At 47.3% G+C, this 143,350-nt stretch overlaps 6 protein-coding genes across 6 annotated transcripts; 1 reads left to right on the top strand and 5 right to left on the bottom strand.

Annotated features, from left to right (window-relative positions):
• Positions 1–2,198: 2,198 nt before the first annotated feature.
• On the bottom strand, positions 2,199–2,859 carry LOC136538169 (protein REVEILLE 6-like). Its single transcript, XM_066530148.1, has one exon. The coding sequence runs from the start codon at positions 2,757–2,759 to the stop codon at positions 2,211–2,213; it is 549 nt and encodes a 182-aa protein (XP_066386245.1). The 5' UTR covers positions 2,760–2,859; the 3' UTR covers positions 2,199–2,210.
• Positions 2,860–7,464: 4,605 nt separating this feature from the next.
• LOC136519568 (phytochrome a-like) lies at positions 7,465–14,720 on the bottom strand. The gene is made up of 6 exons (XM_066512955.1): positions 14,584–14,720; positions 10,223–12,337; positions 9,261–10,077; positions 8,775–9,071; positions 8,425–8,668; positions 7,465–7,943 (listed from the first exon to the last, which is right to left on the bottom strand). The coding sequence occupies exons 2-5, from the start codon at positions 12,285–12,287 to the stop codon at positions 8,452–8,454; spliced, it is 3,396 nt and encodes a 1,131-aa protein (XP_066369052.1). The 5' UTR covers positions 12,288–12,337; positions 14,584–14,720; the 3' UTR covers positions 7,465–7,943; positions 8,425–8,451.
• Positions 14,721–36,128: 21,408 nt separating this feature from the next.
• LOC136519563 (probable protein kinase At2g41970) lies at positions 36,129–38,504 on the bottom strand. Its single transcript, XM_066512949.1, has 7 exons — positions 38,417–38,504; positions 38,050–38,303; positions 37,821–37,947; positions 36,829–37,102; positions 36,583–36,715; positions 36,364–36,450; positions 36,129–36,257 (listed from the first exon to the last, which is right to left on the bottom strand). The coding sequence occupies exons 1-7, from the start codon at positions 38,502–38,504 to the stop codon at positions 36,129–36,131; spliced, it is 1,092 nt and encodes a 363-aa protein (XP_066369046.1).
• A 1,484-nt stretch (positions 38,505–39,988) lies between these two features.
• Positions 39,989–44,152, bottom strand: LOC136519553 (protein NRT1/ PTR FAMILY 8.3-like). Its single transcript, XM_066512944.1, has 5 exons — positions 43,951–44,152; positions 43,164–43,269; positions 42,863–43,080; positions 42,077–42,633; positions 39,989–41,063 (listed from the first exon to the last, which is right to left on the bottom strand). The coding sequence occupies exons 1-5, from the start codon at positions 44,008–44,010 to the stop codon at positions 40,241–40,243; spliced, it is 1,764 nt and encodes a 587-aa protein (XP_066369041.1). The 5' UTR covers positions 44,011–44,152; the 3' UTR covers positions 39,989–40,240.
• Positions 44,153–48,956: 4,804 nt separating this feature from the next.
• Positions 48,957–85,922, bottom strand: LOC136538168 (protein NRT1/ PTR FAMILY 8.3-like). The gene is made up of 5 exons (XM_066530147.1): positions 85,794–85,922; positions 52,841–52,946; positions 52,203–52,420; positions 51,417–51,973; positions 48,957–49,959 (listed from the first exon to the last, which is right to left on the bottom strand). The coding sequence occupies exons 1-5, from the start codon at positions 85,854–85,856 to the stop codon at positions 49,137–49,139; spliced, it is 1,767 nt and encodes a 588-aa protein (XP_066386244.1). The 5' UTR covers positions 85,857–85,922; the 3' UTR covers positions 48,957–49,136.
• Positions 85,923–98,570: 12,648 nt separating this feature from the next.
• Positions 98,571–103,258, top strand: LOC136519543 (glutamate decarboxylase 1-like). The gene is made up of 7 exons (XM_066512934.1): positions 98,571–98,759; positions 98,894–99,098; positions 101,465–101,665; positions 101,775–101,989; positions 102,114–102,367; positions 102,472–102,524; positions 102,656–103,258. Exons 1-7 carry the CDS (start codon positions 98,674–98,676, stop codon positions 103,121–103,123), a joined length of 1,482 nt encoding a protein of 493 aa, XP_066369031.1. The 5' UTR covers positions 98,571–98,673; the 3' UTR covers positions 103,124–103,258.
• The last annotated feature ends 40,092 nt before the right edge of the window (positions 103,259–143,350 follow it).

Genomic DNA, 143,350 nt, shown 5'->3' with positions numbered 1-143,350 from the left:
CTAGTCAAGTACTACAACTTTGCTTAAGGGTGCACTGCCATGCAAACACTCTATGCTATAGTTCAACTTAGGTCAAACATACAACTTGAAAATGAAAGTCTACACTATAACCATGACTTAGAGGCCAAATGGGTCCGAGTCATGAATACCAAAGTTGTTCCATGTGACATTCTAAACATGTTTAAGGTACTCCTAAGGTCCCATAAACATTTTATATATTGGTCACATGTAAATCCTAGCATATGTAAGCATTAGCATATATATATGAATCAACATTTCATGTGACAAAGTATAAGAATGAGATGAAATTTCATATGCTCATGTTCATGAATGCTTGAATGATGCTTATGCTCATGAAATGCAAGTGCGAATTGTGATGCTTAACATAGAGATGTTACATAGGGTTGTCTAGGTCGCTGCTCGCGGTGGAACCGTATTGAGCATTGGTGCATTGCTAAGACATGGAGGTGGTTGGGTGGCCGATGACCTAGCCTCATCTGCTAAAGTCCGATCACGACTAGCCATGTAGATTCGGCGACTTTCGAAAGGATTAATCTCATCTTGTGAGTCCTCGAAGTCTAGATCGAGTTTAGCGGTTTTGTCATTCATCTCCTCTTCAGTTGGGTGTCCCCAGGAGGAGAAAACCTCACGTCCAACGCGAGTGAGATTGGGATCATCGATTCCCATCCACTTGAGATTGAAATCTCTATCATGCTTGAATAACAGACTTCTAAAGTGGATAGTTGGTGGCATGTTGCGCGATGACAAATAGATCTGAGGCCCTGAGTCGTAATCACCCATGATCTTAGATTTGGATGAGGTAGGTAGTGCCTTGATGTTGGAACACATCGGATCGGAATACCAAACTCCACTGATGATCAGCATGATCAGTCTTTGTGCGAAATCCCCCTACCTGGCGCGCCTCTGTCAGTGTCTTTTTACCGACAGATATTTGGTTCTTGAAGAAACTCGCTTGGTGCAAAGAGCAATCACAGTCGAGATACAAGATTTATACTGGTTAGGGCCCCTGGGAAGTGAGTAAAAGTCGTACATCCAGTCGCTACTTGTTTGTATTATGATCTCATCAAATAGTGAGATGGCGATTACAAGATGGCTATGCCTATGAGAGTTTTGATGATTACAACGGGGGGTATGGCTAGCTATTTATATCTGAGCCTACTTGCCCTACAAGCTACGTAGTCGTGGCATAGTCGGAGTCTTAGCGTGATCTTGAGATATCCTTCCCTGAATGATCGAGTTGTGAGCCTTCAGGTCTTCTTCGGTACGGATTCGGTAGCCAGCATATTCGGTAGTCGGGATTTCTGGGAGTATGGCATCGTCAAGATCCATTTTGCGCTAACCCCTCACACTTTTTGAGGCGTGGGGTGAAGAATTCCGAAATGAGCCCCTCGACGCTTTTAGATCGGTTTGGCGCCAACCCTCACACCTTTTACGGCGCAGGGCGAAGAGTTGTGAAATGAGCCCCTCGGTGCTTTTTAGATCGGTTTGGCGCCAACCTATCGCGCCTTTTACGGTGTGGGGCGAGGAGCCACGAAATGAGCCCCTTTGCGCTTTTAGATTGGTTTGGCGCCAACCCCTCACACCTTTTACGACGTAGGGCGAATGGTCGCGAAATGAGCCCCTCGATGCTTTTAGACTAGTTTGTGCTTTGCTTGCACATATTTTTGGCAACTCGAAGTCACCGAGCTCTTTTCACATCATTGTGTACACAGAGATCGAAAAGGATGCATGTGGCGATCCACAATTGCAAACTAGTTTTGATCTCATCAAATACGATATAGGGGAGCCTTATGATGCTAAGGAGCCCCTTTCGGCTCATGTGAAATGCTCATGCGGTGAATGGATGTCATTAATGAATGTCGTGATGCATATGATGGGTGCATTCACACATATGAAAAAAAGGAAAGTGTTTTTATTTGGCTTCACCTACGTGCTTTTAGTTTTTTCGTTTAGCAAGATGAATTATATTTTCGCTTCCCGACTTTAAAAGTGCATATAAGCCCAAATAAGTCGGCATAATCCTATATAATAGTTTCCCTAATTTCAAACGGAGAGACGAGGGATGTCAAAGTGGCATTATTTTTGCCTTTCCAAAAATACAACCCAATGCAACCGCACGGGTTGGTGACCTAATTGTACATAGTTGAGTACAAAATATTATCGATCGCAACAATTTCTAATCTGAAATCCTAAAATGACAGATTAGCTTCAAGGTTCCCTAGCACACGTAGGATGGTATCCACAATGACAGGATCCGCGCCGAGCAGTCTCTGCAACTGCGCTTCCACCGGCCGCGGCGCGTCCGAGCCAAAGACGTCACCGACGAACCTGTACACCAGAGCAAAGTCCGGATGGTCCGGAGACAGCGGAAGCTGACCAATCGTCTCGTCCTCCGACATGATCGCGTCATCATCATCCGCAAACGAGGGCAGCCAGCTGATGGGCGGCTGAGCCTGGCGGACGGCGCCGGCGCGGCGAGGGTGCACTGGCGGCACCGCGAGGCCCATCTTCTGAGCCCTGAGGAAGTGCTTCTGGGCGTGGCTGCGGATCTGCGTGGTTGTCTTGGTGGCGACGAATGCCTCGATCCTCTTCCAGTCGCGGCCGTACAGCACCAGCGCGTGGAGGAACCGGTCGTGCTCGTCGGCCGTCCACTTCTGCCGAGGATTGGTGATGGTGTACGGCTTCCGGAGCTTCTTCCCCGCCATGCCGGTAGACTTCGCCGCCACGACTGCCGCCATCGTCGTTTGTTCACTGTGTTTCGACCTGTCTCCGTCCCGTCACTCTAGCTTCTTGAGCAGAAGCAGCGAGAGCACGTATGAAATGAGAGCGGAGGATTGAGAGTTCTCGGCCTGGGATGGTGTGTGCTGGTGTTCAGAGTGCGTGAACATATATATAGGGAATAGGGATCGATGAGTGAGCATCGGATGCAGAAAACGTGTGACCGATTCACAGCGCATGTGCTCAACAAGCTTGGGGGATTACACACATGCAGCGAGTGTGAATTGCGGGCGTGTTAGGCAGACCGCAGACGCGGCTAGGCCTACCGACGGATAGGAAGCTCAAGCGTTGTCATGCTCATGCTGCAAGGGGGGAGGGGCCGGGGTTTGGCCGATGTGCGACATTAGGTGAAAGACGCACTATTTCGGGGCTGCTTTGAACAATCTGCGCATCAACGAACGACCCCTTATTCTCCCATGTTTTTAGATTATATATAAATCGTGCTTGATCATTTCTCCATGTGGAACTCGTTCGAAGTTATTATAGCTATAATGACACATTGTTCATATGGATCAGTCTGCGTTCCGGGATCTGTGTAAAGTATAAACCAACAAAATAGTGATTTCAAAAAAAGCGAACGATGAATCAACCTTACTCAAATGTAAGGGGAACACACCAAATTGTGTATCTGGTTCACTCAGCGCATTGAGTGGCTTGATACTGTCGGTATTCGTATTTTTCATGATTTATTCTAGAAATTAATGGTTTTTTTTGTGGTAGACAACGTGTTCGTTTACATAAAGACGGTGAATTCATTAATCTTAAGATCTACTGACCGAGTTATTTGGAAGTGCTCACGGAGGTAAATTGTATATGTTTGTGTTTATAGGGGGATGAGTGCACATGCATATATAAGTGTCTGTGTCTCTACTTTGATTAAAAAATATAACTATCATGATATAAATTCTTGTATGGACCTAAATTACATTTAGGTAGTTACCTCGTATCTATGCCACAAATAGGTGAGTATCTTGAAACCATCAACTATGTTTCTTTAGGAATAAAGGAGAGGAGTTTGTCTCCTTTCTTTAAGGAACAGGGGTTAGTTTTAGACCTTGTTTGGAATAACTTGTAGACCTCGCTTTGAATTAAAGTTGGATTTCTTCCACAACGAGCTTTCATAAGAATCACGTGGAGAAAAGGCTCAGCATTTTGGTAAGACAGATTCTAGGGGAGAAAGAACTCACGTGCTCGACCTACGACGACGAGGAGGAGGGTGAGGAGGAAGCGGTGTAGGCCAGGCTCGACGAGAAGGAAGAGGGGCTTGGTGAGGAGGAAGCCGTACGGGCTCATATGTCGTCGCCACCGCAATGCCTTCTCACCATAGGTGCCCCTCTCCGGATCTCAGCGGCGGCAAGGACCTCGGAGGAGGTCTTTGGGACCGGCTGCCGGAGAGCATTCAAGGCGGGCACAACCAGCGACTATTGAGCGAGAGAGGAGAAGAGAAAGGTGTAGGGGCCATCGAGGAGGAGAGGGTGCAAATGTTGACCCACGGACCGGGGATGAAGGAGGCCCTCCGACCAGAGGACAGAGGACGGCGGGGTTCGATTCAGGAGGAAGCTAGGCATAGCTGTGCGGGAGGAGGAAGGTCGAGAAGCCGAGGGATTTTCCTCACTGCTCCCTCTCTTCCAATTCCGTGTTGACATGTAATAGGCGCGGGGGACTGGATCGCGGGGAGGAGAAACCGTTCAAGAATTGTGGTGTTTGGTGTCGCGTGCCCCCGCCCCAAACAGGACCTTAGACGATCTCTTAAAAATTATAAGTACTACTCTATCAACCCATGCTGCATGCTCTCATACGGTTTAGAAGTTACTAAACATAATCATTACAAGTTAATGTTTAATACCTGTAACTCAGAAAAAATAATCATGTCTATTTTCATCTGTTTCATCTTTATTCATTTTCTATTACAATAGACATATAGGTACTATGTAATCTATATCAAGTTGTGATAAACTTAACGATATTTATCTATATGTTTTTTCATCCATATTTATAGTTTTTTTTTCTTTTGTAGTGGCACCTCGATATATATTCAATATGCATTTAATTATAATCTTAGTTTAAATGATGTTGGTTCTTGTTGCAACTCATGTCTCATGACACCAGAAACCTATTTTTTTATTCTCAAAAAACTAATCTATCTATTAGCTTCAATTTGGATGGTCCAAGGCTAAAATTTAGCTGTTTAACAATTAGCCTTATACACCAAGCATGCTTATATCATTTATGGGCGTTTCTGCAAAAAGTGGATAGATTGTTAGTCTATCCATTCCAAATTATAAGCCATTTTGACCTTTTTACGTTGAATTTGCTATATATATCCAGATATAGATTTAGATACATAGTAAATTTGATATAAAAAAGAATTAAAATGACTTGTAATTTAGAACGGAGTACTACATGTTAATCAGAATCTCGTGTGTGTGGTTGTTTTGGGGTGGGGTGGGGGCGACCACAGTTAGTGAAGCATGAGATCTTCTTCAACCGCCGCCGCAACGTCCTTTTAACTCCTCACCGTGGCCGGCTGGCGGCTGCGGTGCCACGGTTTTTTTTTACAGTTCAACGGGGGGAGAAATCTCCACCTGATTTATTTGTATTTGGCCTTGAAACGGCTTGTCATAGTTGTTTTACATATTCTCTGACTTCCAAGTTTGGTTCAGAGGATTTTGGTAAACATGCAAACAGATTCAGATCGTATCCTAGGGAACAGATAGCTCAGGAGATGTGAGCCATTGCCATTTGAAATAGCATGCGCCATTGATCTACCACCGTTCTTTGCTTCCGTGGCATTCTAACTCTCCATTGTTCCCCCTCACTCTTGCATGATCCCAAAAGTTGATTGAGTGAGGGCCCTTCATCTCGGAAAACCACCGCATTCCGTCTCTTCCACAACTGCCAGCAGGCAAGCGCCATCAGTGTCTGAAAGCCCTGTTTAGGTATACCTTGGGGGGCAGGGAACTCTGTGTAAGTCCTCAATGCTCTGTCCAGGCGTCATCGTGATGCCAATTGCAGCCCAAAAATTCCGTGCAGTGGTGCAGCCAAATATGATGTGTTCTAGGGTCTCATCGGCTTCACTGCAGATTTCACACAATGCATTGCTGACAATTTGTTTCTTCAGGAGGTTGGTGCGGCACTGAATTCGTTTGTGGCATAGAAGCCACATAAAGAATTGCACTCGTGGGGGGGCTTTGCTATTCCAAATGTAGGCCGCTTGGTCATTATGAGCCTGGCCACGGGCCTTCAGAAGCCTGTAAATAGAGCCGGTGTCAAGCTTTCCGTTAGGATCAATGAATGGCGAGATTCTGCTATCTGGCTGATCAGTGAGAGTGGCATTTGATAGCAGTTCTTGTAGTGACTGAAGTTGTGCCGATGCAACATTTGATAGCCTACTCACAAATGCACCCGTCAGTCCATTGTCAACTATCTCCTGTACAGAGGCTTCTTTCTTCGTGCAGTGACTGTAAAGGGCATGGAAACGGTCGGCCAGAGCATCATCGCCTAGCCAGGCATCCATCCAGAAAGATGTGTGCTGGCCATTGCCGATGGCCACAGTTGTAACGGCTTGGTATAGCGGCAAAATTGTTCTCATTACCTCCCAGTGCTCGCCATGTAGATCACCCTTCAGCGATGCAATACATGCTCTGCTCCGTACCCATTGAGCCCATGCTGAAGACCTTGCGAAGTGAAGTTTGTGAACTAGCTTTAGCAGTAAGCAGATATTTTGAGTTGCTGTGTCTTTTATTCCCAGGCCACCTAATTCCTTTGTGCTACAAACCTTCTGCCAAGCGACAAGGCACATTGCTGATGAGACCATTCCATTGCCATCACCAGCCCACATGAAAGCCCTTCTTATCTTATCGAGTTGCTGGATTACTGACGGTGGCAACGGTAGGGAGCTCATGAAGTAGACCAGCTGGCTGTCCATCACTGCGTTCACCAAAACCGCACGACCCATTTTGTTCAGCAGGTGTGCTTATCATCTGCGGTGCCACGGTGGTCACCCCGAGGCCGCCTCCATTATGACACCGCCGCAACGACGTCACCGTGTCCAGCAGTAAGCCACCAACGGGAATGCGAAGAAGGTGAGAGATCCGAGAGGGGGAGACGCAACGCCGCGACGGCATGGAGGTGGCGGGACGGACGGAGGCCGTCTGCTACCGAGCTACTCAGAGACGCTCCGAGTCTTCGAGCTCGGCTCCGGCCTGCGCGTATGGTACGGCTGTCCTCCCCTTGGCTACCTTCTTGCTAAATCTGTGAAGTGCTTGCTCGCAGGTCGCACCTGTCGCCGATTACAAATACTTCTCGACAGTTTTATAGGATATACTGTAATTAAGATTGACATCTGAAATTCTTGGAAACATCAAATCTGAAGGAACATACGTACACTGCAGCCGCACTCTATTCTGGGCAATGTGAAATCTGGACGTTTCTATGAGTACTACCTGATCTGGGCTGCATTGCCGCATTGGCACCCCATTCTCCATTCAGAACGAGCACACGTTGTAGGGAGCCTTGTTTTCGTAGAAACGAATTCACTAATTATTTATATCCCTCAAAACCGAAAGGATGAATATATCATGGGTACTTTATACACCATATTCTAATCCTACACCCATATGCCCAACGGTAATATTATCCTCAAAACACTGGTAGCGCACTGCATTGTTTCAGAATTTCAGTCAACTCAAATCGTATTAGAACACCAAGGAGCTTTCCAGAGCGTAAATTATGAACAAGAAGGCTGAACAAGAGCCGTGGTTAGCCCACCAGGCATAATCAGCTTACACCAGTATACTACAACACCACATGCACAGCGCATGGGCGCATGGGCAGAAATAAGACACCAAAGCTGCCGCCAAATTTGACAATTTATCACGTTTTTTTTATTAAACACTTCATTATTCATATTAGCTTGAACTTGAACCTCACAAGGTAGGTTTTTTGTTTCTGAAAGTTAAAAACTTACACAGTTGGGTTACAGGCACAAACAGAGCAGAAGTATGGAGCCTTACTATGCCTGTACAACTTTCCCCCCTAATAAACAACGATACAAGTCAATCTTATTTCTTATGCATTCGGTGATCCAACAGCATTTCCCACTCTCCGCAAACCACCGTGGCTTTCCAAATGAACTCTGAGAGCTGGCGTCAAGGGCAGAAACAATATTCTTTAGCAAAGGGTTACTTGAAGTACACACGAAACAATACACATACACCAATTAATTGGAATTAGCCATAATTGTTATCCTCTGTTCTGTATTGTTTCCCAGAATATGCAGATCTATATATCTTTACCCCTCATATGGAAAGAACATGGGTATCTTGTTCATTCATCAAATAACCATAGTACAAAATTTGGGAAATTGCAGAGTTATTTTATCCTTAGCTCATGTTTTTGTGGCAGGTATCAGTCACAAAACCCCTATCAGTTACAAAAAAAAAACTTTACTGTTGTAACAGAGGTTACAGGGCAAAATCAAGAAAGTAAGGTCTACATAACCAGCAGTTCCCCTTCTTTATTTATATAATTCTGGCAAAACTCCTGACGGTTTTACGTTAAAAAAACAGCAGTTGAATGAAAACAAACACAGCAGACTACCTTAACCCAAACTAGCGAACATACCATTTGACACTGATTGCAGTGATGATTTCATTGTCCAACTGCTGAAGGAGCAGCAGCAAGTTCAGCAGTGAGGATGAAGGTTGACATGCCAGCTTCCCTGAGGTGACGAATGTCACCATTCATGAGCCTCAGAAGGTTTCTAGAAACAAGAAGGCTCAAGCCCTCCTCTGACTGCTCTTTATTGTCCTCCTCATACATTTGTGACAATATTTCTGCTGGGACCCCTGCTCCTTGGTGCTTGATCCTGAAAACCATAAAGCCATAAACACAAGAGTAACTTAAGCCTTCATACCTTATGATTTCCTATTCAGAAATGAGTGTATGCATGCAAGTTAGCATGCCCAGTGTACCTAAGTTCGAAGTCTATGAGATGAAGGTTTTCCCCAATGCTGTTCTTAGTCAGTTTGGAAGAGATATCAACAGAGCCACCAACAGGAGAGAACTTCACCGAAACAAATAAGAAGTCGGAGAGAATCTGCTGGAGTCGGATACCATCCCCGTAAACTTTTTGCTTCATGAATCTCTCTGGTAGGTTGCAAGCGACTCTGATACCTTTACCCTGGCAACCTATCAGTACTTGACTTACAGCAGACACCACCACATCTTGCAACACAAATTCAGCCATATCCAAATCCAAGCAACTTGACCTGTGAACATAATGATACAGAAATATTAAGTTGGTCGTAACGAATATGGCTATAAGCTTCAGTAATTAGTGAAATAAAATTAAGTGATACCATTAACCTACAGTTGAGAAAATTGTCAAATAATGAGGAAGATGAAAGTAAATACAAGAACCTAATAGAACAGTTTAAAAGACTTGGCAAGAAGATTACTTGTCAGTAATGTTATCTTGATCTAAGTCGGCAAGTATCTTGTTTAGTTGGCGATGACAACTATCTGCGACACGGACCTGCCTCATCTGCTCTTCATTCAGACCTGTGCTCTTGAGTGTTTCCCTAGAATAAAGCATACCTGAGAGAGGTTTGTTGATGGCATGTCGCATGTACGAGAAAGCCTTCAACCTTCTTTGTGCTGTCTGCTCAGAGGCTTGCTGCACATGTAGCGCATGCTGCAGGTCATCACTAGGAACATGAATGAAACAGAACACTCCAGTGACAACACCATCTGCATTTACTTTTCTGTTCACTGACAGAAGGCATTCAATATATTTCCCATTGCGGTCAAAGAAACCGAATGGAGCCTTTTCTGCCTCTTCACCGGCTAATGCACTGTTGATGATAATGCAAAGACGTACAAAAGCATCTTTGCTCTTCAAAAGGCAGGAAGCATTGCTACTGTCAAAAACCTCACCAAGGAGCATCTTATCGATCACTTCATCTCTGTGCCACCCAGTAAGCTTGGTCATGGCTGCATTCCACTCAGAGCACCATCCAAATTGGTCAGCACCAAATATAGGAGGAATGAGCGGGTTTGGGTTGTGAATGATTGCCTTGTAGTCCCCCTCAATCCGAGTAAATTTGTCCATGACCAACTTATGAACAGTCATATCCTGGGCTACAAAGCACACCCCAACAACATGGTCATGAAGGTCACGACTGGCACAAGCATTTACAACCAAGATAACAGGGCCATCATCCCTCTTGGAGCCATGTGTTTTCAACTCAAATCGAACTTCCTTCTCTTCTCTGCCTGCTCAATTGATGAAATATTTAGAAATCAATACATAATACAATAAATTATTCATTTCTTTTTCTGAGGGTTGACTACTAATAGTAAGAATGATAATCAAATATTGCAGATAACAAAGGTGCTTAAGACCTTTAGTTCCACTCACCCTGTAGAGCTAAATATAGCATCCTCTGAACAATTGATACAGAAGAATCCTCCACAAGTGTAAGTATGTGTCTTCCTATAGCTTCATCAACTCTCAACCCTGACAATTCTGCTACCTTTTGATTCCATCCATTGACCAATCCATTGCCATCTACTGCCAAGATCGGAACAGTTGCTGTTTCCATGAGGCGAACCATTTCACTTGTCACTGCTTGCAATTCAGCAAGCCCATCAAGTTTGAGATCACCAATCTGGTTATCTAAACCAGATGCCTGGGCCGGCTTCAAGGCACCATTCAGTGTACTTCTAAGAATAAGTTGCAATGAGTGAATAGCATCCATTTCGTAGTCGCTCCATGGCAAACTCTTCATCTTGACAACATCAAGGAAAGCCTTAAAGGACAACCTAGGGTGCATCCTTCTGTTGTCATCCTTATCAGATGGATCATGCTTTGCACCTCCCCATTTGATTTCAGCAGCTGTATGAGACCTGAACCAGAAAAGAATGTCCTTGGACGTGATCTTAGCCACTGCCATTCCACAAATCATGTCACCAAGGGAAGCAGCTCCTGGATATCCAGCATCCTGGAGGCTATCAGTACTCAAGCCAGTGGAATCCCCATGAACTTCTGAAAGCCAGAAGGCAATATCACGTATCTGAGACTCAGTTGGAGCCGTTTGAAGCCGCCAGACTTTGTCCCCATACAAAAGAGCAGCACCATCACACTTAACTAGGTCCATGATATTTGGACTCCCAGATACGATACTCAAGGGAGATGCTTCCTTGAATAGCATGTCAGAGAGCATTGTTTGCATTCGCAGAATGCTTTTCTCTCGTATCTGCTTCTCCAATTCAAATTCCTTGTTTACATGGACAGCAAACACTTGGGCCAAGAATTCACAGGCATACCGCAGTGGAAACGGGACATATCTGGGGCTCTCATGGTGGCAAACAATGAGACCCCACAGTTTCTTCTTCTTCTGCTGTTGTGCTGGTTGTTCAGGCTCAGGTTCATCATCCTCTTCATTTTCATTAACCACAACAGCCATGACAAGGGATGCAATCGAGTTCATGTTCTCCATATACTGAAGGTGACAGCTATGTGGTGCTCTAAGAGTTGAACCACACAAGCTAATATCAATGGAGAGTGCCTCATCTTCAATAATCTTCATGGATCTTGCACGGCAATCACAGATCATTCTGACTTTGTTCTTCATGAAGAGAAACCTGGCAGCTTGAGGGATATCAGTGGCTGGATAGTGCAGGCCTAGATAGGGCTCAATACCAGGTTTGGTGATCTCAGCAAAGACCTCCCCATGCTCATCTCCATGGAACTTGTAAGCCATAACCCTGTCATAACCTGTAAGGTCAAAGACTTCCTTAACCACGGTATTGCATAAGGCCTCCATGCTTCCACCTGGTAGTGACTGGATCTTGGAGATTGCCTTGGCAGCAAGCTTGTAAGACTGCAAAGCCCCAGCAGCAGTGGCAGGAAATTCTGTAGGCTTCACAGGCTCAAAATCTACCACCAGACAACCAGTTGCCCTATGAACAATGGCATAGAATGGCTTGCCTGAGGTCTTGCATTGAACTAGGATAGGATTCAGCAAAGAAACATCAGCAAATCCTAGTGCCTTCTGCAGTGCTGTAGCACCAGGGTCAGTGAAAAGGGAGCGCACATTTGTACCAATTCCTAGCTTTGGGGGATCATCAACGTTCGGCACAGCATGGCTGACCGTTGTGAGCATTTCAGGTGCATTCTCACTGAATGCAATGACCCTGAAGTTCTTCTCGTCAAGGGCCAATAAGCAACCAAATGGTTGGATGAGCTTTCCTCTTTGAATATGCTGCAAGTAGGCTATGACCTTTCCCGATCGCCCTTGCTGCTCAGGTGGAGTGCTCCGCTGTGCTTCAAGCAACTTGGAGTAATCAAAGGAATCACCAGACTCTTCATACTCTGCATTGAGTTCAGCATCAAGGGTTGTTTGTGCTAATATCCTTGCCCGGGAGCTCTGGCGAGTCCTGCTGGATGAATTGGAAGAGTGGGCAGGCCTCGAGGAAGACATTTCTGTCTTCTTTGAAAAACAAAAAACCACCAGATATCACTCTTGCTTAACTGGTAAAAGGGCAGTGGAAAGCATAAATCAGTAATATGAAGTAATAACACCCCAGTGTGATGCAAAAACAAAAGATTTTGTCAATGTACTACAATATATACAATGACTCCACACATAAGACAAGTCCTTGTTGCCAGAGTATATCGTGAAAGGATTTTTTTTTTCCTTGTCTTTCCAGACCTTGAGAAAATATAGAAAATACCACTTTAGTTTTTGATAGATTGCCTAAAGATGAATCACAAAAAGTGATGTTTCAGTTAATAATATATTTAATCTTTCCAAAGCAGTGTACCAATTTTTTATTTACCCCACAAAAATACCGCTTAGTTAGGAAAAAAATCCTAAGCTGATCCAAGTTATAATTTTGATTAAAAAAATGGTAAAATCCTAATCACACCGGGCATCATGGAATTTGCCCCATGGGCTATTGCACTTCCCATGCCTATTAACAGAATGGAAAATCATATGGCGACCAGGGGGGTTGGCGCCCTCGTTCTAAAATACCATGTTGCAATGTTTCAAAAATCATGAAAAAAATCATGTATGTAGTACACCTAAAGTTAAGTGTAGTCGCAACAATTCAATTTGAAATTCATCTTTTATGTCAAACTGAATTCTTGCGGCTATACTTAACTTTATGTGTACTACATACACGATTTTTGTAATGAGTTTTGAAACATTGTAACATGGTATTTTAGCTAACAAGGGCACTAGCCCCCTAGGCACCAAATCCGCACTCCAACAGAACCAGCGCTACAACATGTGGTTCTTAGATGAAGTCATAATTATCATAGAGTTAAATCATGCAATAATTCGTGTAACAGAATAATAAGATCAAGTTTATTTACCCCCATTAACAGTAAATGAGGTTTCGTGGAATGGGCTTTATCTGTTTCTTTTTATGATATTTGTTCAACAATTCATCTAGCATGTATGTTTTGTGATTAAAAAAATCACTGGATTTGTTTTTGAAAGTATTTTTTTTCCCAAAAATTACAATTATTTAGCTATTTTTCTCTCAAGAAAATTGAAATGCATGTGCTATTGAAACATGCAAAATTAGGCCCTTCTGTTGTAGTATACATGTACTATTTTCAGCTAATAACTCGGAGAGATTATATAGCAACAGATAGCTTTGCCTCTAAATTAATTACAATATGAAAGAAGCAGTTCCTTCAAAAAAAAAAAAAAGAAGCAACCTAAGAGACTAAGACTAATGATGAGTGATACCATTTGAAACTTTCAGTGGTATGCGTTTATGGAGCAAGATTTCATTTCATATTCTTCTTCAACAGATGGGGATTACAAGTTTTCACTCCTGTGACATGAGAAAAGCCCCTGCTGTTCTAAAACAGAGCGCAATCGAATAAACGACGCTCACTAACATTTCAGGAAAACATCTATGGATCCTAACATGGAGAACTTATCTGAAAGTAGAACAGCCCAGTGCTAACCAAAAAAAAAAAAACATCGCGAAGACATGAATACTAGCCGCCGAGCTGTTACTTTTCCCCGTCCGTTTCGTTCCCAATCTTTCGTGTCAAAACGGAACATGGCACATGGACCATGCCGATGCCGAGAATGCAAGAACCATGGGTAACTGGAAAAGCCACGGAATGGACTTGCAGCACCCCTTCTCCTTCCTCTCACGGTACCAGATCAGCTTAATAGCGACAGCCAACAGACATTATCCATTCGCTCGTCATCAGCAGCCCCAGAAAACAAAAAAGGGATGCTTTTTTATCTATATTTTGTGCATGAACAAATTCAGAAAAAAGGGTTCTCGGGATGTTCATCTTCCCATCTTCTAAAATTTAGCATGTTAAGTTTGCTAGCCGCAGCCATCGCAAATATGCGTATGATGTCAAAGACTCAAAAGCTACACAGAAGAACAAGTGAAAAACGCCAGCCTTTGCACCCTCTGTTCCTCACCCCCTAATCCAACGAGCTAGCTATGAATCCTTGTACTGAAGAACAGAAGGAGCAAGCATATCTCCTCCTGCTGATTGGTCCAAAAACAAAAACCTATCGCACTCTAGCTGCCTCCCGATCGAAGAGCCAGGCCCAGACGAGAGCAACAGAGACGCAACAGAGGATCCAGACATTCAGTGACCAATCCAAGAGCCTCTCCACAATCCGTGTCCAAGAAGAAGAACATGCTGAACAGATTACGGTTAAAGCAAGCTGGGCAACACCGCAAACAGGGGAGGAAGGAAAGAGGAGGAGGGTAGGGGAGGGGACCTACGGGTGGGTGGAGCGAAGCAGTGATCTCTGGAGCGGGAGGACGCGCACCTCCGGCGACTCTCCCGGCAAGCAAGTACGCATAAATAGCGGGGGCCGGTGGGCGTGGGCGTGGGGCGCTGCGACGAGTGCGAGTGAGCAGCAAGAGCAAGTCGACAACTGGGTGGGGGGGCGCGCCGACCCGGGGGTGCCCATGCCCGGCGCGGAAGGATGGGGGCGCAGCGGGAGGTGTCGAGCGCTGATTCGAGGCGCATGAGGAGCCTGCCAAACGTTTTTTCTGAAAAATACACTTTTTAAAGTAAAAAGTCGAGAAGTCAGAACATTTTAGAGAAGCTGTAGCTCTTGCAGAGCAGCTCTGACTGCTCCGAAAGACGCTCGTGACGAGCCATGCCAAATAGCCCCTGACCCGGCAGGCTAGGCTACACTGCGCTGCGGCTGCACCCACCCGTGGGCCGTGGGCTCGTCTCGTCGCCCAACAAGCTCGCCTGCGCCTGTACTGTTGCTGTAGTTTTTTCTAACGCCACGTGGTGCCACTGTTCTCTCCCACCTCAGCGTGGCAACGTGCCAACGTCCAACGTGCAGTGTGTACTTAACTGATTTGGGTAATCTAGGCAGCATGTAAACAACTTCTAGCGTTGTTGGGACCTGGGAGCGGGTACTATTATTAGTAGTGAAAACGCAGCATGGCACGGACGGACGGACGTGCAGCGCGGCCGTAAAACCAGGATGGATGCGATTAACTCGTCCAGTCCATGCGGTTACAGCTAGAGAGAGATTATACTACTAATAATCTATCCGTTCCGTCACCGTCAGCTCTTGTGCATAGCGTCCCGTCCAGCACTCCAGCAGCTCAGCGCTGCAGCTGACAGTGACCGGCCACAGGAAGCAGTCGGCCGGCACTCGGCACTCGGCACTCGGCACTCGGCCAGTGGGTAACGTCGGCCTACAGCTGCGTGCAAAGCTGCGGTGGCCGTTTCATCGTGGCCTTGGCGTGCTTGTTTTCACTGTTTCTTCTCTTGGAAAGGTTGGTTCTACTAATGGTTGCTTTATTTATTTTATTTATTTGGGGGCGTGGCCCGCCTGATTTCCCTTCTCGGGGATCGGATGGGGACGTCTGGGGCCTTCCACTCTGGGGACATGGGCATGTGACCGGCACGTGCACGCCCGTGCGCCCCATCCGGCTCGGCTGCGCAGCTTGCTGGGAAACCGAGGCGGGCGCTGCGCTGGGCACCCCCTCCGGCGAGTTCTAGAGCGACGAATGAACATGTGAGACGGTCACTACTCGATTTAGATTATTTGTCAGAGTGCCCGAGGCAGTGCGTTGCCGAGTGTTTTTTATTGGCCACTCAGTAAAGACTTTGTCGAGTACTCCGGAGACACTCGGTAAAGAAAAGCAATCGTCATGCCGCCGATCTCGTTGATGGTCACTTTGCCGCCGATCTCGTTGATGGTCACTTTGCCGAGTGTCAACTCAGGAGGCACTCGATAAAGATTTTTTATTTTTTTTAAAAAAAATTCTTTGCCGAGTGCCAACCCTTCAGGCACTTGGCAAAGAGTTTTTATTTTTTTACAAAATTTTTTTGCCGAGTGCCAATCTTCAGGCACTCGGCAAAGATTTTTATTTTTTTAATTTCTTTGCCGAGTGCCCCCTGTCCGGCACTCGGTAAAGTTTGAAATTTTTTTTTTAATTTCTTTGCCGAGTGCCCTCTGTCCGGCACTCGCCCTTTGTCCGGCATTCGGCAAAGTTTGAATTTTTTTTAAATTTCTTTGCCGAGTGTCCTCTTTACGGCACTCGGCAAAGTTTGATTTTTTTTAAAAAAAAAATCTTTGTCGAGTGCCCTCAGTCCGGCACTCGGCAAAGTTTGTTTTTTTTAAAAAAAAATCTTTACTGAGTGCCCTCTGTCCGGCACTCGGCAAAGTTTAATTTTTTTTTAAAATTTCTTTGCCGAGTGCCATGGTCATAGCACTCAGCAAAGCTGGAAAAATGGTTGTCTGGACACCAATTTTTCCAGCATTGCTGAGTGCGGTGACCATTGCACTCGGTAAAGGGGTCCTTTGTCGAGTGCAACACTCGGTAAAGTGACTCAAAACTATAATTTTTTTTTTATATTCCATCATGACAAATAAATTCATACAAACATATATCACATATATATCTCATCCATCACATATATATCCCATCCATCCACACATCCATCCACACATCCATCCGCACATATCACATCCATCACAATATATATCACATTGTTAATAATAAGTTCTCAAGTCCATCCAAATAAATACACAAGTCCATCAAAGTCCACAAATGCATTACAAGTATATCACAAAGTGAACAACAAATGAAAAAAAATACAACGTGCACTCATCTCAGCCAAGGCGACTGTGGTGAAGGCCCAGCTCCATCATTCGGAGGTGCATGAGGTGGATTATTCGAACCACCATCAGATGAAGACTATATAAAGGAGAAAAGATTGCATGTGAGACAAGATTATTTGGATAGCTAATCTAGTAAGGTAGAGACCATACAAGCAAAGCACAAGCGAAAGTAAAAAACTTTCATACTTACAGGAGTAGCTGTAGCTGCAAGACACGGAGGCGGAGGTGCAACCAATAGCCCAGGTGGCAGAGAGAAGCCCACACATTGCCCAAGTTCTTGTAGGAACTCTGTAATGTCTGTCAGCCTCTGCGCCTAGGCCTATCGCTCGGTCCGCTCAGCCTTCAGCTGGGCCACCATCCTCTGCTGCCCGACCTTCAGCTCCTAACGTTGCCTCATTTCTTGTTCCAGCCGAGCCTGTAATATTTTTCACTCCAATGTTTCAGTAATGCAAAGCTAATTAAGGTGTGTAAAGATCAATGTATGATGAGTAAAATAGGAATAACCTCGAATGCGTTGACTTGGTGCTGTGCAGCGATCGGCCGTGTGTGAATGGCCGGGCTCTCGCTCGTGCTCTATGCTCGGATCTAGGAGAGATAGGGAGTAGAGGCCGTGTCGATGACGTCGTCGCCAAGCTAGAACCGCCCATGCTTCTTGCCTTGCCCCGCCCTCATGATGGCCTCTCCATCGAAGCCCTGCGTGCTCGGATTGTGGTCTAACCCATGGAGCGACCTCGTCACCTCAGTGTACTCACTGATACGGGAGTGGACGCTCGGGTTCATGTATGCCTTGGGCGGGTCCTCCAGGTTGAAGGAGACGTCGGACATCGCCTTGCTCTTGTGGGCCATACACCATGCCTGGAAGTCCGAGCAAGCCTGGCCACTATGTGACACCGACTGAAAGAAAGACAGCACGATGATTAGAAATCAGGCAGAACTGAGCGTCACAATAGATAAATGAATTCGCGTACCCATGCTTGTTTATATTCGGCGAGGCTACGGCTGCCTTGATGGTGTGTTGGATCTTGCATCTGCAAATGACGGTCTCGGGCATCCCTGTGCATCTTGAGGTACTCATCCGTGAACCACCTGTCCACCATCATCGCCCAGCACTCGGGATACGCTTGGCACCACCAAGGAATCATCTACACGTCATCAAGTATTAGACATATAAGAAGATCAAATTAAACCAATTTAATCTCAAAACGAATCAATATTGATGTTCTTCATTTACCTCAAGGTACTGCTCCCGGGTCAGTTGCATCTCTCTTGTGTCTTTCTTGGTTTTTCTCTCTCCAAGCTTCGACACGTAGTTGGTTACGATGGCCTGGATGCGCACCTCATGATGCATGTTGGACTGCTCCACCCTGACCTCAAATCCCTCCTCGCATCTGTAATAAGTCTGCATACAAAAGCGATGTATCCATTTATTATTTCAAGAAAAGTCCAATGAATGCGACGTATTGAGCAATGTTGTGCGAGAGAGACTTACCCAAAGCTCTACCTTCACCCGTGCCGCCTTGTTGGGGTACTCCGCATCGGTGGCGACGGCGTAGTGGTCAAACGAGTAGGCTGGCTCCGTCTTCGATGCATACATGACAATACCGGAGAAGTGTTGCCTGCACAGAAGACCTAGGATGCCGTTGACTAGCCGTGCGTTACCACCCGACACAACCACCCAGTTCCTGCACAAGTGATTAAGAAAAATTATTAGTTTTTTTATCATATCATAAGAAGTAGTGGTGATAACATATAAAGTTACTTACTTTTGCCCTGCGGGGCGAATCACTGGGCATTGGTGAGAAAGCGGAACATGTGGAAGACTCACGGGACCTCGCAAGTAGACACTTGAAGAGGAGTCAAAGGAAGCGGAACCCATGCCTGTCGCCTCCAACTCGTCGTCCTCGTGTGGCCCCTTCTCCTCGTCCGTCTACCGAACCAGCTTATCGTCCGACTCGTCCATGGACGCCACCTCCTCCTCTGACTCCTCCTCAAGCGGTGTGGAAGGAGACGGCCCCCTCCTGTGTCTGGCAGTCCTCCTCCTCCTGTCCGATCTCTTCGCTGCCCCCTCCGCCTCCTCCTGCAGCCGATGTGGTCTTTTGTATATCGAGTTCACGGACCTATGACAGTCGCCTGCCATCTTTGTTCAATCACCTACAAGAAAAAAGAAAAACAAGACATAATTAGAAATAGGTGAAAAAATGAACAAAACATAATTACAAAAAATATAGTAATACATGTATTAGAAATATTTGCAAAAATGAATAAAACATAATTATAAAAAAACATAGTATTACATGTATTAGAAATAATCTTCATGATTGAGATTAGCTGGATCATAGGTCTCGTCATCACTATCAACATTGTCCAACTCATCAACACTATCTGAAGGAAAACTGTTGTCTTCATTGTCATTGCCTAAACGTAATCGCTCAAGCATTTGTATGTCCTTCAGATTTCGCACCTTGTCTCCAGCGTCCTCGTCATCATCCCTTTCATTGTCTACTTCCATTCCTATCTCTTCGGTTAAGTCTATGTCAAACCTTTCTTGTAGTCCCTCTTCTTGATAGAACTCTCCATCATATGTGTTTGAGTTGAAGTTGTAATCTTCATCGTTTGGGACAGGTAGTTTATCGTGTGATATCTGATATCACATGTAGAGATGTTCTGGTTTGTAAGCATCGTACGTGACAACGTGCATGAAATCTTCTAAAATTTTTATCATAGCCTCCACATATGATATCACGACATCTTAACAAGTTTCATGATTTTTGGACTTCGTTTGCTTTTTATAGAATTTAAAAACACTTCGTACGCAAGTTCGCGGTCATGTTTCGTGAACAAGATGTCCAAAATTTCGGGTCCGTTCCTGGATACGGCCTCACACTACACTCAGTAACATGACTATTATTTTTTGAATCATTAAATTCCATTATTCGTACCACGTGCAGTTCAAAATTATATTTTTCAAAAAAATTCAAGTAAATGAAATAAAGTAACTAAATATATCAAAAAGCCATAAAAAATCTCCAAATTCTAACTAGGAGTTCCTGGTGCTTTAAAATGGATGCACAAAAAATTTGGAGGCAAAAAAAAATAAAACTTTGCCGAGTACCGGGGCATGACACTCGGCAAAGAGGGTCTTTGCCGAGTGCCACGAATAAGGCACTCGGCAAAGAGGGTTTTGATTTTTTTTAAAAAATTTCCTCTTTGCCGAGTGTCTTCAGAGGACACTCGGCAAAGACATTTTAAAAAAAATTAAATCTTTGCCGAGTGTCGTGCCAGGGGCACTCGGCAAAGTATTTTTTTTTAAAAAAAATTAAAAAAAAATCTTTGCCGAGTGTCGTGACAGGGGCATTCGGCAAAGTATTTTTTAAAAAAAAATTAAAAAAAATCTTTGCCGAGTACCGTGCCAGGGGCACTCGCCAAAGTATTTAAAAAAAAAACAAATTTGCCGAGTGCCAGATCTGGGACATTCGGCAAAGAATTTTTTAAAAAAAATTAAATATTTGCCGAATGCCAGATCTGGGACACTCGACAAAGAAATTTAAAAAAAATAAAATCTTTGCCGAGTGCCTAACAGCAGGCACTCGGCAAAGAAGGACGTCGTCGGCCACCGTTACGCGGGCCACCGTTACGCCGTGTTTTTGCCGAGTCTGGCACTCGGCAAAGAAGTCTTTTACCGAGTGCATTTTTTTGTCGAGTGCCGGACACTCGGCAAAGAACTTTTTGCCGAGTGCAATTTTTTATCGAGTGCTCGATTTTTAACACTCAGCAAAGAATTTTGCACTCGGTAAAGTCTCTGTTTCGTAGTGGGTGATGGGGCGGGGCGAGACATTCTGTAGATCAGTAGATGCGCGGGGATACTATTTTTTAATTAATTTACATGTTTTCCGCGCGGGCGCAGATGCGCAGCCAAAACCAAACCAGCCACCGCCCACAGCATATATCTGGTCGACATCCCCACGGTAACTCCCTGAGATGGGCGCTGACCGCACCGCTGCGATTGAGACGACGACAGAGGTGGCGCCATGCCAATGCCATCCTGCTATGCTGAGGTACTTTAGCCTGGCCAAACGAAGCAATGGGCACGGCCAGGATAGTACGAAAAGAAATGGGGGGCACAATCATATAATTTCATTGTATGCCTATAATATCAGGGAGAAATTTCCAAGACGCCCATCAACCAAGCCCTTGTTTGACATTATTATGGAGACATCAATCATACCATCGACCCTCAATAACCGCAATACGTCTTCCACAAAGGAATAAAGCAGAATCACATAATTCATAATCCACTTGCAATATTGGAGAGGTGCAAAATTTCCAAGCTTGCAAGACATCCATCATCTAAGCCCTTGTTTGACATCATGGAGATGCCAATCGCAACATCAATCCTTAGTATAATCACATAATTCATTATATGCCTGCAACCTTGGAGAGGTGGGAATTTTCTAGAGAGAATTCCTTATTTGACACTGGAAAAATGAGTCGTTACTTTCTTGGCCTTGAAATTTTCTTCGTTCCCTATTTGATACTCACTTCAACTTTCATCCCTAATTTGACACTACCGTCAAATCCGTTAGCTAACGGTGTTAACTGGCCGTTAAAAAGACGTTTTTGCCCATAGAAAAAAAGCGGCGAAGCAAATTTGAGAGGAAAAAAACCTGCGTCTTTTTTTTTGCAGCTGGGCGCATGCATCAGAGGCGGGCGTAGGTTTTTTCCTCTCAAATTTGCTTCGCTGCTTTTTTTCTAGGGGCAAAAACGCCTTTTTAACAGCCAATTAACACCGTTAGCTAACGGATTTGATGGTATTTTCAAATTAGGGATGAAAGTTGAAGTGAGTGTCAAATAGGGAACGAAGAAAAGTTCAGGGCCAAGAAAGGAACGATTCATTTTCCGATGTCAAATAAGGAATTCTCTCAATTTTCTAAGCTTGCAAGACATGCATCGTACAAGCCTTTGTTTGATATTATGGGACAAAATCATACCATAAATCCTCAGTAACAACAGTACATCTCCTAAGAACTTTGGCTTGTGAACCAAAGGAATGGAGCAGAATCACATAATTCCTGATCGATCTGCAGTACTAGAGAGATGAAAATTTTTAGGCTTGCAAGAGGTGCATCATCCAAGCCCTTGTTTGACATTATGGAAACAACGATAGTACCATCAATCCTCAGTAGTAACATCACGTCTCCTAAGAACTTTGGCTCCTGGACCAAAGGAATGGAGTAGAACCACATAATTCATGATATGCCTGCAATATTGGAGAGGTGGAAATTTTTGAGGTGCATCATCTAAGACCTTGTTTGACATTATGGAAACACCAATCGTACCATGAATCCTCAGTAACAGTAGAGTCTATTTGATTCAGCTGTGGGCTATGAAAAAGCTATTGTGGACTATGAGTTGTGGAAAACCTGCGGGGGTGGAGCTAATACTTGTTATTAGGCCAGCTAACCCCGATAGATTTTGAAAAACAAAGAGAGAATTACTATGCATGATTGTTATTTTGCTCCTATGACCTCGCCCTCCTTCAGCCAAGACCCTGGTGGTCTTCTAGCCTGGCTTCACCCCTTAAAACCTGTTGTGAAAAGTTGTAGGCTGTTTGGTTAAAATAACTATAAAACCTACATCCATCTCTTTATCTTCCTTGAAGCAACCGTGAAACATCTTTATTTTCACCTATTTGGAAAAGTGAAAAGCTAAAAGCAAAATGCAAGGTGCCGTGGAAGTTGTACTACGCGAAAGCAATTGTTTCTAAAAAAGCAGTTTCTGGTTGTACCTGTTCGGTTGGCTTCCTGCTCTTTTGGTAGCAGAAGCACTTTCCCAAACCTAAACCAAACACAACCTAGATCTACTAAGAACTTTGGCTCATGGACCAAAGAAACGGAGTAGAATCACATAATTCATGGCCTACTTGTAATATTGGAGAGGCGAAAAATTTCCATGCTTGCAAGATGTACATCTTCATAGGCCTTGTTTGACATTGGCCCTGTTCGTTTCACTGAAATTTAGCTGATGCCGATTTATTGTGAGAGGAAAACACTATTCCTTTGCTGAAAAGTACCGTTGAAGTAGTGCTGAAGAACAGGACGATTATGGAAACACCAATCGTACTCACACCATCAGTCCTCGATAACAACAGTACATCTCCTAAGAACTTTGGCTCATGGACTAAAGCAATGAAGCATAATCAAATAATTCATTATCCGCCTCCATTGTTGGATAGGTGAAAATTTTCTATGCTTGCAAGACGTGCATTATCTAGGCCCTTGTAAGGGAAATGGACCATTGGCTCATTTACTTTGGATTTTGGTGTTTGATGACCAACACAACCAAATTGAACTAATGAATTTGCAAGTGACTGTTTTGTAGTTCAATAGGATGCAAGACGTGACTTGGACGAAGGCGACGTGATGATCCGATGATCAACACTATAAGCAAGACCTTAGAAGCACAAGAGAAGACCTAAGATATCAAGCAAAGTCCAAGCACAAAGATAGAAACCAAGTCGGACGCAAGATCATGAAGAAACGAGCTCACAGAGGTGACCGGACACTGGACAACTCACAGAGGTGATCGGATGCTAGACCGGACGCTGAGCAGCAAAGTGACCGGACACTGGGTGCCAGAGTCCGGTCAACATCAGTAAGGTTCCAGAGAGCCATTTTCGTGATCGGCCGCGTCCGGTCAGTAGCAGAAAAGCGGGATTTCGTCCCCAACGGCTACTTTCTTAGTGGGGCTTATAAATAGACCCCCCAACCAGCCATTTGAGTATTGTGGAGCTGAGGAAACATATCTAGGGTGTTGATACACCATTTTAGTGATCTCCACTTGTATAGTGCTTAGTGTTTTATTAGGTGATTAGCGTAGGTGCTTTGCGAAGTGCTTAGGTTGATTAGACCACCGTTTATGCGCTTGCTCTAGGTTTAGGCCTAGTGTTTAGTGAGGTTTGCATATCTCTTACCACTCAGTGCTTGTACGCACCATTGTTGTACATCGGAGGGACTTGTAGTCTTGCGAGATCACACCAACTGCGTTTGTGGTGTGGCCGCCACCGTGTACCGGAGGGAACAAGGCCTGCGACGTTTTGGCTGGAAGCTTGATAGTGAAGACAACGGGGAGCATCTAGGAGAGGCTTGCCAGAAGGCAGTCAGAGACCCACTTGTGCGTGGGGAAGGTCTGGGGCTATCCATGGAGTTACCCGACCGGAAGCTTGGCCCTTGCGAGGGATTCCTTGCAAGGGGCTCCAACAAAGACTAGGGGGAAGCTTGCTTGCTTCTCGATACCTCGGTAAAAATACCAGAGTTGCCGATGGAAGTTTGTATATTTCTACCTTGCTCTTTAGCTTTCGTATTTACATTGATTACATTACTCCTTTTACGGTAAAGATAGCAACACACTAGCAAAATCGTAGTTGCACATTTAGATAGTTTATCTTTTGCATAGGTTTTGCTAATGTTAGAAAAAGAGGCCATAGTTTAGAGTTAGAATATTAAGTTGCCTAATTCACCCCCCCCCCTCTTAGGCATCACGGTCCTCTACAAGTGGTATCAGAGCCGGTTGGCTCAATTTAGGCCTTTGGCTTAACCGCCGTTGAGCCGACGCTTTTTAGAGTGGTTAGGATGGATACCTCTAGGCCTCCGCTTTGATGGCACTAACTTCCCCTATTATCTGGCTAGAATGGCTTGCTACCTTAAGGCGGTTGATTTGGGTGTTTGGAGAGTCACTCGTGATGGGATGAAAATGATTAAGAATCCCGATAAACCCACGAAGAGTGAAGAAAAGGAAATTCATTTCAATGCTAGAGCTAAAAATTGCTTGTTTGAATCATTTAGTATAGATGTGTTTAACCAAGTGTTCACTTTAAATACGACACATGAAATTTGGTTAAAACTCCAAGAGCTCCATGACGGCACATCTAATGTACGTGAGCAAAAACATTGTCTAGCTAAACAAAATTATGATTCCTTTACAACGAATGATGATGAGCTTGTTCGTGATATGTATTCTCGTTTGAATCTAATTATCAGTGAGCTCCATTCAATAAGACTAACAAAGCTAGATGATGCGGACATCATGAGGAAGATCATCTCTGTGCTACCACAAAAGAAATATGTAAGCATCATCACCATCCTTCACAACATGGAGGACTTGAGCACCATGACCTCGGCCATAGTCATTGGCAAGATAGTGGCATTTAAAATGTCACGCAAGATGGGTCAAGAAGAAGCCTCTTCATCAAGCAAAGACAAAGCTCTCGTATGTAGTGAGAAAAAGAAGATGAAGGACAAGCAAGTTGAGACAAGCTCAAGATCAAGCTCCTTAAGTGAAGATGAAGAAGAAGATGAGGACGATGATGATGATGATGAAGATTCAAGTGAAGATGATCAATCTTCCTCCTCCACCTCCGACCTTGATGAAGAATCAATCAAACTAATCAATAAGGTGGAGAAGATGATCCAAAGGCTCAATGTCAAGGGTGTGCCCATTCAAATTCAAGATATCATCTTCACCAATCAAAGAAATGAGCAAATAAAGAGAGGATGCTATGGATGCGATGAGTTGGGGCACTTTGTGGAAGTTTGTCCAAACAAGCCCATACCCAAGACAAAGAAGAAGGCGTGCAAAAACCAAGCCCTCATATCAATAAGGTCATGGGATGATTTTTCAAGTGAAGAAGAACACCATCACAAGAGGTGAGGCCGTAAGCACTCATCATCAAGCTCTTCTCGTGTGTGCCTTATGGCACGAGATAACAAATGCTCATCCTCTAGTGAGAGTGATAGTGATGATGAAATGCCTTCTTATGATAAAGTTATGCAACAAAATCTTAATTATACTAAAGTTTGCACTAGTCAACAAAAGATGATCGAAAAATTAAAAGAAAAGCTAGATAGTTCACAAGAAGCATACAAAACTTTGCTTGAATAATATGAGAACTTTGCTAATCTCAATGTTGAACTATCTACTAAAATTGAGCAACTTGAGGCTAGTGCAACAACAAATGCATGCACAATCAATGATGAGCAATTTGTAAAGAAAAATGAAAAATTAAAAGAAAAGTTAGTTGGATCACAATTTGCTTACAAAAGTTTGCTTGCTAAAATAGAAACCATGTGCAAACATTGTGATGATCTAACTAATAAAGTTACTAATCTTGAAGCCATCGGTACAACCCCCACCAAGGCATCTAAAAAGAAAAGCTCTATCTTTAACATACCTAAAAAGGATGCTTCTACTTCTTGTAATGACTTATGTTTAGACTCATCTTTGTGCAACCAAGTTTGTGTTGAGAAAGTTGTTGTAGATACATGCACACAAGAGGTTGCAAAGAAGAATGAGTAACTCAAGCAAGAAGTAGCTCGCCTCACCAAGAACTTGACTCAAGTGAAAAGCAAGACAAAGCAAGCCCAACTTCATCAAGATAACACCGTCAAGGGAGTGAAGAAGCTTGATGAAGGACAAACCGTGATTTGCTACGTGTGCCACAAGGAAGGTCACAAGTCCTATGAGTGTAAGGTAAAGAATGGGGGAGGAGCAAAGAAGAAAGAGAAGAAGCAAACAAGTAAGCTCTCCAACACATACACCAACAAGGTGGACAAGAAGGCCTCCACACCATACTTGTTAAAGAAGAAGAAAAATAACAAGGTGGTGGCCTTCAAAGTGAACAAGCAAGCCAATAATATGGTCAAACGCTTTTGGGTGCCAAAGAAAATCATTTCCAACATGAAGAACACCAAGAAGGTTTTGATTCTGAAAGAGAAGTGAGAAGTCCAATGGACTTCGAGAAATTTGGAGACCTGACAAAGTATGGGTGTATTTCATGGGGTGCATCATGATGAACAAAATTATTGCCAAGTGGGTTAGTAAATACTATGGACCTAAATTCCCCTTCCCATGTTAGGTAACTAGATTCAATTTCTTTCAAGTAGTATCAATTTGCATTTCCTACAAGTGGTATTTCTTATAAATTGGTATCTTTAAGCATCTAGTTACTTTTCATGCCTATGTTTGCATTTGCATGTTTATATCTTTTGTCATGCATACACTAGGTATATCTTATGGTAGGCTTGCTCAGTTTCATTCTTAACCCTTAGAGCAAACCTATATGGTTTAAAATTATTTAGAAGCACGGCACATAGCTTGTCTTTTGATTGTTCATCTAATATATGTCAAAGTCCAAATTGTAGATAATTTCTCCCGAATATCATCTTCGAAAATGATTCTCACATTCATGAGATGTCATCTTTCAAGTGGTATTATTGATTCTAAAATCAATGTGCATGACATCTACAAGTACCCCACACTTGTTTGCATAAATTTTAGGGGAGGTTACTCTATAAGTTGGATGCTTTGAGACTAACACCTTTTCAAGCTTATCATGTGTGTAGTAGTCTCATTGCAAGGAAAATAAAGTCCCCAGAGTTAAGCATCATACTTCAAATATCCACCACCTATTGCAAGTGGTAGAAATCAAATTGGTTTCCACATGTGGTATTTCTAAACTGATATCATCATGTTGATTTAATTTTGATATTTATATGCTTTCTCCATCCATTATATAGATTAAATTCCCTTGAGCAATAATTTGCCAAATATGCATATGCCTTGCTTTCTACCATATGTATGCGTATATTTAGGGGGAGCTTAATCTATATAATGTGAGAGTCAAATTTTATGACCTATTCCACTCTACACACAAAGGATCATAAAGTTTAACCCTCCCTTGTGCTACTAATGTCTTCCTTTTTAGTGTTTGATTCCAAAGGGGGAGAATTTAGAGGACCAAAAACAAGCATTAATTTGTAGGGCCATAAGCTAGCTAATTTACAAATGGTAATGGTCTACAAGTGATAATGGTCCAAGAAAGGGAGGATAGTGGATTATGGATTAGTCTATGTAATGAGGAGAATTTGTAGGAAGCAAGGCTTAAATCTATAATGCCACATGGGAACATTTTGCAAGGGCAAGATAAGTTTTTATGTAGTATCTTTTAGTCTTACAAGTAGTATCTTTTAGCATCATATAACCTTGCCCCTTGCATTGCATCCTAGCAAGTAGATAGTTTTTAAATTCCAAATTTTTATTATTTGCTTGCTTTGGTCGTATTGTCATCAATCACCAAAAAGGGGAAGATTATAAGGAAAATGGACCCTTGGCTCATTTACCTTGGATTTTGGTGTTTGATGACCAACACAACCAAATTGGACTAATGAATTTGCAAGTGATTGTTTTATAGTTCAATAGGATGCAAGACGTGACTTGGACGAAGGCAACGTGATGATCCGATGATCAACACCATAAGCAAGACCTTAGAAGCACAAGAGAAGACCCAAGATATCAAGTAAAGTCCAAGCATAAAGATAGGAACCAAGTGAAGGGACCGTAATGCCTAAGAGGGGGGGTGAATTAGGCAATTTAAAAATTCTAACTCTAAACTATGGCCTCTTTTTCTAACCCTAGCAAAACCTATGCAATAGATAAACTATCTAGATATGCAACTATAGTTTTGCTAGTGTGTTGCTATCTCTACCGCAAATGTAGTAAAGTAATCAATGTAAATGCGGAAGCTAAAGAGCAAGGTAGAGATATGCAAACTCCCAGCGATGACTCCGGTATTTTTACCGAGGTATCGAGAAGCGCGCAAGCTTCCCCCTAGTCCTCGTTGGAGCCCCTCGCAAGGAATCCCTTGCAAGGGCCAAGCTCCCAGTCAGGTAACTCCGTGGATAGCCTTGGGCCTTTCCCACGCGCAAGTGGGTCTCCGACGTGCCTTCTGGCAAGCCTCTCCCGGATGCTCCCCGCCGTCTTTACTATCAAGCTTCCGACCAAAACGCCGTGGCCCTTGTTCCCTCCGATACACGGTGGCGGCCACACCACAAACGCGGTTGGTGTGATCTTGCAAGACTTCAAGCCCCTTCCGATGTACAACAATGGTGCTCGCAAGCACCAAGTGGTAAGAGGTATGCAAACCTCACTAAACACTAGGCCTAAACCTAGAGCAAGCGCATAAGCGGTGGTCTAATCAACCTAAGCACTTCGCAAAGCACCTACGCTAATCACCTGATGAATCACTAAGTACTATGCAAGTGGAGATCACTAAAATGGTGTATCAACACCCTTGGTATGTTTTCTCAGCTCCACTATGTTCAAATGGCCGGTTGGGGTTGTATTTATAAGCCCCACTGAGAAAGTAGCCGTTGGGGTCGAATTCCCGTGAAACTGCTACTGACCGGACGCTGAATCATCCTGACCGAACACGTCCGGTCGTCCCAACCGTTGAGCCGACAATATAGTGATCGGACGTTGGCCAGCGTCCGGTCGCCTGCCACCGGACGCGTCTTGTCACAGATTTGCCGCTCTGGAACCTTACTGTACTCGATCGGACGCTGCTATCCTGCGTTCGGTCGGTTGCCGCCAGCGTCTAGTCCAGTGTCCGGTCGCCTATCTACCGAGCCACTTGCCCAGCATCCGATCGTAGCGTTCGGTTGCTTGTCCAGCGTCCGGTCCAGCATCCGGTCACCACAGTGAGCTCATTTCTTTGCGATCTTGCATACGGCTTGGTTCCAATCTTCATGCTTGGACTTTGCTTGATCTCTTGGGTCTTCTCTTGTGCTCCTACCTTGAGGTGTTGATCATCGGATCATCACGTCGCCTTCATCCAAGTTATGTCTTGCACCCTATTGAACTACAAAACAAACACTTATAAATTTATTAGTCCAATTTAGTTGTGTTGGTCATCAAACACCAAAATCCAAAGTAAATGGGTCAAGGGTCCATTTTCCTTACACCAAGTCGGACATAAGATCACGAAGAAATGAGCTCACAGAGGTGACCGGATGCTGGACAACTCACAAAGATGACCGGACGCTGAGCAACAACGTGACCGGACGCTGGGTGTCAGAGTCCGATCAACATCAGTAAGGTTCCAGAGACTGGTCAGAGTCCGGTCAGTTGCAGAAAAGCGGGATTTCATCATCAACGGCTACTTTCTCAGTGGGGCTTATAAATAGGCCCCCAACCAGCCATTTGAGTATGGTGGAGCTGAGGAAATATATCTAGGGTGTTGATACACCATTTTAGTGATCTCTACTTGCATAGTGCTTAGTGTTTCATTAGGTGATTAGCGTAGGTGCTTTGCGAAGTGCTTAGGTTGATTAGACCACCGCTTATGCGCTTGCTCTAGGTTTTGGCCTAGTGTTTAGTGAGGTTTACATACCTCTTACCACTCGGTGCTTGCGCCCCCATTGTTGTACATCAGAGGGGCTTTTAGTCTTACGAGATCACACCAATCGCGTTTGTCGTGTGGCCGCCACCATGTACCAGAGGGAACAAGGCCCGTGGTGTTTCAGCCGGAAGCTTGATAGTGAAGACGGTGGGGAGCATCCGGGAGAGGCTTGCCGAAAGGCACATCGGAGACCCACTTGCGCGTGGGAAAGGCCCAAGGCTATCCATAGAGTTACCCGACCAGGAGCTTGGCCCTTGCGAGGGACTCATTGCGAGGGGCTCCAACGAGGACTAGGGGGAAGCTTGCTTGCTTCTCGATACCTCGGTAAAAATACCAGAGTCGTCGATGGGAGTTTGCATATTTCTACCTTGCTCTTTAGCTTCCGCATTTACATTGATTGCATTACTCCTTTTACGGTAGAGATAGCAACACACTAGTAAAACTATAGTTGCACATTTAGATAATTTATCTTTTGCATAGGTTTTGCTAAGGTTAGGAAAGATGTCATAGTTTAGAGTTAGAATTTTAAGTTGCCTAATTCAACCCCCCCTCCTCTTAGGCGTCACGGTCCTCTACAACCCTTATTTGACATCATGGAGACACCAATCGTACCATCAATCCTTAGTAACAACAATACATCTCCTAAAAACTTTGGCTCGTGGACCAAAGGATTGTAACAGAACCACACAATTCATGATTTGTCTACAATATTAGAGAGGTGGAAATTTTCTAGGCTTCCAAGATGTGCATTATGCCCTTGTTTGAAATCATGGACTTTGGCTTGTGGGCCAAAGGTATGGAGTAGAAGCACATAATAATTCATAATTTGTGGACAGGTGGAAATTTTTAGGCTTGCAAATGTGCATCTTCCTAGGCCTTGTTTGACATTGCGGAGACACCAATCATACTCGTACCATAAATCTTTAGTAATAATGATAATATATCTCCTAAAGACTTTGGCTTATGGACCAAAGGAATGGAGCAGAATCACATAATTGATGATCTATCATGCAAGAACTTTGGCTTATGGGCCAAAGGTATGGAGTAGAATCACATAATTCATAATATGCCTGTAATATTGGATAGGTGGAAATTATTAGGCTTGCAAATGTGCGTATTCCTAGGCCTTGTTGGACATTGTGGAAACACCAATCGTACTTGTAGCAGCAATCTTCAGTAATAACGATAATACATCTCCTAAAAACTTTGGCTAATGGACCAAAGGAATTGTGCAAAATCCCATACTCCCCCGTCCAAAAATAAAAGACGTTTTAGGGTTGGACACGGGAATTAAGAAGATGTAAAAAGGTGTTGTGCATAGAAAACAAGATGGAGAGAGATAGAGAGAAATAGAGATAGAGATGTACTAGAAAGCAAGGCACGACGTTGCCGCGTCATCCTTGTGGTGGCCAGTGGTGACGTGGGGCGTAAAAGGTTACCTTTTGTATCCCACGACCCGATTTGGATGTTATTGACCATATAATAAATGGGTGTACAAACTGGCATGTAAGAATAGACAGATGATGTTGGTAGAAGTACAGCGTCCTAAGTTTTATGTTCCGCGTCTAAAATCCTGAGGGGTGCAAAAGCTCTTATGTGCCCACAAATAACCTAAAGAAACAATGGAAGACAAAAAATAAGCATTGTTTTGGAACATGGGAATTTTCTCCCCTTGAGCCATTGTTTTAGAAATTTTACAGCGCATCTTCATTTCAAATTCTCTCCCCTTGAGCCATCTCTTGTACAATAGTTAACCATAGAAAGAATTACCACAATTGAACATTTGGAAACAATTCCTTTCTTTAAAACACCAGTGCGGCTTTGTTGCACCCACCACACCCTCCTCGGAGTTAACCCCCTAGAAACTAAGAGCGAAATTTGAATTTATAAACACAATAACAATTGAGAGTGAAAGATTAGTGGCTAGAAGTATATGACATGACTCACCTGACATGTATATAATGTCAAAATGCAGTGGCTTGAAGTATAAAGCAGGATGACTCAGCTGACATATATGTGTATATGTCAAAATGTAATATCCTTATATAAATATTGATCTAAACGAGCTTGTGGAAGGAAGAGAAGAAATGAATCTGTCATGTGATTTGTCATAAATACAGATAATAAGATATTACCGTTAAAAGGTAAAATGCAGAGCTATGTATCAGAAGATGGTATAGGGAATTTGGAGAAAAGGTGCCATGAGAAGGCACAATCTGGTATAGCAAAAATGCAGCTATGAGAATAGAAAGTATATGTTCGTTTAGAAATATCATGACAGTTAACAGGAACATACTGTTCAATGCATTTTTCGTGAACATGCTGAACATTTGATTTCCATGCTTGGTCAGCTTCTACCGGCTCCCCATGTAGATAATGTGACAAAGAGCCAGTACACTGTAAGTTAGAGTTTGGATTAGATTCTCCAAGTATACATTAAAGTTTTGCAAGACCAATCTCAATGACTTGGAAAGGATGACAAAATTCACATTTTTTGGTGCTGACCATGGACCCATGGTTGTTTATTCTGTATTTGTGTTCAAGATCATATTAGCATCTTGCATTTCAAAATATTCAGAAAGGAGTGCAGACAGGAAATGACTCTTACTTTGAGATTGATCATTTGATAGTTTGCCTCTTCAATTCTCTGTTATGGTCATCCATTACATTTGGCTCTCTTTTCAATGTCGTTTGAAGAGGTTGTGTGCTTATTATCTGACGGAACAATACACATTTAAGAGTGGGTCTACAGAAAGTATGTTTCTAAATAACTTCTGAAAAAGAAAAGAAAAAGGAGGCTATTAAGATATAATAGAATTTCACCGGTTTTCGTTTAAGGTCATTGCTGCCACAATCCTAATCTCAAAGGCTGTCAGGAGATTGTGACTTAGATTTCTTGACCCCACTTCTGTTTCCTGGTCCTGATATCTTTGTAACTCAACAAAAAGAAAATCTTGCCACATCAATCGGCACTTATTCTGACAGACCATTAGTTATTAACAATGCTAGAAGTCCAAATTCTGCAAGAATAGAGGTAAGTACCACGGTGCTAACTCTAGGGATGAGGCTCTTGTGACTGCTTACTATCGACTCAAGGTGAGAAGCTGACCTTAAATCAGCAAACAAGGTTGGGGTCAAATAAAGAACCAAGGCATCAATTAGAACTCTGCGAAACAATTAGGCAAGCCATGATGTACCTTGGGAAGAGTAATTTGATTTGTAAATGGCATAGATTTAACCGTTCAAAATATGTGTAAGGGCACATTTGCTGAAACCTGAAAGAAAGAAGCAAACTTGTCGGTCTATCACAACGCGTGCAAGGCAAGATACCAAGGCCTTGTTTAGTTTCTCCCCTAAAGTTTACTCCCTATCTCATCGAATGTCTAAACACATGCATGGAATATTAAATATAGACTAAAAAAATAACTAATTGCACAGTTTGCGACTAATTTGCGAGACGAATCTTTTAAGCCTAATTAGTTTATGATTTGACAATGTGGTGCTATAGTAACACATGTGCTAATGACGGATTAATTAGGCTTAATAAATTCGTCTCGCGGATTACTGACGGATTCTGTAATTTATTTTTTTATTAGTGTCCGAACACCTCCTATAATACCTCATGTGACATCCTATGTGACACCCCAGACCTTTAGTCTGTATTTAAACAAGCCCCGAGATGAGTAGAGAGCGACGAGTGTCCATCATCAAAGTCTAAAGACATTACCTGCAAGATGTGTGGTAGCACGGTAGGGCTGTGTCCAACCCTATCCCACGAATGCAGCTACGAGCGCTACAACATGTGCAGCAATACGACGAACACTCAGTTGGGGTGACCCGTGGTTGGAGATGCAGAGTCGACGGGAGGCAGAGCAGCAGCAATTCCAGCCGCAGAATCCACCGGCACTGCCTCATCGGTGGGCCGCGCCCGCCTTGTCGGGAGCTACGTCTGTGGCTCGGTGTGCTCGGCTCGCTGCGCTGCCTCGCCGGTGGGCGACGCCCGCGCTTTGTAGTCCGCAGTGGCGGTCGCGTCCTGCTGGCCAGGTTGCGGCGCGGCAAGTAGAGGAGAGTGGAGGACAGGGCCGATCCGTGAGCGGAGCACGACGGACCGACATGCGCGGAAGGGAGTGGCGGCGGCGGCGCGAATGCAGGCGAGGTGGGCCATGGGCGAGGCCGAATCGAGAATTCGAGACGAAGCGAGAGGATGCGACATAATTGTTACCGGGCGCGACAGACGGGGACCCGCCCAATCCACGATCGGACGTTCTATATCGCGTCTTGGCCAGATCCAACGGTTCAAGGTCTAACGGGCGACGTTGCCCGATTCGTTAGCCCGCTTTTGGTGCAGGAATCGCTCTATTAGGAAAAAGATACATTGAAAGAAGAGAAATGTGAGTCTCAAGTATTCTAGACAAAATTTGAATCCTATAACGCCTTTTATTTTGGGATAGACAATATTGGAGAGGTGGAAATTTTCTGGTCTTGCAAGACGTGCATTTTCTAAATCTTTGTTTCACATCATGGAGACACGAATGCTAGCATGATCTTAGTACGTGCATTTTCTAAATCTTTGTTTGACATCATGGAGACACGAATGCTAGCATGATCTTAGTACGTGCATTTTCTAAATCTTTGTTTGACATCATGGAGACACGAATGCTAGCATGATCTTAGTGCCGTTCTCCGTTGTCGTGCGGTCGTGTCTTATTACTTGTTAGGCCACCTCGCTTGTCCCTGCCTCGGGCGACTTCACCTGGACACACTCCTCTCTGTCGGCTGTCGTTTCAGTCGACGGCTAGGCCTCAACATGCCGCCGGTCGCGTTGTCCTAACTACTCTCTACTCGTACTTACTCCATGTACTTACAGGATGAGCTACTGTCACGGCGACACACACACACCGACATCGATCGAGACTCGAGGGTATAGCAGACTGCAGACGGCAGGTGACCATGCCGCAGATGAGGGGAACAAAGATTCAGTTGAAAGAAGAACCGGCTAGAATCGCCGATCGCGAGCAGTGACTGGGCCAAAATAATTCACACGTAGGAGGGCTTGCTGAAAGGGGTTTACTAGTTGGGCTCATATGGTCCTCGACTCTTGTTACTTAGGCCATTTTTCCGCACACAGATTTATATTTCTGACGTTATTGGAGTCGAGAATTTTTAGGCTTTTCACGCTGCACAAGTTCTGGCCCTCGAGTTTCAACTCCGAAATTGGAGTTGGAGGCCTTAACTTCTGAGACAGATTATCAAATCTAGTTACATGTCGCAGCGCATAGTCCTGCTTGTAACTTGTAAGGCGCGAATTTGCGAATAATAAATTAATTTAATTCCACATTTCACACGCAATGACACGGTTACACTCTCTTAAACAGGCCTAGCAGGCCGTTGCTGACAACATTTTGACAGGAATGCCGTAGACATGAATTACGACGTTCAAGAACTTGCTCGATCACAGCTACGGGGTGAGCGACGACACTATTATGCACTGGCGGAGCGTGAGGACAAATCAAGGGGGGCCCAATTTCAGGCTAAACTGAATGTCATGCATTTGCATAGTATTTGATCAAGAAACCGTAATCAGACCAGAGTCTGCAACTACTAGCTACTGCAATACAAAGTTGCATGAGCCCTAGCTAGCTAGCTATTACTATTGTGTGTTGTGTGCAGTATGCATCTCATTGTCCTCGAAGAAGCCTTCCAAAAGAAAAGGCAGAAGAATATAGCAGCTTGGTAGTACAGAAAGACAATAAAGCTATGACGGTGAGATGAGACAGTGCATGTAGCCATGCAGAATTGTTGGTGCATGTAGCCATGCAGTGCACTCCGCATGCATGCCATACATGTTTGTAGGTCCTTTGAAAATTAAGCCACGGCAAGGGGGGCCAAAGCCCAGGCCCCCAACGTAGCTCCGCCAGTGCTATTATGCCCACTCTCTGTGTCTACCTAGCTACTGGTGATTCTCCTCCTGGCCGAGCATTCACGAGGGGCTGCAGAGCCTTGACGACGATCGTCATGTTGGGCCTGAAATCGGCCTCGTACTGGACGCACAGCGCCGCCACCGCCGCGAGCTGCACAGAGGCGCACCTCAGAACAGGATCACAATTCACAAGGGAAATGCTAGCGCAGAGGAAATGGGGAAATGCCGTGCGTGTTCAAACTTCAACGGCGGCGTACCTTGGCCACGGCTTTCGGCGGGTAGTCGTCCTTCAGCTTGGGATCCACGCACTGCTTCACTTTGTCCTCGCTCAGTCTCGGAGTGGCCTGAACAAGCCAGAAATTTGTTGATTAATTAGGTGACTGAATTCACGCAGAGGTGCTGCATACGCAGTGAGATGCGAGATTGGCATCTCGGTCGGCCATGGTGGAAAAAAATGGAGAGGAAGGAACCTATACCCAGGTGACCAGGCTTTGCTGACCCTTGGGCATGGTGTGATCCACGGGCTTCCTCCCGGTCAAGAGCTCAAGGAGCACGACGCCGAAGCTGTACACGTCGCTCTTCTGCGTCAGCTGCCCCGTCATCGCGTACCTGATCGATCGACGATGCAAACGCACGTAGAGTCAGCGTCGTTCTAGCAAAGATACATAGAGTCGTGTCGAGAATCCGATGGAAACACTGGTGACGGTGGCGTGCGTGCTTACTCGGGCGCGTGGTAGCCGAACGTGCCGAGCACCTTGGTGGAGTGCAGGCGCGCGGCGGAGTCCGGGGACTGGTTGGTGAGGTTGAAGTCGCCGATCTTGGCGTCGTGGCCGTCGAAGACCAGCACGTTGCTGGAGCGCACGTCGCGGTGCACGATCGACGGCCGCGCCTTCTCGTGCAGGTGCTCCAGGCCCCTCGCCGCCCCGTACGCGATCCGCGCGCGCTGGCTCCACGTCAGAACGGGCCCGGGCTCCGCGCCCTGCACCCCCTTCTTCCCTGCGATGCATGCAATCGACGATGATCATGCGACGCCGTCATGAACTGATTCATTTTGGGCAGGCTTAAATGCTTAATTTTGCAGAAATGCTATACAACACATGCGTGTTTTAGCAAAAAAAAAAAAACACATGGATTTTAGTCCACCAGATAGTTGTCTCGGTTTATCCGCATCCGTCAGATGTGCAGGGGCCACCGGCCGAGGACCTGCCTGCCTGAGGCCATCGGCCGCGCGCGGCGCCAGACGGCCGGCCGGGCAGGCGAGGCGATTACAGCATGCCAAAGCAGGATCTGCAGGGGCTGCGCGAGAATTGATTGCCCCAACGCTGCTACTACTAATACAGAAATCTAATCCGCCCCGTCGTCCTTGCCATTGCCTGGCCGCCTGGGCTCTGGGCTGCAAGCTGCATCTGCATGCATGTACGCCTACGAGAGCTCGTAGCCCTGCGTCGATGCCACGGCGTGCCCTGCGGCCCATCAGCTAGCACACACCACCTAGGCAATGGAACCAACCCTCTGCTTTCCATAAAAAAAAATATTTTCTGTGATATATAGATCTGTAATCTTGTAATTATCTGAAGGTAGAAGAAGGCTAGAGGTAGAAGAAAGATGGAGGCTGTTGGATCTTAATCTTATGGTGCAAAAAAAATTCATGTGTTGGAATTGTATAAAACACATGGTTGTGCAGTAATTTTGTTGATTTTGCGTTGCACTGTACCATAGAGTATGTCGTAGAGGGAGCCCATGGTGGCGAACTGGTAGAGCACGATCCGGTTGTTGAGCTCCAGGCAGTAGCCCAGAATCTGGGTGAAGTGCTCGCACTTGAGCAGCGACACCACGGACAGCTGATTGCATTGCAGTTGCAGTAACCGAGAGGAGGCAACGCGTCAGTATGGGCTATTCAGCCAGGCGTAAATGGGGGAAGGAAGGCGTGCTTTTCGTGTCACCTGTTCGCAGAATTCGGCTTCTGACTGGCCGGAGGAGCTGCCGTTGTCGAACATCTTGACCGCCACGGTCTCCCCGGTGGCGAGCTTGGCGCGGTAGACGCGGCCGTAGGAGCCTTCCCCGACCAGCGCCCTGTCCCCGAAGTTGCCCGTGAGCCGGTTCAGCTCCGACAGCGCCACGGCCGGGACGTCGATGGGCAGCACCTTGGCCGCAGACGCAGCGCCGGTTCTCGGCATGTTCGGCCCTCTCGGCTGCTCTGCACGTACATTATCATTGCAATGTAATGCGCACGGTGAGCTAGCTAGCGATAGCGAGCCATGGCGCCAGCAACAGCAAGCCCCAAACGAGGAGAAAGGGAGAGGGAAGAACCTGGTGCTCGCGGCGGCATCGCGGCCGGGTTGGCGGCGGCCAGCGAGGCGGCGTGGGGCTCGTCCTCCGCGCCGCTGCAACACCACATCCTGAAACCCCGGTGTGCCGGCCTGAAACCTCAGATCCAAGAAGCAGCAGCAATGCAACCACGGCCGGTCGATCCGCGGTTCTGTACGTGCAAATATTGCAATTTGCTCGCAAAGCCGGCCGGCAAGCTTTGGACTAACCGATCTTATATGGCAGAGAAGGGAGGCGAAAGACTTGTGTCGAGAGCGCGCAGACGGACGACGCGATTCCCGGCCGGCGGCCGGCCGCGCGTTGCAATTATTCGCTGTTTGGCCTACGTGCGGCCTGCGCGGCTGAACCTGAAATGCGGTGTTGCTGGCATGTTGCCATGTAACCTTATTTTTCTTCACTTGTGTTTTTCCCTCCTGTCCTCGCTCTCTCATCGAGCCGCAGTGCTTGCCTGCGGACCCTGTGGACGCCAGGGAAAAGATGCGTGCGTTCCATGCGTGCGTTCTCTGCAGGACACTCGCGTCAGGACACTCGGAACGCAGGCATCTTTTCCCTCCAACGCGAGTGTCCTGGTGCCTGTTTAGTTCCTAAAATTTTGAAAGTTTTTCAAGATTTTCCGTCACATCGAATCTTTAGACGCATGCATGAAGCATTAAATATAAATAAAAAAATAAAACTAATTACACAATTTAGACGAAATTCACAAGACGAATTTTTTAAGCCTAATTAGACTATGATTGGACATTAATTGCTAAATAACAACGAAAGTGCTACAGCACCATTTCCCAAAATATTTCGCCAACTAATCAAGCCCCTGGACAAGAACGCACGCATCTTTTCCCTCCAGTGTCCTGCCAGACAAACGCAAGCGCGAAAGTTTGTTTACTTGATCTACTTTATCACTTGGACTGACAATGATATCCTGGAGACAGAGAATTAAGTATTTTACAAGCACTTCCGTTAGAAACGAACTGCTGCTTCAGTTATCGACCGGTCGGTACGGTGATAGAAGGCGCATGGTGCGCTCAGACATGCAGTAGTATATGGCCAACTGAAAACAGGTGGTCAGAGTCAGGCTGGTAGCCCACGTTCCCGCCGCAGCTTCGCTCCCGGTCCGACGTGCTCCCATGCTAACCCCACGTCGTTAACCGCAACGCATTGACCATGCTAATGCTAATTGCCTGGAGTAGCACTATCGCGCAAATAGAGTCGGACCTGTCTTCCGTCGAGAAACCAGCGCCACATTAGTCAACTTAACAATACAATGCATATTGCAGCGTTAAACAGCAATCAGTTCAGAAGGAAGGAGTCTGCATCTGCTCATGTGTTACTACTGCCATGCCAATGCGTGTCCGATACAGAGACAATCAGACAACAAACTGAGCCAACCAAAACCATGGTCAACTCACAACGTGCCATCAGAGAATGCCAGAATGGGGCGCCTTTGTATGTACAGATAACAGATGAATGTACAGAAGTTAAGTCATGTCCCAAGCCCTGTTTGTGTTCAACCAGCACATTGATGCATACATGAGTTAAAACATGACCGCATATATCTAGGAAAAAAGACAGCAATCAAATTAAATCCTTGATAGCAGAGTAGAGGCATGTGAAAAGTGGAGATGTCTATATATTCAGCAATATATACAGAAAGTGGAAGTACGAATGTAAAATCAAAACTTAGTACAGTACAATGAGAAATATAAGCATCGCAGCTAGAGTGAATGTGGGAAACATATATACGGATCTTTGAAGTTAATAAGTGTCCAAGGAAACATGGCGCGCCGTCCAGTTCCTGACCTTCACAACTCAAGCTGCCTTCTTGCCCTTGTATTTGCCAGCACATATGACATATACAATCAGGTTCAGAAAACTGAGGCCAGCAAGGAGCCAGAAGAAGTAATCAAGATGCCCTTCGTTCAAGTTGTCAGGAATCCATCCAGGGTTACCTCCCCTTGTAGTAAAGTACGCGACCATTGTCAAAATGAACGTGCTGAGATAGTTCCCGCCCGCAGTAGTGAGAAGATTAAGTGCGCTGCAGAGGCTCCTCATGGCGTCTGGTGACTGGTCGTAAAAGAACTCTAGCGCTCCAATGAATGTGAAAATCTCCGATAGACCAATCAGGAAATACTGAGGGATTTGCCAGAATATGCTCAGTGGGACTGGGACATTCTGATCCACCAGGTGTGCTTCCCTGGCAACTGCTAGCCGCTTGATTTCGAGGACTGCAGCGACTGACATAGCTATGATGGAAATTACCAGGCCAATGCCCATCCTCTGCAACTCTGTAAAGCCCCTCTCATTGCCAGTGAATCTCCTGGCTATTGGAACCACGATGTAATCGTACATCGGGACACATATGATGACACTTAGAGTGTCAAAAGTAGATAGTGAAGCTGGAGGAATCTTGAAAGAACCCAAGGATGGGTCAAGCACCATCCCTTGTTCCACGAACATTGTCGACATCTGAGCATATACAGCAGAAAACACTATTGTTGTTGCCCAGACAGGGAACATTCTTACTAGTATCTTCAGTTCTTCCACCTGGGTCACAGTGCATATCCGCCATGGGTTGTTGAAGTCAGCCGTTTTCACATCAACTTCGGTAACTGTAGCAGCCTTGTCTAAACATCTGAATAAAAAATCGGTTCAAATATGTTAGGCTCTTAGCTTCCACACAATATGGGAAAGAAGGCGATCAGCTATCCCAAAACAAGTCATAAATATTCATTCATCTATTAGGTAAAATAACAGAGTGAAAAAAGGAGTATGTGTGCTTACAAGTTACAATTTAGTATATAAACATAAATCCTGAAAAGCAAAAATCAGGAACTGATGCGGAACTAGTAAAAGAACTATTTTCAGAAGTAACCAATTAAAATTTTGTTCTTGACTATGGTGCTCTGCTAGGTTATACTATAAATATATTATTTCTCTATAATTCATAACCACTAATGGTAAGTAATTCCTCCAAAACTATACACTCCATGCACTAATTGTATATGCTGTGAGCATGCACCGAATGGCTACTCTCTGATGCACTAGACATATGTGTTGCAAGTATGTACCGAATGGCATACCGTACCAGGCTCATATGACTAGGTGGATCAAGAGACATCCAATTATAAGTAAGCAGAGAGGACATCAAAATTATTTTGCCATTCCCATCAGTATATGAGGTCTATTTCTGCATTAGGTTGATTTTTCTCCAAGAGTAACTTTCTGCTTTGTTTATGTTACATTCCAAGACAGATGTGTTGAAAAACAAATAATACCGAATTGGGAAGTTGATCAATCACAAAGGTATAATGTGCTGACTTAATGAAAGAATGTGAACGCTGAAGTATGTCTAATTGAGTGTCTGATCCAAGAACAGAGTATGAGGAAGCTATCTGTCAGGCCTAATGCCTTCTTTACTTCTCAACGAATTCCTGTTCATGGGCAGATAGCGGACGCTTTCCTATGCAAAGAACTCTGTTCCGTACAAGCGCCATAGCAACATCAACTACTATTCTTTACTAAGGAATAATTATTCGCAGTTTCTGAAGTATGACAATCAATCATATTATTATCTTTATCTCATACAGCTTCACAATCTATCTCAGTTTATAGTTGCTTTTACTATCATCTCATAAGATGGCATACCTGAGTTCATCTGTGTGCTCTATTTGCCGACTCCCCTCAATTGTTGATACCCCATTAGGTAGCTCATACAAGAGAGAGCTGTCCTCTGGGACAGGCACATTCCACTTGCGCAAAGAGACAACAATCACCTGGCATACTCGTGTAATAGGACTACCTCCTGGTTTTTGGAACCTATAAAGTGATGTGCCAGAGAAGAAGCTTATGATTGCCAGCCCCATGAATACAGTCGGAATGCCAAAGCCCAGTCCCCATCCTACATTGTCTTGCACCCAAACCAGAAAGCTGCTTGATATGAGAGCACCAATGTTTATTGAAAAATAGAACCAATTAAAGAAAGAACCCTTCTGAATCCGCTCAGCTGGATCTGTATCATCAAATTGATCCGCTCCAAAGGATGAGACGCACGGCTTAATTCCACCAGTACCCAGGGCAATCAGATAAAGGCCAAGAAAAAAGACAGTATACTGAAAAGGGCTTGCTGGTGGGCAAACGGATCCTTCACAGGATGGAGGCATGAGCATAGGAACTGATGCTGAAAGAGTCAGTATTGACATCCCCTATAAAATTAAAAGATGATGTCAAGTTAAATAATAACAAACTAACAGGGTTATTCCAGGATTAGTTGATTGTAGCACTATGTATATGGGCTAAACATGAATTAAGCAAAAGCCCGTATTCTACTACAAAGAATTTGAGGGCCTATTCATTAGTCAAAAAAGGAACGAATTACTCGCATGTCCCTTTACAACAGTGTTACCATGGGACTTCAGAGCAAAGATGACTTACGAGGAAGTATACTGTGGAGAATGTTGCAATTGTCCAATACCTCCCCCAGTATGCATCAGCCAGGATTGCTCCAATAAGCGGAGTCAAGTAGCAAGTTCCCTGCCATGTAGTCACATTGCTAGCAGCAGAGGCATTGCCAGCATGTAGCTTTTTTGTCAAGTAAGTAACAAGGTTCGTGGAGATGCCATAATAGGCCAGTCGTTCACAGCATTCATTACCTAGATTAACCTTAATAGTTAGTTGCAGGTTATGGGGGATTAAATTGGAAGAGCACACGTAGTGAATTTACTCTGGACAATACCTAATATGAATGGACATGCCTTCCATCTACCAGTTCTTTCCTTGACAACAGGATTTCCAGAAAAGTCAACTGATCCATCTCCAGTGTACACTACTTGGTTGGATTCCTGCAGCCAAGATCATATTATTACTCTGAAACAAATAGCACAAGTACAAAAAGCCGAGAGCACTTTGATAATGTATGGGAATCATAATACATTGATGCACAGGCTTTACTTTCAACGGTAATGTGCAAAAGGAAGCAACTATAGCGATATGCTGGTACTAGCAATATGCCTAACAGCTTAGGATATCAAAAGTGAAGTGCCCTGGAAGACATGGTGCTTTTCAAGCCATTAGTTGAAAGAACAAAGAACCAATGAGATAAATTGTTTAGGCTCAGCTATGTATAGCAAGCAATATATCCAAAATAAAGTGAACAAAAAGAGTAAAAGCTTTTAATTAACACTGCAATTGCCAATTGCAACACCAAATTGTACTCATGACTCCATGACCATTATATATAATAACGCACAAGAATTATGCCTAAGTCATCCAACCAAAGTAACAGCTACTGAAATCTCGACTTAGTGGAGGTCCCAAGCTATCCTTAAGAATCGCGCACTAAATTAATCAGGTTGTTGAGTTAAAGCCTTCTAAATCCCGTGCGCCAAGGCGTGATTTTTCCTAAAATAGGCTACCAATCTGACCGACACATCCAAGAAATCTAAACACAAGTAGACAGAGCCTCTCTAAGTAAGGAGGAAAGGCCAACCGGAGGGAGAGTGGAAGTGGTCGAGCCAACTAACCTCCGGAGCGAGGAGCCCTTCCTCCAGCGCGACCGCCTCCGCGCGCTCGGCGCCGGCCATGGACCGTTCCCAGCGACGATGCGGTAGGGGCAGCGAAGTCTAAGAACACGCCTGATCGGAGCAAGAACAGTTTTTTTTTCTATCCTGTTTTTTTTTTTTTTGGCGAGGAAGCAACAACGGCCGGTCCAACTCCAAGGTGGAATCGCGGGAGTGGTATTTATGGAAGTCGACTGGAGTAGCTTGTAGATCTGGGAGGGGCGGAACGAGTGAAGGATACGGCAGAAGCCAGGAAAAAAAAATAGGAGGACCTAAACAAAAGAAAAGATATTTTTTTATCTTCTTAACTTTAGCTTCTTCTATCTAATATATATATATAATTTTAAAAGAGAATTTAGAGGGCTCCATGTGCCTAGGATCGGTAGGAGGGCTAGCCCCGCTGCTTTGTTGTTCCTGTTCCTTTCCCGGTGGTCTGTTAATTTTGGGCTCTGCCTCTTCTGGAGCTAAGGTTGGTGCCGGAATTGGAGTCCGGGTGCGGCAGTGCGGGGTAGTTGGCGTTGCAGAATAGGGCAACTATGCGTGGGTGTGGGTGAAGGGGACTGTAGGAGACGGGCAGACTGCCAAGTAAATTTATAAACAAAGTTTACTGCAGATGATCGTAATTGTGCTTTTACTCATGCATAGTATTCTTTACCGGTTCCGTTGGAGGTCAGCGGAGCCTCCGGGTTTTTTTTCTCATTGTTTGTTAATACGCTAGATGTGACGCCTTTTGTATTTGAGAAAATTATAAATTTAGGACTTCACACAATACGCTTCGCAAATATAGGACTTCAAACATCTTCGTAAAAATAACCTTCGAAATGTTGGCTTCTTGATTTCCATGATATTTGGTGTATTAAGACTATTTTCTCATCTAAATACATGTATTTGTTCCAAAATAATCCTATTACCCTTCAGTCATTTAGACGATGATTTGGAAGCCTCCAGCGTTGGATGTGTCTGGGCTAGCCGCCTGCCGCCGCCAAGGGCAGGCTGACTGGCCGCCTTGGCTGGCTGGCTGGCTTGCCTGGATTAGCATTCCTCACAAATATGGAGTGGGTTCAAGATGCTTTGATATATATATTTCACAAGTTTCACTCCGTCGGGATGCACTCAAAACAATATCATTGGACACCATTGATGATCGAGTTCTGAACCTGAAATGCAGCCGCAGGTTTTAGATTAGACTCGGTCACCATAAAATGCACAAGTTCATATATAATAAAAATTAACCAAAATGACCATATGCAATAACAAATTCATGATTTTAGCATAAACAAGTTCATCTCACGAAACCATAAATTTGTTCTAATCGAGTTCCATCGCATATCAATTAAAGCATAAGTTTACATCTCTTCACAAATAAAGTCATTCATCTCATAAAACCATAATTTTGTTTCAAATGATACGAGTCATATGAAATAAACTATAAGTTTACATCTCATCACAGCTAAAAAAATCATCCAATAAGATCAATATGTGTCTCCACTATCTGTAGGCTATCCCAATCAACACTTTGCACATGATCTACTTCGGACCAAAACAAGTGAAATCAATTTTAATACCATGACCCTACTCATAAATAATTAACACCGAACATTGTACTCTATTGCCGGGGGAGGAGCAGTGGGCAACAACGTTCTCGTTAGGGCTAGGGCATTGGACATGGCGTCGGTACGAGCAATCGCAGCGGCCTCCGGTGGGGCTTAATCAATCATGCCGTCGGGTTTGGGTGCGGCCAGGCCTGAGGTCGTCGTGTCCAGGAGAGAGGCCGGCACGGCCCGCCCTTTTGGCGTCGGGGTCAGGGGTTACGGAGGGAACGGCGGCGGCGGGTTGGGGATGGAACAGCGTCGGGGGTTAGGGCATCGGGAACATGAACGATTGGGCAGATGGAACGTCGAGCAGATGAAACGATCAATGATACGTAATACCAGAAGGGTAAAAGGGCCACTTTGGGGGAACAAATACATGTATTTAGATGAGAAAAGAGTCTTAATATACTAAATGTCATAGAAATCAAGAAGCCAACGTTTCAAGAATTATTTTTACGAAAATGATGTTTGGAGTCTTATATTTACGAAGCAAGTGCTAAATCAGAAAATTTCTCTTTGTATTTGGCCAGTGCGTTCCTTGTTGTCGTGCCATCAACGGGCCCCTAATAAACCTAAAAAAATCCCAGCAGTGGCGAATCCACGTATCCACTTTAGACTGACTGACTGAGGGATAAGAATTCTTTTATTGCTTAGAAAGCGCACAAAGAGACGCAAAAGAGCATAAAATTGCGGAGCCGTTGCTCACCCATGCACGGCACGGCAGATTCGAGAGCTCAGACTTCAGACTTTCTCAGAGGGCCTACCCTTCACAGGCAGATTCCTGCCTTGAGAGCTCAGACTTCAGACTTCAGACTTTCTCAGAGGGCCTACCCTTCACAGGCAGATTCCTGCCTTGAGAGCTCAGACTTCAGACTTTCCCATAGGGCTTACCCTTCACATTAAAGCTGAAAACGGTACGGATATTTTCCGAGCGTATTTGAAACCAAATCCATTTAGAGGAGTTGAGATCTGTCCGTATCCAAGTCCGGATATCCAACATCCGATACCGTATCCGTATCCGAATACTCAAATCGCATATTTATGACGTCGATATCCAATCGTATCCTATCCGACATAGTTGACACTATCCATATTCAAATTCGAATCCGAACAGAAATATGAAAACAAATATAATATCGATGATATCCGTCCGTATCCGATCCGTTTTCATCCCTACTTCACATTCCTCAAGTGGGTCCCCCGCGACGGTGAGACATCTAGCTAGAAGCCATCATTGCTGTCAATCAAACAAATCAACAAACTACTGTACCAGCCGGCAGCCGCCGGCCACCTCAGCGCTCTCGACAACACAGCCCAATGGGCCATAGCCTATTTTGTTGCGCTTCGGCCGTTAGGGAGGTTGGAGTACAAATGGGCCTGCATCGGATCACCAAACCGGACCCAGAAAGCAACTTGGGACGAGAGAAATAACAGCCCCTCCAAAAGCATCCTTATACTCTTATTACTAGAATAGAGATTTAGTTTAAAAAAAGAATAGAGATTTGGTGGGGGAAAAACCAAGTAATTACTTCTTTAATTAGATCTCCAAATATAACAATTCTCAAGTTTCAATTTAAAGCTAACATATGATGGATAGCAGGGTTGCATTCTACCCTGACGCCTCTCCGACCCTCCCCGGCTCCCCTCGTCCTGCCCCTCCCTAGTCACACTACCCCGGTCCCATGTGGCAGAATTGCCCAATTTCTAATCTCAAGTGTATTTGTCAGCCGTTTGACACTAAGTATATAAGAGACCAAGTTAAACTCACTACACTGTCGAGCACACCCATATTTCCACTAGGATCATAAGTGAGAAGACAAAACTTTAAAACATCAAAATCATTTTTTTCATTACATGCGTGTCCGATATAGAGAGCCAACTGAACCAAACCAAAAACACAATGATGTGCCATTAGAGATTGTCAGATCGGGGTGCCTTGTATGTACAGAAGGTAACTCCTGTCCCAAGGCCTCCTTGAGTTCAACTAGCACATTAATGCATATACAAGAGTTAAAACATGACCACATAAATCTAGAAAGAAAAACAGCAATTGAAATCCTTGATCGATAATGATACAATTAACATGTCCAGACGCCGGGAGTCCCTCTGAACGCCACGTGGTCTCACGCTATCCACTTATTGTATCCACCGCACATAAAAATAATATTCGATATCTCTCCCTCAAGTGGCCACTCAGACTTATCCTCTCACTCTTCCGTTCCATCTCATCTCTCTCTCCTCTGTCTCCGTGAAATCACATAGCGCCATTGCCTCCTTCCTCCATCCAAGCCGACCATGCCTCCTCCCTCAGTTCCCGCGGCGTTTGCCTGGCCTCCTCCCCAACCCCAGCGCCGACGAGATGCCTTGCCGCTGTAGGGGGCGTCGCCGGGATGCCTCGCCGTTGCAAGGGGGTGCCGCGCGCTGCCTGGCGATGGCCGCCGGCGCATGCGCCGAGGGGCCTTAGGTCGTCCCCGGCCGAGCCAAGGCCACCGATGAGCACGGCCGATGCTGGTGGTTATTGCGCGCCGCCGGCTCCCACCGTGATGGCTGGAATTGATCGGCCCTGGCCTTCCCTCCCCTCTGTTGTAAATGTATGTTTCAAGTGTTTTAGTGCTATGTTGCAAATGTTTTATGTAGATGTTGCAAAAGTATATCAGGATGTTGCATATGTTGCAGTAACTATACACATGTGTTACAAGCGTCTGTTCCAAATGTTTCATCTATTTTTCATATGTATGTTGCAAGTGTATTTATTTGGATGTTGCATACGTTTCACACATATGTTGATAGTGTTTTATCTAGATGTTACATATGTTTTGCAATGACTTTTCAAGTATTTTCAGGTTTTTTTTTTCAAGTGTTTCAGACACATGTTTCAAGTGTTTCATCTGTTTTCAGACGTATATTGCAAATGTTTTATCTAAATGTTTTAAAAGTAGATCGGGTGTTGCACATGTGCAATGGCACCGGTGGCCGGCGGACAGCGGCCTGCCGCAGGGCTTCGGCTCCTACCTCGCGCAGCGCGCCTCGCCCTCTCCTCTCCTTTCGCTCCCCTCCCTTCCCTTCCCTTTCCTTCCCTCCATCTCGCCATGGTAGCTCGAGCTCACGTGGGGAAACAGAGGGGCGCAGACGGCCCCGCGTGTGGGCGGGCGGCGTGGGCGGGGCAAGTTGTCCGGCCGTCGGCGCGGAATCCGAGCAGGCAGGGCACACAACACGAAACAGGAGCGGGAAATAGAGAGCAGCCGCGGACGTCCGGAGCTCTAGACGCCGGCGTCCGTCCGAACGTCTGGGCGCTAGCACTGCCCATCCTTGATAGCAGAGTAGAAGCATGTGAGATTGTGTACATTCAGCAACTTCCAATAGGCAAAGTACATAAAAAAATAGAAGTACGAATGTATAATCAACTTAGTATCCCAGTACAATAAGAAATAGAAGCTATGCAACAATTACAGATCGTTGTTTCAGCTAGAGTTAATGCAGTGGGAAACATATATACAGATTTTTAACTGAGGCGTCCACAATAACATGGCACGCCATCCAGCTACTGACCTTAACAACTCAAGCTGCCTTCTTGCTCTTGTATTTGCTAGCACAGATGACATAAACAATCAGGTTCAGAAAACTGAGGCCAGCAATGAGCCAGAAGAAGTAATCAAGATGTCCTTCGTTCAAGTTGTCAGGAATCCATCCAGGGTTACCTCCCCTTGTAGTCAAGTATGCAACCATTGTCAAAATGAACGTGCTGAGATAGTTCCCGGAGGCAATAGTGAGAAGATTAAGTGCGCTGCAGACGCTCCTCATGGCGTCCGGTGACTGATTATAAAAGAACTCGATCGCTCCGATGAATGTGAACACCTCCGCTAGACCGATCAGGAAATACTGAGGGATTTGCCAGCATATGCTCACTGGGACTGGGATGTTCTGATCCACCAGGTGTGCTTCCCTGGCAACTGCTAGCCGCTTGATTTCAAGGACTGCAGCGACTGACATAGCTATGATGGAAATTACCAGGCCAATGCCCATCCTCTGCAACTCTGTAAAGCCCCTTCCGTTGCCAGTGAATCTCCTAGCTATTGGAACCATGATGTAATCGTACATCGGGACACATACAATGACGCTTAGGGTGTCAAAAGTAGATAATGACGCTGGAGGAAACTTGAATGAACCCAAGGATGGGTCAAGCACCATCCCTTGTTCCACAAACATTGTTGACGTCTGAGCATATGCAACAGAAAACACGATTGTTGTTGCCCATATAGGGAACATCCTTACCAGTATCTTCAGTTCTTCCACCTGGGTGACAGTGCATATCCGCCAGGGATTGTTGAAGTCAGCCATTTTCTCATCAGCTTTGGTAACCGTAGCAGCCTTGTCTAAACATCTGAATCAAAAATCAGTTCAACTATGTTACGCACTTAGCTTCCGCACAATATGGGAAAAGAAGGCGAACATCTATCACAAAACTAGTCACAAATGTTCTTGTATTAGGCAAAATAACAGAGAAAAAAATGGCTAGTATGTATGCTTAGAGCATCACCAAGAGTATCCTATTTTTTTCCTCCTAAAAACATGTAGTTTTGCAACTCCTAAAAAGATATTGGTAGAAAAAAAGAAGGTCATCTCCGAGAGTTTCCAATGATCCACTCCTAAAACATAAAAGACAATTTTACATCAAGAATCATATACTGTTTCTAAATTATTGTAACCACTTTTATATATTTTCTCTCGTACATTTGCATCAGGAACTCTTTCCTACTTCTTATAATTTTGCACACCCTTCCACCTTTAGATTGACTGACCGGCGACGGATATGCACCGTATCCGCGCGCCCGCTACTACGCGTAAAGTTACGCGTAACGGGGGAGGATTTTTCAAGTGCCTAAATTTTAGGAGTATGGATTAGGAGTTGTTGGAGATGTGTTTTTTCTCATCTCGTTAAAAACCAAAGATTAGGAAGGAAAATAGGATCCTCTTGAGATGCTCTTACAAGTTGCAATTTAGTATATATACCTAAATCCTGACCTGAAAAAATCAGAACTGATGCGGCAACTAGTAAAAAAAAAACTATTTTCAGAAGTAACTAATTAAAATTTTGTTCTTGACTATGGCGCTCTGCTAGGTTATACTATAAATATATTATTTCAATATATTTCGTATCCTCTAATGGTAAGTAATTCCTCCAAAACTATACACCCAATGCACTAACCGTATGTGCTGCAAGCATACACCGAATGACCACTCTGATAGTCTGACGCACTAAACATGTGTTGCAAGTATATACTGAATGGCATACCAGGCTCATAAGCCTAGGTGGATCAGAAGATGTCCAATTATCAGTAAGCAGAGACGACATCAAAATCATTTTGCCATTCTTGTCAGTATATGAGGTCTATTTCTGCATGAGGTTGATTTTTCTCCAAGAGTAATTTTCTGATTTGTTTATGTTATAATACACAGCAGATGTGTTTTCAAGAACATGATCAATCGCAAAGGTAAATATGCTGATTTAATGAAAGAATCCGAACATTGAAGTATGTCTAATTGAGTATCTGATTCAAGCACAAAGTAAGAGACGCTATATCTGTCAGGCTTAATGCTTTCTTTATTTCTGAACGAATTCTTGTTCATGGGCAGATACCGAGCGCTTCCTATGCAAAGAACTTTGTTCTGTATTACAAGCGTCACAATGACAACAACTACTATTCTTTACTAAGGCATAATTATTTTGCCATTTCAGAAGTGTGGCAATTAATCATATTCTCATCTTTACCACATACAGCTTCACAATCTATCTTAGTTTGCAGCTGCTTCTATTTTCATCTGATTAAGAGCGCATACCTGAGTTCATCTGTGTGCTCTAATTGCCGACTCCCCTCAATTGTTGATACCCCATCAGGTAGCTCATACAAGAGAGAGCTGTCCTCTGGGACAGGCACATTCCACTTGCGCAAAGAGGCAACAATCACCTGGCATACTCGTGTAATAGGACTACCTCCAGGTTTTTGGAACCTGTAAAGTGATGTGCCAGAGAAGAAGCTTATGATTGCCAGCCCCATGAATACAGTCGGAATGCCAAAGCCCAGTCCCCATCCTACATTGTCTTGCACCCAAATCAGAAAGCTGCTTGATATGAGAGCACCAATGTTTATTGAAAAATAGAACCAATTAAAGAAAGAACCCTTCTGAATCCGCTCAGCTGGATCTGTATCATCAAATTGATCCGCTCCAAAGGATGAGACGCACGGCTTAATTCCACCAGTACCCAGGGCAATCAGATAAAGGCCAAGAAAAAAGACAGTATACTGAAAAGGGCTTGCTGGTGGGCAAACGGATCCTTCACAGGATGGAGGCATGAGCATAGGAACTGATGCTGAAAGAGTCAGTATTGACATCCCCTATAAAATTAAAAGATGATGTCAAGTTAAATAATAACAAACTAACAGGGCTATTCCAGGATTAGTTGATTGTAGCACTATGTATATGGGCTAAACATGAATTAAGCAAAAGCCCGTATTCTACTACAAAGAATTTGAGGGCCTATTCATTAGTCAAAAAAGGAACGAATTACTCGCATGTCCCTTTACAACAGTGTTACCATGGCACTTCAGAGCAAAGATGACTTACGATGAAGTATACTGTGGAGAATGTTGCAATTGTCCAATACCTCCCCCAGTATGCATCAGCCAGGATTGCTCCAATAAGCGCAGTCAAGTAGCAAGTTCCCTGCCATGTAGTCACATTGCTAGCAGCAGAGGCATTGCCAGCATGTAGCTTTTTTGTCAAGTAAGTAACAAGGTTCGTGGAGATGCCATAATAGGCCAGTCGTTCACAGCATTCATTACCTAGATTAACGTTAATAGTTAGTTGCAGGTTATGGGGGATTAAGGGGGTGTTTGGATCCGGCTACTAAAATTTAGGAGGTGTGTCGGGAAGATGTTACATGGGGTGTTCGGATACTAATAAAAAAACAAATTACATCATCTGTCAGTACTCCACGAGACGAATTTTTAAGCCTAATTAATCCGTCATTAGCACGTGTTTACTGTAGCAAAACATTGTCAAATCATGGACTAATTAGGCTTAAAAGATTCGTTTCGCAAATTAGTCACAAACTATGCAATTAGTTTCGTAATTAGTCTATATTTAATACTCCATGCATGTGTCCAAACATTCGATGGGACAGCGACTAAAATTTAGAAGGGGCAACCAAACACCCCCTAAATTGGAAGAGGACACGTAGTGAATTTACTCTGGACACTTACCTAATATGAATGGACATGCCTTCCATCTACCAGTTCTTTCCTTGACAACAGGATTTCCAGAAAAGTCAACTGATCCATCTCCAGTGTATACTAGTTGGTTGGATTCCTGGAACCAATAAGATTATGTTATTGCTCTGTTGAACACATAGCACAGGTACTAACAGACAAGAGCACTTTGACTATGTATGCAAATCATCATACATTATTGCACAGGCTTGGACTAAATTAAGACAGTAGCCAATATGGCTTTCCACATTGATTCAGGAGTCAAATGCACCGAAGATCCATTAACTTATGTAGGAGTTTAGGTTAGGCCCATCAACTCTTAAAGTTGATTTATGGGTCAATAAACATTTTAAGCCGTTTACCATAGGTCAAAACTAGTCCATGTTTGCATCTAGTAGTGACATGGCATGCTGACTGTACAACTCTCAAATGAGGCATTTCATCAAGTCATGGATGTGAGAGAAGTAGCATGGTCACCAGCGCCGTAGCCGCTGCGCGCGCCCCTTCCCCCACGCCGTCACCCGGGTGCCGGCGTGCGTCCATGCCCCATGCATGTGTCAGCACCCAGACAGAGAAGTGAAGATGGCGCCCTAAAGCTTTACGTGTTCGCTAGGGCAAAGCGTAGTATTACTTTATGATGTATCATGTTCCCTTACATGTGGGCCATAGGCCGACTAAGTATTAAACCCTGCTGTAAGCCATTTGGGCACGACTATTGCTTATCTGAAAAACAGAATCGGATCGAGGACAGGTTCCTCCTCCGTTCCCCATCTCTGTGTATCGCTCTCTATCTCCTCACGTCGACGGCGACCTCGTCGGCTCCCAAGGGGCGTGACAGGTGGTATCGGAGACCAACTTTCCTTGGCGTGGGTGGCGGATCTCACTGATCTCGCTCCGACGCTAGTTATCGGCTCCTCGGTTGCTGGACAACATGGCGGTGGTGGATCTCGCGTTCCGGCGTGGCGATGACAACCCTCCATCCTTCATCACCTTCAGGTAGTGCTTCCCGTTCCCGTCTTGCCTTGATCTACAGCTCGTAATTCCGGGTAGGCAGATCGATCTTCGTCGAGCATCCTAGGTGTTCGATACGAGGTCTCAGAAGACCACCCTTTGGTTGAGCTGGGTCGGCAGCGGCTGCGGGGTCGCCTACTTCCACCACCACCACCATCCACCCACCAATCCACCAGCAACCCCACCACCACCCACAAATTCACCAGATCCACTACATCTTTGGCTCGACACTCGACTGGGGTACTACTTCAACACTTACTTGGTTCAGGAGGCGCGAACTGTGGTGAGCAACACCCAATTTTGCTCCCTTATCCTCATTAGCAAGCAATCGGTCGAGCCCAGGGTTACGGGACAAGTACCCATGTAAAATTCCATAAGTTCGCGTGCCGGTTGTTGTGCGGTGGCGAAGGCGGGGAAGTGTCCACACACTTGGGTTGCAGAGCACTTCTCTGTGTAAAATCCCTTGGTGGTGCCTCACTTCCAGGTGTAGTCGGCGACGTGGTGTAGCAAGCTCACGGGGAGGTGTTTACCAAACCGATTGCTCCACCAGCTTCAAGTTCCTGTTACCAATATAGTCACCACGGCTCCACCCAAATCATCGAAGCAAACCCAGTTTGTACTCGACGCCATGTCGAAGAACTCGGATGATGACAAGGGCCGTTGGGAACAGGTGATGGAACACTTCGATCTCATTTTCCAACAAATGAATGACATTGGATTGATCCAGCAGGATATCAAACGAGATCTCAATGCCACGAAGGATGATCAGAAGCTGATAGCTAAGCAGGTTCAGGCTAATGGGCAGGCCGTTGCTAGTCTGACTTTGCGTCACATGGAGAAAGAAGTTGTGTCTGACCACTCTGATGATGTTTCTGTTATTTTCGAGGAAGAAGAACATGACTTCCAGAATGTCTTTGCAACAAAGAAAAATGACTTCAAGCCAGGCTCTTCCAAGCAACCCAAACAGCATGAGGACTCTCTACCTCATCACAGTTTGCCAAGATACATTTTCCCAAATTTGATGGCTCCAATCCAAAGATATGGTTTGATAACTGCATCAACTATTTCACCATCTACTCTATTCCTGAGAGGTTGAAGGTAACAGCTGCAACAATGCATTTGGAAGGCAATGCCTCCAAATGGTGGCAGGCATATAAGCAGAATCATGCTACACCTGACTGGAAGGCTTTCTGTCAAGTCATACAAGAGAAGTTTGGGGCTGATGATTACAGGCATGCAATTAATGAGTTGCTCTCCCTCAAACAAACTGGGTCTGTGGAGGACTACACAACAACTTTTCAGTCCTTGTAGTTTGACATTTCTATGCACAATTGCCACTATGATGAACTCTTCTTTGCAACCACATATGTCCAAGGGTTGAAAGAAGAGATCAGAGCTACTGCGGAACCTCATGTCCCTGTTACAGTGGAAAGGGCATCAATGATTGCTAGAATTAAGCAGAGAACACTAGAGAGAAACAAGATCAAATACAACAGAACTGTCCCACCTCAGAAGCATGCTGTCAACAAAGGGGACACTCCCCAACAACAGCCTAACTACAATCTGCAGAGAATCAGACAGCTCAGGGATTATAGAAGGACCAACGACCTATGTTTTGCTTGTGGTGAGAAATATGAGCCCGGTCATCAGGAACACTGCCCTAAGCCCCAGAAGGCTCAAGTCCATGCATTGGTTATCAATGACCTGGACAACGATAAAGAGGAAATCACAGAAGACCACTTGAATCAATTGGCTGTGGAAGATGCTCTAACTGAGGACTTCGGTCACTTATCATTACATGCCTTTTCCAGTGCAGATTCAGAAATGCTATCAAGCTGAAAACTCAGGTTAAAGACAAGGTGATGCTCATTCTCGTGGACTCAGGGAGTTCTCATAGTTTTGTTAGTACCAATTTTGTCAAACTGGCAATTTCTGATGGTCACTGGTTACAAACTACAGCTCAGGTGCCACAACTTCAGTGGTATATTCAAGGCCACACCTTAACTAGTGACATGATTGTACTGGACATGGCACCATATGATGCCATTCTTGGCTATGACTGGCTCCGGAGCAATAGTCCTATGACTTGTAATTGGAACACGAAATCTCTGGCATTTATCCCGTTCGCATCCTTATTGCGGATGATGTCCCCCAAAGGATACTCGGTCATGACCACCACACGATATCCGTCGAAGTAATGTCTCAACTTTCGGGATGTTATCAGTATGGCGTAGAGCAGTTTCTGAATCTGTGGGTACCTGGTCTTGGATTCGTTGAGTACCTCACTAATGAAATAAATTGGCCGCTGTACCTTGTAGGCGTGGCCCGGCTCGTCGCGCTCGACGACCATTGTAGTGGAAACCACCCGATCGGTTGCCGCAATGTAAAGTAGGAGAGTTTCGTCTTCTCTCGGAGCAGTAAGTACCGGAGGTGACGTGAGGTACTGTTTTAGCTGCGTGAAGGCAGCGTCTGCTTCCTCCGACCACTCAAACTTCTCGGACGCTTTGAGCAGTTTGAAGAACGGTAGGCCTTTTTCTCCTAATCTTGATATGAAACGGCTTAGAGCAGCCATGCAGCCGGTAAGCTTCTGGACATCCTTCACCTTTTTTGGGGGCTTCATGTCTAAGACAGCTTTGACTTTTTCCGGGTTAGGGCGTATGCCGTCGTAACTGACGACGTTGCCGAGCAATATGCCAGAAGGGACACCAAAGATGCACTTCTTTGGGTTTAATTTCCATTGGAACGTATTAAGGGCAGCGAAGGTGCGTTCCAGATTGTCAACAAGGGTATGAGCTTCCTTGGTTTTGACAACTACATCGTCGACGTAAGCCTCGACGAGGCCGTCTTTTATCTCGTCGTTGAGGCAGGCCTGTATAGCGCGTTGGTAGGTAGCACCGGCGTTTTTGAGCCCGAACGACATAGTCGTGTAGCAGTAGGCGCCGAAAGGCGTGATGAAAGATGTCTTGATCTGGTCGTCCTTTTTGAGAGCGATCTGGTGATAACCAGAGTAGCAATCGAGAAAGGAAAGCAGCTCGCAACCGGCGGTTGAATCTACAACCTCGTCTATGCGAGGTAAGCCAAAGGGGTCCTTAGGGCAGTGTTTGTTGAGATCAGTGTAATCAACGCACATTCTCCATTCATTATTCTTTTTGCGTACAAGAACCGGGTTGGCTAACCATTCCGGATGATACACTTCTTTGATAAATCCGGCTGCCAAAAGCCGTGTAACTTCTACCCTAATCGCCTCCTTTTTGTCGCGAGCGAACCGTCGTAGCTTCTGCTTGATTGGTTTGGCTTTGCTGTTGACATTTAAGGAGTGCTCAATCAAGTCCCGAGGTACACCGGGCATGTCGGAAGGTTTCCATGCAAACACATCCACGTTGCCCCTCAAGAACCTGACGAGCGCGTCTTCCTATTTGGGATCCAGGTTGGCCCCGATGAGGGCCGTTTTGCTGGGATCGCCCTCGACCAGCTGGATCGTCTTGTGCTCCTTGGATCTGATGTTCTTGCGCGGAGCCTCGAGCTCTGGGATCTCCAGGTGGTCGGCCGGGGTCTTCTTAGCGTCGAGCATGGTCTCGGCCATGCGAATAGAGAGGTCGTGGGCCTCTGCTATTTTGAAGCTGTCGTCCTCGCAGGTATAAGCTACGTACACGTTGCTCCTGAGGGTTAAAACTCCTTTCTCAGTAGGCATCTTGAGCACCAGATACCTGTAATGAGGTATGGCCATGAACTTGGTGAGCGACGGTCGACCAAGAATAGCATGGTAGGTGCCGTCGAAGTCAGCGACCACGAAGTTGACGTAGTCGGTGCGGAAGTGGTCCGGAGTCCCAAACTGCACAGGTAGCGTGATCTGCCCGAGAGGTGTGGAGCTCTGTCCGGGGAGAACGCCCCAGAACTGTGCCTCATACGGCTTCAGGTCCGCCTGGGCTATTTTCAGAGCGGGCAGGCTGTTCTTGAACAGTATATCAATGGAGCTGCCGCCGTCGATCAGTACCCTGTCGAATTGAACCTTGTTGATACAAGGATCGAGGACCAGGGGAAAACGCCCTGGCTCGGGTATGGCGGCCCATTGGTCCTTCCTGCTGAAGTAGATTTCACGGTGAGACCACGGAGGAAGCCATGGATCGGTGAGAAGGTTGTCGGTGTTTGCCACGTTCAAGCAAGCGCGGGCGAGCAGCTTGCGTTCTCGTTTGGTCTCGATGGACACCTTGCCGCCGATGATGGTGTGTACGCGATCAGTCGGCTTGACGTATTTGTGACGAGGGTCTGCATCGTCGTCGTCGTTGTCCTCGTTGCGTCGTTCCCCCGCGTCGTTAGGCTTGTCGGACGTATCCGGAGCCTGTTGACGCGTGTAGATAGTCTTGAGGACGCGGCAATTCTCCATGGTGTGGTTCGACTTAGGATGGAGCTGGCAGGGCCCCTTCAATGCTTTGGCGTAGTCGTCCTCGTAGTTACGGCGTCCGCCGCCCTTTTTCACGGTATTGACCTCGCCGTCGTCCTCTCGAGCGCGCTTGTTTCTGTAATCGTCACGGCGGTTGCGCCACTGATTACGTTGATCACGGTGGTCGCGGGAGTCGTTGCGTTGGTTGCGGCGGTCAAAATTGTCGTTCCGACCACGATTACTGCGGTAATCGTCGCGGTGTGGGGGGTGGTCGGAGCGTGGAACCCTTGCTGCTTCTTCAACGATTATCTTTTTAGCGTCGTCAGCGTCCGCATATTTCTTAGCGGTGGCCAAAAGCGCTGTGACCGATTCGGGTCTCTTCCGGAGGAGCTTGTCTCTTAGGGCGTCGTGGAAGCGGAGGCCGGTGACGAAAGCCTCGATTGCTTCATTGTCGAATATTGATGGGACCTTGATGCGCATCTCCGAGAAACGCCGAACGTACTCGCGCAGTGGTTCATCCTTTCAATCCTGGATCCGCTGCAGATCGTACTTGTTGCCGGGCTGTTCACAAGTAGCGATGAAGTTGTCGATGAAGGCCTGCCTGAGCTCCTGCCAAGAGTCAAAATAGTTCGCTGGCAAGCTAACCAGCCATTGGTGACCTGCATGACCAACAGCGACTGGGAAGTAGTTAGACATGACGTGCTCGTCAGCCATGGCTGAGCGGCACGCAGTTTCGTAGAGCATGACCCATAATTCGGGGTTTTCCTTGCCGTCATACTTCTGAAGCTTCTCGAGCTTGAAATTCTTGGGCCATATGACTTGGCGCAGGTGTGGAGTGAACTGCTTCAGACCCGGCGGACCGTGGACGGTGTCATACTCCATACGGCGATAGCTTTCATGGGATGCACGATCGTCGGCTCTCTGGTTGATGCGAGCACGCAGATCACGTCCACCGAGGTGATGGCGGAGATCGTTATTGCCATCGCGGCGATCTCGATTGCCATCTGGGTTAGCCCTGCGACCGTGGTTATCACGGCGATTGTCGCGGTTATCTCGGCGGTTGTCGCCTCGAACGTCATGGCGGTTATCCTCCCGGCGGCGGTTGTCGTCCCGACCACCATCACGACCACCGTTTCCGCCTTGACGGTTGTCTGATGGGTCGTTATTGCGCGAGCCGCGTTGGTTGAGTGGCTGTGAGCGACTTGAGTATTGGCGGCTGTGGCTTGATTCGACAGAAACGGATGGAGCCCGGGCTTGGTTCATCTCTGCGGTCTGAGCCATAGCAGCCGTCAGGTAAGCTTGTATGTCATCACGGATTACTTGAGTCTCGGGAGTGTTGGGCAGCCGCTGCATTGTTGCCATGGCGACGGCTACGTTGGCGCTTGGGGTCCTGAAGACTTGCTTATCCCCCACCCTGTCGAAAGCATTGTTGAGGTCACGTGGTTGGACCCTCATGCGTCGTGCCTCCTGGTCTGCTTCAGCTTCGGTTTGCCGGCGATTAAACCGGTCAATGTTGCGTGCTTCACGCGCAGTCTTCTCTTGTTCTGTTTCGCCAACTGCTGGCGGCTCGTCGTTGCTGACAACATGGATCAAATCCCCCCGTCTTGGCGGGAAAGACGGAAATTGGGGGAAACCCGGGGCGTGGTCTGGTAGATCCAGATCGTATTTGACGCCTTCATCTTCGTGACGCTGAAGCTCGGTGTGGACAGATGCGTTGGACGCTATGCCGGATGAGGAGCTGGAGTCACCCTCTCGGATGGTGTGGACGGATCCTTCCTGATAATCTTCAATCCGGACCATGTTGACGATGTTGCATGACCTCGGCCGGGATCAGTGTACAGGACACAGATCCGAGCGGCGTCACAGGTTGTACGCGTAGCTGGAGGCAGCGTTTTGCAGGCCATAGGGCTGGACCTGGTGGTTCTCCGTCGGGGCTTCGTACTCGCAGAGTCGGAGATCCGTCGCGATGTCTGGCCGGCGATGAGCGAAACGCCCCTCAGGAGTTGATACGACCACAAGATCTGTTCCAAGTCGCACAGGACGACTGGTCCGAGCCGGTCGGATAGATCTGTTGTGGAGAGCTGTTACCTGCTCGTTAGGTTGGATTTGAATCGTACTTACCAGAGCTAGGGTTTCAGCGAGTTGGATGCCGACCCGATCAACGGAGTCGAGCAGGTCGGTGTTGTCGATCTGCTTTCCTCTGTAGTGGGGAAGCGGATGACGGGTTGTTGGCGTGGCTGTAGGCGTGGTCGGAGCCAGATGTCCCGTGGTCGGAGCCAGGTCCATCGTGGTCGGAGCCGTGTTCACCGTGGTCGGAGCCGTGTTCACCGTGGTCGGAGCCGTGTTCCCCGTGGTCGGAGCCGTAGCCGATGCAGGTGAAGTAGTCGTCGGCGCGGGCTGAATCCACGCCTCCTCCGCAGTCATGGCGATGGAGTCGTTGGAGCGGGTGGTCCAGGTGATCTGGCCGACGGTGAACATGAGGCCATTGGGCGTAGCCATGGAGCCGGAGATGATGACCATCTTGTTCGCTTGGAGAGCAGTACGCACACCCCCTACCTGGCGCGCCACTGTCGACGAAATATGGTCGGCAGTCTACCTAGGGGTATGCCCAAGGTAGTAGATTATCGGCAGACAGATGCGCAAGCCCCAAACAAGACGGTGACGCAAGACAGACACGAGGTTTTATCCAGGTTCGGCCGCCAATAAGGCGTAATACCTACGTCCTGCGTCTGATTTGTATTGCTGTATGTCAATGAGAGATGTTTTTTAGAGGGGTCCCCTGCCCGCCTTATATAGTCCGGAGAGCAGGGTTATAGATCTGGAAACTAATCCTAGTCAGTTACAATTGCCATATGTGGCCGGATAAGGATTCCTATTCTAACCGACCAGGATCCTGCTTGATCGCCAAATCCGTCTTGACTCCTTGTGCGGGACTCCGATCAGGTTAATTGGGCCGCACGTCATCTTTCGAGTGGACTGAACCCATCGATCCGGGCCAGCCCAAGCTTAGCCGTAAGGGTATAGGGGTTAATACCCCCACAGCTTATTACCACCTCCACTCAAAGCAACCCCAATCTCAGCAACCAAACTGTACAACTTTACCAAGGGAAATGATGCTTGGGCTTTTGCAATAGTCACTGCACAAGAAACTGCTCTACCTGATCTAGAAATTATTTCTTCCCAAGTCCCAGACTGTATTCAGAAAGTATTGGATCAGCATCAATAGGTCTTTCAAGATCCACAGACACTGCCACCAGAAAGAAGTTATGACCATGCTACTCCATTAGTCCCTGGAGCAGTACCTGCGAATGCTAGACCATATCATTATTCTCCACAGCTCAAAACCGAGATAGAAGAGCAAGTGAAGCAACTGCTGCAAAATGGTTTTATTACACACAGTCATAGTCCTTTTGCTTCTCCTGTACTCCTAGTTAAGAAAAAGGATGGCACCTGGCGTTTCTGTGTAGATTACAGAAAGTTGAATGATCTCACAATCAAGAATAGGTTTTCTCTTCCCATCATAGAAAAAATCCTAGACGAACTCTCTGGATCAAGATTTTTCACCAAATTAGACATGAAGTCAGGTTATCATCAGATCAGGAGGCTACCTGAAGATGAATATAAGACTGCTTTCAAAACCCATGATGGCCACTATCAATTCAAAGTGATGCCATTTGGGCTTACTAATGCCCCTGCCACATTTCAATGTGTGATAAATCAAATCTTGCAACCATTCTTGAGAAAGTTTGTTTTGGTCTTTCTAGATGATATCTTGATCTACATCAATTTCCTAAAAGAACACAGCACTCATCTGCAAATGGTTCTTCAGACACTGAAAGACAACAAACTTTACCTCAAGCAGTCCAAATGCTCTTTTGCTCAGCCTCAATTGGAATATTTGGGACACATTATCTCTTCACAAGGGGTGGCTACTAATCCAAGTAAGATTTCAGCAATGTTACATTGGCCCAAACCAACAACATTCACTGAGTTAAGAGCATTTCTAGGCTTAACTGGGTACTACAGGAAATTTGTTAAAAGCTATGGCATCCTTGCTAAACCCCTAACCAACTTGTTAAGATCCAAGCACTTTCAGTGGTCCTCACATGCTCAGCAGGCTTTTGATAACCTCAAACAAGCCATGACCACAACACCAGTATTGGCCTTACCAAATTTCAATGCACAGTTCACAGTAGAAACTGATGCTTGTGGAGATGGAATTGGTGCAGTTCTGATGCAATCTGGGCAGCCAATTGCTTTCTTAAGTAAAGCATTAGGGGAGAAACACAAGTCACTATCTATCTATGAGAAAGAATTTCTTGCCCTGATCATGGCAGTGGAGAAATGGAAATATTATCTCCAAAGACAAGAATTTGTAATCCTCACTGACCACAAATTCCTATCTTACCTCAGTGAGCAGAATTTACACTCAGAGATGCAAAGAAAAGCAATGACACGGTTGATGGGACTCCAATTTAAGACTGTACAGAAAAGGTAAAGAGAATTTAGTGGCTGATGCACTATCCAGATTGCAACATCTCAACAGTCTCCAAGCTGTATCCATGGTGAAATATGACTGGATCCCGGAAGTGCTCAACACATATACCACTGACTCTAAGCTCAAGATCTGTTGAAGCAGTTAGCTGTTCAAAGTCCAAATTCAGCCGGCTACTCTTTAGACAATGGTCTCATCAGATACAAGTCCAAGATTTGGATAGGTAACAACTCGGCCGTACAGACGAAAATCATATCTGCCTTCCATGACAGTGCCCTTGGGGGTCATTCAGGCACAAGAGCTACCTATCAGCGTCTCAAGAACCATTTTGCCTGGAAAGGAATCAAACAAGCTGTGGAGGACTTTATCAAGCAGTACAGTATCTGCCAACAAGCCAAACACTCCAACAGCTTACCTGCTGGCCTGCTACAACCACTCCCAATTCCAGCAGGAGTGTGGATGGACATCTCCAAGGATTTTGTGGAAGGGTTGCCAAAGTCCCAGGGCTACATTGTGATCATGGTAGTTGTGGACAGATTAAGCAAGTATGCACACTTTGTGCCAGTCAAGCATCCCTATACTGCTGCATCAATAGCACAGTTATTCATGGACCACATTGTGAAATTACATGGCCTACCCCATTCCATAGTCAGTGATCGAGACACCATATTTGTCAGGACCCCAGACACAGAGAAGTGAAGATGGCGCCCTGAAGTTTTACGTGTTCGCTAGGGCAAAGCGTAGTATTACTTTATGATGTATCCTGTTCCTTTACATGTGGGCCATAGGTCAGACAAAGTATTAAACCCTGCTGTAAGCCGTTTGGGCACGACTATTGCTTATCTGAAAAACAGAATCGGATCGAGGACAGGTTCCTCCTCCGTTCCCCGTCTCTGTGTATCGCTCTCGATCTCCTCACGTCGACGGCGACCTTGCCAGCGGCCAAGGGGTGTGACAGCATGCGGTCCCATCTCTGTGTATCGCTCTCGATCTCCTCACGTCGACGGCGACCTCACCGGCGGCCAAGGGGTGTGACAGCATTCCGGATTGCCGGCTGCCTCACGCACGCCTCGCCCGCCCGCCTTGCCCGCCCGCCCTCCCGCCCGCCTACACGCCGCGCCTCGCTCGCCTCGCCCGCCCGCCCGCACGCCGCGCCTCGCCCGCCCGCCCGCCCGCCGCCGCGTAGCGCCCCGCCGCCATAGCGCCCCCACGTGGCCCGCCGCTAGCGCGCCCGGACGGCCGCCCGCATGCGCCCCGCTGCCAGCGCCGGCCGCGCCCGCCCGCCCACGTCCGCGCCATGAACGCCGGCGCGTCAAGGCCACCCGCTCCTATCAAGGTACCCCTCTCGATTTCATTTTATTTTGATTATTATTGATTTAGGATAATTAGTGATTTAGGACAGTTAGGGTTATATGATTGTTATTGATTTATGATAGTTAGTGACTTATGATAGTTAGTGATTTAGTATAATTAGGTTAGTGAATTTGTTTCTGATTTAGGTAGGTAGTTTTTAGGTTTGAGGTTATGTGTTGTAGTATAGTTAGGATTTTGGGTTTAGGGATTGATTACGTATTTATTATTTAGTTTATAGTTAGTTATTTAGTTAGGGATTTTGGGTATAGATTCTAGTTTTCAAATGTCGGTACTTACTAGTGCGTGATACGTCGATTTTGATGACTTGATGAAGTTTCGTCAAATGCTTATATTCCTAGTTAAGTTGTTTAATATGTCTGTTAATGTTACTTTGAATATATACATGTGCTTTCATATTGTGTTCGTATTGCATAACAAGTAGTTTAAATTTCGCAATGTTACATAATGTTAATTTGAATTTTGTTAATTTGAATACTTTAACCCTTTGTTTATCAATTTGAAACAGGATGGCTCCTCCCACGCAGCATCCGTTGTACCCTATTTTTAAGGTGGAGTACGACGACCAGCACCGAGCACACATCTTGAGTGACAACGACGCCAAGGTGCCCTTGCCTCCTTTAAGGCCCCGCACGCACACCAGGGCGCACTAGTGGGACGAGCGTTACGCGCCGTACATACAGCGTGCCGGCTTCCTCGAGCTTGTACGTGTTGTCAACTATGGTCTTCCGCCCCTTGACCCAACACTACTTACTACAGCTGTAGACAGGTGCGAGTGCCTTATTTGTACGTAAACATTCTTGTAATAAATTTGAGGCAACTAACAGTCGTTCTATTCTTATAATAGGTGGAGGCCTAAGACCCACACGTTCCACCTACTTTGTGGCGAGATGACCTTGACCATGCAAGACGTGAATGCTATTTTTGGCCTTCGGTTGGGAGAACTTCCAGTGACAGGGATATTTGACAACGATCACTAGAGGGAGCTGGTGGCTCAGTTTACTGGCCTTCTTCCACCGGACGACAAGGCTTCCAAGAAAAATAAGTGAGAAATTCAAGGCTATTTAATACTTGCATTGCTTTCCTGCAGCCATCGGGTCTTATTTTCTTTGGTCAATTTTAGGAAAAGTTCTAGTGTTTCGTTGTCCTGGATCACGGAGCGCTTTGATTACTTGGACCCACAGGCCGAGGAGGCTTAGATTGACAGGTTCGCTCGAATGTGGCTCTGGCACTTTCTTGGTGCTTTCCTCTTTCCAGACGCCTCGGGCAACACCATCAGCTGGATTTTCCTTGACATACTACGCTAGTCGTGGGAGAACATAGCGGCGTACAGCTAGGGCAGCGTAGTCCTGGCATGGACGTATCGACAGCTATGTGTTGCCTGTCGTCGCACCTTAGGGTATGCGAACCTTGGGGGTTGCTCATACCTACTCTAGGTTTGGTGTTGGGAACGATGGCCCGTTGAGAGGCCCCTTAATACTGGTTTACCGGTAAGTACTTCGGTTCATTATATTATTTGATATGGTTACATATGATAAGTTTATTAATGGCTAATTCATTATCGTGTTCAATACAGCAATGGAACGGGCATGATACACTCCCTACGACTCTGTTTATCTGAACGGAATCAGAGTTAGTTAGAGTGAATGCGAGGCGTAAGTACAGGGAGTACACGGACGGTCTCGACGTCCTGACACAGCACCAAGTTACGCTCTCTTTACTATCATACATGTGTCTTGTTCGATGTACACTATATCATAGCCTAGCTTAATTACGAAATGTTCAGGTGCATTGATGTCCTTAGGATGCTCCGGAGCTCCAGTACTATCTCAGTCTTGTCACTAGGGACGAGTCAGAGGAGTATCGTTGCAACGTCCCTCTTATTTTCTTCCACACGGTCGAGATTCACTTGCCCATCAGGGTCTGCAGATAGTTTGAAAGAATGACAGGCTGCCCACCACCGCTTTACTCCACCAACCAAGGATTGCACGGGTGCGTTATCGATTAATAACAAAGCTATAATTCAGAGGTGTGTGTGGTACAACTAACATCGTTTTGTTGCAGGTATGACCGCAGGAAGAGGTACAAGACCAAGGATTGGCGCGTGACACACAACGCGCACATCCACTTGTGGAAGACCAGGGAACGACAGCCGATCCATGCGGGTCCTCCACACGACCAGCACACCTTCGACGAGTACCTACGCTGGCTTCACAGGTCTACAAGGACACATATCAAGCCCCCGTACACTAAGGAGGCAATTGACGATGTCGGTGTTTCGGACCGGGAGGGGTCCTCAACCAACCAGTGAATTTGTTCTGCGTGCTCCCGATTCCGGATGGTGATGCAAAGAGACACAAGGTTTATACTGGTTCAGGCAATCGATGCCCTACGTCCAGTCTGAGAGGTCGATCTTGTATTCCTTGCACCGAAGTGCTCGTAGTAGGGGGTTACAAGCTAAGGGAGAGAGAGAGCTGGTCCCAGGTCTCGGCAGGGTGTCGTGCGGGCCGCTTGAAGCGTTGCTCTTAGGCGGCAGGGATGTGCGCGCGTGTGTGTGTGTGTGTTACAAGGTGTTCTCCTCCCGTCCCTCAAAACGGCCCAAGTCCTCTCCTTTTATAGCCTGAAGGGAGGATAAGGACGGTACATGAGCTAACTATACGGTGTCGTATGAGCAGAGGCAACGTGTCTGGGCCCTGTAGTCTGTTCCTGTGGCGGCGTGGTCGTTGGAGTGGTCCGTCCTTAGAGCACTAGAGCGGTGTGGTCATCGGAGTGGTCCGTCCTTGGAGCACTGGAGCGGCGTGGTCGTCCCATCAGATTCTGTGTGTCGTGGGAACCCTGGGACTACCTTGGAGTGGGTGCGGCGGTGAACGTGCAAGCCACTGTGGATAGACTGTGCGTGAGGCCAAGGCTTGGTCGGTGCTGAGGCTGCACCGCGGTGGAGGGGTCTCGGTAGGCACGAACCCCAAGATCACTGAGACCTTGGTGTACAGTGCCGAGGCCTCGAGCGGGCAGCTGATCGTGGGCACAGCGTTAGGACACAGTGGCCTGTAATCCCCGCCGTACCCTATCCCAGTCGGTATGGCGCTGATCGTGGACACAGTGTTAGGACAAAGTGGCCGGTAATCCCCGCCGTGCCCTGTCTCGGCTGGTATGGCGCTGATGCGACCTCGGGTCGCGTCGGCCATTCTGTGGCGTTGAGCCATCGTCCAGCTGAGATTGCGGGAGTGGTTGAAGCATTAATGAGACATGACGCGTTGTCTGGAGGGTCGGTCGAGGCGGGGGGTGATGGGCCGCGAACGACCCGGCCTCGAGTGATACGGAGAATGAGGCCTCGCGTGAGATGGAGATTGAGCTCCCTGCCTAGGCCTCGCGTGAGACGCCTCGTGCGATACGGAGAATGCACCCCCTGCCGAGGCCTTCCATGGAGAGCCTCGGGTGAGGCGGAGACGACGTTCCCTGCTGAGGCCTTTCCTGGAGAGCCTCGCGCGAGGCGGAGTTAGTGTTAGGATGCCAAGACCTCCTACTCGAGGCTCGAGGTGAGGAGGAGGAGGAGCCAGTGGGCTCGGTCGTGACGAGTGAGGGGCCCATGGCTTACCTTCTAGCTTTATTTTTTAGATGGGACTTTAGCGACCCATTTGAGGTTTGCTTGGGGTACCCCGTTCTAAGGTACCCGACAGTAGCCCCCGAGCCTCGGGGGGAGTGCATGCACTCTCCCTAAGGGTTTGCCGAGGCTGGGTTTATACTTGCTCTGTAGGTATTAGGGTTTGTTTTTTGAGGTTCCGGTGGGTGCGCGCGAGCGCACCCGTCGGGTGTAGCCCCCGAGCCCCTGGAGGAGTAAAGTTACTCCTCCAGGGGCTTTCTCCATTTTCACATTTGAGCGAGTAGTTCTTACTGCATTTGCCGAACCCATAAGCGCAAGTTTGGGTTGCGGGGGTCTCGGCGAGGCTGTAGGAAAAAGCCCTCTAGCCTCCGCATGAAGCGAGAGGTTCGTCAGGGGCCCCCCTGACTTTGGGTATGACCCTCATGCTTCCTTTCACTCAGAAGGAGGGGTGGAATGTGCCAGGCTACCCTCGATGGGCGCGAGCGTGGACACTTCCGGTGAGCTGTTATCGGGTAGTCCGAGTGGAGGCCCGAGCCCCGTTCGCTAGGGGACGGCTAGCGGTCCAGAGACGCACTCCAAAAGTACCAGAGGATTTCTCTAGTGGGTGCCGAGGCCGTTTGCTGGGCCTCGGTGGCTCGGTGCCTCCCTACGGTGGGATCCCATTCAGATACTTTCCTGCCGGTCTCGGACACGACTTAGGATGCCCCGAGCGACCGTTCGCTCGGGCCTGGGCCATTTGTAGGCTTGCCCCGAAGTTGTCCCTGACTCTGTTGCCCTGGGGCGGCTGTTGAAACCTCTTGGAGGCCCAGCCTTCGAACCCCTAGACCGTAACGGGCTCGGTGCCCTTTTATCGTGTTTGTAGCAAAACCTCTAGCGTGGTTTTAGACCGTTTGTCTTTATCTTGGATGTCCTGGCCCTTTCATCTGACCTTCGCACGTCCTTTTCGTTCGGACGGAGGGTTTGTTTGCCGGGCCTATTCTGGTCTTGGCAAGGTTGCAGGAAGAGCCCCTAGCCTCTACGTGAGAGGGCCGTCGAGAGTTCCCCTGGCTTTTTATACGCCCCTCACGTGTGAGGGTTTGTTTGCCGAGGCCCCTTTGGGTGCGAGCCTAGGTTGTGGGGTCTCAGCATGTTTGTAGGAGGAGCCCCCTAGCCTCTACATAGGGCAAGAAGGCCATCGGGGATTCCCCTGACTTTTTATGTGACCCTCGCGCTTCCTTTTCACTCGAAAGGAGGGGTGGAATGTGCCTCGCTACCCTCGATGGGCACGAGTGGTGGCACTTCCGAAGAGCTGTTATCGGGTTGTCCGAGTGGAGGCCCGAAGCCCGTTCGCTAAGGGTCGGCTAGCGGTCCGAAGACGCACTCCAAGAGTACCAGAGGATTTCTCTAGTAGGTGCCGAGGCCGTTCGCTGGGCCTCGGTGGCTCGGTGCCTCCCTACGGTGGGATCCCATTCGGATACTTTCCTGCCGGTCTCGGACATGATTTTAGGTGTCCCAAGCGTTTCGTTTGCTTGGGCCTCGGCCCCGTATAGGCTTGCCCATGGTCGCCCCTGACTCTGTTATCCTGGGGCGGCTGTCGAAACCCCTTGGGGTCTAGCCTTCAAACCCCTGGATCGTAATAGGATCAGAGCCTGGTTCCTTCATACGAAAGGAATAGGCCACGGGGAATATCTTCCCTATTGGCTCGACAGCGGGTGGCGCGCCTTTTGAGGCAGTTTCATGGGGAGGTGAAACGACGCCTGCTGCCATAGTGGCCGAGTGTGACGTGGTGGATGGGACGTAACTGTCCTTGCATTTAATGCGGGAGACGTGGGCGCGTGGGCCGATGAAATCGGCTCGTGGTTAACTGCGCTGGACGGGGGGAAAACTTCCCTGATTTTGTCACCCGTTCGTTTCACCTCCTTCCTACATAAATACCCGAGGAGTCTTGCCCCTCCTCGTCTTACCTTGCCTGCATTAGCGCCGCCTTCGTCGAGCCGTCGCTAGAGCAGCGGGTGCCGGGAAGAAGAGGAGAGAAGAGCGAGCCTAGGGAGAAAGCGAGAAAAAAGCGAGAGCGTGGGAGGGAGAGAAGAAACTCACCGCCGCACCTGATTCCTCCATCGCACCCATGGCCGGTGACATCATCGTTGTCGAGGCGGACCCCTAGGATCCGTTGGACGTCACCGAGGAGATGCTCTAGTCGCTTGTCGACGGTGGCCTCCTCCGCCCGGTGACAGACCCCACTAGGCCGAAGTGGATTGCTTCGTACGGCGAGCCGGAGCCGAGGCCTCGCGATGGCTATGTCGTAAGCTTCATCTCCTTCCACGAGCGCGGCCTCGGCATCCTGGTGGACCGGTTCATGCGGGCGCTCCCGCACTACTATGGCGTGGAGCTCCATAATTTTAACCCCAACTCCATCGCTTAGGCAGCTATCTTTGTTGCCGTCTGCGAGGGGTATTTAGGGATCGCTCCCCATTGGGAGTTGTGGCTCCATCTATTCTGGGCAGGGCATACTACCAAGCCGACGGACATGTCGGGTAAGAGGAAGGCGGCGTGGGCCGGAGGCTGCACTCTCCTAGTGCGTCAGGACTGCCTGCACCTCTACATCCTGGCCCAACTCGCGTCCTCCAACCGTCGGTGGTACACGAGTTGGTTTTACCTCCGCAACGACGACGGAGGGCTTCCCCCCTACACCAGGCGGATTGTGGGGAGTTGCCCGGAGAAATGGAAGTGGGGCATCCCGAAGGTCGACCAGCCCAAGCTGGAGCCGCTCCTGGAGGGGCCGGTGAGGCTGCGGGGCCATGGCCTCACCGTGGCTGTGGTCATGGCCGCCTTCCACCGCCGGAGGGTGCTGCCGCTGATGGCTCGGTGGCGGTAGCTGTTCGAGATGAAGCCGGGTGAGCCCATTGAGGGCACCCGGATGTCCTCCTCTGCCCTTTCCGATGAGTAAATTCTTCATCGGGTGGGGGAGACGGTAGAGGCAAAGCTGAGGGGCAGCAACTTGACCCCTATCGCGATGCGGCCATAGCGGGGGTTCCTTTTGCTGGTAAGTCGTGTGCCGCTATAGCCTCTAAACCTCCTCAGTCTCCCCTTACCCCTTGTTCTCTCATGCGCGTTTGTCGTTCCTTCAGGGGATGAGGGACATGCGCTCCTCTCCACCACCCATTCCCGAGGACGTGGGGCAGCAGGCGATCAACCGTGCTCACGCCGATGCGTAGAAGAGGCGAAAGGATGCCAAGGTGGCGAAGCGCACGAAGCACATCCTCACGCGCGAGGAGCTGGATAAGCATCGCCATCAACAATGGAAGGACGGTCTCCCGCTGGAGGAATCCCCGTCGACGTCGTTGTCGACGGAGGCCTCGGATGGGAACGACAAGGGTGAGGGAGGGTGAGGTCCCCTAGACCACCTTCCTGACGTCGTGGAGGTGGCGCTTGGGGTGTCGGCAAGCAGCCCGGCACCCCCGAGAAGGGGAGGAGAAGCGGACCCGGGGCGGCGGTTGCCCGCTCCGGGGCCGAGGCCGACACGCCCGAGGCGCGGGTGTTAGGAAAATGTGTCGTCAGTCTGATAGGCTCGGCGGCTGTGGTGGAGCAGGTGGTGGTGGAGGCGATGCCACCACCCCTGCAGAGGACCGAAGGGGCGTCGGGGTCCACTGAAGACCGACCGGCGTCGATGGATACGGAGGCGACGCCTCTGCCGCCGCCTCCGCCACTGCAGATGAGGTTTGCCGTGGCAAAGCGGGGGCTACCCCGTTCAAGGCAAGTGTATTCTTGGCAGGGTCATGATGCCTTCCAATCACTTTTTTGGTTTTACACTGACCCTGTAGGTTAATTTTCCTTAGTCGGAAGCGGCCTGTGGACGACCTCCCCTTGGCGCCCCTTAAGGCGCTTAAGGCGAGCCCCGGCTCCTTCGCCCACTGGGTGGCGGAGGCACCAGCCGCTATCCAACGCGGCGCGGTGTCGGCGAGGGTCGACCCAAAGGGGCCGGCCGCCCAAGGAGGGGCTACCGAGGCAGCCCCTACACAGACGAGGGAGGGAGCGCTTCCGCCTCATGGGGGCGAGGCTCACGAGTTGGATGGGGCCGGCGTGCCCTTTGTTGCCGAGGCTCCCGGGGTCTCCGAGGCTGAGGCGACGGAGGCTACGGCGCCCATGACCACTGAGACCGTAGTGGCCGCGGCCGGTGTCTCTACGTCTACCGAGGCCACGATGGCAGAGGCCGGAGCCCGCGAGACTACCGAGGCCATAATTGCAGAGGCCGGAGCCCCTGAGGTCACCAAGGCCGTCGTGATGGCGACAAGGCCGTCTGTGCAGGAGGCGGAGATGCAGGCGGCGGAGGCCTCGGTGGTGCCCTTGGTTCAGGGCCCACTGTTGTTGCGAGAGAGTGCCCGGGAGGCGGAGGTCTATCCGATCTCCTCCGATGATACTTCCCGGGCGCAGGAGGTGGTCGACGCCGAGGAGACCGATGCCGTGGAGCAGCCGGCACCGCTCTTAGACGAGGGAAGCTCAGCCCTCGTGCGGGTGTGACTCGAGCCTCGCGGGTGGGATCACCCGCGAGTACTGTGGTAGAGCCGGGACGACCCTGAGGGGGAGCCTCTGTTCGCCCTTGAGGATGTGGCCGAGGGCGGGCGCTGGAACACCTTTGAGCAGTACCGCTAGCTGGCGGAGCGGTCGCTATGGACGGCGCTGTCCGTGGTGGCCGATGAAATGCCCGGAGTCGCCCAGGTTCATGTTTTTCTTTCTCGCGCGACGTTTCCTTTCCTGGTTTTGTTGCGACCAATGACCCTCGTTCTGCTTCCCCAGGAGCTCGAGACCCAGTCGCTTGGGAAGTCAGTCTTTCTCCAGCGGGAGAGGGGCATCTAGGACTAGCTTCAGTGGCAGAGGGGCCTTCTTGCCGACGCTAACGAGCTTCTGTCGGCGCGAAGCGCGGAGGTGGAGGACCTCCGCCTTCGCTGTGCCGACATGAAGGTCGAGGCGGCCAAAGCCCAGACACAGCTTGCCCCCTTGGCGGCGTGGGTCAAGGAGCTAGAGGAGGAGCTTACCCGCGCAGTCAGCGATCGGGATTCCTTTAGGTCCCAGGCCAAAGAAGCGATGGCCTCGGGCAAGGCCCTCGCCGGGCGGCTGGGGGCAGAGGAGAGTGCGCACCGGCTGACCAAAGGTGCTCTGAATGAGGCCCTTGCTGCGGTTGAGGCCTCACAAACCGAGGCTGTGGTTTTGAAGGGGACGGTCGAGGGTGAGTTCCAGTCCCCTTGTTTTGTTTCCTTTTCCTTATGTTTGCTCCTTGACTTACTTGTATGACGTAGAGCTAGGAAGTGAAGCTTCTAGGGCGGCCGAGGCCTCTAGGTTCGAGGCCCAACGGTTGAAGGAGAAGGCCAAGGCCTATCAAGCCGAGACCCGTCGCTGGGAGCAGAAGGCCAAGGGTGAGTTCCGTGGGCTTTCGTCCCTAACTTAGGTTGTCCTTTCTCTCGCTCGACCTCATTCCATTTTCCACGGTGCAGAGTCAGAGGCGAAGATCATTCGGGCCGCCGAGGCTTCCGGCGTGGTGTAGACGGTGCTCGAGACCGAGATCGGGGAGCACAAGGCGCTGAAGCATGCTGCCCTTTCCGCCTGCGAGGCCTTGAAGATCGAGGGGGTTCAGTTAGGCAGCTCCCTTGGGAGCCGCTTGATTGTGCTGAGCAACCAGATGCGTGAGCGGCTCTGAGGGGCACTGCATACATGTGTCAAGCGGGCGCTGGCCGTCATCTCCTCTCACTACCTTGGCGTCGACCTCCTGGCCATCAGTGATGGCTATGTTCTACCTGATGATGACGAGGAGGCCGATGCGGCGGTCACGAAGCTGATGGAGGCGGCGGAAGGCCCTGGCACGGTGCTGGCGACGTTCTTCGAAGAGGAGGTGGTTCCTCCCCTACCATCTACCGGTGCTGAAGGCCCTGAGCCTTGATCTAGGCCCCGGGGGCTATGTAAAAATAGAATAGGGGTTATTTTTTATATCGTAACGCTTGTGGCCGTCGAGGCCTTTACTTTTGAAGTACTTGTGTTCTTAGTTGTTTTTCTTATGTTTCTAAGCCTCTGTCCTCTGTCGCTCCTGATCGGATTTTGTTTGCAAAACACCCCCTTGGGGCCTAAGCCATCCCTTGAGCAAGAGGTAGTGAGGGAGTGCCATAGCCTGGAGGCGTAGGCCGTCTCGCGACTCTACCAGCCTCTTGCTTAGGAAACAGACCTTGGTCCGAGGGGTTTTTACAACTGATTCGTCAGAGCCTGCTAGGGACTTGGCGTAGGAATTTTTGTGAAAAACAACTAAAGAATGGTGCATGGGACCTAGGGGATGCCTAGGGGGGTCCTCTATCTAGCCCCTAAGGGAGGCTTGGTTCTGCCGAGGCAGAACCGAGTTTCCCTCACCGTGTTACTATATTGCCGAGGCCTACGATGGGCTCGGGGGGTTTCTCGAAAAGTTAGACCAACTAAAGAACGCTTTTTAATTGTATTTCGAGAAACGATATATATAATGCTTGGAAATTTAGGGATAAAAGCGACGTAGCTGTTCTATGTTCCAAGCGTTGGTGAAGACTTCACCCTTCTCGTTGGCCAGTTTGTAGGTCCCGGGCTTCAGCACTCGGGCAATGATGTATGGTCCTTCCTATGGCGGGGTTAGCTTGTGGCGACCCTTGTTGCTCTGTGCTAGCCTCAACACTAGGTCGCCTACCTTCAAGTCTCGGCCTCGGACGCATCGGGCCTGATAGCGCCGCAGGCTCTACTGGTATTTGGCTGAGTGTAGTAGCGCGACGTCTCAGGCTTCCTCCAGTTGATCAAGGGTGTCCTCTCGGGTGGTGCGGTTACTTTGTTCGTTATAGGCTTGCAGCCTTGGGGAACCATATTCCAAGTCGGTGGGGAGGACGGCCTTGGCCCCATAGACTAGGAAGAAAGGCGTGAATCCCGTGGCTTGGCTTGGAGTGTTCCTCAGGCTCCAGATGACCGACGGGAGCTCGGCGAGCCATTTCTTGCCAAACTTTTTCAACTGGTTGTGAATCCTTGGCTTGAGGCCTTGTAGGATCATGCCGTTGGCATGCTCTACTTGGCCGTTGGTCCTTGGGTGTCCTACGGCCGACCAGGCCACACGGATGTGGTGGTCGTCGCAAAACGTCAGGAACCTTTTGCTGGTGAACTGCGTCCTGTTGTCGGTGATGATGGTGTTGGGGACCCCAAACCTGTGGATGATGTCAATGAAGAACAGCACCGTTTGCTCGGATTTGATTTGATTAATCGGATGAGCCTCAATCCATTTGGAGAACTTGTCGATTAATACCAATAGATGGGTGAAGCCCCCAGGGGCCTTTTGTAGAGGCCCGACCATGTCGAGCCCCCACACAGCGAATGGCCACGTGATGGGGATGGTTTGCAGGGCTAGGGCCGGGAGATGTATCTGCCGGGCATAGTACTGGCATCCTTCGTAGGAGCGTACCAGCTTGGTAGCATCGGTGACTGCCGTCGGCCAGTAGAACCCCTGGCAGAAAGCGTTCCCTACGAGTGTCCGAGGCACCGCATGGTGCCCGTAGGCGCCTACGTGTAAGTCCCAAAGCAGGGCTTGGCCCACTTCGGAACTGATACACCGTTGGAGGACACCTGAGGGACTTCGCCTGTACAATTCGCCGTTGTAGAGGGCGAAGATCTTGGCTCGCTGCGCAAGCCATTGCGCTTTGGTTCTGTCGTTAGGAAGCTCCCCCCGATCAAGCCAATCGAGGAACGGGACTCGCCAATCCGCGTCCTGATCAGTTTGTGGAGGCTCGGCGTTGACTTCCATGACCTCGAGCTTGGTCGAGGGGGTCTCGGCAGCAGAGGGGGCGTCGAGCTTCGCCGCGGGTTCCATAGGTGGGCCCTCCTCTATTGCCAAGGTGTATCCAATGGAAGGCTTGTGGAGGTCTCTGGCGAAGACATTCGGGGGGACCGGGGCCCGTGCCGAGGCCATCTTTGCCAGCTCATCGGCAGCCTCATTGTACTTCCACGCGATGTGATTTAGCTCGAGACCGTCGAACTTGTCTTCTAGGCGTCGTACCAACTTGCAGTAAGCCTCTATTTTGGGGTCGAGGCAGTTGGACTCCTTCATCACTTGATCTATGATGAGTCGCGAGTCGCCTCGGACGTCAAGGCGCCGCGCCCCAAGTTCGATGGCGACTTGTAAGCCGTTGATGAGGGCCTCGTATTCGGCCATGTTGTTGGAGGCGGCAAAGTGGAGCCGCACCATGTAGCACATGTGTACTCCAAGGGGCGAAATGAAGAGCAGACCCACGCCTGCCCCGGTCTTCATCAGGGATCCATCGAAGTACAGGGTCCAGCACTTCGTCTAAATTTGAGTGGGTGACAGTTGGGTATCTGTCCATTCAGCCACGAAATTGGCCAAGACCTGAGACTTGATCGCTTTTCAAGGCACAAAGGTCAAGGTTTCCCCCATAAGCTCGACAGCCCATTTGGCTATCCTACCCGAGGCCTCCCGGTTATGAACTATTTCGCCCAGGGGGAAAGATGATACCACAGTCACTGGGTGCGACTCGAAGTAGTGACGTAGTTTGCGCCGGGCCAGGACCATGGCATAGACCAGCTTCTGGATGTGGGGGTAGCATGCTTTGGTCTTGGAGAGCACCTCGCTGATGAAATAAACAGGTTGTTAGGTGGGCAGAGTATGCCCCTCTTCCTGCCTCTCTACCACTATGGCAGCGCTGACCACTTGGGTTGTTGCGACGACGTAGAGCAAGAGGGTCTCGTCCATGGCCGGGGGTATCAGGATGGGAGGATTTGTGAGCAGTGCTTTGAGTCTGTCGAGGGCTTCTTTGGCCTCGGGAGTCCAAGAAAAATGCTTGGATTTTCTCAAGAGTCGGTACAGAGGCAAACCTTTTTCGCCGAGGCACGAGATGAAGCAGCTCAGGGCCGCAAGGCATCCCATGACCCTCTATACTCCCTTGAGGTCCCTGATTGGTCCCATGCCGGTTATGGCCGAGACCTTCTCTAGGTTGGATTCGATGCCGCGTTCCGAGACTATGAATTCCAAGAGCATGCCTCAGGGGACCCCGAACACACACTTCTTGGGATTGAGCTGATGCCCTTCTCTCTAAGGCATTTGAAGGTTATCCTCAAGTCATCAACGAGATCCTTAGCCCTTCTGGTTTTGACCACGATGTCGTCTACGTAGGCCTCGATGGTCTGCCCGATGTTGTCGCCAAAGACCTGGGTCATGCACCGCTGGTACGTGGCACCTATGTTTCTGAGGCCGAAGGGCATCGTCACATAGCAGTACATGCCGAACGGTGTGATGAAAGAAGTCACAAGCTGGTCGGACTCTTTCATCTTGATTTGATGGTAACCAGAGTACGCATCGAGGAAAGACAGGGTCTCGCACCCTGCAGTGGAATCAACGATATGATCGATTCGAGGTAATGGGAAGGGGACCTTTGGATAGGCTTTGTTCAAACCAGTGTAGTCTACACACATCCTCCATTTCCCATTTTTCTTCTTGACTAACATGGGGTTAGCCAACCACTCTAGGTGGGACACTTCCTTGATGAACCCGGCCACCAAGAGTTTCTGTATCTCCTCACCGATGGCCCTACGCTTTTCCTCGTCGAAGCGGCACAGGCGTTGCCTCGCGGGTCTAGATCCGGCCTGGATGTCCAGGGCGTGCTCGGCAACCTCCCTTGGTATGCTTGGCATATCCGAGGGACTCCATGCGAATATGTTGGCGTTCGCACGGAGAAAGTCGATGAGCACGGCTTCCTATTTGATGTCGAGGGTGGCGCTGATCCTCAGCGGTCGGTCGTCGGGGCAGGCGGGGTCGACCTGGATGAGTTTGATGGTTTCCGTGGGCTCGAACGCCCCCGCGCGACGCTTGGAGTTAGACACCTTGCCACTGAGTTGGTCGAGGTGGGCGATGAGGGTCTCGGCCTCCGTAAGGGCCTCGGCGTACTCGATGCATTCAATGTCGCAGTCGTATGCATGTTCGTATGTGGACTCAATCGTGATGACATCGCTAGGGCCTGGCATCTTGAGCTTGAGGTAGGTATAGTTGGGCACTGCCATGAACTTGGCATAGCACGGCTGCCCCAGAATGGTGTGGTAGGCTCCCCCGAACCCGACTACCTCGAAGGTGAGGACTTCCTTGCGGTAGTTGGAGGGGGTGCCAAAGCAGACAGGAAGGTTGATGCGCCCGAGGGGTCGCGTGCGCTTCCCTGGCATGATGCCGTGGAAGGGTGTGACGTCACCTCGGAGCCTTGACCGGTCGATCTCCAAGAGCTCCAGGGTGTTGGCGTAGAGGATGTTGAGGCCGCTGCCTCCGTCCATCAACACCTTGGAGAGTCGGGTGTTGCCGATGATTGGGTCAACAACCAGTGGGTACTGCCTAGGATTCGAAACATGGTCAGGGTGGTCATCTCGATCGAAGGTGATCGCCTCTCGAGACCAGTCAAGGTACTGGGGGGTGGCCACCTTGACCGAGAAGACTTCTCGGCGCTCCCTCTTGCGCTGCCGCACCGTAAGGCATGCCGAGGGCCCACCGAAGATCATGAAGGCGTTGCGTACCTCAGGGAACCCGTCGTCCTTATCCTCGTCCCGGTCGCCGGTGCCCTTCTGCTTGGCGTCATCGTCGAGGAGCCTGAGCCTAGCGTAGTAGCGCCGCAGCATGGTGCAATCCTCGAGAGCGTGCTTGACCGGACCCTGGTGGTAAGGGCAGGGCTTCTTGAGCATGTCGTCGAAGGGCCTAGGGCCTTTGAAGCCTTGGGGGTTCTTGCGTTCTGCGGTCGTGACCAGATCAGCCTCTAGGACCTCCTGCTTCCCTAGGCGCCCCTTTTTCTTTCTCTTGGGGAGGTGGGAGGCTAAGGCCTCGGGGGCCTCGTCCCTTCGCTTACCCCTGGTGTCGGGGAAGATGGCTCCAACAGCCTCTTCACCCGAGGCGAAGCTAGTGGCGATGTCGAGGAGCACGGCAGCAGAGCGCGGCATGTTCCGACCTAACTCTCGAACCAAGTCCCGACAAGTGGTGCCGAAGAGGAAAGCCTGGACAATCTCTGAGTCGCCGACACTGGGCAACTCGGTGCACTATTTGGAGAAGCACCGTATGAAGTCTCGGAGAGACTCGTCCGGCTTCTAGCGACAGCTCTTAAGATCCTAGGAGTTCCCAGGGCACATGTATGTGCCCTGGAAGTTCCCGACGAAGACTCTAACCAAGTCGCGCCAGTCGTGGATTTGCGAGGGAGGAAGGTGCTCGAGCCAGGCTCACGCTGAGTCTGATAAGAGCAAGGGGAGGTTGCGAATGATGAGCAAGTCATCGTCCGTGCCACCTAGCTGGTAGGCCAGGCGGTAATCGGCAAGCCAGAGTTTAGGGTTGGTCTCGCCGCTGTACTTTGTGAGATTGGCTGGTTGTCGAAACTGGGCAGGGAAAAGAGCAGCGCAGATGGCCCTGCTGAAGACCCGAGGGCCTGGCGGTTCAGGGGAAGGACTGCGGTCCTCCCCACTGTCGTAGCGACCGCCTCGGTGTGGGTGGTAGCCCCGAGCGGGCCCCTCATTGTCGTGGCATCATCGCCTGCTAACCACCTCATGGTCTCCCTGTACCTCACGTCGATTGTCGAGGCAGTCCAAAAGCATGGGGGCCCTATGGGCTATCGGCACTCGGTCGGGCTCGGGACGAGCTGGGGCTTCCCTGTCCTGCCGAGGCGGTGCCATGGGTAGGTTCGAGGCGCCCCCGTGTCGTCGGGAGGCGGAACTCTCAGCCTGCTGAACCGTGGCGGTCTCTAGGAGATCCCAGAGCTCACCGTGGACCCGCCGCCCCTCCGTGGTAGAAGGCTCGGGCATTGCGCGGACTAGCATTGCCGTAGCCGCGACGTTCTGGCTAGCGCGATTGAAGACTGGGGGTTGCTCACTCCCTTCATCGTCATGGATGCGGTGATGCACATCGCGGGCCCTCTGTCAGGCTCCCCCGCCTTCGCCGCGACCTCGCTGTTCCTGTTCGAGAGAGTCTCGAAGCTGCTGCAGAAGGAGTTGGTCTTGTTCGACCTTGGCCTAGAGCTCACGGAGCTATTCTAGGTCTAGGCGCCGAGGTCGCGCAAGAGCGACATTCTCATTTCGTGCGGCCGGTAGGACGGCGCGTGGAGGTGTGACGGCGCCCACGCCTAGGCAAAGCGGTGAACGGCTACCTGCCCCTTCGTCCTCTTCGCCCGCCCTCGGCATCCCGAGCCCGACGTGAAAACACTCGTGAGTGGGGTCGTAGGTGCCTTCATCGTCGGAGTCGGAGTAGCCGAAGCAGTAGTCGCTTGCGACCAAGAACTAGCGCAAAGCCCCAGGGTCGTTGAGTCTAGAGAAATCCACTCTGGGCCATGCCTCGTTCTCATCCGAGGAGTCGGCGTGGATGCTCAGGTCGAGAGCTAAGCGCGGGTGGCGTTCCGAGGGATGCTCGTGAGCGGCAGTGTAAGCGTAGGCGTAAGAGGCGGCGGCATTTCTCAACCCAAAGGGGTATGGGGATGGTGCTGTCGCCAGATTCTGCCCCACCGGGGTCGTTTCTTCAGGGAGTGGTGGAGCGGAGCTTGACGACTGGGCATCGCCACGTGTCACAGGCGACTTTCCTTTGTCCAAGCTCAGGCTAGATAGGTCCCCAGCCAGGGACCCTGTGCCAACAGCTGGTTGTAGGATATCGACGGGAGGTGGCGTGGTGCCTCGGATTCACGTAGCGTCGGGGTGGCCTTGTTCGTGTCGTGCTTGGCGAGCACGGCAAGAGCGGCCACCCGGGCGCCGCCTGCGCCTGGGCTACCGGGGTGTGACTTCATCGTCGGACGGTGGGGCTCGAGGAGTGAGGAGTACCATGTCGTACTCATGCCCTAGAGACATGAACTCTAGGCTCCCGAACCAAACCACGGTGCCGAGACGCAATGGTCGTACGGGGTCTGCCATCCGGAACCTGCTGGGATGACGAAACTAACACGCAGAGGCCCCTACCTGGCGCGCCAACTGTTGGTGTTTTGGACCGGGGGGGGTCCTCAACCTACTAGTGAATTTGTTCTACGTGCTCCCGATTCCGGATGGTGATACAAAGAGACACAAGGTTTATACTGGTTCAGGCAATCGAGGCCCTACGTCCAGTCTGAGAGGTCGATCTTGTATTCCTTGCACCGAAGTGCTCATAGTAGGGGGTTACAAGCTAAGGGAGAGAGGGAGCTGGTCCCAGGTCTCAGCAGGGTGTCGTGTGGGCTGCTTGAGGCGTTGCTCTCAGGCGGCAAGGATGTGCATGTGTGTGTGTGTTACAAGGTGTTCTCCTCCCGTCCCTCAAAACGGCCCAAGTCCTCTCCTTTTATAGCCTGAAGGGAGGACAAGGATGGTACATGAGCTAACTATACTGTGTCGTGTGAGCAGAGGCGGCGTGTCCGGGCCCTGTAGTCTGTTCCTGTGGCGGCATGGTCATCGGAGTGGTCCGTCCTTGGAGCACTAGAGCGGTGTGGTCGTCGGAGTGGTCCGTCCTTGGAGCACTGGAGCGGCATGGTCGTCCCATCAGATTCTGTGCGTCGTGGGAACCCTGAGACTGCCTCGGAGTGGGTGCGGCAGTGAACGTGCAAGCCACTGTGGACGGACTATGCGCGAGGCCGAGGCTTGGTCGGTGCCGAGGCTACACCGTGGTGGAGGAGTCTCGGCAGGCGCGAACCCCAAGATCACTGAGACCTTGGTGTACAGTGCCGAGGCCTCGAGCGGGCGGCTGATCGTGGGCACAGCGTTAGGACACAGTGGCCTATAATCCCCGCTGTACCCTGTCCTAGCCGGTATGGCGCTGATCGTGGACACAGTGTTAGGACACAGTGGCCGGTAATCCCTGCCGTGCCCTGTCCCGGCCGGTATGGCGCTGATGCGACCTCGGGTCGCGTCGGCCATTCTGTGGCGTTGAGCCGTCGTCCGGCTGAGATTGCGGGAGTGATTGAAGCATTAATGAGACATGACGCGTTGTCTGGAGGGTTGGTCGAGGTGGGGGGTGATGGGCCGCGGACGACCCAGCCTCGAGCGATATGGAGAATGAGGCCTCGTGCGAGACGGAGATCGGGCCCCCTGCCTAGGCCTCGCGCGAGACGCCTCGCGCGATACGAAGAATGCACCCCCTGCCGAGGCCTTCCGTGGAGAGCCTAGGGCGAGGCGGAGACGGCGTTCCCTGCCGAGGCCTTCCCTGGAGAGCCTCGCGCGAGGCGAAGTTAGTGTCAGGATGCCGAGACCTCCTGCTCGAGGCTCGAGGCGAGGAGGAGGAGGAGCCAGTGGGCTCGGTCGTGGCGGGTGAGGGGCCCACGGCTTACCTTCTAGCTTTATTTTTTAGATAGGACTTTAGCGACCCATTTGAGGTTTGCTTGGGGTACCCCGTTCTAAGGTACCCGACAGACGAGGACTCAGAGGAAGATATGATCAAAGATGTGTACGACGTTGCCACTAGAGAGGACACACAGCTACAGAGAGCCCCGCTACAAAGATACGTGGTAAGATACTTGAATGGTATAATTTATTATCCATTTGGTATTAAGTATGTATACTAAAACTGTTCAACCGTGTTTCCGTACCCATGCGACACAATTGTCGAGGCTGTCCAACGAAGCAGCGTTCCGGCTTCACGAGTCTAGAGGGCAGGGGTCAGGCGTTCTCGAGGCTTTTGTGGAGGTAAACATAAACTGGTCCGTTCCAAAAATATTTCTTTAATGTATATGTGTTTGGGAAATGCACTAACTTTAACATCTATTTATGCAGAAGGTAAAGAAGAGTTGTAGGAAGCTAGCTCAAAAGCTGAGCTGCATGGACACTCCTTATGAGGAACCGCCACTCCTGGCGTGGTCGGGTGGCACGTCTTCAGCCTCTTTGAGAACACCAGCCGGCTCTTCTCAGCCGATGATAGATGCCACTTCCGCGGTGCGTACACCACCATATCATAGCGCTAGGAAGGACCTTACAACCGAGGACGACGATGACGACGACGACGACCCTCCGTGCTTTCGCAGACAGCACGACCAGTGGGACGATTGGCCGCACGACGAGATCGGCATGTCTCAGCTAGGTGGTGCCCCGCTTAGTACCCAATGAGCCTCACAGGCACTAACAAAGGTAGTTTCTTTAAATACGTATGCTACATGAACTAACTATCATAAAGAATTCTAAGTAATCGTGCATATCATATACTTGTAGGGTACGAGCCGTACGCACCAACGACGCGACCACACCGACGTTGGCTGCACTCCCAATGTGTTGCAAACAAATCCGAAGAGACAGATGCGTCCGATAGATCCTTACACTCCCTGGGTCTTGGTTTGTTATGTCGAACTAATATTGGTGTCCGAAACTTACAGGCTTAGTTGGTTATGTTATGTCGAACTTATGTCAAACCAATGAAAATGTTGTGTGGCAGCTTATCAACTTGCGCACGGACTTTATTTATTTGCTTCATATTCGTTTCAATGCGTCGTGAAATCACTGCAGGCGAGATTAGTTCGGAACCCGACAGTCCCGTGGTATCTCGACGCCAGGGTCCGTGGTCGCGTCGCTACCAATCCTATAATATGGGGCCAAAAAAATAAGTTTTTTCCCTTAAAAAATATTTGTTTCAATCCGATCTAATTTTTCGTAGTCGATTAGTTAACATGGTGGTTAACAGTATTATGAAAAAAAATCATTGGTTTATCAAATTTTCGGCCGTGAAAATGATTAAACAAAAGACAGAAACAAATCCACTATTGGTTTTACATCAAGCAATACCTAAAGTAACTCCTACTATCGGCGCGGAAAGTTCCGATTAAACCGTACAGGTACCGCCGCGCCATGCTCTTTAGCGCGGCACGGCCACGCCATGCATGGTAGCGCGGCACTGCCGCGCCATGCATGGTGGCGCGGCAGGCCCTGCCACGTCGCCGGTCAGCAATACCAGTCGTCGCCACGTCAGCTCCGTGCCGCACCATCATGCTTGGCGCGGCATAGGCATTTGGCCGCGCCATGGCAATAGCCGCGGCCAAAAATGTTAGTTAAAAAAACAGAGAGGGTTAGATTTAAAATTATTTTTCAAAAAGTGTTAAAATTAAAAAAAAATTCTCCTTCAACGACGCAAGTGAACAGCTCGGCCCAGTGTTCCTTTAACTGCGCAAGTAGAACAGTTCTGGGGAAGAAGGGTCGGGACACGTGACAGGTGACACACCATTGAGCGCGTGCTGGAGAGGGCGACAGAGGCATCACTGCCGTCACGGTGTCCGTGGAGGCCCGCATGGTGTACGTCAGCTCCTCCGACGGCGTCGTCACGCACTGGCAGTGGCGCCGGGGCTCCTTCGACGGATGCCGATCTCTCGTGCCTCACCGTGCTGACGGTGACGGACCACAGGTGACCACCTGTCAAGTGCGTCGCCATGGACGAGCAGGACGATGCCGACGGCGCCCCTCGCCGGTGGGTCGTGTACATCGACAGCCTCGACAGGTCCGTCAAGGTGCGGCGCGTGTCCAACTCAGACGTCGGCATCGCGCCCGACCTGACGACGACCCCCGCACGCTACTGGAAGCGCTCCTCGCCATCGTCGTCGCTGCCGCCGCGCTCGTGGGCTCCCTACACGGTGACGCCGAAGCACATGGGCGTGGCACGAGTGACTGGGCACAGCGGGTTCCAGCCTCCTGCGACCGCGTGGTGGCCTCCCGCGTCGCCGTGACCGCGTCGTCCGCGGCGGCCGCATGAAGGCAAGGGCGTGTCGAAGCGGCATGCGATGATGCTGATGCTGAACCAGAGCAGCCGAGCAGGCGGATGGAGGTACGGGGTAGATGTGGGTGCTTGTCGGCGGTGGCGTGCAGCAAGTGTTGCACAGCTCGTGGGGGTGGCGGCCGGCGTGCGCCGGAGCAAGGTTGAGTGCGGGCGATGGCGCGGGGGCAAGGGCGCACGCTGTCGGTGCTGCTTTCTCTCGCGTCCATGGCATGTTCGATGAAACGGTTCAGCTGAGAGTTGCCCAGTCACATGCCATGTCACAGCTAGACGCACACATGGATTAGTATGGACATGTGGTGAACGACTTCTTCGTTAATGGTTCTCCAGTGCATTTAGTTGTAAGTTCAGGTAGTTTCAACACTCATGTGTAAAGGAAGCAATTACAGCTATATGCTGGCACTAGCAATATGCCCATCAGCGAAATGCCTGGAACACAAGGTGCTTTTGAACGCGGCCATGAGTTGAAAGAATCAACGAGATAAATTGTTTAGGCTCAGCTATGTGTACCAAGAAAGCTATCCGAAATAAAGTGAAGAAAAAGATTAAAAGCTTCTAATTAACACTGCAATTGCCAATTGCAACCCACAGAAGAGGAAAAAGAGTAGGGTCCTTAAAATTAAAAATATGTTACGCCTACAATCGTGAAAGAACCTATGGTCCAGTGGTAGTAGTCTAGTAGGACGCGAACCCTGGTGAACCCTCGTGTCGCACCTTTTTCTGCATTTTTCTATAAAAAATAGGATACACGCATGTGTACGCGTTCAGTGATACTGCACGTTTCTCGAGCATAGAGCCTCCCAATCGCCTTCCAATTTCTTCTTTTACGTGTGTACGAAGTATGGAGTATATGATTTGTGTGCGTCCAAGTTGTACCCGATAAAAAAAAACCCACTCATGACTGCACGGCCATACGTATAGTAAAGCACAAGAAATACGCCTATGCCCAAGTCATCCAGCCAAACAGTGGCGGATGTACGATGCGGGATAAGGGGGGCTAAAACAATGGAGATGTTGATTTGCATGAAGATTTAATGGTGAAATCAAGCTTTTGCTACAGTGATTAAGCTTGAAATCAAGAAATTAGGGGGGGCTGGAGCCCCCCCAGCCCCCCCTGTGGATCCGCCGCTGCAGCCAAAGTAACAACAAATACTGAAATCTCGACATAGTGCTGGTGCCAAGCTATCATTAGGAATCGTGTAACTACTAGATCAATCAGGTAGTTGACCTTAAATTCTTCCAAATCCGGTGCGCTAATAAGGCATGCTTCTTTCCTAAAATAAGCTACCAGAGTCTGACCAAAACATTCAACAAACCTAAACACAAGTACACAAAGCCTCTCTCAGTAAGGAGGAAAGGCCAGCCGGAGGGAGAGTGGAAGTGCTCAAGTCAACTAACCTCCAGAGCGAGGAGCCCTTGCTCCTCCAGGGCGGGAACCTCCGCGCGCTCGGCGCCGGCCATGGACCGATCGCGGTGAAGACGCGGCAGGGGCAAAGAAGCCAAACACTGCACGCCTGATCGGAGCAGTTTTTTCTTTTATATATCCCAATTTTGGCGGAGAGAATGACCATTTGACATACTATTCAGTGGGTTCGCAGACTTGTTACTTTCAACATTAGTTTCACAGATTTGTCATATAGTACTACTGTACTACTCTAGTTAGTCACTGTCACCTTGTTTTTCATGCCATATTCCATATTTTCTCTTTACTTCTATTTTCTTTTCTTTTTTCCATTTCTTTACTAAAGGAGACCTTTTTTCATCTTTTGTTTTCTGCATCCACCTGGAACTTTGGGCTTAAATTTCAATCTGCTGTTAACAAGATGCGTCAAACGTCCATAGCTGCGAAAGGGCCGGTAGCCAACACCTAAGTTCGGGTTTGACTTCTCGTATGAGCGAATATTTCAATATTTAATAGCATTGTGTTTTCAGTGGTATGGGACGTTTCTCTCGACAGCGAGGCACCTGACTTTGTCAATCTCGAGAATTCGTCGGCTTAGTCTTCGAAGATGCTCGTAGGGGTAAGGTTTGCGTGTGTGCGTTCATAGGGGTAAGTATGGGTGCATTCTGACTATCTGAGTTGTAATGTGTAATCGAAAAAAACATCCACAACTACTTAGGGTGTGTTTAGCTGATTTCTTACAACCTCGACTTCTTTTATGTCTCATGTCCTAGTAGCATTGTTCAGCCATTTCTCTCTCTCCTTCTAAAATGAACATGGAGTCGGAAAAAGGTAATGATTTATGGCTCCTCCGGCTCCGGCTCCTCTAATACTGTAGCGTGAAACCGTAGCCGGAGCCCAATCAAATGGGCCCTTAGCTGCCGCCCACTTGGCTCCCCACATGCCGGCCTACCGAACATCTCTGTGCTCTCGCTAGCTGAGTCCGTTCTCCCGAGCACCGGTGGCCGCTTCTTCATGTGAGGCGACCGTCCCAACTCTGCACGTGCTTGTGCTGCCCTCCAGCTGATGCTGATATGGATGTCGATCTTTCTTAATGTTGTAGTTGGCACTAGGCATGATCTCTTTTCGTTTGTATAGTTTGAGTATTTGATATGTACTCTCTCTATTCTGAATTATAAAAAGTTTTGACTTTTCTAGATACATTGTTAATGTGTATCTAGATGCATAGAAAAAGTTGTGTATCTAGCAAAGCTAAAATATCTTATAATTCAAATGGATGGAATATTAGTTATTACTACTTGCACATAAACATCACAGACAAAACACATAAAAACGTACATTAGATGCCATGTAACATCACCACACATCACGGCCAGCCACCAAGCCTCCCTGCTTCCATGCCATAAGTTGCATATACAAAGCATCCAAAAAGTTTGGAGAGTGCATTGCACCATGCTTCACGAAAGTTGAGTACTCGAAGATATAGCAACATGTCTTACAGCCAGTTGAAGATCCAGGGAATTGTCCAATCTCGAACATGCCAAGACCACTGCCCTAATAACTTATGTCAAGATACCTGGGAGGCTCAAGACCTAGAGAAGAAGGAAGAAAGGATAAGAACCAAAAAGAACAGGGCTGAGTAGAGTTGGCATCGAGGTGTAGGTTATGCCACAAAAGAGATACAAATGCAAAAGAGTGCCCAAAAAATCATGGAGCTGGCAACAAGAAAAATGCTCACATCAAAAGAGATAGGACTACAAAGAGAGAATACAGAGACTTCAACTCCTACCGGAACAAATCACAAGGGAAATACAAGAGCAAACAGGAGAAGAGTTGCTCCAATGGTAAGTTCTCCCCCTTAGAGCATCTCCTAGAGTATTTCTAAGCTCACTCTCTAAATCATCATTTGGAGTTTCCATATCTTTCTATTCTCCGACGTTTTTTCTATATCTTGTGTGCACTCTAGAGAGTCGCTCTCGTTTTCTATCTTTCGATAGCGAGAAATTCAGAACAGAAGATAACTATATTTGGATAACCAAACAAAGAAATTGTTGGAGGATATTTTTTTTCATTAAAACCTGTATTCCTAGCAATTAGGAAGAATATAGAAAGTCTCCTAAAGGTACTCTTATGCATTCATTATTATTTAAACTAACCTCACACTTGAATGCACAAACTAATAAGCTTGTACATCTTCACTTATCTTGTGGGCATAAGCAGTGGCGGAGCCTCGTGGAGGCCAAGCTGGGCTTCAGCCCCCTTGCTCCACGATGTTCCACTGTTATCCTGTGAATGTGTTCATTGTTTCATGCATGAGAGAGGAAAAAATAATACTTTTACTAAGAAACAGGCAGTCTGTAGTAGCTAGAAATTGGAGGCAACATGAATTGGCCCCTCCTTTGTTTGATGCCACGCTCCGCCGCTGGGCACAAGTGGGAGTCACGAACTCAGAATCAGTCAGTAGAAGTGGCTGCACACAATTTCGGCTTGTTTGGTTGGCTGGTTCATATCGTTGCTGGTTCGTGAAAAAGTACTGCTGGCTGGTTTATGTGAGAGAAAAATACTGTTCCGACTGAAAATTTACGATCGTTTACGACAAGCCACAGCCAAACGAACAGGCTAATCAATCTACCACAACAATCCATGGTTTAACTTTGCAGACTGCAACACGCGCAATTCACTGTGCAAATTGCAAATAATGTTTTCAAGGCACCAACTTCTCGCTTAACCATCGAGATATACACGGCAAATTCCAATTGAAAAATATAACTCAAGTTCTTATTGCACATAACAACATGTATCATGTGGTTTAACTTTACATCTAGGGGGCATCACAACAATGACGCGTGCAGACTCACCGGGCATCAGTGGCAACCATTGTGTAACTTCACAGACTCCAGAACCAACATCTTTGACTTGGCCAATGACACCCAGATGGATGTGACCCCCTTCTTGTTCGATATCGCTGACACGGCGAGCAGCGCGAATGCATCCACGTACAAGATCCACCTGTACCTGTGGAAGGGAAACATCATGAGTATGTCCCCGTCATCGAGATCACCGTCTAGACCATGATCGATGTGGAGGTCATAACACGCTGCATGGTGACGAACACTGAGCTAGCAGTTGTATTTTATTAGATGGACGAGTACACGAAAAACCTCTTCCACGGCTTCACCGATCGGGCATGTTCGCTGGTCTGAAACTTGGCTGCAACTGACTGAAAAACACTGTTCCGGCTGAATTGTTGTGAGAAAAAATCACTGTTCCGGCTAAAAAAAGAAACTGAACAAGTCAAATATGGGGTAAGCCGAACAGGACGGTCTCACTGTACGGCGCCTCACGACACTACCATAGTGACATGCGCCTTGTCATGATTGTGGTGGCACGACACACTTCTATGCAGGTTGTCACCCGCGCTCGAACTAGCCAAGGTCGGCGCCACGGGGAGGTGCACTGCTTCCACCATGCCATCGCCCGCCATAGGTCCGCTTGCGCACAGGGAGCATATGATCAAGCAGGAGTGCAACAGACTTTATGACTTTTCGAAAATCATGCGATGACTAGCTCGAAAGAACATTGAGAAAAATTAGAAACCGGTTTAATATTTTTCTGAGCTAAAATAACTTTTAAAGTTTGGTTCAGATTTTAGAATTTTTAATTGCTACTTTTTGAAGAAAAATATTTCAATTTCCTTTTAAAGACTATAATTTTTTGAGAAAATGGTGTTCTTGCCCCTTACACAGATGTGCAATTGTGATTTTGCCCTTAACTGTTCACAAGTCAACGCGATTTTGCCCCTGGTCAACGCGAATTTGCCCCTGTTTTTACCGTTGACCAGGAGCAAAATCGCTTTGACTTGTGAACAGTTAAGGACAAAATCACAAAGTTACAAAAACGAGGACAAAATCACAATTGCACATCTGTGTAAGGGGCAAGAACACAAGAGCCCCTAATTTTTTTGATAAAGTTTGATTGTCCTCTCGACTATTAATGTAGTTGGGTTTACCCTTTTCATGACTAATGTGGCATCACATTGGCCAAAACCGTTTAGAAAGGTAAATATGGCGATTTGAAGTTAGAAAAGTATAAAAACCAGTGGTAGTAGATCAGATAGACTTTTCCTAAATGTTTTTTTTTACTGCGGACAATGGAGGCTGTCTGGATGGACACGGCAGCCCGAGCCACACGGATACGTCACCGTCTGCGTCTGGTGATCGTTGCGTGCCAAGTGCCAGATGCTATCATGCTAGGACTAGGATAGAGCGATGGAGAACCGTGCTGTCTTTCTCGCGCTGAATTTCCTGTGCTGGACTTTTGGCGCCAGCAAATTAATTTGATTTATATGAAGCTTGCTCCGTCAGTTTTTTTTTTTTTTGATAATTTGATATTGTACCGTGTACAGGTCGGCTGCATGGTTGCAAATATGAAAGGTCAAGAACTCTAGATCATGTGGTTGCCATCAGCCTGCTAACTTTTTTCTCATTCAAAGGTGGCTGCACCTGTGGACCATCAACATTTTCCCATTTTATCCTCTCATGCCTCAAATAAGCAATAGCATGGCTACAAGGAACTTCAGTTAATTGCCACCTCTTGCAATCACATGTTTTTAAATTGATATCTACTATGTGGCTGTAATCCCTCACCTTTACTTGGAACACTCCTTGACCAGAAGGTATAGCAAAACACATATTTGCCCACTCTACATTCTTTGACAGCTTCGATCTTTCTTATCTTTGGATAGAAGGTTCCTTCCATTTGATTTGCTAATTCTTTCTGTTTGTTGTAATGTCTTGTCATTAGCTGAGTTTTGATCATCTCAAACATGCTAAGAATTGGAAGCTCTCTTGCATCTAAGATGTAATTGTTGAACACCTCACAATTGTCGTTCAATAATATGTCACATTTAGGAAATTCTGAGAAAAAAGCTCTAACCCAAGTATTGGGAGGCATCTTCTCAAGCCACTTGAAGGCAGCCTCAACTAAGTATTGGGAGGTCTTTTTGCACTGTCCTACCAAAGGTGCTGATGCTTATCTTATCATTTGCTCGAAATGAATCAATGTACTTAGTTGCAAGCCACTTGGAAGTGCATCTCTTCAGCACCCACTCTTTATCGCAATTGTGACCCCCCATAGTATGTCTTCACTACAAATGATTTGACCCTGCTATCAAGTGAAGCATAGAGGTTCCATGGACAGCCAGCATCACAATGGGCCCTTAATCTCCTCTGGTCATTCCTTGGTATCTCAAATTTCACTCTGTTCCTCACACTATATTCTGTTATTGCATCCCTCAGCTTCTCTACTGTTGGGAACACAAGGCCAACAGAAAAACTTGGCTGGTTGACATCAGCTTCAGTCCAACATTTCATCCTAAGCCTGTCTTCTCCCTCACCATTTGAACCAGGAAGGTCTAACTCTTCTTTTTCATTGTCTTCATCATCAGGAACAACTGCCATAACTATCTCCACCCCCTTTCGCTGGCTTCCTCTTGCCTTTTTGTTACTTTTCTTCTGATCCACAACACTGTACACTAAATCCGCAAATAAATCTTCATCACCTTCCAAAACCTCATTATCACTATCTATGAAGTCCTTATCTTCATATGTTCCCTGACCTCCACTCTGCCCAACTACTCCTTTATCCAGATCAGTATAAAACACATGCAACTTCTCATCAAGTTTTGGGTCTTGATAATTAACCTTCCTTGGGCTCAAGACTTTAGGTAGTTCTGCCACTAGATTCAGCACTATGTCATCCCATGTAATGTCTTCAAATCTATCTTGATTAAGATAAACTATCAAAGTCTTGAACCTGTCCACCATATTAGCCATCACAATAGTATCACGGTCAGATTCTATCTGTCGGTGTTTCGAACAGCCGACTAGTAAATTTGTATATTGCGCGTCTAACCCGGATGATGTGCTAGGAGGACACAAGGATTATACTGGTTCGGGCTGAATGTCCCTACGTCCAGTTTTAGATTGCTCGTATTACCAGCACTGAGTTTATAGTAGGAGGTTACAAACTGGCGAGAGAGGGATAGGTCCTAAGTCTCTGGTGGAAACAACGAATGGGTACCGAGAGCTTGGTTGCTGCTCAGCTATGTGCTTGAGGTTTGACGCTAGTGCTCTTGATCCGATGCGGTGTGGTGAACTGATCCCCGTTAGTGGGATGCCATGCTTTCTCTTTTATAGGCCAAGGGAAAGCAGGGGTTACAGCGGAAGGGAAGAGGGAAAAAGGAAAAAGAAATAAGGCTCCCGGGGGTGTCCGTCCTCCTCTTCGCGTGGGTCCTGCTGACCTTGAAGATCGTGGTGGCAGCAGCATCGCACCGAGGTCCTGTTGGCCGCTGCAGCATACATGCGGGCGTCGTGCGTTGTTCTTGTCTTCCATCCCATCCAAGCGGACGGAATGGTCAAAGGGTCCTCTGATAGAGGCCATACGGGGGGCTGGCGGTACAGTGCCAGTCAACTGACGCCGGTCGACTGGTGTTGGACGGTGGTCAGGCTGGGAGTTGGCAGCATAGTGCTGGCCTGTTGACGCGGTGGGCGACGTGAGTCTCCCAACATGGCCTGATGCGACCGCCAGTCGCATCAGGACGCGTCTGAGACGTGCTCCCAGACGTGCGCCTCCACGCCATAGTGGTTCAAGCGGTTCGGGTCCCACCCTGGGGCCACTGCTTTTGTCCGGTAGCAAATCCAACCCCCAGGGAATTAGCGAGGCGAAAATCTCGCCCTGGGGGCCGGGCGAGACGGAATACGACCCTTGGGGGTCAGACGAGGCGGAGCCCTCCCCGTGGGACCAGACGAGTCGGAGCCCTCCCCGTGGGTCGGAGGAGTCGGAGCCCACGCCTTGGGGTAGGACAAGGCGAAAACCTCATCCTCGGGAGTCAGCCGAGGCGGAGCCAACCCTCGGGGGTCGGACGAGGCGGAGCCCATGGCCTCGGTGGCCGGACGAGGCGAGGCCCATCAAGAGGTGTAGTCGCACTCTTGACCATTTGGATGAATCAACGTTGATGGTTATTAGCTCCTCCTCTTTGGGTACCCTAGTATTGGTCCCCGACACTATCAGCCTTAGTCCATCAGCTATTGTCTTCTGAGGCAACAAACAGTAAAGCTTGAACCTTGGGCTCATCTCATATCCTAACTGCTCGACAAAATCCTCAAACCACAGTGTTGACCACGTCTTAGTCTGAATCCCATCAAACCAATTCACTCTCTCATCCACAATAGCTTTTTAGTCCACTAGACCCAACAAAGAACCCTCCATGGTGAAACTCAATACTGAACTCATCATTACCATTACCTACATTATGCGCAAAATTGAACCTTTGATCAGCAGAAGGAAAAACCTAGAAAAATTGCCCCAAATCAAGACAACAGTAGCAACTACACAAGACATCCTATGAACCCATACACCAACAACCGATGAACCCTACAATCTACACAGCGGAGGTCGGCGATCAACTTACCGTACTCCGGCATGGCCTCCCCTTTCCGCTGCAACTTAGCCACCATGATTCACCAACTCGACGATGGAGTGGTCCACTGCTGTATCCAATCCGCTGCAGCCTCCGCACGGTCTCCGCTTCACCTCCGCTCGATCGCCCAAGGCCGTCGCCGTCGACCTCGTCGACCTCGGCGACGGAGAAAGGGAGGCGGGCGCACCTGAGCCGCGACTCGGGACGGGAGCGGCCCCAGGCCCTTCTAATGGCCCTTGCGCATTAACGTTTTTTTTTTGCAAGATTACGGCGCGCCTCGGCTCCTGGTTGGACCAAAAAGAGACAGTAGCAGTGATTATGCACCAAAATGACCGTTTTATAACTTTAGGGACCAGGATGACACATCAGCGCAAGTTTAGAGACCGCGGGTGTACTTTACTAAAAAAAAAGACTAGGAATCTGGCTTTTTTGTTTTTTTGGACCCGAAGTCGAGAGAGTGAGAGTCCTTTCCACCGTCCAAGCGCTATTTCGTCGCTTCTCGGCAATGATACGGCCAATGGTCGTCAAGTTCTGCTAGTGTGTTCAACGATCAAAGTGCAGATCTTGTGATCGACGTGTTCGATGTGTCACCTGTTGAAGCATCAAAAAAAACTTTGTTGCTTGTTTGGAAGCTTCTTCATTGAGATGCGAATCGGCCTCAAGTCGCAAGATCAACGCGCTTCTCTGGCATTGGCAGTGTTCCGTTGAGTGGTGGGTCCGATTGTCGGTGACGAAGATAACCGGCAAAACGTTACATACAAAGACCACAATGTAATTTCAATTTTTTGAAGCATGTCTTTGTGAGGAATCCAATGTGCCCGTTTTATTTGTATCGATATAATGAATGAAAGCCCAGTTTCTTAAAAAAAGAGTATGTCTTTTTTTATTAAAGAGAGAGAAGTGATTGTTTACTCTATTTGTTTCTTTCTTAAAGTGACGTCGCATCTCTCTTGATCTCTGTATTTGACTGGACTTATGACCCATACTTATACGAGTTAAAACCACACACGTTTATGTGTCCATCGACGGTACAAAGTCCAATTCTTGATTCCAATTCATATTGAAAAAGAGGACGTGACCGTTACATAAATTAATCTCCAAGTCACAAGTTGTTCAGATGACCACACAACAAGATGTACATTTTGTTACAATACATAGTCATGTTTGCTAGTAGAAATAAATAAAAAAAACAGAAGAACCCTTGGATGCACAGCATACAGGGAAGTGGGATAGACTTCTATTCTCTCTTCCACGTCAGAGATAATGTGTTGTCACTTGTCAGTTGACGATTTCAACCATTGTTAATTAGGAACATGCTGAAGTGTTAACTTATTGTATGACCCATGGACCTGGTGATACATATTATTTTTAGAACGCATTAGACGACCACACATATTGTAGAGATGAATTTATCGTTACCAACACCAACGCATATCCTAACTCCTAAGATACATGTAGCTGAGAGATTAGATGGCGAAACACTTCAATAATGTAAATAAAAAGAAACAAAAACGAAAGAGAAAATAAAAAATAAAAAAGGCTCTAATTTGCAACTTGAGTACCCATCCTTTGCCTCATGTTTCATATGTTTTCTATTTCTAAACGGTTGGGAGTAGAACCAAAGCTTAACGGTTCCATGGATTAAACTAAAATGTGGACTAAAATATCAACTTTTAGTCCCTAAAATGCTAAACACATGGACTAAAATTTGGACTAAAGGATTTAGTCCTCTAGTCCATGAGGGGGTGACTAAACTGAACTAAAGTGTTCTGGAGACAATCCTGCCCTTCGTTACTCCCCATCCCACCTGTGGCCAGCAGCTGTAATATCTTCATCTCAACAGGGGTAATATTGTCTTTATACAACTGCATTAATGAACTTTAGTTCCTGAAACTAAACAGGGTTCGGCCTAAACTTTAGTGTGGAATGGCAGCATATTGTGCCGTGTCCGTCGTGGTCCAACCGCTCGATCGAGATGCCTTTTTTTTCTACTCCGGGCAGTGGAGGCTTGCTGGATGGACACGGCCATATGGCCGGGACAGTGATGGGCATGGACTTGTCCGACCGTGAGGGAGAGGCTCGTTGCACGCGGTCAGGTCATGCTCGTGCCGCCAGAGCGGGACGGAGACGTCACCGTCCGGCGATCGCTGCGTGCCAAGTGAGGACTAGTATAGGCTAGCTGATACAGCGATGGAGAACCGTGCCGTGTTTCTCGCGCTGATTTTTTTTTCTGTGCTGGACTTTTTGGTGCCAGCAAATTTGATCTATGAAGCTTACTCCGTCGGCTTGTTGATATATTGATAATAACAATAATATTGTATTCGCATGCAGCCGTCGGCTGCGTGGTTGCCAACATTGCTATGACTTCTGCTCCCTAGCTGGAATTCTTTTTGACGGGGAATTCTGTTCTTTTCTTTTTCTTTTTTGTGGATGACGGGGAGTTCTGTTCTACGGTCTACAAGTACAAGTTCTTGCATATGCACCGATGACTTTGGATGATCATCGTTAGCACGTATGCTTATGCGTGTACACTATTTCTGTACGCATTGGAAATTTGGAATCTATATATGTTCCGTTCCGTCACTCAGACGGCAGACTCCAACTCCAAGCTTTCTGGATCCAAAGGAAATTAGGAGTCATGCCTTGCAAAAAAGGGCGCTACTTTCAGGGGGAGAATCAAGGAAATAAAAAAAAAACAGCTCCAGCGTGAACCCGAATTCTTTTTCGCTTAATCATGGGTAGGGTTCGTGGCTTGATCACTGGGAATCTGACATGAATAGTCTATTGCGCACAACAAGTTGCACGCAAATTTATTACAGATCAGAACGGGAACGATTACTTTGCCGTCACGTTGATCATGACAGCTCGCGTGCATAATTTAGGTAGCTACTAGAGTTGAAAGTGCCGCAGCCACACTAACTTGGGGACAACGAAATTAAATACTCCCTATCCATTCTTGAATAAGTAACATTTTGGAAGAGGTACGTTCAGATTTGTCTTGAAAAATATTTTACACATTGCTTTTTACGTGCTGAGTTTCAGTGTTTGGAAGTGATATAGGTGTAATTTGTCTTGAAATTTAACTGTATAAAATGATAGGTGTAAATCTGTCTTGAAATTTAACTTTATAAAACTGCATGTCAATGATTAGAAAGGCATGTGAAAGTTGGTCAACAAATAATTGTGGACATATGGATTATATAGATGGTTCGACTGTGTTCTCTGGAAGATTTTGACATCTTCACTCTATTGCCATTGATTAGAAGAGATAGGACCTTTCACATTTAATACGTTTAGACATATCACTGTAAAAGTTTAGCAGTCTAGAATCCAGATAGATGGCATCATGGGACAAGGTTAAAGAGCTGCTAGTGCACTTTAATTACTCTTGTCTTACAATATTTAAAATCATGTTTTCTCATTTAGAAAAATGATGCTTTCTATATGTCATTTTCTATAACTGTAAAGCCTAACACAAGACTTATAAAAAAATTAATTATAATAAACAACTATAAAATATTAAGTCAACAGATGTATTGAAGATCATAGTTGCAACTCGAAAGAAAGGCAACCGTGTGAGCAACAAGAAACTTGATCGATGAGCAGATACAAGATTTGTTAAACAGTTCAATGAATGCTGTTTGAACGAGCTCTAGCTCTAAGAAATTCAGTTATTCGTAGCACCTAAAAATCTTAGGTCTCTAGCTAGAGATACATATAGATGACTTATTTATTTATAGTTTGGACTAGATATCAATATCTGGACCGCTTTAATTTAACCTGTAAATTAGAGATCTAACATGAATCTTGGAGGTAGAGATGTGCAAAGTTGGTCCGCCAAGGTATTTTTTCGATGACTCTTTTGTTTGAACTAGGAAACAATTTAATAATTATTTTATGGGGATTCTTGGGAGATTTTATAAATGTACTCCCTCCGTCTCAAAATAAAAGTGTATATGTGATTCAATTTTTTTTCTAAATTAATGGGCACATATAGGCCATATACTAGGCTACCGTATCTACTGAGGCCCCAGCGTGACAGCACAACAGCAACTTTACGCCAGTTCAGGGTGGACCGAGAAAACAAAATCCCGTCAAAAGAAAAAAGAAAACAAAAAAAATCAACGGAGGCTCCATTCAAAAGTTGCCCGTGACTTCAGCCTACCGTCCTCTCTGAATATGTGAACAATTCTCTGAACTGTCAGACATCTTTATAGGGGCAACAGTGTAATTTGCCAACTTCACTAATCTAGGAGCCCCAATACTACATGTATTTTTATTGTGGGACGGAGGGAGTATTTCAGTAGACATGTCTTTGAAGTCAGAGTGTTGTTTTTTTTTCCTTCTAAATTTGCTGAAAAGGACTTGATCCGTAGTATTGAGTAGATGGTCATCATAAAAGTGAGATGGCCGGCCCCAAAGGCCCGAACCATTGGAGTTCTTTTAGAGCAAGGATTGTAGGGTGTTTAATTTGAATCGATGGTTAACAGTAGTGGACGACGCTCATGAGGAGCAAGATCTCCCAACAACCACTCCATATTCCCACCGTGCTTGGCCCCTATCATATTCATACGCGTACAAATACAAACGAACAGACCTTTCAAGTTCTCTCTATCCGGTATCCGCCAATAGAAAAAGCAAGAGCCAAGAGGTGTGCAGGCATGCTTGGATTAGGGTAATACGTTTGAAATAATAATAAAAAAAAACAGTGGTAACATGAAAGCGTGTCACCAAAAACAGAAGAATCACCGACCTGCCTGCCTCTACCGTCCACCGTCCATCCATCATATCACCTTGCTTCCCGCCGGCATCAGGGAAACCAATCCTCCACTAACAATATTTATTTATTTATCAGTACTAATTAATTTATTTTTATTATCTAATAAGGGAAGAGAAGAAGAGAACGAGGTGGAGCAACATGGAAGGAGCGCGTGGCGAGTAATATTCGGAAACTTTCCGCGTAGAAAGGCCGTGGCGAAGGTTGATCGCCGTTGCCGATCGGTCAGTACACACCGCGCTCATGTAACACGGGTCTACACGCTCGTTTTACTTTTATTACCTCGGAGGCAAGGCTTCTCTGTTTTTTTCCTCACCACGCATCCCATCCCATAATTAATAATTAATAGTCAGTATGTTCGGCGAGTGCTGATACGATCATATATGATCGTTGATTATTACTGTAAATGAGTTTGATGTGAGAGAAAAATACTACTCTAACCGAAGATGTTAGATCAAAGCCAACAAGCTGAGTGCCGCTAAGGCGCGGGTGGACCGCGTCGAGCGTCGGTTCCTGCTCTAGGCTATACTATATCCCCCTCCCCCAAGCCGCCACCAACACCAGCAGCAGCAGCAAAACACCCCTCTTCCTCCCCGCCGGCGAGAGATCGACGAACGACATGGTGCTGTCACACGGCGTCGGCGGCTCCGATGAGTCCGTCCACTCCACGTTCGCGTCCCGCTACGTCCGCACCTCCCTGCCCAGGCACGTGTCCCGCTGCCGCGCCGCCCCTTGGCCGGGCCGGTTTCCTCCTGCGCTCTCTCGGGAGCATTCCGCGCTGCGGTTTTCTTCGTCGGACCAGCCCGCCGCTAACCGCCTGCTGCCTGGCCCGCCCGCAGGTTCCGGATGCCGGAGCAGTCGATCCCCAAGGAGGCGGCGTACCAGATCATCAACGACGAGCTGATGCTGGACGGGAACCCGCGGCTGAACCTGGCGTCCTTCGTCACCACGTGGATGGAGCCCGAGTGCGACAAGCTCATCCAGGCCTCCGTCAACAAGAACTACGTCGACATGGACGAGTACCCCGTCACCACCGAGCTGCAGGTACGCTCGCCGCGCCACTCCTGCTTCATTCTTCCTCCGTCGATCGCTCATCAATCGAGCCGCAGCTATCTAGGGCCAGTTTCGGGTCATGATAGCGTGGTTTCTGGCCTCATCCCGAAACCCGAATGCCCCAAATCGGCAAATCAGATCCATCCTTTTCCCCACTTTCCCTTGCCTGCTTGGCCCCCGTTTTTTGATTGGTTGTTTGCGATAGAACAGTAGTCAAACACGGCTCGTGGTTTTTCATTGGCCCACTTGGCCTCTGATCTGGCCTTGGATCTTTTATACTTATTTAATTTATGTATTATCGATGGATGGCAATCTGACCTTGGATTCAGAAAACTAATACTGAAAAACAATTCAAAATGATTGAGTATCCACTATCCAGGCCAGCCATCACATACTCCGATACTCATTACTGCAATACTGCCTTCGTGTCTCCCTTCTGGACTGGGGCAGTGGGGCGAGTGACGGGGATAAGATCGAATGAAGCGTTGGCTCATTTCCCTTGATCCCTTGGATCAGACGATCAGTCCATGCCTCCATGATCCTGCACTTCTGCTGCCTTCGCAGCTTCGCAACGGCAATCAGCAAGCGTAGTGCTGCGATTTGCGAACAAGTCCGGCCCCCCGCACCCAATCTATCTCCGCGGGAATCTGCTGACCGGCCCACCGGACAACGCAGCGATGCCGATGCGACGGAAATAAAAGCCGTTTGCCCATACCCATCAGGACAGTTCAGCACAAACAGTCTATTTCTGTGGATTCGGATAAATCGCATGTGACTGATTCAGTGATTCGTGTCGCGCAGTCTCAACCACGGGCTCGAGCTCGATGTAGTGTATACTATTATTATCTGTATTTTTAGGCAGTGTATCTGCTCCTATTCTTTTCTCTCTCTCTCTCTCTCTTTTTGCCTGTCTGAAACCATGAGAAAGGAACGCGTGTCACTGCGTGACCAGCGCCTGCCCGCTGCTGCCAATTGGCCGGTCGCCGTCGCTTACTCCGAACACGTGGCCAACTTGCTCGGGGGCACCCACCAATAATGCCGCGGCAGCCGGTGCTCTCACATCAGGGTGTCCTCAAAAGTGATGACTATTGTGTTGTCAAAAAAAAAAGTGATGACTTATTGATAATAGGGAGCAGTTTTACGGAACTAATGAAAGACATTCTACTACTAGCAAGTGGCCATTGATAAACGTCAAGATTAGAGATCAGACGAGTCTATGTTGTGGACTTGTGGTTTTGGAGTTTTAGTTTGCCTTGTCCTTCGCCAATATGACGACATCCTCACATCCACCAAGTTCGATCGGCCATCGAGAGTTGGAAGGTCAGCATTTGTTTACACAAAATGTCTGATCAATCTGTAACAAAATTATGAGTAAGCGGTTTGTGTAATTTCAATCGTCTAATTACATGGATCCAATGTCTAGAGCCATGCCTGAAAGGCTGGAATGCAGATTTTTTTTTAAAAAAAATCCTGTATTCTTTGAAAACATTTGAACTAATTTTTGTATGTTTTTTATTAAATTTTCTCTATTCTAATAGCCTGTTCGCTGGTTGGTTTCTGGACTGATAAGCCCGGCTGGTACTAGTTTGTTGTGAGAGGAAAACACTGTTGGCTGACTGATAAGCCCTGACTGAAACCAACAAGCGAACAGGCTATAAATGGGCACTGGTCCACTGGAGACTGGTCTATATTTTTAGCCCGTGTATGTAGTAGATGTTGTTAATCTCAGATTTGAGATAGCTTAGCTTACTTTGAATAATGGCAGAGGTGGTAATTAGATGCAAATATGTTTCCTGTATTATCTCTCCTAATGGTAGGTGGGTAATTTGTATGAAAAAAATTAGGGGGTTCCTGAAATAAAACAAAATATAGATTATGTTTCATATTGGTATATGTAGTAATCCAGATGGATTACTCTTTAATGTTTTTCATGATTGCAGAGGTGAATAAACATTTAGAAAATAAAATAGATACAATGACTATTATAAGCGGTGGCGATTAGGGTCTACTGATTTTTTAAAGAATTTTTTAGACTTTTCTTTCCTTTTCAGCACATCTCATGAGAATTGATGTGGATGCTCAATTTGAATAGTAAGATGTGTGGGGAAATATCATTAAATGTGAACGCCAATTTCTCTTGTTGGTTGATATTTGCAACTGCATTTGAAATCCTTAAGATTGCCTGATTCAAATTGCTTAAGTTCCTCCTTTTTGAAATCCAAAATAATATAAGAGGCGCTACAACACAAGTTCAGAACTACATGACTGTAGCTTTCGTACTTTCCCATTTGCACTCTAAAGAGCAAAATGATAATCGATTTGAATTAAACTTTTTCGTCTGAATTGTGATTGTGCAGAACCGGTGCGTGAACATGATCGCGCATCTCTTCAACGCTCCTCTCGGGGACTCTGAAACCGCAGTTGGAGTGGGCACCGTCGGCTCTTCCGAGGCCATCATGCTGGCTGGGCTGGCGTTCAAGAGGCGTTGGCAGAACAAGATGAAGGCCGCCGGCAAGCCCTGCGACAAGCCAAACATTGTCACCGGTGCCAATGTGCAAGTAAGCAAATTGCAATCCAGTTGTGTCTGCGTAGACCACGTTCTCCAGTGCTTAAAATGACAAAGTATTTCATTTACCGACCCATCAATGTGTTCGGTGAAAAATGCAGGTTTGCTGGGAGAAGTTCGCGCGCTACTTCGAGGTGGAGCTGAAGGAAGTGAAGCTGAGCGACGGCTACTACGTCATGGACCCGCAGAAGGCCGTGGACATGGTGGACGAGAACACCATCTGCGTCGCGGCCATCCTGGGCTCCACGCTGAACGGCGAGTTCGAGGACGTCAAGCTGCTCAACGACCTGCTCACCAAGAAGAACGCGGAGACAGGGTAAATAATAAATAGATAGACAAGCAAGCACCCTCGCACTGCATCTTTCGTTCGAGCGTAAACGATCCGTATTCATCCGGGTGTATGCTGGTGCGCTCCTTATGAACTTGGACTAAACGTGCAGCTGGGACACGCCGATCCACGTGGACGCAGCGAGTGGCGGGTTCATCGCGCCGTTCCTGTACCCGGAACTGGAGTGGGACTTCCGTCTGCCGCTCGTGAAGAGCATCAACGTCAGTGGGCACAAGTATGGCCTGGTCTACGCCGGCATCGGGTGGTGCATCTGGAGGACCAGAGAGGACCTGCCGGAGGAGCTCATCTTCCACATCAACTACCTCGGCGCCGACCAGCCCACCTTCACCCTCAACTTCTCCAAAGGTGCCATTTTCGACACTTTTTCCCCTGTTCTTTGATGCAGTGTGTGACTGTGTGTCACGCAGGCAGGCTAATTCATTTGCTCATGGTGCACAACACAATTTCAGGTTCCAGCCAGGTCATTGCACAGTACTACCAGCTGATCCGACTTGGCTTTGAGGTAAATCTTAGCACTTAATTAGTAACGTTTTTGCCGAAATTATTTGTGTATCCACACACGTACCGCTGTGGAAAATAGGAAAAATAAGGATGCTCTCGATTGTTAAGAAGGCAGTGTGCTTGCAAATGCAGGGTTACAAGAACATCATGGAGAACTGCCAGGAGAACGCGATGGTTCTGAAGCAAGGTCTGGAGAAGACAGGCAAGTTCAACATCGTGTCCAAGGACAACGGCGTGCCGCTGGTGGCCTTCTCCCTCAAGGACAGCAGCCGGCACAACGAGTTCGAGATCTCCGACTTTCTGCGTCGGTTCGGCTGGATCGTGCCGGCCTACACCATGCCCCCCGACGCGCAGCACGTGACGGTGCTCCGCGTCGTCATCCGCGAGGACTTCAGCCGCACCCTCGCCGAGCGCCTGGTGCTCGACATCGAGAAGGTGCTGCACGAGCTGGACGCGCTGCCCGCACGCGTCCCCAGCGGCGACCTCGCCGCGCTCGCCGCCGCCGAGGAGAGCGAGAGGGTGATGGAGAAGAAGCGCCAGGTGATCTCGCTCTGGAAGAGGGCCGTCCTCGCCAAGAAGAAGACCAACGGCGTCTGCTAATCAGCCGAGCCGATGCATTTCTGGCCCTTCGTTCATGGGTGGTGCTGTACCAACGGAAGTTGCCCTATTTCTCTGAACATCTGGTGAAATTTGTCCTGAGTACGTGTTTTCAGTTTTTACCCCTCTGGATGAATGCTGCTATGTGTTGAGGTCAAGTTTTAGAGGACGGAATTGCTCCGGCTCGATGTAATGTAGCGAGTTTATTATGTGCTCAACAACTCCCAGATTTCTCTCCGCTCTTGCATGTAAGCTGTATAAACTCTCTGCAAGGACTTTTGCCCCCCGTTAGTCCTTGCAAATAATACTGCGCGCTCACGCTGAGCACTGATTACATACTGGTTTGTAATAAGAGCAGTCCAATGGTGCATTGATGATGATTTTTATCCTCATTAAATGACTTGTCACGTAGGCAAAATGCTGACATGGCAACGTAATTAATGAAGAAAGAGAGCAAAAATCATAGAAATAATTTTTTTATGAAGAAACCAAGTCTACTCTTGACCCAATGCACCAAGAAACCATGAAATCGCCATTGGAGAGAAACCACCAGTTTCTAGGGAGCTCGTGTCGCACTCCCATTGGAGGAAAAGATAGAGTTGGGAGAGAGAAAGAGAAAATAGTTATTACTCATAGAAACCATGGGTTGAAAAGTAGTACTTTTTTGATGCGATATCCTATGTTATAGAAACTACCAGTTTCTTTTATTGGGACTGCCCTAACAGTCGTGCATCTTATATAGATTCTAGTCCAAAAAGCGCTACAGAACCAAAGGCTACAGAACCAAAGCAGGGCTTGGGCCATGTTTAGTTTGCCAGATTCCAGAATTTAGCACTATGCAAAAAGAAGATTCCCCGTCACATCAAATTTGTGGTACATGTATGGAGTACTAAATGTTGACAAAATTAAAAACTAATTACGCAGTTTGGTTGTACTTTACGAGACGAACATTTTGAGTCTAATTAGTCAATGATTGGACAATTATTACCAAATAAAAACAAAATGCTACAGTACTCAGCAGTGTCGCTACAGTGCCCAAAATTTCGGCGGCGCCGAATCAGGAGGCCAACTAAACGCGGCCTTGGCGAGACTGATGGGCGGGGGCGAGGAAGCGCTCCCCTCCCCTCCTGCGTCCGAACACCAAAATCCCTAGAAACCCACTGCTAATCCCTCCTCTCCGACCCAGCCATGTGCAGATCCAAGTGCGCCTCCCTCCGATCTATCCATCCATGGGTCTCTCGCCGACATTTCCTCGACATCAGAGGCCTCGGGTGGCTTCTCTGCATCACAGCTAGGGCCTGCCATGGCGGCCGATTTGTTCGGGCCGCATTCCCCGGCGGGTCGACCAATACTTCCTGGAGAGGGAGCAGTTCTTCGATCCACAGCTGGAAGACCTCCTTCAGCGGGCTACCAAGCAGAATCGTTACATCAGGGAACATAGGGGCGAACGCACCATGGAGAGTTGTCAGTTGCAAAACACCATGGAGAGTTGTCAGTTGCAGAAGGAATCAAAGTCTAACAAAGAGCTCAAGGTATGGCACAACAAGGACATCCATATCCCAGCCGGCATCAGTAGCAGCGACAAGCTTGTCCAAGACAGGATTGCACTCTCACAGAGTCTACAAGAAACTCAGTTTCGCGAGACATGGGTCCAGGATCCATTGGTAGAAGATCTCCTCAATAGGCCACTCGGTTGCAATGAAGTCCTGCTAGACCCACCATCCAAGCTGCAATGTTCTCCTGCATCTCGTGTTGAAGCAGATCTTCACCAAGCACCAAGCAGAGTTTCATACCAAGAGAAGGGGAAGTGGAAAGAATCAAACCTGGACAGCAAGAGGCATTTCGGGGAAAGGAAGTGCAGCAGTGCTTACGGAAGCTATGGTGAGCGGCAAAGGGCTACTACTACTAGGATCTCTCAGTTCTTCGGCGAGAGTTCGCGTGCTGCTGCTGCTGCTACAAAAGGCTTCCAAGGTCCCACGGCCTGATGCATCCAAGGGTCACTAGTAGGTGGGGAGCAGTCAACAATCAAACCAATATGACATCCCAAGTTTCAGATCACCAAGCCAATCCTAGAAACGAAAGAGGATGGAAGAAAGTGCCTTCATATTGGTGGAGAAAAACCGGTAAGCATCAAAAGAGAAATTCAGCTACCCACGAAATGAATTTAGAAACACAGCGGATAGAGACTTACAATCATCTCCAAACCCACGAACAAGAGGAGAGGAGGCAGAGATTTCTCAACCATGTCCGAGGACGTTGTCTAAATTGCCTTTTTACTATGCACAGAGTGGCCTTCTGCAATAGATTAACAAGGTGTTGACGGTGCCTAGGAGAAGGACACAAAGCATCTGCCTGTCGGGGGGACAGTGAACCCTCCTCTCAGTTGTTGAATCGGAGGCGACGTCAAGAAAATCATGATCACTTGGGCCTTGTTTAGATGCAAAAAATTTTGCAAAATGGCTACTGTAGCATTTTGTTGTTATTTGGCAAATAGTATCCGATCATAGTCTAATTAGGCTTAAAAGATTCGTCTCGTGGATTTCGTCTAAACTGTGTAATTAGTTTTATTTTTTATCTATATTTAATGCTTTATGCATGCGTCCAAAGATTCGATGTGACGGGGAATGTGAAAAATTTTGCAAAATTTTTTGCAAACTAAACTGGACCTTGGATGAAAGCTTGCAAGAGAACGGTCCCCGGCATTTTAGGAGGGCATCTTCACCTATGTTTTGGTACTCCGACGATGTGATCCACCACACACCATGATGAAACCAATGGGCGAACAGAGCAACAAGTGGACACTACCAAAGCATGTCACTTTTGCGACGCCGCTCACCCAGATCATGGGGGACAAGGCAAAACTAATCATCGAAGATAACAGCTACAACCTCATGGAGAACTCTTTCACTACACTTGCCCCTGGACCAAGCATTTATTCTTGCGATCCCATGTTGTTTGAGTCGCTCATTACTAGGACACCAATAATTAATCCACAACCTCTCATGATGTCTCCGACTAGATCTTCCGGAAAAAAGCTCCAGGCGATGTTTGATGCTGCAGCTAGTCAGGACAGGACCTTACTATCGAACTAATCAACGGATATAGAAGGGCTTGTGGCTAATGTTGATACACCACACCACTATGATGAGACCATCTTGGAGAAGCCTAAAGGCCTGTTCGGTTATCAAGTATTAGACACTGGGAACAATTCCAACCTGGAATATTGTGCTAATTTGTACTATCTTTGATCACAGGGAATGATTCCGGGAGGAAATAGGGCTAAACGAACAAGGCCTAAGGAAAATAACAACTCAGTTTTCCACAACCCTGAAAGTCATTGACCCAGTGAACTCAGAAGATGCAGGTGCTGAACCATTATGCCACACCGATAATGAAACAGATGCTGAATCACAGATTGATAGCACCAACTCCAACACTGCTGCAGCACCAAGTCATCTTGCAAAAGCACAAAGTTTAGATCAATTCCTCATGAGCATCACAACTCCACTACCACAGCCTTTACTGGCTTCACACCCAACACTGAAAGAACACCACACTCCACCTAAAGCTGAAACCCTACATGCAAGTTTGCTACCTGACACCACCATGGATCAAACTCAAAGCTTGCATGGTGAACAACGAAAAAGTAGTCGGCTAGCTGATAAAGCCAAGGAAACACAAGGAAAAAGATGTCCAATTGGCAGAAGAGGTTCTTGCAAAGAAATTAGGCAATGTGTGACAGAACCGTCCAGTTTATATAAGATTAAGTATGACTGTCCCCGTTAAACACGTTGACACGTGCACACCGTCACTTATATAAATCTGGTAGTCCGTCGAGTACCACGAAGGCCTCGATAAATCAATTTCACAACCAAGATCGTACTTGATTAAGCAAATACATATCACATACATAGAGTTTGCAACGGAAATAATATTACAATAGGGTCACAAGTAATTAATACAAGTTCAATTTCAAATCCATTAGGTTAAAACAACATAACTTTGTAATGATTACCAAATTATAATTTTGAATCATATCGAGTCTTACCGCCTGTGACCGGATGGTCCCAGGTTCGAGTCGCGGTCTCCTCGCATTGCACATGCGAGGGTAAGGTTTGCCACTGACACCCTTCCCCAGACCCCGCACAGAGCGGGAGCTCTCTGTACTGGGTACGCCCTTATTGCTAGCTCTGATGACACCCTCAAAAACAAAAGCATAGATGAAAAAGCAAATACAGAATAGCCGAGCCCATCGGCACTTAGTCACCACCTTTAGCAGACATAGCATTTCACCTGCAACAGGGTGGGATAAAACTCTGAGTGCTCAATTGTACTCAGCAAGACTTACCCAACAGAAGAAAAAATGAAGACTCCAAGGATATGTATGGTTCATTTGGTGAAACTAGTTGGATAGCCTAATCTTTTGCAAAAGAGCTTACTATGTAAGTCCTTACTTTCAATATTTTAGCATCAAGTTCAGTGAAGCCAATTATAGCTAAGTTTGCATCTATCCTGTAACAATCATTTGATTAATAAGTATCACACTAGTAACCATATTCAATTTTCATGATCAACAGAACCATCATGTTTCATCAGTTACTACGACTGTCGGACAATGACCAAGTTTCTCACTAACCGAGAGAGACGGCAATTCGAATCGATTACATCCAGCTGGGTAATCCCAAACACACACCCATACGAGCCCACATTAGCTCGCGTGGGTCACCGTTCACTCCATTCGGCGGTGAGTTTAGACCGTTTCGCAAAACTCATGATCCTGTATCCTCACATGAATTGCCCGAAGCCCAAAGCCCGTAGCAAACATGGTCTTGGACCCGTCCCCTTCCTTCAGGCTCTCCTCCCAGCAATGCTAACGGTCCAATATACTCAGCTCGAATGAGCTAATCGGCTTCACGGTCAACTATAACTCAGGCCCCTGTTATGTGTTTGGTACCTTCAATCTCAACCAAGGTTCGACAACGAAGCGGTCCTTAAATGACACGGATGGGATCAAAGAATACATGCCTAGCCAGCATCAACAACAACCATAATAGCATCAGATCCCGTTCGGTCTCCAGTTATCCATTATCACCTGGTTCTTTTTCACGATAGCAAATATAGCCAATCGTGTCAGAGTAGCCACCTAAATCTTGCAGATGACAGGAATTACCCGACTTCTACCGGTCTAAGCATAGCTAAGCATAGAGCGAGTTACACATACTAGTAAGGTTGTAGGTACTTATATTGTGGACAAGGTAAGTAATGCAACAACGTGTTTCAATCAACTCTTATAACTTAATGCACAATACAAAAGATAAACTCGAATGTAATTTTAAAAAGAGAGGTAGGAGACTTGTAATGCTCCGGGTCTTGCCTGGGGTTCAAAACTAGGTCAGTGTTTGTTAGATGATACTCACTTGGCGAGCATCTCTTGCCCGACATGTATTCCCGGGGTACTTTCATCTTCTGGATTCGTACCAACATCGTCTTTTGGTTGGTTTCAACACCACGTTCTTCACTCTTTCATCATACATCTAGCGTACCTATATGATATATGCAAAAATGCAATACATGAATATGGAGAAAGAGTGATACCTGATGCATTATAGTTTGGCGATAAAATAAGCACAAGGTTACACTAGATTAAACATAGACACTTAGGTGGATGATGATTAACTAAACATCACATAACCTACTAAGTTACGATAGCAAAGCAACACCAAGACACTCTCATGCAAGCTAGCCATACCAACCATGATAAAGGTTCTAACAAGTCGGGTACAAACATTATTTCTAATGACATGCATACAAGACCATCTATTGGCTTAATTAGTTGATCATTATTAAACAACAAGGTGATCAGCTGTTTTAGGTAGATAAAAACAATCTTAACTAAGGCATGAGTTAACATTAACAAACATATTATTCATATCAAGTTAAAGCAATCAAACTTAGCAAAAGTAAATTTTCTAGACTGCAGCACAACAGCTACTTGTTTTGATCATAACTGGAGTTGTAGGAATCTCACAAAAGTGTTCCTAGACTTTCTGAAAATATTATGAAAATGCCTACAACTTTCTTATTATCATATTGAGATGATTAAATAGTTAACTAAGCTAAAAATCACAACCTTTCAAATCTGTCCAGCATACAAGTAAAACCTGAGAGGGAATTTGTAAAATTCATAACTCCCAAATATATTGGCCTAAAATCATGAAAGTTTAGGAAAGACAAGATCAGTAAGTTACCTACAACTTCTGTATAGATCACAAACATAGAAAAGATAATTTTCACTATGGAAACAGTTCCTCAATAGAAATTGCACATAAAACAAGCATTGACTTAGGTAAATAAAAAACTCACTCATACATACTCCAATAAAGCTCACATTTTTACTAAACATTAAGTATCGCATGATAAGCCTACCATAAAAATTTCACATCAATTGGAGCAATACAACAGTAGATATGAATTTCTCCCTAAAATGCATAGGCAAAAATCTATAGCAACATTTTTCTACTAACACATGCAAGATTATACATCCACTGCATATATCTAGTCATCAGGATTTCAGAACATCTTCATTTTCTATTTTACAATTTTTCTATAATTTTCTATGAATTTCAAAAAGTTTCAGCTAGATTATGGGAAAAGAAAAAAAGAGAAACCCATATAAGACAGACGCTTTACTCTGAGAACCCTGATTTTGTTACAAATCAACCTGCAGTCTAGAAGTACTATTTATATGAGTCACGGGATTTACATTGGGAACCCTTGAAGAGCTTCTATTCTCACCCCAAGGTCCTTCTTCTTCTTCTTCCTTCGTACAGAGAGCAGGGGATTGGAGGCAAAGGCCATCGGGGAGGCCGGAACCCGGCCGGAGAAGGGCCAGAGGCGGTAGAGAAGGGCAGCGCGATCAGCAACGTGCCTGCCCGCACCAGTGGGTGGCCGAGGAGAGGCGGGAGGCGGCCAGTAGTAGCCTGGCCATGGCAGCCAAGAGCGGTAGCTGGAGCTACTCCGACAACATGGCTAGCCGGCGGCGGAGGGAGGCCCGACGCACGCTGGAGGGAATATGAGAAGGCAGTGGACGTGGGTCTGCTCTTGGTTGGACGCAAGGTGGCGCAGAGGCGAGGGAGATGCGGCGGCTTGGAGCTCTGCTCCGGCAGATGGCCATGGCGGCATGTCGACGAAATATGGTCAGTAGTCTACCTAGGGATATGCCCAAGGTAGTAGATTATCAGCAGACAGATGCGCAAGCTACAAACAAGATGGTGACGTAAGATAGACACGAGGTTTTATCCAGGTTCAGCCGCCGTGAAGGCGTAATACCTACGTCATGTGTCTGATTGTATTGCTGTATGTCAATGAGAGATGTTTTTGAGAGGGGTCCTCTACCCGCCTTATATAGTCTAGGGGGCAGGGTTACAGATATAGAAACTAATCCTAACCAGTTACAATTGCCATAGGTGGCCGGATAAGGATTCCTATTCTAACCGACCAGGATCTTGCTTGATCTCCAAATCTGCCTTGATTCCTTGTGCGGGACTCCAAACAGATTGGCCGGGCCGCGCGTCATCTTCTAGTGGGCCAGACCCCCTGGTCCGGGCCAGCCCAACCCTAGCCGTAAGGGTATAGGGGTTAATACCCCCACAGCTAGTCCCCGAGCACCATGTATTATGCTATGACACGCCGTTCGATCTCCTTCGGCTAATGCGGTCCGTCTTCATGTCATCTCTAACTAGTTGAAACATTGACCAAGCGAATGTGCCAATATTCTGGTCAGAATAGAGAGTAGTAGACCACGATTATAGCCGAAGATTCTGGTTGTCCAAAGAATGCATGGTGCTCTAAAGAAAAAAGAAAAAGATTTCTTTCCTGATCAAGTGTGTCCACTTGTATTTCTGAAAAGAAATGTAAGTAACCCTTGTACAGTAGTAGTTATAGCCAACAGTCAGGGCATAGTGGTCGAAAAACAAGCACATTCACCGCAAGGTGAAGTGTGCCCACTTTGTCCCCGAGCCTGATAGTAGGTGACGTAGGCACGTGGTGCCCAGGGTCTAAAAAGAATTCCCAGTTAAGTTGAGGTACATCATTGTATAGGCGATACGAGATGCACCGATAGGTGCATCGTACCGATGTAGTCCCCGAGCTTGCTGGAAGGTGAGGTATGAGCCTTGTAGCAAGGTCTAAGTGAGAAAAAATAAATGCCTCTCAACTGTATGCGAGTACCGATCATATGTAGCCAAGGAGAGTGGTCGGGGCAGTCCCCGAGCGAAGCACAGGTAAACGACGAAACCCCAAGAATAACCGTAGTCAGTTTTGTCCCCGAGAACGAGGGTGATCGAGGCCGTTCCGAGCACGAGAGTGGTTGGAATAGTCCCTGAGCACGATGGTGGTCTGAACAGTCCCCGAGCACGATGATGGTCTAGATAGTCCCCAAGCACGATGGTGGTTTGGGCAGTCCCCGAGCATGATGGATAGTCTAGACAATCCCCGAGCTCGAGGGTGGTCTGGATAATTCCCAAGCACAAAAAGTGTGGTCAAAAACCATATGTCACTTGTACTATTATTTCATGTATTTAATTATTCATTTGCTCTAACAAGTCCGATCTGACATGTCTGGTCAAAGAAGTAGACAGGTATAGCACGTCATACTGCCTTTTTGTCTTGTCAAGCAAACAGTTACGTGGCACCTGTCAGTAGGTGCATCAATGTGGGCCCTCCCACACTGGTAATGAAGAGGCGCATATATTGGCGTAGATCTCGAGGCTATGAAAACAACCGTCTACGGCGCATGTGCATGTCTCCCAAGAATCTCGGGCAGACGAAACGGCATAACTCTTGGGTTAAATACAGTATAGGATAGGTAAGTTACTTTTTACTAAACCCTATTGCCATTCGTAGTTGTAGCTTTCTTCTTCCTCTCGCCAACCCTAATACATCCGAAATCATCAATCAATCCACCGCCATTTCCCCGTTCACCAGCAAGGCCAGATTCATGGCAAAAAGTGATGCGCAGAAGAAAGTCGGGGTCATGGCGAAGGAATGGTGGAAATCGAGAAGCAATGAGCAGACCATTCAATACCTCATCACCATAGGGGTACTCCACAACAAGGAGCTCGTAGGATGGCGTGCGCCGAAGGGCAAGGGGTACCCCAATCCACAACTAGGTGAGATTGTGGTGTTTAAAGACTTCTTTAAACGGGGATTTGGGGTTCCAGTACATCCGTTTCTTCAAGGGTTCTGTCTTTACTACGAGATTGGGATTTGCAATATGCATCCCAACTCGATCCTTCTTGTCGCCACATTTATACATCTCTGCGAAGCATATGGCAGCTTCTAGCCCCATTTCAATTTTTTCCGCCATCTTTTCTGTCTGCGGAAGAAAGGAAGCGGTGGTTCGAAGATAGCCGGGGGTGTGTACCTCAACCTCCGTGACGGCATGAAAGCTCAGTACCTGCACTACCCATGGAACACATCGCTCGACGACTAGTACAAGAAATGGTTCTACATCTATGAAGAGCCAAACATGATCACACTATGTGACATGGGCTACATTCCAGAGAAGAGGACAAGCTGGTCGGAGAAACCCGAGCACATAGAACAGATTCCAAAAATATTTGGAATGATCCCATGAAAAAAACTAGATGGTCCAAGCGTGGTTGGGAGCTTCATCAGCCAACGGATCCAGCCCTGCCAGAGGAGAGTACATCCTGGCTATGAATATCAAGGTAGCGCGGACCCGATGAGGACGAGGCAGGGGGCGCTTGACAACATCAAAGTCAAAGCTAGAATTGGGGAGCTATTTAACTTAGCTAATCCAAATTATGCCAGATTGAGCGACATCGAGCACGCTTTCAAGCTTGCTCGACCTCCCCCAAAGGTAACTCGTCTTGCCCTGTACCCGTAATCTTATATTGCGATAGGAAAAGCGGAAACTTACTATGTGCACTCATTTTTGTTACCCAGGTTAATGGTCAGGATAGAGCGACAGTGTTTGTGTCGCCACCCCCTAGAGTGGAGTGGCCACAAGGAGCTGGTCCCACCACCCAGACCAGCATCGATATCGAAGATGAGGACGTCGACTGGGCGGTGCTTGGAGCTGGAGAGGAGGTAGTGGCCCTAGCCGCTGGTAAGCGGCCGGCTGCCCCCAAATAGTCAAAGAAGAGATCAGCAACCTCCTTGCTCACTGGGGGGGCTAAATATTGATGAGCCCAAGGGAGGGCCGGAGGAGAGACCGGCCAACAAGCGTCGACAAGAGATTTTTGTCTGGTCGGACGATGATGTAGAGGAGGGAGAGGATGCAGACACCTTTTGACTTGTCCCTCGAAAGAGGAGGAAACAACTGGAGTCGATGGGGCAAGGTGTCTCCTCCGCGCCTATGGGACCCACATCGTTGACGTCGGTGAAGGATGCAGCCGAGTCGACCTCGGGAGTACCTAGGCAAGGAACAAACCCGACCGAGCACACCACCGATGGAAGTGACAACCCGACCGAGCACACCACCAACCACTGTAGCGCGAAGGGCAAGCGGCGGATGAGTCGAGCACCAAGGCCTAGCGACAGTACTAGATGTAGAGGGAGACCAGGAGTCACCCGCATAGCACGTGGAGCAAGTATGGCCAAAGAGACATGCCTTCACCACATCATTCCGTGCTTCTGACATGTAAGTATTTGTAACCTTATTATAAGTTAGCAATTTGCATTTAATATGATTGCTTTCTGAACTTATCGCGGATGTACTAGCTCGGTGTCCACCGAAAGTCCAGACCAACTAGCCGGAAGTGGCGTGGCGCCACCAATAAGTGCAGAGCAGACTGCCTAGCGGCCGACCATCGAGGAACCCATAGTAGAAGATCCGTCGGGGCCTCAACAAATAAGCAGTCAGACAACAGTCCCCGAGCAGGCGGTCGAGGAAAGAGCCAAGCCAAGCATGAGTGCTCCAAGCGCTAAACCTGCTGAGGGCAACACCTCAACGTCAAGGGTAACGGAACAGACCAAGGAGCAGTGGCCAGAGGTGAGAGCACAGACCATGTTTGTCGACGCTGCAGCCCATGGGAAGGCCATGGTGATCACAGAAGCTGCTGACACCGGACCAGCACCAAGACCCGAAGAGGATGAAGTGGAGGAGGTCCTGGGCCATCCGTTGGACAAGCAACAACATGTGTATGTATTGTGTTGGCGGAACGACCAATGGGTTGTCCATGAGGAAATCCCAGAGGTCAAAGAAACAAAGAAAGTTGAACGGGCGGCGAAACGGCTGGTGACGGAAGTGCAGGTAAGCTTCGCTTCACCCCCTGATCTTGCTGTCTAGTCGCAACTGCCTTACTTAGCGATCTGCACACATGACTTAATGAAGACCGCATGGTACTACAAGAAATGCTTTGACCAGATCGAGGGGATCGCTGCAAGCAACAAGGAGTTGACGGCGGAGGTGGAACGCTTGCGCCAATGACTTGAAGCCGCCAACCTTGAAAAGATGGTGCAAGAGTCCCAGAACCAGAACCTGGTCATCCAGCTCAGTAATAAAGAGCAGGAAAGAACAAGTAAGTAGCCACTTTATCACAACGACTACTAACAAGTGTTGTTGCGTTGTTGGTAGTAACAACTATAGTGCAGGCTTAGAAGCCAAAGTGGTCCGTCTCTGAGAGGAGAACAGTCGTGTGGTCATGGAGTGTGATCACCTGAAAGAGGATAATAGAAAACTAGCGCAAGACCAATCGCAGCACTAGGACCACACGACCAAGATGACAGAGGACCTGAAAGGTAAGTTTTCCAAACCCCTTGGCTCATTTTGTTGCCTATCGTAGTTTGGCGTAATATACCGTCTTAACAGCATGTGTGGTTTATAGTTATAAAAATCAATGCGAAGAAGCATCTGGAGGCCGTGATAAAAGACCGTGATGGCTGGAAGGCGCATTGCCAAGAGATCACCAAGGATCGTGACACCTAGAAAAACCGATGCCAGGAGGTGGCAACGGGCATTTTGCCGGTCCTTAACCTCATCGATCCAGCGCTAGGAGAGGACGTGCCAAGGACGCCATAGCTGGGATTGATCGAGAGATGCCAAAGGGCATGGGGATGGTTTCAGGAGTTCATGAAGGAGGCGGGAGAGTATGTAGGCGCACATGTGCTAAGCATGGTGCGTGCTCACTACCCCTTGATCGATCTCAAGCGCCTAGAGGCTGGATACCCAAAGGAGGTAGATCTAGACAAAGCTGAGGAGCTACGGACGACTCAGCTAGACTTGTTGGCGAAGATAATTGGCGATATTAACCTATGTAGAGGTGCAACACCACCCGTATAAGGAACATCATCAACAAGTCAGCTGGGAGCGCCATCATTTTCAAGCCAACCGGCGAAGCCTGCGGTCTCGACCAGCTAGGCATCGGTGGGGCCATCTTCTTCAGCTCGATCAATACTAGAGTCCCCAAGACCCTTGCACGATGTCAGACCTAGCGAGTAGTAGGTGCCGCGTGCCCCGACCGGCCAATAGTATAGGCTATAGCTGTAGAAGAAGATGTAGTTGTGTTATTGTAAACTTGGACCTTTTCAGGCAAGCTTGTAATAACTAACTGTATAGCAGCATAAGCTTGTTTGTTTTGTAGAAAATGTGTTTAAGCTTGGATATCATGTTGGTGTAACTGAGTTAGAACGTGTTAGCGTTCTATTTAGTTGTACCAGTTTAGTCGACATGTCATCCTGAAAGGTTTGTATGGCCTGGTTTGTCTTGTGGTCGGAGTGTGAGGTACATAGCTTGTGCACACATAGGAACACACAAGTCAAACCAGAGAGTACCTGCCGATCACCCGTAGCATAGAGAGCAGATCCCATGCACGCGTTGGGAGGAACTAGAGACAGGGTTTGCTCCAAAAACTCGAGAAGGAATGGTGGTCGGTTTTAACTGGTTGAGTTAGAATAACAATAGACTTTGAAGTGACACATTAGAGTGGTCAGAGAAATCATAATAGCTTTATTGAATTAAATTGAAAGTACAAGAGGGGTGCATATCTTAGTAGTTAAGCATAGAAACGCCTAAGCTTGTCGATGTGCCATGAATTAGGTACATCTGTACCGTCTAGGTGAGCTAACCTGTAAGATGTTGGGCGTGTAACCTCCTTGATCATGAAGGGCCTTTCCCATGGGGTTGCAAGTTTATGGACGCTAGCCTAATTCATCTTCCACTTTAGGACTAGGTCCCCAATTACGAAGAACCACTCCTTGATGTTCTTGTTGTAGTACCTATGTAAAACAACAAGGTATTTGGTTGTACGTATGCAAGAATCGAGCCGCTTCTCTTTTGCACTATTCACTTCTAGCTCCCATACTTCATTGGCCTTATCTTCATCGAAGTTCTCTACCCGTGCTGACCTGAAGGCTATATCTGTTGGGAGCACTGCCTCAGCGCCATAAACCAAAAAGTATGGTGATACGTCGGTATTGCGACTAGGCTGGGTTCTGAGGCCCCAGACCACGGCTGGTAACTCTTTGAGCCATCTTTCGGGAGCTTTGTCATTTTCTCTATACATCCTCTTCTTAAGTGCGTCCAAGATCATACCATTTGCCCACTCGACCTGTCCATTAGCTCTAGGGTGCGCCACCGAGACATATTTTACTACTATGCTCCTTTCATCGCAGAAGTCCCAAAAAGCATTCCCGGTGAACTGAGTACCCAGATCAGTGATGATGCTATTGGGTATGCCAAAGTAGTGGATGATCTAGTCGATGAACGCAACAGCCTTTTCTGAAGATACCTTGACCAGGGGCATGTACTCTATCCACTTTGAAAATTTGTCGATCAGCACAAAGACGCATGTAAATTTCTCAGGGGCCGGTTTGAAAGGCTCGATCATATCCAGTCCCCAGCATGTGAAGGGCCAAGAGGCTGGTGTTGTCTAAATCTCATGTGCGGGTACGTGGACTCTCTTGGCGAAGAACTGACAACCTTCACAATGGCGGACCAGCTTCTCTACATTGGCTACGGCTGACGGCCAATAGAACCCTGCTCGGAAAGCCTTGCTAACCAGCGTTCTCGAGGCCGCGTGGTTGCCACAGGAGCCAGAGTGGATTTGGTCCAGGAGATGTTCACCATCCTCCTAGGTTATACACTTCATCAATATTTCCTCCTTCGCGTTCTTACGCCACAATTTGCCATCGACGAGCAGATACTGCTTACTGCGGCACATCAGGCGTTCATTTTCTATCCGATCGGTGTAACCGCTACCATATGTCAGGTACTTGATGAAAGGTACTCTCTAGTCAGGCTCCTTAGTGGTCGAAGGTGGTTCGATGGTGTTTGACGCTGGAACCATAGCCACCAATAGCTAGTCTGGAGGCTTGTCGACCGTGGGATCTTCTTCTTCGATGGAAGGCGCGAGCAGGTCTTGAACAAATCCGCCATGTGGGACTTTGGCTCGGGATGATACTAACTTTGACAGCGCATCTGCTGCTTGATTTTTGTCCTAGACCACATGTGTGTACTCGATGCCATAGAACTTGCCTTCTAGCTTTGTGATCGATTTGTAGTATGTGTCCATCTTTTCGCTAGTCGTATCCCAGTCCTTGTTGAGTTGGTTGATGACCAGAGCCAAGTCTCCATAGACATAGAGATGCTTGACACTGAGCTCGACCACAATGTGCAGACCATGTAGGCATGCTTCGTACTCGGCGGCATTATTAGACGCCAGGAAATAAATCCTGAGGACATATCAAAGCTGCTCCTTGGATGGTGATACGAAAAGGACTCCTGCTCCTACGCCGTCGATGTTGAGAGAGCCATCGAAGTACATCTTCCAATACTCAGCTGTAACAGAACCGACTAATTATACGAAATTAAGTAAGAAAATCATCCGCCAGAGCAGACGATTTAGCAAACTTAAGCCCGTATAACCCGGTAGTCCGTGAAATCACAAAGGATTTCAAACCAACTTCCATTCTAGCCAAGATCGTAATAAGTTTAGCAGTCACCATCACATATTACATAAAAGTTTACAATCTCAGATACATCAGAGTTTCAACATAGTTATTACAAAACCAGTTTGAATAAAAGTAGCGGAAGTCATTTGTTCAAACCACACACACACTCACGCGGAGTTTAAATATAGTGCCAGCGAATGATCATCTCCAACAAAAGCATCAGATGAGACGTAAGGAATGACCATGCCCATGGTCCTAAGCATCACCCATCGTAGGATAAAGGCAGTTGATACAGTAGCCGTAATACATCTGCCCATCTGCAACAAGTGGGAATAAAACCCTAAGTACGAGAAGGTACTCAGCTAGACTTACCCGACATAACCAAAAATAAATGACACCAAGGATTATGAAGGGCTTTATAGTAGGATAGCTGACTCATTTGCAAAAGAAGCATTTTTAGCATTTCAAGAACCTTTCAAAAAGCATTATTACCAAGTTCATTATTATTAACCTGTCGACTAGATTTGCACCTATACTAGAGTAAACATGTGATTAAGCAGATAATGATAACCAATTATCATTAAACAACTTCCATACTGTCATATTCATTATAACTGTCCAAGTGTTCCATAACATTTACTACGATGAAGTAACTCAAGTCAAGTGCTCACTATGCAGGAGCGATGGCGATTCGAATCGATTCCTAACCAGCTGGTGATTTATTCCTTACACAAACCTCACTCACCCGCTAAAGTGAGATATTGATCACCGAGTCAACTTTCCAGGAATCTTGAATTTGCCAGGAACCACATGTACCCGGGGGCCGACCGACTGCACTTTGGTCTTATCATCCCGCCCCCGTGTCCTACCACACCTGCTCTGGCACAGTGCGTTGCGGGCAATCTACTTGGCCTGAAAAATCTCCTAGCTTCGCGGTCAAAAGGTATTTTATCCGGCCAGCTAAATGTAAGGCATGCGTTCAACATGACTTGAGGCCCAACAACGGTCGGTCCTTAATCGACACAAACGGAAAGCACTACAGTCCAAAACTCTGCAAGTCTCCATCTGGTCTCAACTTCATTTAACACTTAGTTATACCATGACTTCATAGTTATCCAAGCAGATCCAGGTAACCACCTATAGCTCGCAGGTGACAGGAAATCACCTGACTTCTACCGGTCTAAGCCAGCTAAGCATTGACTCGACTGCGGATACCAGGGCAACAAGGATGTAGTATAACAAAGGTAAACGAGGTATAATGCAGCAACGGTTGCAAACAACTCCTAAACGTAATGCATCAATTAAAGTAAAGCATTTAATTAATAATTGCAAGCCGGGAGAAAAATGCTCCAGGGCTTGCCTCTCTCGAAGGAGCTCGGACGGTGATCGGGGCACTCCGGAAGTTCCTCAACGTCCTCCTCGTCGGCTTCTGGCACTTCCTGCGGCTGCACCTCGAACTGCTCCTCGGGCTCCTCGGGTATGATGATTGGGTTCTCGGTTTGCGATCCTGTATGATGCAATGCGTGTAAGTGCTTATGCAAACGGTGCATCGAAGAAGATGAATGCAATGGATATGTTTAAATGCTAGGTAGTCAACATCATCCAAGAAAATATACTACAAGCACATGTCATCTACTGCATTCTCTTCTACTACTAATATGTTTAAGTCAACACACCTTATCAAATGCTTCAAAGATACACCAAAGCTATTATTATTAACTAATTTTGTATTAAAGAGGATTATTTTATTTCCTTTTAAATTAGGGCTACAACAGCAATCTATATTTCTGGTGCTTATAAAAATCTAAGAAAATTACAGTAGCATGGTACTACTCTAATTAGACTACCATAAGATTTTCATGATATTTGAATGAGTGGATTAGCCTACACAAAAATCACAAGCTATGGCATGATTTTGTACATAAAAATACTTTGAACTATGAAAAGTGTCAAACAACAGAAGTAATATTTTTCCTAGATTCTTCATAGCCTAAAATGACTGTACAAAAATTGTCACATGCATGTTTTATACAAAATTTGCTCTCTAGCTAAAATAACAAAAATCAGCCATTAAAGGTACTTGAACTACACCTAAAAATTTTCCCACAGCACATGCATGAAACATATTTTTCCTAGGAAGTACATGACATAAGAAGATTAACAAACTTGGAATCATATTTTTCTAAAGACTATAGATTTTTCTACATATTTTTCAAGTTATCAGCAATATTCATGATTAAATAAAATTCTACAGCAAAGTATCCCAAAAATGTCATGCAATAAATTTCCCAAGTAGATCTGATGATAAGGAACCTAGCAAAATTTGTTCCAACAGATTTGGAGCTAATAGGAGTACACAAACATTTTCCAAAGCATTTAAATAGAATTCTGAAAAATCATTTTTGAAATCCCTTTTAAAAGTCAGACGATAAAATACTGGGTGCACCCGGTGCTGTGCACCCGGATTCGATCCAGGGCGCTAACGAGCGGGCCCCCATGGTCAACAGCCCCCACCTATCGGTCAGACCGAGACAGGGGCGGCGCTGACCGGCCAGCTCTCGCCGACAGCGAGCCAGCCGGCGGTGTGGTCACCACCAGTAGCTCACCCACGACGAGGCGAACACGGTGCATCAAGAGAAGGCACAGGAGGAGCTCGGGATAGGGCTCGATGATGCGCATGGTGGAGCAGTGGCGCTGCTCCCGACGGCCGGCCATCTCCGGCCGAGAAGGGGCGCGAAAGGTGGTGCGGGAGCTTCACCGAGCTCGTGCGGTGGTCGTGCGCGCGAAAAGGTAGCTAGAAGAAGGACGGAGGGCGAGGTCCACGGAGCGGAGCGCTCCGGTGAGCTCGGCCACAACTCCGGCGAGAGATTCCCAGGGAAAGGGAGCTTCTCACGGCTTACCGAGGCGAGCACGAGGTGCGCGATGATGATTCGGAGATGCGGGTGAGATGGAGGGTTCAATGGCGAGCTAGGACGGCTAGGTGAGGCCAAATCTGGCGAGGGAGCTGGTGGCGGCCGGTGGCGGTTGCGCACGTGGGTGCTGTCCGAGCGAGAGGTGAAGGGAGGAGCAAGAAATGCGATGCCGGGCGAGCTCTGCGGTAGCTTAAGCCGTGGCCAGCAGTGCCAGAGCTGCCGCGGCGCGTGGACGCGGTGTCAGGCCACCGTCGACGGGTGGCGCCACGCGGCGGGCAAGCCCTGACGTGGTCGGGGCGTGGCGCGGTGACGTGGCGCTGCGCGCGGGCGCTGGGCTGGGCCGAGCGAGGCGAGGCACGCGAGCGCGGGCACTGCTGGGCCGACTCACGAGGTGGGCTGTCGCGTTGGGCGGGGCGAGGCACGCGGCTGGCGGGGACGCAGGCCAGGCCGGCTTCGGTCGTGGGCCAGAAGTGAGGCGGCAGCCCGCGAAGGAGAAAAAATCTTTTTCCAAAAATAATTTTCAAGGAATTTTTAAATGCCCTCTTTCAAATATTATTTTGAGCAAGAAAATGACCTCTTTTGAAAATGTACCAAAAATGAAAGTTGTTTAGAATTTAATTCTCTACAACTTTGCTTTTATAACCATAGCCAAATTCTTTCTAGATTTTGAATTGTAAGATCAAAGTCCACGTTTAGCTCAAAAACCCTAATTTTGGGAATTTATTTTTGAAGCCAAATTTTGAATTAATTTGAATACAAACATTGCTCCAAAAATTGAACTAAACATTGCTAGATGATTTACAATAGTAGCCAAACATGTTTTACTAACCTAGCAAGAAAAATTCAGGGCAAAACAATTCTTCAACAGGTGTATGCAGCATTCAAGTTTTACGCATGTTTCAGATGTTTCAAAGCAATGTTTCAATTGTTATTCACATGATTAGGCATATATGATTTGGATGCTTGATGATGCATGATATGCGTGATTTGCAGTGCCTAAATGTAGGCATAACACCAGGGTGTTACAGCCCTCCCCCTTATAAAAATCTCATCCCGAGATTTGAGTTACGAACCATTTATTATAAAATTCTTCATAAGCTTTTTGTAGATACTCTCCTGTTTCTCAAGTTGCATCTCCCTCATCATGATGATCCCACTATATCTTGTATGTTTTCACCACACTATTCTGAGTAGCTCGTTCCTTAGTGTCTAACACCCGGACTAGTTGTTCACGATACACCAAATCTGATTTGAGTTGGATACCTCGAGGTTCTATTCTTTCCTCTGGAACACGCAAACATTTCTTGAGATGTGATACATGGAAAACTGGGAAAACGGTGCTCATTGTCTTAGGTAACTCTAACTTGTAGGCTACCGGACCTCTTCGTTCCAAGATCTTATATGGTCCTACGAATCTCGTGGCAAGCTTTCTTCAGATTCCAAACCTTTTCTTCTTCATTGGTGTGACTTTCAGATAAACATAGTCGCCAACTTCAAACATAAGGGGTCTCCTTCTTCTGTCTGCATAGCTTTTTTGATGTGATTGGGCAGCTTTCATATTCTGCTGAATAATATGAACTTTCTTCTCGGCTTCTTCTACAAAGTCAATGCCATAATACCTTCTATCTCCAGGCTCGACCCAATTCAATGGTGTTCTATATTTTCTGCCATATAAAGCTTCGAATGGGGCCATCTTGATGCTTTCTTGATAACTATTATTATAAGAAAACTCAGCTAACGGTAACCATGACTCCCATGATCCTTTAGAAGACAATACACAGGCTCTTAACATATCTTCCAAAACAGCATTCACTCATTCAGTCTGACCATCTGTCTGAGGATGATAAGCGGTACTGCGAATCAAACTAGTTCCTAAGCCTTTGTGTAAGTGTTCCCAAAGTGAGCCATGAACTGTGAGCCTCGATCAGATACTATGGTCTTTGGTATACCATGCAACCTCACAATTTCTGCGATATACTTCTCGGCATATTGAGGTGGTCGATAATCTGTTTTGACTGGTAAGAAATGAACGGTCTTGGTAAGACGGTCCACAATTACCCAAATCGAATCATGTCCTTTTTGAGTAGTGGGCAAACCCATGATAAAATCCATACTGATATCGTCCCACTTCCAACTAGGGACTAATAAAGGTTGCAACATACCGGCAGGTTTCATGTGAATGGCTTTCACTCGACAACATGTGTCACATCTGGCAACATAGGCTGTAATTTCTTTCTTCATTTTGGTCCACCAATAGCGAGATCTTAATTCTTGATACATCTTACTACTTCTGGGATGGATAGAGAGCTTAGAAAGGTGAGCTTCATCCATGAGTTTATTTTTAAGCTCTCGATCCTTGGGAACCACAAGACAGTTGTCAAACCACAACACGCCCTGTTCATCCACTTTAAAGTGTTGAGACGGCTTTTCTTTTATTTTCTCTTTGATGTGGAATATCCCTTTATCGGTTTTCTAGCCTTCTATTATCTTACTTTCCAAAGAGCAACTAATCTAAATACTATGTAACATAGCAGGATGCATTAGATCGAACCCATCTTCAAGTAATGGCTGTACATTCAAGAAATGTGACTTTATGCTCAAAGCATCTGCCACTACATTGGCTTTACTAGGATGATATTGCACATTCAAGTTGTAATCCTTTATCAATTCCAACCATCTACGCTATCTCATGTTTAGCTCTAGTTGGGTAAAGATATACTTAAGACTCTTATGATCCGTAAAAATATTGCACACATTACCAAGTAGATAATGTCTCCAAATTTTTAGGGCGTGCACAACTGCAGCAAGTTCAAGATCATGTGTTGGATAGTTGGCCTCGTGCTTTCTCAATTGACGTGATGCATAAGCAATGACTCTCCTTTCTTGCATAAGAACACAGCCCAATCCAGTCTTCGATGCGTCGCAAAACACATCAAATGGTTTCTCGATATCTGGTTGTGCTAGAACAGGAGCAGTGGTCAACAGTTTCCGCAACGTGTGGAAAGCTGCTTCACACTCCTCTATCCACACAAACTTGTGATCCTTCTGTAGGAGGCTTGTCATCGGTTTGGTGATCTTCGAGAAATATGGTATAAAGCGACAGTAATAACCGGCTAGTCCTAAGAAACTTCTAATCTCAGGAACTATGGTCGGTGCTTTCCAATTCATAACTTCTTGCACCTTACTTGGGTCGACTGAAACTCCATTCTCTGACAGAATGTGACCAAGGAAAGGAACTTCTTTCAACCAAAATTTGCATTTGCTAAACTTAGCATACAATTGATGATCTCTAAGTCTGGTCAAGACAGTTCTCAGATGCTCTTCGTGATCTTTCTCATTCTCAGAGTACACCAGAATGTCATCGATGAACACTACCACAAACTTATCCAACTCTGGCATGAAAACTATATTCATCAAAAACATAAAGTATGCAGGAGCATTTGTCAAGCCAAAGGACATGACAAGATACTCATACAACCTATATCTGGTGGAAAATGCAGTTTTCGGTATGTCCTGTGGCCTAATCTTGATCTGATAATACCCGGATCTCAAATCTATTTTTGTGAACACCTTGGCCTTGGATAATTGGTCAAACAGAACATCAATATGTGGCAAGGGATACTTATTCTTGATGGTCACAGCGTTGAGTGGCCTGTAATCTACGCACATTCTCAACGTGCCCTCTTTCTTCTTTTTCACAAACAAAGCGGGGCATCCCCATTCAGACTTGCTTGGCCGAATAAACCCCTTTTTTGACAAATCTTCTAATTGCTTCTTCAGCTCAGCTAACTCATCTGGAGGCATCCGATAGGATCTCCTTGAAATCGGAGCTATTCCGGGGACTAGCTCAATTCCAAACTCAATCTCCCTATCCAGCGGAAGACCAGGTAGCTCATCCGGGAATACATCCAAAAATTCACACACTACCGGAATCTAATGAATAGGAATGACTGTCGTAGCACATGTAACACTTATAAGGTCTGTTCTCTAGGGCAATGGTACTTGGAAAGTACCCTCACCTAGGGGATCCTTAAGGGTAAGTACTGGACTTCTAGTATCTATGACTGCTCCCTAATCCTTCATCCAATTCATCCCTATAATGACATCCAAGACTAACCCAGGCATAACTATCAAGTTCACTCGGAACTTCCTGCTACCTAACTCAAGGGTTGCCCCTCGAACCATCCAGTTGGTCAAAACATCAGCCCCTGCTAAACTTATACGGTACCCATACCCCAATTCTGTGCAAAGTTGTCCATGTTTTTGTGCAAATGCTTGACTCATAAAAGAATGTGATGATCCAAAATCAAATAGCACAACTGTAGGGTTTTCATTGACAAGAAACTTACCAGCAGTGACGGGCTCTCCCTCTGGGATTTCATCCACTATTGTACTATGTACTCTAGCATTATAAGTCTACTGCTTCTTCTTGGGCGGGTATGGACAAAACCTTGAGAAATGGCTGGGTTGATCATAGTTATAGCAGGGTCCTCTTACTATCCCGGCAGATCCCACAGCTCCCTTGGAACTGCCTTGTACCGTAGTTGCGGCTGCTTTGTTGGGCTGTACTGCCATCTTATACGGCTTTTGAGGTCCACGGAAATTCTGACTTCTTTGCTGAGGTGGCCGGAACCTAGCGCCAGGTGCCGATGGGCGATATGGGGGACAACCTCCCATAGGGGCTTTAGCTTGAGACGGCCCACCTTCAAAGGCTCTCTTGCGTGTCTTGGCTGTGGTGCTGGCATTGTTATTTTTCTCCTGCTTCAGACAGTCGCTGATGAAGTCATTGAATCTAACGCGGTTGTTGGTACCAACATGCTTCATCATTTTTGGATTGAGACCCCTCTTAAAACTAGCTATTCTTTTAGCATCTGTGTCAACCATGTCGGGAGCATAGCGACACAAGTTGTTGAAGGCATGCAGGTATTGCGTCATGGTCTTGGTGCCCTGGTTCAATACCAGAAACTCTCCCAACTTTATTTTAGTCAGCCCTAGTGGAATATAGACTCCACGGAAGGCCTCGGCAAACTCTCTCCAAGAAATCTGAGCATTTGGAGGGAAGGTGGTGCGATGGTGCTTCCACCACATTCCCGCCGGTCCCTGCAATTGAAGTGCAGCATACTCTGTTTTTAGAACCTCAGTCATTCTCAACACACGGAATTTATCTTTCATCGTGTTGATCCATTCCTCAGCATTGAGTGGCTCTATTGCTTTCTTGAATACTGGCGGCCTGGTGTCCATGAAATCTTTGAAGCTGCTATATTGGTTCACTCCCATGCCACCACCTTGATTGTTACCACATTGAACGTTGTTGGCGATGGTTCGAAGAAGATCCTCCATGTTCTTCTAGGATTGTTCCACGTTACGCTGACTCCCGAGCAGCTATGCGAGGAACATCTCGGGGGTAAACAGGGGAGGAGGTGGCAAATGTGGTTCATGGGGAGGTTCATTGTTGTTGCCATGGTTTCCCCCACCACCACCAGTCCCCACACCGTTAGCACCGGGCTCAGCGGCCTCATACGTGGTTCAGCGAGTGTTTGTCATCTGCATATTTCAGCAACAAGTAACGATTGAGTGAAGCTGTAATAATTGTGAGTGAAGGAAAAATTATGCCGTACTGAATTTACTGGAGAGAATAAATTCATGCAATAAAATAGAGGCACAACAATCACATCCCAATTAAAACAACAGCACTTAATCGAATTACTTCAACGGCAAACATCGCGTCCATACAATCAAATTGCCAGCATACATACACTGGACTTTTTTATGTGTTCAGATATCGCATTCGAAAATCAAGTTCCAACCACATGCCAAGTCTCATACGTTCGAAGCAACATATGATAGGTTACATGCCAACAAAAGAAAGGTCATCGCGACGAGACCTAGATACTAGCGCAAGGCAACTAGCCTACTCCTCGGGGCCATCGTCGGGATCGGAGACGTCACCATCGCCCCCAGGTGAAACTGCAGGCTCATCCTCGTTGTCGTTGTCAGCGTCCATGCCAACGGCGTTTGGTGGAGCATATGGGCCAACCCCATTGTAGAGCGCGTGAAACTCCTCGTGCAGGTTGCCGTTGTATTCCTCTAGCTCATCAACCCTCTGCAGCAGAAGGTTTCTTGCATTCCAGGCTTCATTCCTTTCCTGAACCAACTGTCCAATCATACGGTCCGCATTGTTGTTGGCTTGAGTCAACGTATGCACCCGCTGCATAGCTCTATCACCTCTCTCAACCACCTGATCTCGTTGTAGGTTCATATCAGCCAACTGCTCCTGCAAGCTAGCTATAACACATGCCTGTCTCTTCTTCTGCTTTTTCCCTTTTAGCTTATCCTCACTACGCAAGCCAGTCAAAGTCCAGTAGGTACTCTCGAGACCCTCATACGCTCTAATGGCGGCGAACATAGCACTCATTGCCTGGTTGTTGCTAGCCTGTCCTTCAGCTGGACCTCTGACCAATGCACTTCCCTAAGGCTGAACCCAAATGGCATCACGAGGATCATCCCTAGGAAAAGTACCAGCTAGAGCTGCTACAAGCTCATTGGGAAATCTGCTCATAATATCCCTGATGACACGGAAGGCTGCTCCCTCTGCACCCTCTGCTGGAGTGCGACCCTCAAACTCCAAATGCCAACCATCCCATTCTGGAGCATCACTGAGAGCAGGAACCGTGATCTCCACCACTGCGAGTCCATCCTCTGCTAACTGGCTCTCATTCCAAGAGTACACCAGCTCTTGACCCTCTGGGTACCCCACATCATGGAGCACTCTCCAAAGCAAAGTTGGCATGCCAAACTCGCTCAAGAAGGTGTCCGTGGTGCGGTGCTCCCTCAGGGCCAATGGACGTCGAGGTGCTCTTCCTCCGGTGGACTTACAGGCGGTCTGCTTCGTGCGGGCCATCTATAGCAAAAGTTCTTTTGTTACCTTGGGGAAACATACTTTAGGTGATACAACTTTTATCAAAATGAGATAATCAATTTATAAGGGGAGGAATGCATGAGATGAATGAAATGCACAAGTAACATGATGTATGTACGTGCCGTACGTTCTCACAAACTTAGGAAATAAATAATTTCTAACGATGAATTCGGTGGCATACAACGATCTCTCAATATGTAGCTAATACGTTCTACACGATAGCGTTGTTATGTACCTGCAGAAGATCCATTTCAGCCTAATTCCCAATGAATGCATAAAAAGCAGTAACTTTTATCTACACGCTCTACACGAATCCCCAGATACGTGTACAACGGTAGTAACTACCCAAACCATCGTCCTATTGATGGCATTGCCTCCGTAGACGGAAGACCCATACATGAGATACCTTTGTAAAACATGCATAGAATATATAATTACTCCAACATCATATAAGCATTCACCCTAGATCGGCGGTGTATCCGATCATGCTCTCACAACTCACACTTACCGAGGCGTAGAGGCAAATGATCCATTCATTACCACTCAAACGAGTGGCACTCATACAATAGCACGCCGTATGAGCGACGAAAGAGAAATATGATGCAAGAATCTCAGTCAGTACTTAATTAAGCCACCTAAAGTCCTTAACTGGGCATAAAGGATATGATCACTGGCACACTTTATATTTTGAAAATCACGTTTTCCAAATGCCTTTTTGTTTTAAATACACTTGTGAACAGTAACACGCTAAACCATGCTCTGATACCAGCTGTAACAGAACTGACCAATTATACGAAATTAAGTAAGAAAATCATCCGCCAGAGCAGATGATTTAGCAAACTTAAGCCCGTATAACCCGGTAGTCCGTGAAATCACGAAGGATTTCAAACCAACTTCCATTCCAGCCAAGATCGTAATAAGTTTAGCGGTCACCATCACATATTACATAAAAGTTTACAATCTCAGATACATCAGAGTTTTAACATAGTTATTACAAAACCAGTTCGAATAAAAGTAGCGGAAGTCATTTGTTCAAACCACACACACACACTCACGCGGAGTTTAAATATAGTGCCAGCAAATGATCATCTCCAACAAAAGCATCAGATGAGACGTAAGGAATGACCATGCCCATGGTCCTAAGCATCACCCATCGTAGGATAAAGGCAGCTGATACAGTAGCCGTAATACATCTGCCCATCTGCAACAAGTGGGAATAAAACCCTGAGTACGAGAAGGTACTCAGCTAGACTTACCCGACATAACCAAAAATAAATGACACCAAGGATTACGAAGTGCTTTATAGTAGGGTAGCTGACTCATTTGCAAAAAGAAGCATTTTTATCATTTCAAGAACCTTTCAAAAAGCATTATTGCCAAGTTCATTATTATTAACCTGTCGACTAGATTTGCACCTATACTAGAGTAAACATGTGATTAAGTAGATAATGATAACCAATTATCATTAAACAACTTCCATACTGTCATATTCATTATAATTGTCCAAGTGTTCCATAACATTTACTACGATGAAGTAACTCAAGTCAAGTGCTCACTATCTAGGAGCGATGGCGATTCGAATCGATTCCTAACCAGCTGGTGATTTATTCCTTACACAAACCTCACTCACCCGCTAAAGTGAGATATTGATCACCGAGTCAACTTTCCAGGAATCTCGAGTTTGCCAGGAACCACATGTACCCGAGGGCCGACCGACTGCACTTTGGTCTTATCATTCTGCCCCCGTGTCCTACCACACCTGCTCCGGCATAGTGCGTTGCGGGCAATCTACTTGGCCTGAAAAATCTCCTAGCTTCACGGTCGGAAGGTACTTTATCCGGCCAGCTAAATGTAAGGCATACGTTCAACATGACTTGAGGCCCAACAATGGTCGGTCCTTAATCGACCCAGACGGAAAGCACTACAGTCCAAAACTCTGCAAGTCTCCATCCGGTCTCAACTTCATTTAACACTTAGTTATACCATGACTTCATAGTTATCCAAGCAGATCCAGGTAACCACCTATAGCTCGTAGGTGACAGGAAATCACCTGACTTCTACCGGTCTAAGCCAGCTAAGCATTGACTCGACTGCGGATACCAGGGCAACAAGGATGTAGTATAACAAAGGTAAACGAGGTATAATGCAGCAACGGTTGCAAACAACTCCTGAACGTAATGCATCAATTAAAGTAAAGCATTTAATTAATAATTGCAAACTAGGAGAAAAATGCTCTGGGGCTTGCCTCTCTCGAAGGAGCTCGGACGGTGATCGGGGCACTCCGGAAGTTCCTCAACGTCCTCCTCGTCGACTTCTGGCACTTCCTGCGGCTGCACCTCGAACTGCTCCTCGGGCTCCTCGGGTATGATGACTGGGTTCTCGATTTGCGATCCTGTATGATGCAATGCGTGTAAGTGCTTATGCAAACGGTGCATTGAAGGAGATGAATGCAATGGATATGTTTAAATGCTAGGTAGTCAACATCATCCAAGAAAATATACTACAAGCACATGTCATCTACTGCATTCTCTTCTACTACTAATATGTTTAAGTCAGCACACCTTATCAAATGCTTCAAAGATACACCAAAGCTATTATTATTAACTAATCTTGTATTAAAGAGGATTATTTTATTTCCTTTTAAATTAGGGCTACAACAACAATCTATATTTTTGTTGCTTATAAAAATCTGAGAAAATTACAGTAGCATGGTACTACTCTAATTAGACTACCATCAGATTTTCATGATATTTGAATGAGTGGATTAGCCTACACAAAAATCACAAGCTATGGCATGATTTTGTACATAAAAATACTTTGAACTGTGAAAAGTGTCAAACAACAGAAGTAATATTTTTCCTAGGTTCTTCATAGCCTAAAATGACTGTACAAAAATTGTCACATGCATGTTTTATACAAAATTTGCTCTCTAGCTAAAATAACAAAAATCAGCCATTGAAGGTACTTGAACTACACCTAAAATTTTTCCCACAGCACATGCATGAAACATATTTTTCCTAGGAAGTACATGACATAAGAAGATTAACAAACTTAGAATCATATTTTTTTGAAGAATATAGATTTTTCTACATATTTTTCAAGTTATCAGCAATATTCATGATTAAATAAAATTCTACAGCAAAGTATTCCAAAAATGTCATGCAATAATTTTCCCAAGTAGATCTGATGATAAGGAACCTAGCAAAATTTGTTCCAATAGATTTGGAGCTAATAGGAGTACACAAACATTTTCCAAAGCATTTAAATAGAATTATGAAAAATCATTTTTGAAATCCCTTTTAAAAGTCAGACGACAAAATACTGGGTGCACCTGGTGCTGTGCACCCGGATTCAATCCAGGGCGCTGACGAGCGGGCTCCCACGGTCAACGGCCCCCACCTGTCGGTCAGACCGAGACAGGGGCGGCGCTGACCGACCAGCTCTCACTAACGGCGAGCCAGCCGGCGGTGTGGTCACCACCAGTAGCTCACCCGTGATGAGGCGAACACGGTGCATCAAGAGAAGGCACAGGAGGAGCTCGGGATAGGGCTCGACGACGCGCATGGTGGAGCGGCGGCGCTGCTCCTGACGGCCGGCCATCTCCAGTCGGGAAGGGGCGCGAAAGGTGGTGCGGGAGCTTCACCGAGCTCGTGCGGTGGTCGTGCGCGTGAAAAGGTAGCTAGAAGAAGGACAGACGGCAAGGTCCACGGAGTGGAGCGCTCCGGTGAGCTCAGCCACAACTCCGGTGAGAGATTCCCAGGGAAAGGGAGCTTCTCACGACTTACCGAGGCGAGCACGAGGTGCGCGATGATGATTCGGAGATGCGGGCGAGATGGAGGGTTCAATGGCGAGCTAGGACAGCTGGGCGAGCCAAATCCGGCGAGGGAGCTGGTGGCGGCCGGTGGTGGTTGCGCACGTGGGTGCTGTCCGAGCGTGAGGCGAAGGGAGGAGCAAGAAATGCGATGCCGGGCGAGCTCTACGGTAGCTTAAGCCGTGGCCAGCAGTGCTAGAGCTGCCACGGCGCATGGATGCGGTGTCAGGCCACCGTCGACGGGTGGCGCCACGTGGTGGGCAAGCCCTGATGCGGTTGGGGCGTGGCGCGGCGACGGGCGCTGCGCGCGGCGCTGGGCTGGGCCAAGCGAGGCGAGGCGCGCGAGCGGCGGGCACTGCTGGGCCGACTCGCGAGGTGGGCTGTCGCGTTGGGCGGGCGAGGCACGCGGCTGGCGGGGACGTGGGCCAGGTCGGCTTTGGCCGTGGGCCAGAAGTGAGGCGGCGGCTCGCGAAGGAGAAAAAATCTTTTTCCAAAAATAATTTTCAAGGAATTTTTAAATGCCCTCTTTCAAATATTATTTTGAGCAAGAAAATGACCTCTTTTGAAAATGTACCAAAAATGAAAGTTGTTTAGAATTTAATTCTCTACAACTTTGCTTTTATGACCACAGCCAAATTCTTTCTAGATTTTGAATTGTAAGATCAAAGTCCACGTTTAGCTCAAAACCCTAATTTTGGGAATTTATTTTTGAAGCCAAATTTTGAATTAATTTGAATACAAACATTGCTCCAAAAATTGAACTAAACATTGCTAGATGATTTACAATAGTAGCCAAACATGTTTTACTAACCTAGCAAGAAAAATTCAGGGCAAAACAATTCTTAAACAGGTGTATGCAGCATTCAAGTTTCACGCATGTTTCAGATGTTTCAAAGCAATGTTTCAATTGTTATTCACATGATTAGGCATGTATGATTTGAATGCTTGATGATGCATGATATGCGTGATTTGTAGTGCCTAAATGTAGGCATAACACCAGGGTGTTACATCAGCGGGCCCCTGAGAGGCAGGTGTGCTTAAGTCTGTCCACTCGATGATGAAATCATCAAGTGCCTGAGACTTGATTGTAGTACGGCTTGCAAATTCCAAGGAGAAAGGGCATAGCTCCATTGCCCATTTAACGATGCACCCATTTGCATCCTTGTTGCGAATGATGTCTCCTAGAGGGTACTCAGTCATGACCACCACGTGATATCCGTTGAAGTAGTGTTTCAGCTTTCGAGATGTGATTAGTATGGCGTAGATCAGTTTCTAAATCTATGGGTACCTGGTCTTGGATTCATTGAGCACCTCACTGACGAAAAAATTGGTCGCTGTACCGTGTAGACGTGGTCGGGCTCGTCGCGCTCGACCACCATGGTAGTGGAGACCACTCGATTAGTTGCCTCGATGTAAAGCAGGAGGGTTTCGTCTTCTCTGGGAGCAGTGAGGACCGGAGGTGATGTAAGGAATTACTTTAGCTATGTAAAGGCAACGTCTGCTTCCTCCGACCACTCAAACTTCTCAGATGCTTTGAGTAGCTTGAAAAATGGTAGTCCTTTTTTGCCTAATCTTGATATGAAACGACTAAGGGCAGCCATGCATCCAGTAAGCTTCTAAACATCCTTCACCTTTTTGGGTGGCTTCATGTCTAAGACAGCTTTTACCTTCTCTGGGTTAGGGCGTATGCCGCCATGACTGACGATGTTGCTGAGCAATATACCAGATGGAACACCAAAGATATACTTCTTTGGGTTTAATTTCCATTGGAATGTGTTAAGAGCTGCAAAGGTACATTTGAGGTTGTCAACAAGGGTGTATGCTTCCTTGGTTTTAATAACTACATCGTCAACATAAGCCTCGATGAGGTTGTCTTTTATCTTGTTTTTGAGGCAGGCCTATATGGCGCGTTGGTAGGTAGCCCCGGCATTCTTGAGTCTGAATGACATGGTCATGTAGTAGTAGGCGCTGAAGGACATGATGAATGATGTCTTGATCTGGTCGTCCTTTTTAGAGCGATCTGATGATAACTAGAGTAGCAATCGAGAAAGGAAAGCAATTCGCAACCGGCAGTTGAATCTATGACCTTGTCTATGCGAGGTAAGCCAAAAGGGTCTTTAGGGCAATGTTTGCTGAGATCAGTGTAATCAACGCATATTCTCCATTCATTATTCTTTTTGCATACAAGAACCGGGTTGGCTAACCACTCCAGATGATACACTTCTTTGATAAATCCAGCTGCCAAAAGCCATGTAACTTCTACCCTAATAGCCTCCTTTTTGTTGCGAGCGAATCGTCGTAGCTTCTGCTTGATAGGTTTGGCCTTGCCATTGACATTTAAGGAGTGCTCGATCAAGTTCTGAGGTACACTAGGCATGTCAGCGGGTTTCCATGCGAACTCACTCACGTTGCTCCTCAAGAACCTAACGAGCGTCTCTTCCTATTTAGGATCCAGGTTGGCCCCAATAAGGGCTGTTTTGCTAGGATCACCGTCGACCAGCTGAATCGCTTTGTGCTCTTTGGACTTGATGTTCTTGCATAGGGCCTCAAGCTCTGGGATCTCCAGGTGGTCGGCTGGGGTCTTCTTGGCGTCGAGCGTGGTCTCGGCCATGCGAATAGAGAGGTCGTGAGCCTCTACTATTTTGAAGCTATCATCCTCGTAGGTATGAGCTGCATATACGTTGCCCCTGAGAGTTAGAACCCCCTTATCAGTAGGCATCTTGAGCACCAAATGCCTGTAGTGAGGTATGGCCATGAACTTGGTGAGCGCTAGTCGACCAAGGATAGCATGGTAGGTGCCTTCGAAGTCAGCGACCACGAAGTTGACGTAGTCAGTGCGGAAGTGGTCCGAGGTACCAAATTGCACAGGTAGCATGATCTACCCGAGAGGTGTGGAGCTCTGTCCGGGGAGAACACCCCAGAACTGTGCCTCGTATGGCTTGAGATTAGCCTAGGTTATCTTCAAGGCTGGCAAACTCTTCTTGAATAGTATATCGATGGAACTGCTACCGTCAATCAGAGGAAAATGTCCTGGCTCAGGTATTGCAGCCCATTGGTCCTTTTTGTTGAAGGAGATCTCGCGATGAGACCAAGGAGGGAGCCACGGATCGGCGATGAGGTTGTCGGCGTTGGCCACGTTCAAGCAAGCGTGGGCAAGCAGCTTGCGTTCTCGTTTGGTCTTGATGGACACTTTGCCCCCAATGATGGTGTGGACACAATCGGTTGGCTTGACGTACTTGTGATGGGGATCTACGTCTTCATCATCGTTGTCCTCGTTACGCTGCTCCCCAGCGTCGTTAGGCTTGTCGGATGTATCTAGAGCCTGTTGGCGCGTGTAGATAGATTTGAGAACACGACAATTCTCCATGGTATGGTTTGACTTGGGATGGAGCTGGCAGGGTCCTTTCAATGCTTCGGCATAGTCTTCTTCGTAGTTGCGACGTCTGCCACCTTTTTTAACGGTGTTGACCTCGCCGTTGTCTTCCCGAGCATGCTTACCCATGTAATCGTCACGGCGATTACGCCGCTGATTACGCTGATCGCGGTGGTCGCGGGAATCGTTACGCTGGTTGCGGCGATCAAAATTGTCGTTCCGACCATGGTTGCTGCGGTAGTCATCACGGTGTGGGGGGTGGTCGGAGCATGGAACCCTTGCTGCTTCTTCAATAATTATCTTTTTAGCATCATCGACATCCGCATATTTTTTAGCAGTGGCTAGGAGCGCCGTGACTGATTCAGGTCTCTTGCGAAGGAGCTTGTCCCTTAGGGCATCGTGGAAGCGGAGACCAGTGATGAAAGCCTCAATTACCTCGTTGTCGAAGATTGACGGGACCTTGATGCGCATCTCCGAGAAGCGTCGGACATACTCGTGCAGTGGCTCATCTTTGTGATCTCGAATCCGCCGCAGATCATATTTGTTGCCAGGTTGCTCGCAAGTAGCAATGAAGTTGTCGATGAATGCTTGCTTGAGCTCTTGCCAAGAATCAAAGTAGTTCGCCGACAAGCTGACCGGCCATTGGTGGCCTGCATGGCCGACGGTGACTAGGAAGTAATTAGACATGATGTGCTCGTCAGCCATGGCTGATCTGCACGCAGTTTCGTAGAGCATGACCCATAATTCGGGGTTCTCCTTGCCGTCGTACTTCTGAAGTTTTTCGAGCTTGAAGTTCTTGGGCCATATGACTTGGCGAAGGTGTGGAGTAAACTGCTTCAAACCCAGAGGGCTATGGGTAGTATCATATTCCATACAGCGATAGCTTTCATGGGATGCACGATCATTGGCTCTTTGGTTAATGTGATCTCGTAGATCGCGTTCTCCGAGGGAATGGCGGAGATCGTTATTGCCATCACGGCGATCCTGATTGCCACCCTAGTTAACCCTGCGACCGCGGTTATCATGCCAATTGTCGCGGTTGTCTCGGCGGTTGTCATCCTGGTAGTCGTGGCGGTTGTCGTCCTGGTAGTTGCGGCGGTTGTCATCCCGACCATCATCATGACCACCATTTCTGCCTTGATGGTTGTCTAATGGGTCATTGTTGCGCGAGCCATGTTGGTTGGGTGGCTGTGAGCGACTTGAGTACTGGCGGCTGTGGCTTGATTCAACTAAGATGGACGGAGCCCGAGCTTGATTTACAATCTCTGCGGTTTGGGCCATAGCAGCCATCAAGTAAGCTTGTATATCATCATGAACTACCTGGATTTCTAGGGTATTGGGTAGTCGTTGCATTGTCGCCATAGCAATAGCTACGTTGGCGCTTGGAGTCCTAAAGACCTACTTATCCCCCACCCTGTCAAAGGCATTGCTAAGGTCACGTGGCTGAACCCTTATGCGTCATGCCTCCTCTTCTGCCTCGACTTCGACTTGTCGGCAATTAAACCAATCAATATTGCGTGCTTCGCGTGCTAGCCTTTCTTGTTCTATTTCGCCAACTGCCGGTGGTTCGTCATTACTGACAACATTGATCAAGTCTCCTTGCCTTGGTGGGAAGGATGGGAATCGTGGGAACCCCAGGGCGTGGTCTGGGATATCTAGATCATATTCAACGCCTTCATTGTCATGATGCTGGAGCTCGGTGTGGACGGAGCCATTAGATGCAATGCTGGACGGGGAGCTTGAGCCACCCTCTTGAACTGTATAGACCGATCCTTCTTGATACTCCTCAATCCGGACCATGTTGACAAAGTTGCGTAGGCCATAGGGCTGAGCCTGGTAGTTCTCCATCGAGGCTTCGTACTCGGAGAGCCGGAGACCCGTCGTGGGGGCTAGCCGGCGATGAACGGAGCGCCCTTCAGGAGTAGATGTGATCACGAGATCCGTACCAAGTCATGCAGGACGACTGGCCCGAGCTGGTCAGGTAGATCTATTGTGGGTAGTGGTTACCTGCTCATTAGGTTGACTTTGAATCGAACTTACTAGAGCTAGGGTTTTAGCAAGTTTGGTGCCGACCCGATCGATGGAGTCGAGTAGGTCGGTGTTGTCGATCTGCCTCCCTTTGTAGCGAGAAAGCGGACGACAGGTTGTCGACGTGACTGAAGACGATGTTGGCATGGCTAGAGCCAGATCCACCGTGGTCGGAGCCATAGCCGATGCAAATGAAGCAGTGGTCGACGTAGATTGAATCCGCGCCTCCTCTGTGGTCATGGCGATGAAGTCGTCAGAGCCAGTGGTCCAGGTGATCTGGTCGATGGTGAATGTGAGGCCGTTCGGTGTAGCCATGGAACCAGGGATGATGACCATCTTGTTCATCTGGAGAGCAGTACGCACACCCTCTACCTGGCGCGCCACTATCGACAAAATATGGTCGGTAGTCTACCTAGGGGTATGCCCAAGGTAGTAGATTATCGGCAGACAGATGCACAAGCTACAAACAAGACGGTGACGTAAGACAGACATGAGATTTTATCCAGGTTCGGCCACCGTGAAGGAGTAATATCTACGTCCTACGTCTGATTGTATTGCTGTATGTCAATGAGAGATGTTTTTGAGAGGGGTCCCCTGCCCGCCTTATATAGTCTGGGGGGCAGGGTTACAGATCTAGAAACTAATACTAACCAGTTACAATTGCCATAGGTGGCTGGATAAGGATTCCTATTCTAACCGACCAGGATCTTGCTTGATCTCCAAATCTGCCTTGATTCCTTGCACGGGACTCCGAACAGATTGGCCGGGCCGCGCGTCGTCTTCTAGTGGGCCAGACCCCCTGGTCTGGGCCGGCCCAAGCCTAGCCATAAGGGTATAGGGGTTAATACCCCCACACGGCGCGAAGCTGAGAAGGAAAAGAAGACGACGGCGGCCGGCGCTAGAGCAAGCCTGGACCGGCGCGCACTCGTGGAGGGGCGTGGCTCGATCTGAGCCAGCCCGAGGCATACCGGGTGTGCGTGCCTGTGGCAACAGCGGCGCTGCGTGCGGTGCTTCGACGACGGTGACGGTCGGAGGAGGGGATAGCCGGCGGCGAGCGGCGAGGTAGGCAGCCAAGCTGCTGCTGCCGGAGTTACTGTTCATGGCTGAACCTCCCTTTTCTTGGCTCTTGTTCTCCCGATTTGATGTAGAAACGTGATGATCTCCTTTACCCAAAGTTGTTCATCTACAAGAGATCTTCAACTTTGCTTTAAGGATCGACATCAAATAATCTCTAGTTTTGAAGATTTTGAATTTCGAAAACATGTACATGAAACTTTGAACTGAATTTCATTTCAAGGTTTTTGGAAAACAGTTTTGTTTAAGCATCTCTGGTAATTAATTAAGGATTAACCATTAATTAAATAGTTAATCTAATTACACATTATCATAGCTCAAACATCATACCAATCAATGAAACAAAAGTTGCACAAATGTTATTCATGAAAATTCATTTAATAATTTGCCAAATATTGAACTTAATTACTGTTTTTCAGAACAAAGCCAAAATGCCAAGTGAGGGAAAAATAGCACTGAATTCAAACTTGGAGCTATTGTTTGAAGCACTTAAAAGCTGAAACAGAGGATGATGCAGAAACAAAGTTTCAAGAATATGACCTACTCTACAACTTTTATTTAGACAAATCTTTCATATTTTAAATAAAAAGCAAAGTTACAAATTAAGCAAAAAGGGATCATGAGAAAGGCTTAAGCTAGGGTTTTGGATATTTTAAGCACTTTCTTCACATTTTTCAAATATAAACCCTAACTAACTTTTGTTCAAGAGTTAAATTAGAGTTGTTTGAACATGAATGCAAGGTTTAGTTGACATCACATGTTTCTACTCAATTAACAAAAATGTTTTTAAGCAAAGCGGAAAATATCATTTAATAAACTTTTTTATCCAAAACAACATGCAACTTCTCATGTGACCAGGATATGTTCATGATTAGGTGATGCACATGAAAAGACATGATTAAAACTACTCATGCACATTTTGAAATAAAATTTACTTTTGAACAAACGAGTTTTGTCTAGCCTTTGAAAAGTTTAAGTTAGGTCATATTTGAAAGAATTTGACTCCACTTCTGTCACCACTTGTCAGGTGTTAAACTAAAGCTCACAATCATCCTTTGACATGTTTAGATTAGACTTAAATCACTGCTTAACTTGAAATTGACACTTGGGGTGTCATAATCTGTCACCTACCACAAAAATCAGTGAGTCTGATCTGTTCAACAGCTATGCACAACATCTTGAGCAGCCCTTGTCGAAGCATAACATGGAAGCATTAACAGTTCTGGTTGATCATGGTATACACCCAAAGAAGAAAAAGGGAAGAACCTCCATGGTGACACCGATAGTGCATCTACCCGCATGAATATATTGTCACTGTTCTGGGTTTTTAGGTGCCAATTCCATTTTTAGTTGCCGTGAATTTTCACGGTTTCAAGGTGTATCAAGATGTGATTCATCTAGACCAAAGTTGATCGTGGTGTTTTTTTTCTTTCTAAATATGAGTTCTACACCTTCAAGAGTATCTGGTAGTGTTTCAGCTTGATTGAAGTTGAGCGTAGGGTCTCTTTCTGACCTGAGTTGCTTCATCAATGCCGAATGGTCGAGGCCTTCCGGGGAACACATATGTTTACTTGACAAGGCAAAGCATCATGGTGTCGTTGGTGTTGCTCGGCAGCTCGCCGTTGGTTGTGCTCAGTGATGGTTGGCAGAGATGGTTGTTTTTTTGCTAGTTGGCTCTTGTTTGGAGTTGTTCTTAGTTCCTCTAGTTGATAGCTAGTCGAGTTGCTAGTTGGGTCGCTTTCGACCAAGTTGGCTCGAGGTTGAGCAAGTTGTGGGATACAGTCATTAGTTATTTGGATGGTGTTTTCAAAAGTTGGTCGGAATGAGTGGTGGACTCTCCCAGTTGGCTTTTTTGTCTGGTTTCCACTCAAAAAACTAGGCCGGCCTTTGTATTTTTATTTTCTCCGTCTAATAGTTTCTTCTAAAAAAAATCTTATAGATTCTTAATTTGTATAAAAATGATTTTATGCATGAAGTGAACTTTTTGTAGCTTCTAGTCCAATAGTTCATCTTTAGAGAATCACTTTATAGAACCAAAATATAATCACTTTCTAGTAAAAAACTAAACAGAGTTTTTTCCTTTCATGACCTTTTGCGGAGTCATCACACAATAGAAAATGAAACTGAAGAAGTGAGGAGCACCTCACTCCCAGTCCCATCTTGACTTCTCGAGCGACGTGTGCGAGCAGGCGCAGCGAGACCATCCGGCAGCGCACGGCGCTGAACCTGGGACAAGCGGTCTCGTGGACGTGGGACGTAGGCGGAGAGACAGAGAGAGAACCCGAGGGCTGAAATGGCGTGCATCCGATTTTATTGGGCCGGGAAACTGTTCCATAGCCCATCATAACCCAAGGTCACGGCCCTCTCTGTCTCTGGTCACCTTTGTCATTGTTGCTTCGCTCCGGTCTTGATCATTTGATCCATTGATCCACGGAAACACCTGTACACACACTGCCGCAAAAGTGTCGCCGGAGACCAACCAATCGACGCACGCCGCGCTTCTAGAGCAGCGGGCAGCCGGCAGCCGGCCGCAGCTAGCGTCAAGCTTGCGCAGACTACCCACACGGCGCACCGCACCGACACATGGCACTGTCGCTCTCACTTTTCGCCGAAGCCCGGCAGCTCAGCTTCAGCGGGGAACCCCCCTGATGGCCTGATCATCTAATCTGATCTGTTCCCAACTGAACCGAGCACTCACGCACGCACACGCGGCCGTCCCGGCGCCATCGATCCCCCCCCAGCCTCACCTCTCCGATCTGCTATCCTCGCCGTCGGTCGTCCCGTCCCGGCCGCTCGTCGCCATCGCCTTGTCTTTCTCCCCTACTGGTGGCTACGCCTACGCATTCCCGCATGTGGTGCTGGACTGCTGGGTGCGGGGGTTTCTCGCTTCGAATCTACGAAACGGCCCGGTGCGCGCGCCTGGCAACGAAAAGCGGCCTCGGCTCCGGCGCACGGGTGGGCGGAGGCGGACGGGCGACGTATCATCATTCTTGCCCCCACTCAGGCACTCACGAGAAATCTGTCGCGGCCACTTGGTGCGCGACAGCGTCAGCAGTCCACCACTGCTTTTTTTTTGGTGGGGTTTGGATCGCTTGGTCCAATCCAATGCGGCCAGCGGGCCCGGTTGCGCGTTTGGGACGGCCGTTGGATCTCGAGTCCCGTGGCCCAGATTAAACGTGGATCAAGAGCACGTTGCCAAGCAGTTGTTCGTTCGCCTTCTACTTTCTAGAGCGCAAAATGAACTTAGAAGAAGACTGATGTGAGCTTGGAGCTTCTGCTTCTCTGTCGTAGTTCATTTAATTTCGGGCTGCATAAGATTTTTTTCTGTCTCATGTGGGTCTTTTTTGTTTTGGAATACCCAGCCTAAGTTGCTGTGGTTAGTGCACACTCTGCAAAAAAAAAAAAGGATTTTTATAAGACGAAGAAAATAAAAAAAAGGCCTTTCAAAAAAAAAAGAAAATTAAAAAGACAAGGAGTGGTCTAATTTTTTTTTATGGAAATAAGGCTAAAATACTATACATATAAGGAGAGCGTGTTAGTTGTCCCATACAACTCAATTTCAGCATAACGACTGAACAACTAACAGTGCAACTTTATGTGGGTGTTCAAATCAAGGTATTCAATTGCTCGACAAATTAAGACCTTACAAACTGCATCGCTGGATAATAAGAAACATCATGATGATTGATAAGTAAGGTTTCGTTGTTCAGAACATATTGTATATGCGAATGACACGTTTACGATACTTAAGACTAGCTTTGTAGATTTTAATATCGACAAAGTCATTACAGACATTTTAGTATTGATGTGTAGTGCCATTTTTGATCCATTCACACATATGAAATTGAATCTAAGGTTCCATCCAGATAAGTACTACAGGGGATACAAGCACCTTAGCTAACCATCCAAATCTATTAGTGTGTTCGGCTGGTCGTTTTCGGTTGGCTGGTTCGCCTTTTTTTTTTCAGCCGGAGCAGTGTTTTTCTCTCATAAAATTTCAGCATAAACAGTAAAATCCAGCGTGAACAGTGCCTATTTCAGTCCAGCCGAACAGATTGTATACTTGCTCTCTTGGAGAGAGAGAGAGAGAGAGAGAGAGAGAGAGAGAGAGAGAGAGAGAGAGGGAGGGAGGGATAAGTTTGAGAGAGAGAGAGAGAGGGAGGGAGGGATAAGTTTGTAAGCGAAACGAAAAGGCATTCGTCTCCACTTCGTAGTAGGTAAATAAGAAAAAGCTTGACAGGTAAAGCTTGTAAACGAAAAAGAAAAAAACAGTGCTCTAAACAGCGATTGAGTTTAGCGACAAAATTGACAAGACACGATAAAAAGGGTAATTTAACCCATGATATGCAAACCTTAATTTCTTTTTTCCCGCACCAGAATAATAACGACAAACAAAGCGGCTCGCCAGTCCAGCTTTTCCTTCCACAAAAAGCAGTTTTTAAGGTAAGGAAGGGGAGAGGCGATGATAGCTCATTTCCTCTAGCTAACCTCCAGAGAGTCCAGACGAGACGTCGCTTTCTGCAAGATCCCGTTTAGTTTTCAGTGATCACCTTTACTTGACTTCCGTTAACAATTCACCGCCACTTGCATCGATCCCGACCAAAATCACGATAAAACTTCCCCTAGTGGCCGGGTACAATTAGGACGATATTGAAACGGGGCTTCAGTGGATATTTTAACCCAGGACAAGAATATTAAGGAGGAGACGACACGTCAGATGTATGCTCATCGATCACTCGGCAGGAGGAACCGGTCAGTTGGATCATCGGATCGGACATCAGTTTCTACCAGTTGCACAAGTGGCAGTGACCCGAGCCGGCTGCCGGCCTGCCGCTGGATTGGAAGGGAAGGCAATCAAACGGAAGCGTGTCTCTCCAAGCAGGGTTCCAAGCAGCAGAGACGTATACAGAGAGCAGGGCAGAGGCAGACGAGCGTTGAAGAATCCCATCAGGCTAGGTAACTGTATGATCTCCTAAGCATGCATCTCTTTCAGCCGGGTGATGCCGCCACTCCTTTCCGCCCGCACCTAGCTAATGACAAGTTGACAACGCGAGGAAAGCTGCTACATACCTGCGGTGAAGTGAACCAAGAAGATGAGGAAACTAGCTTAGTGCTTAGCTTCCCGGATGGACGTGGACTGCTGGCTGGGTTCCGAACTTCCGATGAGGAGAAGGGCCGGACATGTGAGGGAAGAAGC

Source organism: Miscanthus floridulus, chromosome 2, assembly GCF_019320115.1.
Source record: "Miscanthus floridulus cultivar M001 chromosome 2, ASM1932011v1, whole genome shotgun sequence".
Classification (NCBI taxonomy): Eukaryota; Viridiplantae; Streptophyta; class Magnoliopsida; order Poales; family Poaceae; genus Miscanthus; species Miscanthus floridulus.
Note: the sequence above shows the minus strand (reverse complement) of the source record. Positions and strands in the feature narration are given on the sequence as shown.

What these genes read in the sequence shown, in the direction of transcription:
- LOC136538169 (XM_066530148.1), bottom strand. Translation starts at nt 2,759, where the DNA reads ATGGCGGCAGTCGTGGCGGCGAAGTCTACCGGCATGGCGGGGAAGAAG.
- LOC136519568 (XM_066512955.1), bottom strand. Translation starts at nt 12,287, where the DNA reads ATGTCTTCCTCGAGGCCTGCCCACTCTTCCAATTCATCCAGCAGGACT. An exon ending in GCTATATTTAGCTCTACAGG is followed by an intron (nt 10,078 to 10,222) that starts GTGAGTGGAACT and finishes TCAATTGAGCAG; the next exon opens with GCAGAGAAGAGAAGGAAGTT. An exon ending in CTCATAGACTTCGAACTTAG is followed by an intron (nt 8,669 to 8,774) that starts GTACACTGGGCA and finishes TATGGTTTTCAG; the next exon opens with GATCAAGCACCAAGGAGCAG.
- LOC136519563 (XM_066512949.1), bottom strand. Translation starts at nt 38,504, where the DNA reads ATGTGGTGTTGCAGCGGCGCGGAGGACGAGCCCCACGCCGCCTCGCTG. An exon ending in TTCGGCTACCACGCGCCCGA is followed by an intron (nt 36,716 to 36,828) that starts GTAAGCACGCAC and finishes TCGATCGATCAG; the next exon opens with GTACGCGATGACGGGGCAGC. An exon ending in AGCAAAGCCTGGTCACCTGG is followed by an intron (nt 36,451 to 36,582) that starts GTATAGGTTCCT and finishes TGGCTTGTTCAG; the next exon opens with GCCACTCCGAGACTGAGCGA.
- LOC136519553 (XM_066512944.1), bottom strand. Translation starts at nt 44,010, where the DNA reads ATGGCCGGCGCCGAGCGCGCGGAGGCGGTCGCGCTGGAGGAAGGGCTC. An exon ending in TCTCCACAGTATACTTCCTC is followed by an intron (nt 42,634 to 42,862) that starts GTAAGTCATCTT and finishes TTAATTTTATAG; the next exon opens with GGGATGTCAATACTGACTCT. An exon ending in GAGCACACAGATGAACTCAG is followed by an intron (nt 41,064 to 42,076) that starts GTATGCCATCTT and finishes TTTTTTATTCAG; the next exon opens with ATGTTTAGACAAGGCTGCTA.
- LOC136538168 (XM_066530147.1), bottom strand. Translation starts at nt 85,856, where the DNA reads ATGGCCGGCGCCGAGCGCGCGGAGGTTCCCGCCCTGGAGGAGCAAGGG. An exon ending in TCTCCACAGTATACTTCATC is followed by an intron (nt 51,974 to 52,202) that starts GTAAGTCATCTT and finishes TTAATTTTATAG; the next exon opens with GGGATGTCAATACTGACTCT. An exon ending in GAGCACACAGATGAACTCAG is followed by an intron (nt 49,960 to 51,416) that starts GTATGCGCTCTT and finishes TTTTTGATTCAG; the next exon opens with ATGTTTAGACAAGGCTGCTA.
- LOC136519543 (XM_066512934.1), top strand. Translation starts at nt 98,674, where the DNA reads ATGGTGCTGTCACACGGCGTCGGCGGCTCCGATGAGTCCGTCCACTCC. An exon ending in AAGAAGAACGCGGAGACAGG is followed by an intron (nt 101,990 to 102,113) that starts GTAAATAATAAA and finishes CTAAACGTGCAG; the next exon opens with CTGGGACACGCCGATCCACG. An exon ending in CACCCTCAACTTCTCCAAAG is followed by an intron (nt 102,368 to 102,471) that starts GTGCCATTTTCG and finishes ACACAATTTCAG; the next exon opens with GTTCCAGCCAGGTCATTGCA.